A 144,179-nucleotide genomic window follows, 5' to 3' on the forward strand; every position below is an offset into this window, starting at 1 on the left:
TACACAACGGAAATATTTTTTTCACTCAAACCTGGCTGTAAACACTGTTTAGGTGGTGCTAGCCCGCAGTTAGTTTTGCCCGTTAGCATGTTAGCTTCTTCTTCGTGATTCTATTTGGGTGTATTGTCAAGTTACAATTGTGGTTTTCTGGCCAGAGACACCAAGGGGGGATGAAAGACCCTCCAATCATCCCATTAACACTTGTACTACCCCCAGAGGGACTACGGAAAGGATTTATTAAGGTAAACAAGTTACTTAGTACTGCTTTAAGGCGGAGTCACTTCCGGCATAACCGGCGACCATCTTGTCACAGGGAAGCTTTCTGGCGAGCACAAGTAAGTTCAACTTCCTCTAAAATCCTGCACTGTCACTGAAAAACGTGTTACTTCGCGAATTGCCGTCATGCACAAGCTTAATATAGAAGGTGCAGTTACATGTGTGACCAGAGGTGGCAGTAGTGAGTATAAAAATGACAACTTGCATCTAGCCCCTTTAAGGTTCATATGCATGCGGTGTCATACCTACATCTCTGACGTTTAAAACAAACCAAACCGTTTGAAAATCAGTGGAAAATTGACCAAGTTATGGTTATTTTAAAAAGTACATGCACCATGCTCCCTGTGGCAAGATGGCCGCCGTGTGTGGACGTTGACCTCCATTGGCCAGCAGCACGTACAAGACATCTAGCCTTTATTATATGATATCTATGGTTAGCATGGTGCCTTTAATTTCCATCCCGATCCCGGTTTTCTGTGAACCAAATCCGTGGCTACACATACATTACATCCAGAAAACCTGAAAAAAAACTGAAATAAAATTGATCCTGGAGGCCACCAAGATGGAAAGCAAAAGCGCTATGCTAACCACCCATACAGCCGCTGTACTGGGTCACTGAAAGGTCAAACATCAACTTTTTTTTTTTTTTTTGCCTTAAAAGTTACATATTGCACCTTTTAAATATCTTTGTATCTAATATATCAACAGAATAAACCCATCATTTTGAGCCTTGCTACAAAACTTCACAATAACACTTTTCTTGATGCGTTAGGGTTGATAAGTTTCGTGTTGTAATACAGTAAGTAATCAATAAAGGATAGCCATAACCAAGAGCTTGGAAAAAACTTGCAATACATGTTTATAACCAAGAAGAGGAAAAAATAGGCAATTTTCCGGCACTCTCTGTTTACATTTATGTGTCAATAATCTAAAGTTGTCTCTGATTTTATTATTTTCACCTGCAGCGTCCCGTGGTTAAGTCCGGTCACAATATGTCCGTCATTTCAGGGCTACAATTCTCGCTATTGCATCTCTGTCGTTCAATCGTGTCGCCGTTACTTGAAGTGTAATCCCGCCGATTCCGATACTTTACAGCCGTTTTACAAAAAGGTCCTCTGCGTTAAGAGATTTACAGTATTGCACTCGGTCACTTTCTCATAGTAGATGCTTGTCCATGACCAAATTCAGTGAATGTTTGCGTTGGCGTACCTACTATATCGACCCCGGCCCTCTTCTTCTCATCCCCCGGCCGAAAGTTATTAGAACATCCTTTGTAAATTGCTTCGAGAATGTTTGATTTGTCCTTCAAAAGTATCAAGGAGAACCGTCAGTGTTATTCCGTGTTTCTTGAATGTTTTATTAAAATTACAAATGTCTGTATGTGTGTGTGGTTTGAGGGTTGAATTTGGAGAAATGGAGGCTCCGGCGGATCACAAATTCATCTTAATTAGCGAATTAAGGTAAAGACATGGTTCACACCCAGTTTAGACACAATATGCTTTAATTTATAGCCCAGTGGTTCTCGACCGATGTGATGTCTGCACCCGGCACCAGCCAAGGTTAAAGGAATAGGCCACCGTTTTTACATACTGAGATATGCTCTTAACTCACTTTAGACGTGTTAATATATCCCCGTCTGGTCTTTGTCCGTGCGCTCTGCCAGGCAAACGGAGCACATACGCAGCCTCTCCCACATGTCACATAGCTCCAAAAAAGCTCACGATAGAAGCTGCCAAGCTCTTCCACGTGTTCCCTATTTAAATAAAGTTACGTGAAGTGTTTTAATGCGAAGTATATTTACACAGAAATGTAGCATGTCGATTTTATAAGCAGATAAAAAGGGGCACTATATTGTGAGGCGTAATGATACGAGGAGTAAAACGTCCACGCAGTAACTCCTAAAGACTTCCCCGCTCACTTCCGTCAATAGCCTTTGGAGTTACTGCGCGGACGTTTTGCTCCTCGTATCATTTGGCATTATTAAGTGATTTGCCTCAGGTGCACTGTGGAGCTTGACTGTTTTTAATGCAGGATAGCTGATATTGTAGAAATGTGCTATCCTTGCATTAGCCTAGCACCAACCGCCAACCACTCACTCACGCATTACATTCGCTAGGCTTCCTGGTGTTCCCAAACGGTCTCCCATCCAAGACCTGCCAGGCCCTTCCCTGCTTAGCTTCCGAGGTCTGACAGGATTGGGCATAGCAAAGGTGGTTAGCATCTTATTAGCTAACTGTTGTAGCATTAGCCATTTTTATTCAGCTGCAACGCTCTGGGGTCGTAAATTGTAAATTTTGCCTAGAACACAGCAGGTTCCATAGAATTCTTACGCACTAATTTCTCATTGGTTTATCATGGTTGGCACGGCAACAAATGCTGTCCTCTACGCATGTCACTTCCTGCCAGTGTCCAATAAGAAAGTGACATAATAAACATCACAAAAAATGTCAAACCAGGAACAAGTAGGTACAAATGTGTAAATAATCTTAAAGGAATAGGCCACCGTTTTTACATACTAAGATATGTTCTTACCTCACTTTAGACGTGTTAATATATCCCCGTCTGGTCTTTGTCCGCGCGCTCTGTCAGGCAAACGGAGCACATACGCAGCCTCTCCCACATGTCACATAGCTCCAAAAAAGCTCACGATAGAAGCTACCAAGCTCTTCCACGTGTTCCCTATTTAAATAAAGTTACGTGAAGTGTTTTCATGCGAAGTATATTTACCCAGAAATGTAGCATGTCAATTTTATAAGCAAATAAAAAGGGGGACTATATTGTGAGGCGTAATGATACGAGGAGTAAAACGTCCGCGTTTTACTCCTCGTAAATCGACATGCTACATTTCTGGGTAAATATACTTCGCATGAAAACACTTCACGTAACTTTATTTAAATAGGGAACGTCCGCGTTTTACTCCTCGTAAATCGACATGCTACATTTCTGGGTAAATATACTTCGCATGAAAACACTTCACGTAACTTTATTTAAATAGGGAACACGTGGAAGAGCTTGGTAGCTTCTATCGTGAGCTTTTTCGGAGCTATGTGACATGTGGGAGAGGCTGCGTATGTGCTCCGTTTGCCTGGCAGAGCGCACGGACAAAGACCAGACGGGGATATATTAACACGTCTAAAGTGAGGTAAGAACATATCTTAGTATGTAAAAACGGTGGCCTATTCCTTTAAGCGTAATTGTGTTTACTCATAATTCCGAATAATTAATTACATAAGGTTTAATGTGAGTAAAAATATTGATTGAAATTAATTACACTTTACTTACACTTTTTCAGTTTCCTGCAAGACGTTACTTAGGGACAAAAGCCAAAAACAATTTAGTATCAAACTTGTTTATTCACACAGTTAAGCCACAAAAAGATCATTGTCCAAAATAAATCAAACTGCTATTGTCATTGAAGGAAAATAAGAAGCATCTAAAATAAACCTCTAAAAATAAATACAACCCCCAGATAAATGATGCTTAAATGTGATTAATTGTGATTAGTTCATTACAAAGGCCATAATTAACTCAATTAAAAATGTTAACATCTTAAAACCCCCCACTTGAACCGAGCGCATTATCTCCAGTTTGGCTTTACCCAAATCTAAAAGCTTCATGAAAAAAAAAAAAGCATTGAAATAGCAACGAAAACGAGAAGAAAACAAGGATGAAAACGCAACAGAAAAGTATCTAAAAGTGACCAAAAGAGTCACACAACAACAACAAAAAAGTGGCAAAAAATTGGATGAAAACACAAAGTGGCAAAAGCGAGATGAAAAAGAAAGTGAAAAAAAGTGATGACAACACGGCAACAGCGCAAGGAAAAATGTTTGTTTAGATCAGTTTAGTAGGTCTTAGTGTTCAAATGGTGTTACTCTGGTCTATTGCTGGGTTGCAGGTGACGTCACAGCGTTCTAAAAGCCTATACTATTATATAGAGGAAAAATTATTTTGTTTTTGAGGTAATTTTTGGTCTTGTACGGAGAGATCATGGACCCAGTGACTGATATTAATCATCATTTTTGAAATGTATATATTTTCTTTTTAGCTACGACCTGTGAAAGTGTAATGCTGTTAACAAGGCCGTGGGAACCCAGGGTGCTGAGGGCGCTGCAGCACCCCCGGGTGGATAGTTTTTGAACTGTAGGCAATATTAACCCCTTAACTCCCCCACCTGAACCGAGCACATTTTCTCCAGCTTTACCCCAGTCCAAAAGCTTCTGGAAAAAAGGTGTGAAAATAGCAACAAAACTGAGACAAAAACAAGGATGAAAATGTGAAAAAAGTGAGAAAACATTGACGAAAAAGTGACAAAAAAATTTACCAAAAAAATTGACAAAAAAGTGAGAAAATTTTGACGAAAAAATGGACGAAAAAGTGATAAGAATTTGACAAAAAAAATGCAAATAATTTGACGAAAAAGTGACAAAAAAAGTCACAAAAATTGGACAAAAATGAGATGACTGCCCAACAAAAAAAGTGATGAAAAAACATCTGATGTGAGGAAAAAAATCTGATGTGAGGCCTACAGGATTTGGGTAAAGCTGAACTGGAGAAAATGCTCTCGGTTCAGGCGGGAGTTAAGAGGTTAATAAATTGGATTTATGCACAGAAAAAGTATTTTGGAGGTTTCATTTTGTCCCTCAGCGCCCCCTAACTAAAATATCTTCCCACGGCTCTGGCTGTTAATAGGAAAAACTGGCTCCTGCCCCCCGTTGGGTCCGATGACATCATCACATTCTAGAACCTGCAATCCAGAAACTTTTAGACGTGGGTAAAGCCAAACTGGAGAAAATACACTCTCTTAAAGGGGGCCTATTATGCAAAATCGACTTTTTCAAGCTTTACATCATGTTATTAAGTCATTCCCTCATTAAAACCATGCCTGAAGTGTTGCCTTGGCACATTCACGTATTTTCGAGTAATCTGTAGAAACTCTGATGGCGGCCATTTTAGGGATAAAACGCCTGATTCCTTCAGGAAACGCCCTCGACCTCCAGGATACGCCTCCGACCTTTCGTCACCAGCCGAGTAACCAACCACTGCCCCTCAGCAGAACCCCCTCCCCGCAGTGTCTAGCCCTAAGATGTAAACAGAGTCATCATGGAGGATTAGCTTCATGTGTTGTGAACCGGAGCCACAGCAGACTTTTACAAAGACACACATCAGTGTTTCTGTTACCGAAACACCCAGGATTAAAACCGGTGACAAGAACACTTATTTCAGTGTCTGGTTCTGCGCTGGGCCTTGATGATGCATAGAGCCTCCGGAGAAAGCTAATGCTAAGCTAAACCTCGAGTCATCACGTGAAAACGAGAAATATGCACAAATAAAGTCAATAAAACCACCACACACATAAAGAACCGTTTAACAATGATCACACACGGAGCCAGGCTTGTTGATTTGGAAGTTTATTGCTCACATTTCATCTACAATGGGTCATAGCCGAGTGGTTTTCTCCCGGAGCTAACAAGCTAGCCGCGACAAGCTAACGGGAAAATTCACTGAATACAAGCATATTATGCATTGAAAACGTCACTAAAACAGGCAACTGCTTGAAGCAGCCTTTATGATGATCACACACGGAGCCTGGCTTGTTGATTGTGTAGTTTATTGCTCTCATTTCATCTACAGTGAGTCGTAGCCGAGTGGTTTCTCCCGGAGCTAAGGCACTATTAGCCGCGACAAGCTAACAACCTTCACCTTCACAACATTCATTGAAAACAGGCAGCATATTATGCACAAATAACGTCAATAAAGCCGGCAACTACTCGAAGCAGCCTTTACGATGATCACACAATGAGCCTGGCTTTACACATTTGTGGTTTATTACAGACTTTTCATCAACAATGAGCTGTAGTCGATTATAACAAGCTAACGGGTAACCTCGAAAAACCATTGTCCACTTGCACAGATAATGTCCGTCTTTGAATCGTATGGGCTCCTGCAGATCCTGGTGTCGTCCATGGGGGTATAGTTAGAGATCCATAGGGCATGGCAGATGCAAAGAGATAGCCTCCAAACAGCAGTTATTTTTCAGGCAAGAGCCCCTTCCAAGCGTCCGGTGTGGAAGGTTTGTTTCCAAATAATATCCTGTGTGGCCATTGTTCACAAAGTGATAAACAGTAGGTCCTTTCCAACAATAAAAATTAAAATGCACCGATCGTAGTTTCAATACTTGAGACAACGAGCGGAGTGTTGTTGTGATGCCACAGACAGCGTGTGGAGGGGGCGTGTCGGAAAGGGTCAGAGGTTCTTAAAGAGACAGAGGCCTATTTCAAGTCATTTGCTAACGCCATTTTGAAAGAGCAATTTTATACAAGGCAGTTATTCTAATTTACTGCATTGACAGACCAACAGAAGGTTTCGTCATCATTGTAGTGTCCTATAGACTGGTGCTATGTGGCTGAAAAAAGCATAATACCCCCTCTTTAAGGCGGGGGTAAGAGGTTACTTAAGCTTCACCACTAAGTTTAATATGATTTTGCAAAGGGCTTTAAGGTGCTTTTTTTGTCTTCATGCAACTACAACAACATGTGTCCATCGACAGCAGTGGTAGATCTCCAGATGTGGACCCATTGTGCATGTTTTGGGTTGACTTCTTGCTGTACGGCAAAAAACCCGTTTGACTGTTAAAAAAAACATAGAAAACACTGTATTTTCCCACAGATTATCGTTGTTCTAAGTAGTGAATTAACCTAATACTCTTCTCAGTATTCTGTTACTTTGTCCCATTAGAGTATCGTATTCTGAATATTTAGAACGCTTTCACATTGATTTGGATTATGTTAAAGGAACAGGCCACCCTTTTTCCAAACTGAGATATGTTCTTACCTGAGTTGATATATACCTGTCTGATCTTTGTACGTGCTTGTGGAAGAGCGTGGTGGCTTCCAACTTCACCCCTGTTTGGAGCTATAGGAATACATTGGGAGAGGCCAAATGCTAGCAACATCTTTGGTTGTTTTGCGTGACTCAGTGCACGCACAAAGACCAGACAGGTACGTATCAACTCGTCTAAGCTCGGGTAAGAACATATCTCAGTATGGAAAAACGGTGGCCTGTTCCTTTAAGATATGCATCAATGCTAAAGCTAACCCTAAGCGTTTAGGCATATTCAAGGTGATGGCTTAAACTTGCCATAAAAAGTGCTGATCTTTTCGGGCCAATTCTGACAAACTGTCAAATATTAGGACGACATGAAAAAACAACGACAAAAAAAAGACATTCACATCAGCCTGTATATTGGGAGATATTCACTACTGTGCCAGTCGCTGCTGTTTCCACAACAGAGAGGGTTCTCACAGGCAGAATCCAGGGATGTGTTTCAGCGCTCCTTTCACTCGGACGAACTCCGGCACACTCTGTCGTCTCTGCCGCTCTTCCTCTGAATCTAACTGTGGGAATAAAGCATACACTTTTAGAACGCAACTGACATCAAACTGACCAAGTGACGTGTTATGCACAAGATTACAAATGCGATTTAAAGAAAAACACTATACTAAATACACATATACAGTATACATAAATAAATAAGTCTCTATTTTGCAAAACACAATTATGGTATTCAATTAGGCTCAATGTTCGCCAGTGTTTATAGGGTTTTAGCCTATGGTTTAGTGCATGTGGAATTGCTTTAAAATAATTGACAAGCATTTATTATTAATAAAAAGAGACGGAAAGAGAAAGTAATTAGTCTAGTTGGTATTTTTTTCTCTATATTAACAGAATTTGGCCAGTCCCCCGTCAATAGAAGTGAGGAAACATAGGACCTGGGGGCAATTTTTTTTTCCGTAGGTAAGTTCTGCCATCAACCAATCACAAGTCATGAATATGAACCGTCGCGCATATGTCAACCAATCAGCTTAACCCTGCCCCTATGGCCACTCCCCTTAAAGATAGTGGGCTGGTGCCTAATCATAATACATCTCTGATTGGATGAGAAATGTACTCAACCTTTGCAACCTGGGGATGGACCCGTTAGTTAGCTAGGCAGTTAGCGAGTTATTGTTAGCTAGTTATTGTTAGCTAGGTAGTTCGTTGGATAGTTAGGTATCTAATTAATCTGATAGTTAGTTGGCTAATTAGTTGGCTAGGTAGTTAGTTAGTTAGTCAGTTGGCTAATTAGTTGGCTAGTTAGCTAGTCATAGTAAGTTTAGGGATAATTAGGGTTTGCACTGAGTTACGTTTAGCCTTAAGCTACACAAATAACTTATTGAAGTAACTGTACTTCTTGGAGTACTTTAATGACATAGTACCTTTTACTATTATTTGAGTTATATGATTTTGAAGTAACAATATTTGTACATGAATAAAACATTTGGTATATATGATTCTACAGAGCCTTCACAGGGCGTTAAAAGTCATTAAATCAAGGCCTTAAAGCAGTACTAAGTAACTCTTGCCCCTAGAGGCCATAAGCGCAATTGCAGGTGTCATAGCAAGTTTCGATTTTTGTACATATTAATTGTCCGTGAGAGTAAACACTACTCTCACGCTGACAGAAAAGGCGAAGGGAGAGAGGGATGTTGTACATTTAACTACACAATGGATTTTTTTTTTCACTCAAACTTGGCTGTAAATACCTATGGTAAATACTGTTTTAAGTAGTGCTAGCCCCGCAGTTAGCTTTGCCCATTAGCCTGTTAGCTTCTTCGTGATTCTATTAGTGTGTATTAGGGGTGTAACGGTTCACAGTTCGGTTTGGTTCATCCTTTGGCAATGTTTATGGTCTCAGAATAAAATAGGCAATGATTTCTATTTTTTCAAAGCTGCTTCATAAAAAAGCTCACAAAACAAAACAGAAAACAAAACTGTAGTGCACCGACCCAGTGGCAGCCAAGTTGCAATTGTGGTTTTCTGCCTAGAGACACCAGGGGGAGATAAAAGGCCCCCCAAATCATCCCATTAACACTTGCATTACCCCCAGAGGATCTGCGGAAAGGATTTATTAAGGTAAACAAGTTACTAAGTACTGCTTTCAATGTCATTTAAAAACATTGAATTGAATTCCAACAGGAATTAGACAGAGATTTCTTTTAAAATTATGGCATTACTCCATAAATGTATATATAATAAATGTACATATAATTAAAAAGACATTTCCTAAAACATGTTCAGTTACACTAATTCTACACTAAATTTTCCATTGGCGTTTATAGTTTTGCTCAGACGTTTAATTCAAAATGCCCAGATATCCCTCATTACTCTATTTGGTGGAATATTTCGGAATGTAAAGAAAAGTGAACTGCGTGGTTAGTTGTGTTCGTGCGAGTCTTACGGCTCTGCCTCGGAGCTTCCTGATCTGCAGATGTCTGTCCAGGTCCGACAGGGGGCGCTCTCTCCTCTCCCGCTCCGCCCTGTGTCTCCGCTCCAGAACGCACTGCAGCTCCGGCCTCTTCCTCGGCAGCAGACCTCTGAAACGCACATGCAGGGGCAGTTAGTCCTGACGCTATGGTACAGGCAGAGATATTGAAGAACCTTTGCAATCAGTCAGGAACCAAAGAACCATCAACTTTATCTTAAAAGACTGGGATCTGCTCTGGAAGTGTGTTGAGGCGTGTGTTCTTTGAGGGCAACAAAAAAGTGGACACACCCTAAAAAATAAAATAAAATGTGCTCCCTTAGTTTTTTGAGTGGACATATCCTGCAAATGGGGCTTAAAAATAGACTCATTATTTTGGTGCCTCAGTCATGTGATTAAAATGATATCAACTAGAGCTGGAGAAGACTTTACCTGGAGCTCCTCCTGCTGGCAGCTGTGGGAATACCTTATTAAAAAGCAAATGCTCAGTTTCGATTTATGGCGTGGTTTACAGTTTCAGTTCGGCCTTAACCAATATAATGTTGGTTTATAGGGTTTAAAAATGTTTCAGGTTTTAACAATGAAGCAACTGAATACAGGAAGTAGAGAACGATGCGCGAAAACCATAGAAGAAGAAACTGCGTGAATGAAGTGAAATACTACTCCGGGTTTTAGATGAGAAGACTACAACACCATTTAAAGGTTTGAAAAAAAGCTGAGATTGTCTCCTTTAAAAGTTTATTTCATGCGCTACAGCTTTAAAAAAAAATTATGCCAATTATACTAGCCTTGTTTCTTTGCTAAACAGCTGCACAGCAAAGGGGAGCAAGAGGAGGGGGAGGGGCTTATTTTAGCTCACCCAGAGGACCAGGAAGTAAAACGGGATATTTTGTTTCAACTGTTTAACCTCTTAACCCTCACCTCATTAGATTATTTTGAAAGTGTCAGTTCAGCATCAATTCTTTTATAATTCAATTTTTAACATATACTGTTGTTGATGTAACAACCTTTGCAATAAAAGTTGGAAAACTGTGAAAGTTGACGCTACAACACTCTGTGATTGATAAATACCAAGACACCACAACAGTGTTTCCTTAACTTTGTGAAAGGAGTGAAACAGCGCCCCCAATTTGACGCTGGTGGTCATAAAGTGTACTGCATCCATATTTACCATTGAGAATGAATTGAAGAGCGTTAGTATTTACCACACGCAGCGCAAAAGTAGGTCACTCTCTGGCGGGCCAACAAAATTGTTTCGGCGGGCCAAATTTGTCCCGCGGGCCCCACTTTGGGCACCCTTGTGTTAGCCCAAAGAAAATGTGTAAAACTCAATCAGATGGAAGTCATTTCCATAGAGGCATCTTTGTAACGGACATCGCCTAATATTGCAGTAATGTCGACGCTAGTTTGTGTTGTAAACAGGTGCACGACCTGCTCCCATTGGTTAAAGCATGTGGCAGCGCGGGCTCATCTGCCCCCTCTCAGACGTCGCTGACCGGTGCCCAGGCTGACAGACGTGGCCTCCTGCTGACATCCCCTGTTGTGATCTTTGCTCAGGTGACGGCACTTTAATTCGATCAGAGTTAAACGGTGCCTAAAGCTCGGGCTGATCCCTCGCAGCTGCCGCAGGAGTCACTTAAGAGGATTCCACCACGATGCACAGGCTGGACAATGGGACAATGCTCAGTCCCCGGTTCTCTGTATTTGACCAATCAGTGACTAGATTAGCGCCTTTGCTTTCCAGGTTTTTTATGTTTCACTAATATCTGCTTCTGTTAAGGACCACCCACATTTCATTCAACTTCCAGAACAAAAATCAAATATATCGTTGAAGCTCTGACCGTCTGTAGCAGAGGAGGAGCTCCTGGTGCAGACTGCGGTGGATCCGCGGGGTCAGGGCCGGACAGAGGAGCTGTCTTCTGGGCTGGATGAGCTGGAGGTCCCCCTGCCTGTCCCTGCTGCCTGGTTCTCTGTCAGTCTTCTGCTGCTGCCGTGGAAAGTGAGGCGGCACCCAGCACGCTCTGTCTGGAAACATGCACATGTATGTGGAAATGATCATTCTCAAGGCAACAACATTCAAAAATGGAAAGAGTTTGGTTTAAATGTAAGGGTTTATTTTGCTATCATGTTAGATACGACCGTTTTTTTTAGATAGATACAGACAGTATCACGTCATAGAAGGGGGCGTGGCTTCGCCGAAGGGGAAAACAGAATCTTTTGGGAAACACAATTTTTCACTCTTTTTAGCCATTTTCTGGCGAAATATAAACATATCTGTCACATACAAATAAAGTCAAGTCTAAATCAGGTACATATGGATGTTTATTGACAGCAGATTGTTCATTAGAAGTGAAAAAATGGCAGTCGTAACTAGCGTTAGCATTAGCACAATGCTAACATGAGGCCATACCGCCCAGTCAGACCTTGGAAGCTAAGCAGGGAAGGGCCTGGCAGGACTTAATAATAATAATAATAATGCATCGGTTTTATATAGCGCTTTTCTGGACACTCAAAGACGCTTTACATTGCACTATTCGTTCACTCCATACTCGGTGGGGGTAAGCTACTATTGTAGCCACAGCTGCCCTGGGGTAGACTGACGGAAGTGAGGCAACCAGTCTGCGCCATCGGCCCCTCCGACCACCACCACTCACTCACGCACTACATTCGCCCAGGCTTCCTGGTGTAACCAAACGGTCTCCCATCCAAGTACCGACCAGGCCCTTCCCTGCTTAGCTTCCAAGGTCTGACGGGATTGGGCATAGCATAGGCGGTATGGATGGGAGACTGTTTGGGAACACCAGGAAGCCTAGTGAATGTAGTGAGTGAATGAGTGGTTGGTGAGGGGCTTATGGCGCAGACTAGTTGCCTCGCTTCCGTCAGTCTACCCCAGGGCAGCTGTGGCTACAATAGTAGCTTACCACCACCGAGTATGGAGTGAACGAATAGTGCAATGTAAAGCGTCTTTGAGTGTCCAGAAAAGCGCTATATAAAACCGATGCATTATTATTATTTCATTAACATGAAGCACCATGTTAGCATTCTCCGTTATTTATGTATTTATGGGATGTTGAACCACTTTGCTCCTCTCCATGTCTTGGTATCTTTATTTAGTAGAAAACTATATTCATAATTCAGTATTTGTTAAAGTAGTTTTTGAATAATTAGAGAAAGTTTACATTTTTCTCTAAATTGTTTCCCATATACATTCCAGAGATGCTGCCTGTATCTATCGACTAAAAAAAATCAAATGAAGTTTATGTCTTGCTTTTGGGGTCCTAAGTTCAATAAATCAGGCAGGAAGATGCCTTTAGCAAACTCCACTATCCCTAATGTTAAGACCCTTCTCGTAAAAGAGCGATGGCTAAGACTCACCTCTCCAATTCCGCAGGCCAACAGTTTGTGGAACCTAAAGACAGACATAATGCACATTTGTAAGACGTCCAGGAACACTAGCATACGAGAGAAACTGAAATATAAACTGCTAAACTAATACAAGAATTCAACCCAAACCCAAAACTTTGGATTTTGACGGTTCGTTTCAGCAAATGAAATCTGCACCAAATCAATTTTAAATCATTTTTTGAATGTTTAATGAAACCGCTTTGGGCCTGTTGTTCACCAGTCCAAAAGTGTTCCTGTAACTCCCGATTTTCAAACGCCGACCCATGAGGAGAACGTTTGTGCAGAAGAGACATTCAGTCACTCTCAGTCCATAACAAGAAGAACATCTGCCGGGTCCAAAGCACAATCAAACATTGACCTCATGATGTGTTTGGAGGGATCTGTGTTAGTCTTACCTGAGCGCAGTGGTACAGACGCATGCTGGCTGCTGGATACGAGGCCCGTCCCCGAGAGAAACTGCTCCGAAACAGCCACTTTGGAGTCTGGGGCAGGAGAGCGGGGTGAGTGAGGTGAGTGAGGTGAGCAGGTGCTTGATCAGATCTCATTAACTGTCCACAAATCTGCGTTTGTCAGTGACGCGGCTCAAGCTGTCATCGGCATCACTCGGCGTATGTCAGTGACAGCAGGCCCCGGGGGAATATTTGACTTGTTTTCCATAGTGTGCTGCACCGTTTACAGTATGTGATCACCACTGGTACATATCAAATGGAACATTTTAGAAAAATGAGTTGGCCTGCTCAATATTTCAGTTAAGAAAATGCAAAAAATTATACTAAGGATTAACAAAAGAAAGCGTTTCATACAAAATCATTTTTCATATGAAAAATATAGTGTGTGTTAGGGCTGTGAAATTCGATTACAATTTCGATTATTCCACTAAACGATTACAAAATTAGCATAATAAAAAAAAAAATATCACTTTTTTTTTTGTGTGTGTTTTTTTTTGCAAAGCAGACTTGCATAGATACAGACGGCATCTCTGGAATCGCCCATATATGGTATTTTTTGAAAACAGTTAAGGGGGAAAACAATTTTGAAAAAATGTAATCTTTCTCTAATTATTCAAAAACTATTATTATAATTATTCACAAAAAAAAGGCATGGGGAGGAGCAAAGTGGTTCAACTGCCCATAAATACATAAATAACAGAGAGTGCTAACTTGATGCTAAATGTTAGCATCAGGCTCATGCTAACGGTTAGCTAGCTCTAGCTACAACTGCCGTTTTTTCACTTCTACTGAACAATCTGCTGCGAAAAAATATCCATATGGGCCCGATTTACACCTGACTTTATTTGTGTGATAAATACGTTGATATTCCACCAGAAATGGCTAAAATGGCTAAAAAGAGTGAAAAATTGTGTTTCCCAAAAGATTCTATTTTCCCCCTCGGCGAGGCCACGCCCCCTTCTATGACGAGATGCCGTCTGTATCTATATTTCACGGCGCTGGGATTATTTCCCCTTCGCATTTCACGTGCCATGGCTCATGCTTTTGCCTGACTTAAAAACTAACAGTGCTGCTCAGTTTGCTTGCGCAGGTGTGAGGGCTGGCCAGCAGGGGGCAGGTGTGAAACAGAGACCTCTCCTTAATCAAGGCAAACTTGAATCATTTGTACTTTTATGACGGTTCAGAAAACAGAAAATATTCAACATAGTTTTTTTTTTCATTAATAAATATATAAATAAAATAAAGACCTTTTTTGAAATGTTTGAATAATCGTGATTTCAATTATGACAAAAATAATCGTGTGTGTGTGTGTGTGTGTGTGTGTGTGTGTGTGTGTGCGTGTGTGAGAGTGCGAATTTAGAGATGTCGGTTATAGTACCTTGATACATTGTACCCACCATTAATTTAGTACAATGTAATGTACAATGTGTAATAACTTGTACCTATGTTGTGTGTACACAGTGGAATAATCAGTACTTTGGAGGTACATAATGTAATAAGACACAGGACCCTTAAGGTTGGGGTCCTATGTTTTGTTACATTATGTGCACTGTAAAAAAAAATCTACATTTTACGGTAAAAAACTGGCAGCTGTGGTTGCCATTTTGTTTACTGTAAAAAATACAGGATCCTTGTTATTCAATTTACAGCTAAGCACTGTCTCATCTGTTTTTATTACAGTTTACTGCTGTCAATTTAACACCTATTTCTTGTGCAATTTACAGTAAAAAGTTTAAAAATACATAAAAATCCGTATTTTAGAGAAAATAAATCAGTAAATTCTACACTAAAAAACTGGCGACCACAGCTGCCAGTTTTTTACCGTAAAAAATAAAGGACAATTGTAATTAAAATTACAGTTGAAAATAATTCCAGCTGTTTTTCAGTGTTTATTACTGTCAATTTAACACCCATTTCTTCAATTTATGGTAAAAACTTTAAAAATACATCATGTATGTAGCACATAGGTACATGTTACTACACACTGTTTCAGAGCACAGTGCAGTGTACTACATTTGGCAGGTACAATGTATCAAGGGTAGTGTAAAATATCCAATGTTCAGATTATTTGCCAAAAATTTAATTTTACTCATAATACGCATTATTATTGTTATTTTAATTAAACAATAAGTTAAATCAAACGTGTAATGCATTCTTTCCTAATATTCATGTCAGTAATCTCTAAATCATTATTTTTGCCCCTGTCTCGCCCTTGATTACACGCTCTTATACGTACATGTAAGTAATATCCATAGATGTCCAGCAGGTGTCAGTGTCCCCCCCGGAATCCGACACGAAACGTAGAAGAAGCGTCTCAACAAGCGAAACCGGAAATGTCAAACTGAGCGTCTGCTAATAACATCTTTACATACACAATGGACCTCTGATCGAGGGGATTCACATCGAAACGGGACCGTGAGAGACTAATCTGCAAACATGACCAACGGTGAGGCTGTAACGTGCGCACGTGCAGTGTCAGACGTAAAACAACACGTTAAGCTGCGCTGATGCTAACGCGGAGCTAACGCTGTAGACGTGGCCCTAAAGCTTTCTCTCCTGGCAACAAAATGACTTAATGTTCGTTTATCACTGACAAGTTTGCGTAGTTTAATTGCTTGAGGATGGATATATTGTATTGCACAGACATGATGATATTCTTACGGGTGTAATGCTGGTACAAGTGCTGGAAAAGTGCTTGGAAGTAGTTGCCATTGAAAAGTCTAGATGTAGATGTGGATATATTGAGCTATAGGGCAGAGGCAAATAGTTAAGTTCAAGGTGTAGATGAAATGATGTTGCCTCTTTAAGTTTGTCATCAATTGTTAATAATCTTTGTTAAAAAGTTAAGATCTTTGAAATTCACTGCTGTTTTTCGGACACTAGAATGAAGGTTATTTCCTGTATTGGCTCAGAGGCCAGTGAGTCCATATGAACACGTATGTTTACTGTACAAAATAATGTACTAACTTTTAAAGGGACTATAGGGAGTTTAAAAATGTTAAAATTAAGACATGTTCCAGCCATGTCCTAATGTGTAGAATGAGCTCAGACCTGTTCACCACAACTGCCTCTAAAATCCTGTCACTCAAAAAGGTGTCACTTCGGCCCGAATTGCCTTCATGCACGAGCTTGATACAGAAGGTGCAGTTACACATATGGCCTGAGGTGGCAGTAGTGAGTATAAAATGGCCAACTTGCATCTTGCCCCTTTAAAGGTGCATTTTAAATATTCAAATTACGTATCGATGAAACTTTTAATCTATTTACTAAGCGCATTTTCTCCAGTTCGGCTTTACCAAGAAAAGCTTCTTAACTGAAGGGCCAGTGTAATGCTTAATTTGAAAGCTAAGGCCTACAAAACAGATTGCGACTTTTTGGTTGCGTTGTCGCTGCGCTTTCGTCAAATTTTTGTCGTGTTTTTGTCTCTCTTTTTTTTTTGCATTGTTCTCATTGATTTTTGTTGTGTTGTTAATTGTCATTTTTTTTATTTTTAGTTCTGTTTTTGTTGCTTTTCTGTTATGTTGTTGTTGCTTTTCTGGAATGGTTTTGTCATGTTTTTTCCCCGCTCTTTTGTGGCTCTTTTTTCATCACTTTTTCATGGTGTGTTTGTCACAGGTTTATTGAGTGTTTGTCGCTTTTTTTGTTGTTGTATTTTCAGCCTAGTTTAATCGTTGCTATTTCCGCCGTGTTCGCAAAGCTTTTAGATTTTGGGTAAAGCCAAATGTGCTCAGTTCAGGTGGGGGTTAAGGGATTAAAACAACAAAGTTCTACTACTCTGCCTGCGTGACGGAAAAAGAAAGTGTTCTATGACTGGGTTGTCCAAGTAACTATAAATCATACTCCAGGGGAAAAGTATTGCCAAGGGTTCCATCAATGGTGTGGACATTTCATCTCACACCTAAAAACGCTTTATCAGCAACTAACCCTAAATCTTTTAGGGGAGCGCTGAATATCTGTTTGGAGAGATTTACCTTGTTATTGGTTCCATCTTTAAAAAAATGTCTCAATTTGTTCAATAGCGTCTACAGAATATTGTACAGTCTGTAGTATCAGTGGTAAGAAACTTGTTTACATTGACTTGTTGTACATATTATAGTTTTGTTCTTTTAGTAAGACAGAAGGTTTACTTCCTGTGATCTTCCTCAGGGCTTCTGAGGAAGAACCTAAGAGGACAGTAAAATAAAAAGACCATTTCTGCCTAAATTGGTCACTACATGTGGTCTGATAGTCATCAAAATCACGGGAATGATTAAACAGTGTCTGCTTAAACTAACACCACCCAAACATTGTATCATGTTTTTATTGGCAATAACATGTAAACATTCACAAGATGATGTAGAATAAGTAAGTACACTGTTGGATTCAGTGCTGGCTGACCCTCCTTTGGCAGCGATAACTTCATCCAGACGTTCCTGTAGTTGCAGATTAGAAGCTCACGACGATCAGGATGAATCTTGGCTCATTCCTCTTTACAAAACTGTTGCAGTTCAGCAGATTACTGGGATGTTTGGTGTGAATGGTTTTCTTGAGGTCATGCCACAGCATCTCAATGGGTTTTAGGTCAGGACTTTGACCGGGCCATTCCAGAACACGGTTTTTAATCTTCTGAAGCCATTCTGAAGTGGATTCACTTTTGTGCTTTGGGTCATTGTCTTGTTGCAGCTCCATCCTCTGTTGAGCTTCAGCTGTTGGACTGGTGGCCTCAAGCTTTTCTGCAAAAATATCTTTAGAAACGTGTGAATTAATTTTTTCTATTGATGATAGCATGTTGTCCAGGCCCTGAGGCATCACCGTGATTCTCCTGCTCCAGACTTCACAGTGAGGGTAGGGTTTTGATGTTGATGTGCTGTTCCATTTTTCCTCCACACATGACGTTGTGTGTTCCTCCCAAACTATTCATCAAACCACCGAATATTTAGTGCTCTTTCTTAAACTTCAAACGTGCAGAAATGTTGTTTTTTTAGACAGCAGTGGCTTCCTCCGTGGCATTCTCCCATAAACCCCTGTCAACAGAGATATTGGCCTGTGATTTCTGTAAGTCTTAAGCTGACTCTCTAGGGTTCTTTTCTACAGTGTTAATTTCGTCGACTAAAATATTTAGTCTTAATTTTAGTCAAAGTGATATTTTTGACGACTAAAATTGGACTAAAACTAAATTAAAACTTTCTCATGAGACTAAAACTGTGACTAAAATGTCCAGATATTTTAGTCGACTAAAATAAGACTAAATAAAAATGAAAAGGAGAGACTAAAATCATCTAAACTACTACTGACCGTCTGAAAGAGCCTCAGATCATGTAAATTCTCTGCCAAATGAACAGGTTTGTGCTTTATTCATGTGGAGCAGCTCCATGAAGCAGAGGAACAAGATTAAATATGATTATAATGAATATTATCAATGCAAAGTCGACTAAATTAGTCTTAAATTTAGTCGACTAAATTGACATGCAATTTTAGTCGACTAAAACTAGACTAAACTTGCATTACATTTTAGTCAAAAGACTAGGACTAAAACTAAATTAAAATACATTGTCAAAATTAACACTGCTTTTCTACCTCATTAAGTATTCTACGCTGTGCCCTTGGAGTCATCTTTACAGGACGGCCACTCCTTGGAAGTGAAGCAACAGTGAAGCCAAACTGTCTCAATTTTTCGGGGGGAAAACATTAATTTTTTAACATCAAGACTTTTAGAGGTGGTTCTGTAACCTTTTCCACCTTTATACAAATCAACAATTCTTGCTTGTAGGTCATAAGGGAGCTCTCTGAAGTGAGGCATGGTGCACATCAGACAATGCTTCTCAACAAGAGACAATTCTTAACTAGCGTGTGTTTTTCAGTGGCAGCTTAAAGCCACACCTCAGGCCCACACCTGACTCTAAATGTCTGCATACATTTGTCTGATTTGCTCTTGGAGGATATTTAGCCCGGCGGTGTTCTTGCTTATTCCACGTTCTCCTGTGAATGTTTACATGGTATTGCCAATAAAAACATGATCAAAAACATGAGTTAGAACTATAAAGACGGCTGCTTACAGATTGTTAGTTACTGACAAAGCCTCTTGAGGTGAGAAAAGAAGCGTCCTCAACACTGAAACGGATGACAGATACAAAACCTTTGTCTGGGATTAATAAAATGGTAAAACTCCAGATTTTACTCGCTTCAGTCACTGATTAAAAACCTTCTTATGTTCCTGTGCACAGTGTACTCCTTCGACGGCATTGTGGTGTTCGGTTTGCTGTTCATCTGCACGTGTGCGTATCTCAAAAAGGTCCCGCGGCTCAACACGTGGCTGCTCTCAGAGAAGAAGGGCGTCTGGGGCGTCTTCTATAAAGGTGGGTGAACTTATTATGTCAGTCACAGATAACAATAGTGTAAAAACAAGGTGGACAGTAAACTGTGTGGAGCCGGCTTCACCCTATTACTGTTTGACCGCTGTTGTGGAGCGATTCAAAGCTATTAGGCCCTTTTTGAATCCAATTTCCCCCCTGTCTCCCCATTCACTCCCCCTTCTGTCAGTCTGAACTGTATTTCTCTGTATAACTGGGCTTGTGATCAAACAGAAGAACAGTTTGAGGACATGCATCTCTCAGGTTTGGGAAATCTGCCGGCAATTTAAGAATCTTATCGTGTGAATGAGGCTTAAGTGTTTGTGGGCGCTCCGTTTTTGATCATTAATTGGTTATTAAAGCAATACTAAGTAACTTGTTTACCTTAATAAATGATTTCCGTAGTCCCTCTGGGGGTAATACAAGTGTTAATGGGATGACTGGAGGGTTTTTCATCTCCCCCTGGTGTCTCTGGCCAGAAAACCACAATTGCAACTTGACTGCCACCGGACCGGAGCGACCAATACACACTAATGGAATCATGAAGAAGAAGCTAACATGCTATCGGGCAAAGCTAGCTGCGGGCTAGCGCCACTTTAACAGTGTTTACAGCCAGGTTTGAGTGACTGTAAATACTCCCTTTGTCTTTTCTGTCAGCGTAGTATTTACTCTCCCGGACAATTAATAAGTTAAATGGGCTAGACACAAGTTAGCCGTTTTATACTCACAACTGCCACCTCAGGTCTTAGGCGTAACTGCACCTTCTATATTAAGCTTGTGCATAACGGCACTTCAGACCCGAAGTAACACCGTTTTGGGCGACAGTGCAGGATTTCAGAGGCAGTTGTGGTGAACAGGTCTGAGCTCATTCTACACATTAGGACATTGTTGGAACATGTAGGGGGAGGAAAATACTTAATTTTAGCATTTTAAACTCCGTATAGTAGGGCTGCTCAATTTTTGAAAAAATAATAATCACGATTATTTTTGTCATAATTGAAATCACGATTATTCAAACAATTATTTGTTGCCTTTAAAAAATAAGTCTATCTTTATTTTATTTATTTATTAATCAAAACACTATGATGATATTTTATGTTTTCTGGACAGCCATAAAAGTACAAATGATTTAAAGTTTGCCTTGATTAAAGAGAGGTCCCTGTTTCACACCTGCCCCCTGCTGGCCAGCCCTCACACCTGTGCAAGCAAACTGAGCAGCGCGGCCTGATGACATCATCACACAGCGCCGTTTGTTTCTATGTCAGACAAAAGCATGAGCCATGACACGAGAAAAGCGAAGGGAAAATAATTCCAGCGCCGTGAAATAACGCAAGTCTGCTTTGCAAAAAAAAAATTAATAGAAAAAAATAATAAATAATAATAATAATAAAAAATTTATAATCTATTTTTTGCGATTATGGAAATTTTGTAATCGTTTACTGTTGTAATCGAAATCGTAATTAACTGCACAGCCCCACCGTGTAGTCCCTTTAAAAAATTGCAACTTGCTACGACACCTGCAGTGGCACCTATGGCCTCTAGGGGCAAGAGTTACTTTGTACTGCTTCAGTCAGCTCCCACGTAGTGTCAGATTCACACCAAATAGTGTCATTTTTCGGTGCGTAGTTTGTGCACACGAAGCGAGTGCCCGGTGAACTTTCTCCAGATGTGGAGCCAGGCCAACGGTCAGGATCACCTTGGCTGTACCTATTGTGCATGCTTTAAGTGGATGGTGGCATCCTGAAACCTCAATCTACGTAGAAATGGGGCATGCTTACAAATGCTCATTTTTAGCACTAACAAATGACAGCACTTTGGAGTGACTTGGACACAATGGAGGTATAACTTCATACAGGTCTCAGTTCTCACTCTTATCTTTTATATAGATGCTGTTTCAAATGTGTAAAAACTGCAGGTCCACTAACATGTACATCTCTGTTTTCAGCTGCGGTGATCGGGACGCGCCTGCACATCCCCGTGGCGCTCTCCTGCTTCTTCATGGCCTTTTACGTCATGTTTCTAAAATGATGGAGACTCCAAACTGTTGCATATTTGAACTTGGGAGGGCGCTGCCGAGACTGAACTGAAACGGCACCCTCAATGTTACGGAGCACCTTAATCGGGACCCATGTAAAAGACAAGGCAAGAGTGCTGCTCCCTCTACTGGCACCCGGCGATACTACACCTTGAAAAATGAGAGCGCACTACAGACATGAAGGCTGTTTTTCCTCCTTTTGTTGGATTCTGTTGATTTAGATTGCTTATGGACAAATTCCCGTCGCCCCCGTAGTTTCGATGTCTGTCACAGGTGGAGGGAAGGCAATGCTATTAAAGGTCCTATATCATGCAAAGTAAATTTGTGGGAGGGAAAAAAAGGAACCTTGATCCAAAACGAGAGACAATTTGTTCATGCATGTATCTATAATCCTTTTTATTATTTTTTTAACAAAAGTACAAAGGCACTGGGGTATAAAGTAGTAGTGAAAGTCTGGATAAAGCACGATATAGAACCTTTAATATTCTCTGTAAACTGTGTTACTTCATGCTGTTTTTCATTCCTGGTGGTGTCCAAATTTGAAACACACTTTGCACAATCCACAATACTTTACTGTAAATGTCTTTTACTGCCATAACGGGGAACGTGTATATTTCTGCAATAGAAGAATAACAGTGAAAGAGCTTATGTCTTTATTGAAACAATGATGGAAAAAAAAAAAGTAAATAAACTAATGCCAAACCTGTACATAAGGACAGAGATGATCAAGTCAAATGCTGTTACTTTTGGTTTGAACTAACTTTATAACCAAGAATAAAATGTTTATGGAATCCAGTGAAGTTTGTTTATCGAAAGTTTACTGGGCGTGTTTGCGTCGAATTGAATGTAGTTGGAGGTCTGCGCTTTATGAACGCAGTTTCCCAAGTCCCCACAAGATGGCGCTACCTCCACGGCTATGGTTTGCTGAGAGAACACGGGCAGGTGACGCACCAACTGTTTTGTAACCAGCTATTATCTGTTTTCCACTGTATAAAAGTCTAAAGTCCAGCCTGAAAACTGACTGATAAATAACACCAATTCTAGTTTATCCGGGAAATAAAGCAAATATTTTCCATATCACTGCAAGAATTACAAAAGGGTTGAGGCAGCATTTTGCTCAACCTAGATTACAATGGTTGCTTAAAAATAAATAAATAATAATACATAAGCTAACATAATCGTTTATTCCATGACGGACAGTTCCATGTTCATGGCCGTGACGGACCTGTCGCTCCGCTGTCACGGCACAGTTTAAAGCGGAAGTGCAGTTTGCTGCGCTTCCGGTCATCTACGTGTTTGTTGTTTCTTACATGTTTGTACCAGTGTTAATTTCGTCGACTAAAATATTTAGTCTTAATTTTAGTCACAGTGATATTTTTGCTGACTAAAATTGGACTAAAACTAAATTAAACGTTTTTCATGAGACTAAAACTGTGACTAAAATGTCCAGATATTTTAGTCGACTAAAATAAGACTAAATAAAAATGAAAGGGAGAGACTAAAATCATCCAAACTTCTATTGACCGTCTGAAAGAGCCTCAGATCATGTAAATTCTCTGCCAAAGGATCAGCTCTGAGCTTGGTTCATGTGGAGCAGCTCCATGAAGCAGAGGAACAAGATTAAATATGATTATAATGAATATTATCAATACAAAGTCGACTAAATTCGTCTTAAATTTAGTCGACTAAATTTACTTGCAATTTTAGTCGACTAAAACTAGACTAAAATTCAATTACATTTTCGTCAAAAGACTAAGACTAAAACTAAATTCAAATATGTTGTCAAAATTAACACTGGTTTGTACTCATTTGAAATCTTTTTTTGTATTATTGTTATTATTAAAGCAATGTATAGTACAATATATAAAACCATTGAATCAACAACAATGACAATCAACATTTTACAGTAGATGCACATGGAAATAAACTAATTTGAAATCGCCCTGAGATACAATGAGAAGTTCAAGTCATATTTTTTAAGTATGTATTTTTTGTTAAACCAATGTTGTACTATGTAGCAAGCGGCCGTGAAACTAAACAAATCTAATAACCTCAAGGCCGTGGGAACCCAGGGTGCTGAGGGGGCTGCAGCACCCCCTGGTGGATAGTTTGGGAACTGCAGGCGATATTATTACATTGGGAATATGTGCAGAAAAAGCGTTTTTGGGGTACATTTTGTCCCTCAGCACCCCCTAACTAAAATATCTTCCCACGGCTCTGAATAACTTTACAATCATGTTTACACTATTTCTGTTGATTTTAAAGATGATTAAACGTTAGAGTTTTATTTAAAAGCTTCTGAAAAAAAAGAGTCAAAATAGTGACAAAAACAAGGATAAAAAGGCAACAAAAGAGCGACAAAAACAACACTACAAATAAATGACAAAAGACCGACAAAAAGTTGACTAAAAAAGCGACAACTAAGAAAAACAAAACAAAAACACAACAAAAAAGCGGCAATAACGCGATGAAAAAGCCCCAAAAACTATGAAAACCCACCAAAAAAGAGACAAAAACGTGATATAAACGAGGCGACGAAAAAGCTATGATATCAGTTTTGTAGGTCTTAGCTTTCAAATGAGGCTAGCTGTAAGCTCCAGTCAATAAGCTTTTACATTTGGGTAAAGCCGAACTGGAGAAAATTCGCTAGGTTAAGAAAACACTTTTTTTTTAAATAATAAACTTAATTATAATACTAGCAAAATATCATATCCACAAAATGAAATGGTGTGGAACAAATACCCTCATGGTTCCACTTTAAAGAATCTGATTTAAACATTTATTTGGCCTCCTTTGAGAAAATGAATGTAAATAATAAAAAACGAATTAAATCCATCACTCTTCTTGAAAAATACAATCTTATTGTAAATTAGCAGACCCCTGTGTTTTTGTTGTTGTTATTGTTGTTTTGTCTTATAGATTGAAAATGAGCATATTGTTAAAAAAAAAAAAAAATACAATTAAATTAAAAAAAAGAAAAAAAGAAAACACATTTTAAAGCAGTACTAAGTAACTCTTCCCCCGAGAGGCCATAAGCGCAACTGCAGGTGTAGTAGCAAGTTACGATTTTTTAACTTATTAATTGTCTGGAGAGTAAATACTACTCTGACAGGAAAGGCAAAGGGAGATTATTATACAATTATACAATGGAATTTTTTTTTTCACTCAAATTTGGCTGTAAATACAGTTTAAAGTGACGTTAGCCCGCAGTTAGCTTTGCCCGTTAGCATGTTAGCTTCTTCTTCGTGATTCTATTAGTGTGTATTGCTTTCTCCGGACCGGTGGCAGCCAAGTTGCAAACATGGTTTTCTGTCCAGAGACACCAGGGGGAGATGAAAGACCCTCCAATCATCCCATAAACACTTGTATTACCCCCACAGGGACTACGAAAAGGATTTATTAAGGTAAACACGTTACTTAGTACTGCTTTAATGCAGTGTGCTACCGCAGTTCAGTGTTTGTTGTTGTCACAAATCGTGTTTCCGCCTCAAACTGTGCAGTGACACGAACATCCACAAGTTTCCCAACAACAGGCCGCGGCAGTTCTCGCGATATTTACAAACAGCTTCGCAGAGGAAGAAAAAAAAAACCGTGCGCGCTCCTGCTCTTGCCATGCGCGCACTGTTGGTGGAAGAACAGACAGAAAATCCTGCGAGAGACAAGAGTCCTACCCTGGTCCTCCTGTTCCTGCCTAACTAGCTTCCCCGGAGAAAGACAGCGACCGGAGGAAGCGCCGCGCGAGCCGCCCTCCGTGCACCGAGAGCGGGGGTGAGACCCTGCACCGCCGTCCTGGGAGACTCTGCGAACGGGGACCGAAGCAGGAACCGATTTCGGAGCGTTTTTGGGGAGCAAAGTTTCCAAGCGCTCGGGAAGCAGGCTAAAGAGAGGGAGGCAGAAGTTTCCACCGCCTGCCTTCGCCTGTTTCCGTCTGCAGGAATGTCGCAGAAGGAGCGACCCGTGTTCCACCGACAGGAGCTGAACAAGACCGTGTGGGAGGTGCCCCGGCGCTACGAGAACCTGTCCCCCGTGGGCTCCGGGGCGTACGGCTCCGTGTGGTAAGAGCTACCGCCGAATGCAGCTGCACGCAGAGAGTGGAGGAAGAGGTGGTGGTGGTGGTGGTGGAGGGGGGTGGAGAGAGGCCCAGCTCAGCCCGCTTCCGAGTGCTTATCTGCGGCGAGGGCTGCAGGGAGGACCGGGGTGTTGTGCTGAACAAGTGTTTAGGGCTCGACTGACGGCTTTGCTCCACATGGTTGCGCGCGTCGTTGTTTGTTGTATTCGCCTCGTTTGCAGCGCGGGGGGAGCTTTAGCCGAACGCACTTTAGCATCAATGTTTGGTTGTTAGTTTGTGATGCGCGGCGTGCCCATGCTTGCATCATCTGCAGCGCATTACCGAGCACTCAAAGGCCCACCTGATTTATGTTTTTTTATTTTATTTTTTTTAATCTGTGTTTCAAACTCCTTGCTGAACTTTGCAAACGCGTTTTCTTGTCATTTCTTTATTCTTCAAAGTGATGAGTTTATGAGCACGTTTCACAACTTTCAGGGAGCTGTGCTGTGCGGAAATGTAAACAATAACAACTAGCTAGTGGCTAATTCAGGCTGGATTTAGGCTTTCTGTGTGTACAAATATCTGCCTTTATAACATATATACTGAAGCGCAAATGTTATTTCCACTACGAGCACAAACGAGCGCGCGTGCAAGGCCTTTAAACCCGGGAACATCCCTCGACAATAACATGCACGTGATGCTACGGCAATAATAATTATATATTTTTATTGTGTTTCTTATTATAGGACAGTGCGTGCTAACTGTATAATGTGTCAGAATTAGCTAGAAGGCTAGTTTTCATCTGTAGTCCTTTGCCAGATGTACAGAGGGCAACGTAGGGTTAAAGATAAAGCAATAATGCACGCGCCGGTTCCCCTGTTTGCGCACACACAACAACATACATTATGTATTTGGAGCTCGTGCAGTCTGCATAGTGCCAGAAGGTCACGTGGCTTCCAGAAAGCGGCCCCTCGTGCGCGCACCGAGGTGGTTTTTCTATAGTAGCTCGCGCCGCTCGCGCCTCAGACTTCGGGATGATGTCATCCGCGCGCGTGAGTCACAGTCCCGAGGTCAGCTTTACTCATCCCGCAGTCATCAAGAGGTTCAGGGAGATCCACTCAGGTTCGGGACGTTCTGCTGAGCTCACCGTCTATTCAGAGGGCAGTGACTGTTAACTCTCAGCTCTTTCCTTCGGAGCAGGGCTGGGTCTCAGCGGGAACCGACAATGTCATCGTTTTTGTTAGTTAAAAGTGTGACCATCCGATATCGTAACAATGGGGCTACACGATCTGGGACAAAAGATATTGCAACACATGGCAACTCTCTCTTGAATATTGAAATAACGATTAATGGCGATGATTTGTTTGTATCAAACTGTATAGATACAGACGGCATCTCTGGAATCGCCCATATATGGTCATTTTTGAAAACAGTTAAGGGGGAAAACATTTTTGAAAAAATGTAAATTTTCTTTAATTATTCAAAAACAACTGTAACAAATGCTCAATTATGAATATAGTTTCTATTAAATAATGATACAAAGACATGGGGAGGAGCAAAGTGGTTCAACTGCTCATAAAAATACATGAATAACAGAGAATGCTAACTTGATGCTACATGTTAGCATCGGGCTAATGCTAACGGTTAGCTAGCGCTAGCTACAACTGCCGTTTTCCCTCTTCTACTGAACAATCTGCTGTGAGAAAATATCCATATGGGCTCGATTTACACTTAACTTTATTTATGTGATAAATAAGTTGATATTCCACCAGAAAATGGCTAAAAAGAGGGAAAATTGTGTTTCTCTAAAGATTCTATTTTCCCCCTCGGCAAAGCCACGCCCCCTTCTATGACGAGATGCGTCTGTATCTATTGGCACAGTGACCGTTTCAATGCTGCTATTGCTAATCGTTTTGTACAGGCCGAGGAAGGGTGAAATAATTTAAATTGGAGTTAGACCAAACATTACTGACTCAAATAAAAGCTATATAAAACTGTCATCAATTTCTCATAAAATATGGGAAATGTGTGCTTGCTAGCTATTTTGCATGAAGCATTGTATACAAGTAGCAGTATACAAACGTTTATGTTCTTTTGGCAAAATGTTTTTTGCATCAAAATACTCACTGGACTAAAAAAAATAATAATAATAATAATTCAGAACAATTTAGCTTTTGTTGAACAATGGCGTAATTATCATCAAAATGTCCTTATATTAATCGTGCAACAATTTTATTACATGGTTTGTTATTACTTTATTGGCTTATGTTATTGGCCGTTATTACTTTACTCTTTCCTATGATCTGCCACCTTTTCCTCTGTGAGCTACTTTTACAAAATAAAAAAATCCGAGCTTCTTACTGCGGATGCTTGAGTAACTATGAGACCTTGGCAGAGTAGAGCCTGACCACGTGTCCCTCTGTCACTTGTGCAGCTCTGTAGGAGTTTATCCGTGAAGCCGTCTGTCCTAAGCAGGTGCTGTGACTTAAACCGCTGCCCCCTCCTCCATCCACAAACCTCTGCTGTGGAGAGGCCTATGACAGACCTACACTGTGGTCAAAGAGCTTTTGGTCGCAGAACACCATTACACCGTGTCATTAAAGTTTTCTCTTTTAAAAATGACGTACTTCTGATTTTTTTAAACTAAATATTTGTATGGACATTACCCATCTGTGTCCCCAGATCTCAGGTAAACATGTACAATCAAATATTGGTTTTGCTGATAACAAATAGAATTTATTATTTTATTAACAATTACAAAAACATTTGACATCATGCCAGTTGTTTATGATTACATTTTGTATTTTTTTTCACAGAACAATTCCATTAGAAACCAGAATGAGCCTCTCAATTTGATGTTGCCAGATAATGAGGCTAAAACCAGTTTAACAACAATCAAACTCTTTCCTCTTTCCTTTGACAATCCCAGGATCTGTCCTCAGTCAAGTCCTGAGTTGTGCTAGTGCAGCCTTTAGTAGTTATAAAGCTCAGTGACGGCTCAATTAAATAATAATAATACAAAAAAAGATTTTGATTTGACATGTCAATGTTCAATATGCCTCCTAACATGTTCCCTTGTGCAGCCTCTTCTCTTTCCACACACTTTTACTGCCTCCTCCTTATTGCTTTCTCATTTATTACCTGCGCACTCTGCGTTTGCTCGGCCGGCACTGTTTACCGTCCAAATTAAGTCCAGTCTGAAACGTGTGTTTGTTTGGTGAAAAGTCTTGCCCTTGATTACATCGCTACCTAATAATATGCATAGTGGTTTGGCAGCTTTGTTTTTTTAAGTTCGGCTGTAATTGTATCGCCAAAATTGTTATCGCAATATCGCACCATGACTAGACTTAACTTGTGCAGCAATGATTCAAAGACAAAACCTGGACGATCAATGGCTTCCGTAGACACAACATCATTCTCCATCCGCCCAACAGCTAAACGCCTACATGTCACTTTTCAGACTGATTGAGAACTTATCAGTTTCAATATTTTACAGAATTTACAAATACACTGCACGGTTATCTTTGGTCATTATTTGGATTTGCTTTTTGTTTTCTACATTGTAAAAGCCTTCTTTCTACATATTTGCCAGAGGTCTCAGTTTGGTTCAAAGTTGCAGGAACCCAGGGTGATGAGGGAGCTGCAGCACCCCCTGGTGGATAGATAACACATTACAGGCATTTTTTTTTAATAAATTGAGAATATACACGTTTTTGGGGGCAATCTTGTCTCTCAGCACCCTCAACCTGAAATATGTCCCCACGGCTCTGCTTAGGTCATCTCTACAAAGAAGTAGCTGTGTGTCTCCATTAGGGATGATGCTCAAGTATAAAACACATTACCCAGGAAGTAAAAGCTTGGATCTTGAAACTGTTTTAGATTCAGCAGTGAAGGACAAAGCACTTTATACCTTGATCATTTTGTCCCAATAAATGTACTTTCTTTCAGTTCCATTTTTTGTGGACGATTTTGGCAACTGTATTGACAACTGATGAAAGATTCTATTATGTAGAAAAATCTGCGAAGCCGGAGGTCACCCTGTTACTCTTAGATGTGCCTGTGCTTTAACTGAATTATGCTATCAACAAATAACATTCACGTATTTTGCATAAATCTTTGAAACCCTCCGTATTTCCTTTTGTTGACCCACTTTGCACTTGTGGTGTGAGATATCACCTCTGGCACAGTCCGACTCACTCCTCTTATCAGGTTTGGGGATTCTAGTGTTAGCATTAGCAGCTAGCTTGGCGTGGAATGTAGCCTGTCGTCTTGTTTAAGGGATTGCACTGATTGTTTTCCAGTTTGAGGAGCGTGTTGACCTCAGTGGCGCAGGAATAAAGCCTCTTCATCAGTTTGTGAAATAACCTCTCTCAGATCAGCTCTCACTCACAGCCTGGGAATTAGTCTCATTTTTTTTGCTAAATATATGAATAAGTTTTTGGCAGGCAAAACATCACGTTCGAAGCTGCCGGATTGGCAAAATAACTACTCTCTCACCGACTACGCCACCATATCTGGCATGAATATCGAGATATGACATTTTGTCCATATCCTTCAGCCTAGTCCTGATTGGCTTGTCGTAGAGTGAGCCATCGTCCCGCTGCAGAGAGGATCTCTGTCAGTGTCCCGTCAAGACATCAGCTTACACTGCCAGAGTCACAAGCGGCCTGTGCCGGGCATGAGCGGGTCCGACTCCGACTATCGCTGCTCTTTTCTGCGGAAATTAACACTGTTAGCATGCGCCACTTGTTAAAACACTCATGAGTAGAGATTGACCGACATATCGGACACTCGCTATATGTTCCGAAATTGGGGGATTTTACAATTTCGGCTATCGGTAGATCTCGCGCCGATTTATCCAATATCCCGGGACTGAAAGTGATAGAGACTACCCGTTTTCTGCATTGGAAAGAGCAAAGTCAAGGCTTTCAAACGAGTTCTCCAACAACTTCCATGGCCTCAGGGGGACATTGCAATGAAAGTTTCACCAACTAAACCTCAGTGAATATGAACATGCTGCATATAATTTTCAAGCACAGAACCTATTTCCTTTTTCAATAAATTGATAATAATGAGCCCGACAGGACTGTAGCCTCAAAAAAACCTATACTTGTGTTGCACTTTACAAGCCTGTGTCACAAGCACACTGTGGTCATTTTTCCTTCACTCCACATTTGGTGGTGGTTGACTACTATTGTAGCAACAGTGGCCCTGGGGTAGACTGACCATTTACCACATGGCTGTAATGTGTTGTATACCCTGATCCTATTCCTATCTCTTCTTGTGTCAGTGCCCTCTGCTGGACACACATATAATTCTTTCCATTTTTTTTAATTTAAGCTGCCTCCTAGCGGCTGGATTGAGCATTCTGGTTATTTCTTCTGAAATTCATAACGTTGCACAGGAATGAGCTAGAGACATCATCTTTTTTTGTATATGCTCAGTAATTTGTGCTCTACAAGGTGTGGCCTGGATTGAATCATCTCGTGGGCCGGACGTGGCCCGTGGGCCGCCTGTTGGAGACCCCTGACCTGCAGAATTCAATCGCTGAGAATTAGCAACAGTAGGATACAGTAGTATGGTAACGCAGTAGTATGGTAACGCAGTAGTATGGTAACGCAGTAGTATGGTAACGCAGTAGCATGGTAACGCAGTACTATGGTAACGCAGTAGTATGGTAACGCAGAAGTATGGTAACGCAGTAGCATGGTAACGCAGTTTTATGGTAACGCAGTTTTATGGTAACGCAGTAGTATGGTAACGCAGTAGTATGGTAACGCAGTAGTATGGTAACGCAGTAGTATGGTAACGCAGTAGTATGGTAACGAAGTAGTATGGTAACGCAGTAGTATGGTAACGCAGTAGTATGGTGACGCAGTAGTATGGTGACGCAGTAGTATGGTGACGCAGTAGTATGGTTACGCAGTAGTATGGTGACGCAGTAGTATGGTGACGCAGTAGTATGGTAACGCAGTAGCATGGTAACGCAGTAGTATAGTATAGTATCCCACCTCCTGAAAGTGCACCCACATTGCCCCCAGTGTCTGCGTACATTGGTGTGTGAATGAGAGAATGAATGGGTGAGTGGATCCTTGCTGTAAAGCGCTTTGAGTGCCTAATGTAGATGGAAAAGCGCTATATAAGTTGAGACCATTTACCATTTACCATTTAGTATGGTTACGCAGTAGTATGGTTACGCAGTAGCATGGTAACGCAGTAGTATGGTGACGCAGTAGTATGGTTACGCAGTAGTATGGTTACGCAGTAGTATGGTTACGCAGTAGTATGGTTACGCAGTAGTATGGTTACGCAGTAGCATGGTAACGCAGTAGCATGGTAACGCAGTAGTATGGTAACGCAGTAGTATGGTAACGCAGTAGTATGGTTACGCAGTAGTATGGTTACGCAGTAGCATGGTAACGCAGTAGTATGGTAACGCGGTAGTATGGTAACGCGGTAGTATGGTAACGCAGTAGTATGGTAACGCGGTAGTATGGTAACGCGGTAGTATGGTAACGCGGTAGTATGGTAACGCGGTAGTATGGTAACGCAGTAATATATATATAACCATCTTTCACCAAAGAAAAAAAAGAGTGGTGCGCACTGAATGGGTGCTGCTGCCGGATGCTCTCTCATCGAATGCAATTTCTCCATCTGTGAGATCAATAAAGTACCATCTTACCATCTTATCTTATCTTATGGTAACGCAGTTTTATGGTAACGCAGTAGTATGGTAACGCAGTAGTATGGTAACGCAGTAGTATGGTAACGCAGTAGTATGGTAACGCAGTTTTATGGTAACGCAGTTTTATGGTAACGCAGTAGTATGGTAACGCAGTAGTATGGTAACGCGGTAGTATGGTAACGCGGTAGTATGGTAACGCAGTTTTATGGTAACGCAGTTTTATGGTAACGCAGTTTTATGGTAACGCAGTAGTATGGTAACGCAGTAGTATGGTAACGCAGTTTTATGGTAACGCAGTAGTATGGTAACGCAGTAGTATGGTAACGCAGTAGTATGGTAACGCAGTTTTATGGTAACGCAGTTTTATGGTAACGCAGTAGTATGGTAACGCGGTAGTATGGTAACGCAGTTTTATGGTAACACAGTTTTATGGTAACGCAGTAGTATGGTAACGCAGTAGTATGGTAACGCAGTAGTATGGTAACGCAGTAGTATGGTAACGCAGTAGTATGGTAACGCAGTAGTATGGTAACGCAGTAGTATGGTAACGCAGTAGTATGGTAACGCGGTAGTATGGTAACGCAGTAGTATGGTAACGCAGTTTCATGGTAACGCAGTAGTATGGTAACGCAGTAGTATGGTAACGCAGTAGTATGGTAACGCGGTAGTATGGTAACGCGGTAGTATGGTAACGCAGTAGTATGGTAACGCAGTTTTATGGTAACGCAGTTTTATGGTAACGCAGTAGTATGGTAACGCAGTAGTATGGTAACGCAGTAGTATGGTAACGCAGTAGTATGGTAACGCAGTTTTATGGTAACGCAGTAGTATGGTAACGCGGTAGTATGGTAACGCAGTAGTATGGTAACGCAGTAGTATGGTATCGCAGTTTCATGGTAACGCAGTAGTATGGTAACGCAGTTTCATGGTAACGCAGTAGTATGGTAACGCAGTTTCATGGTAACGCAGTAGTATGGTAACGCAGCATGCTAATGCTAACGGCAACTAGTCAAAGCTGGGAGAGAAACTAAAGTATTACAGTAAAATTGGCCTCTGCTGGCGTGCTGATGTATTTATGTTTTTAAAAGGATTATATTTACATTTGGAAAAATCTGCCAAAAATATCGGCTGTGCAGATCGTTATCAACCAATATACTGTATATCCCAAAGCATTAGCATCGGCCTTAGAAAAACCCATACCGGTCGACCTCTATTTGTAAGGATCCGATTATAAGTGGAAAAAATAAGCATCCCCCCCCCCTTACACACGGACACAAGGCCACGCCCCCGAGTATGGCGGGTTCACCAATCAGCATTTTTCATTCTAGTTTGTCTGAAAATGTTGCAACTCCAGGGGAATAATTTGGGCGTAGCTTCAACGTCCTTCTTAGAAACTGTTGAAGATTTTGCAACAGATCTGGATGTGACGGATCAGGGAGGAATGTGCCAATTGTAAATGGCAAACGTTGTTCAGTTTTAGGGAGAGACCAAACCTCCCTTCAACACAAAACTACTCCGTCCTCATGACACTCTCTTGGACAAAATTTTACGCTTATGAAATTCTGGAGAAGATGATTATCAATATTACACTGCTCTGATTGCAAGTTTTGTTTTTTTCTGCCTGTACTTAAAGGGCTAGATCAGAAAAATATTGAAGCAAGTTTTCTTCCTCAGGACTTGTGGACCTTTGTCATTTTGTGGAAGCCATGATTTGGACCGTACACAAAAACTTCATAGACAGTGACACAAACTTCACTTCTGACACTGAATGACTGTTTTTTCTTTTGCCCTTTCAGCTCGACGTACGATGTGAAGACGGGGTTGAAAGTCGCAGTGAAGAAGTTGTCCAGACCTTTCCAGTCAAACATTCACGCGAAGAGGACCTACAGAGAGCTGCGGCTGCTCAAGCACATGAAACACGAGAATGTGAGTCTGCCCTCACATACGTTTCGACCTCAGTTGTGTTCAGTTAAAGCCACACTGCAGAATATTCCATGCAGGAAATGGATATGAACTTATTTGATCACAGGTGTTTTATTGGTGAAAAATACCCCCCAAAAAGTGGCCTCTCCTCAGACAGGAATCATCATTTTATTGAGAGTGGGACATAAGCAGCTCGTCTTTATGGAGATGTTGCTTGTTTTGTTTGACAGTTTCTTATGACATTGTAAATCATGACATGTATCTTTATTGTCATGCTCCTTGCATAACTGCCTCAGTTGTATTTCACAGCAGAGGTAGGGGCTAGATTATGGAGTCTGACCCATCTTACCCATCTACATATGACCCATCACTCCAAAATATCTCTCCTTGACAATTGTAGAACAGTGGTTCTCAAGTCGTATGGCTTCGGGACCCACCATGACCCTAGGATGACAAAAAATATGACTATCAATCCGACCCATATAACAATGTAATTAACCTCATATAGCGGAAATATTGTATTTTCCACCCCGGTCTTTTATTGAACGAGCAGTAGATATGTAATTAAGACAAGCAACCCAATTACATTCATTTTAACAGACTTTGGTAGCGTTTCCATGCATAATTCAGATGGAAAATATATATGACTTTATTTTATTTGTGCCACAGAGCAGACAATGAACTTTGTGCTATTTTCACGTGGATAGGTCCAGTATTACGAAGATATTAGCCAACTGCCATCATGGCAGCTACCATGGTCTCTCACCACCATACAACACCACAGGCTCTTTGGAGTGTTTTGTAGATACAGACAGCGGCGGATTTAACTAAAATGGGCCCCGGGGCTAAAGTTTTTTCAGGGCCCCCCATATACTCAATCAATCAATACTTAGCACCTACACAACATCTGTACATATACGGTATGTCTGTCTGTCGGATTTCTCTCTCTACAATGAAAGGATTAATGAATGTTTTTTTTTCTAAATTGAACATGCAGAAGTAACTTCTTAAACATAGCACTAGTTTAAAAAATGACAAATTTGTGGAGAACCCCCCGTCCCAAAAAAAAAACATACAGTTTGCATAATGACCCCAATTTGAAGAACTTTGCTACTGCCAGAATGGTGGGGGACACATTTAAAAGGGGGGTCTGGAGGTCCTCCCACAGAGATTTTGTTTTCATGGTGCAATTTGGTGCATTTTCATGCATTTTAACAGACATACAGTACATATTTTTTCCCTGTGTCAACTCAATGAAAATGGCTCAGACCTTGTTGGTTTAGACCCAGATTAGTCCTGGCTTAGTCCTGGTTTAGACCTAGTTCAGACCTGATTTAGTCTTGGGTAAAAATTCATCTGATAAAGCCTTACATGTGAGGGAGTCTGCAAAGAGAGGGGGAACTAATTTGACAGCCCACACTGAGCACGCATTTTTCTCCTGATGCCCATGGGCCCTTCAACCTGCTGGGCCCCTGGGCTTAGCCCTTGTAAGCCCCTGCATAAATCCAGCCTTGGATACAGAGGGCATCTGTGTAATCACCCATATATGGTCATGTATGAAGCAGCCAGACGGGGATACAAAGAGGGTTAGAACCTAAACTTCCATCCATTGCTCCATAACTACTTTAACAAATGCTGAATTATAAATATTAGGGCTGGGACAAAATATTGCATCGGAATCGGATTATAGAGGCAGTTGTGGCGAACAGGTAGGGGGAGGAAAATAGTTTGTTTTAAAAAATTTAAACTAAAGGGACTATAAGGAGTTTAAAAATGTAAAAAAGAATTATTTTCCAGTTTAATATAGAACCTGCAGTTACATGTAAGACCTGAGGTGGCAGTAGTGAGCATACAAATGAACAACTTGCATCTAGTCCCTTTAAACCTTCAATAAATGTCAAATGGCATTTAGTGTATAAAGTTTTGGACACATGACTTTTTTCAAACACATTTTAAGGTAAATATTACTTATCATAATTACTAAATGTATCGCAATACGTATCAGATCGGGACGAGTGGTTCGTCCCAGCCCTAATGAATCTATTATTCTACCAAATAAACCTACAGAGACATGGAGAGGAGCAAAGTGGTCAACAGCCCATAAATACATAAACATGGCAAATGCTAACCATAATGCTAATGTTAGTTTTATGCCACATATGCTATTGCTAGCTTAAGTGCCGTTTTCCCCCCCACTTCTACTGGACAATCTGCTGTGAAAAAAACATCCATATGAACTTGATTCTGACTAGACTTTATTTGTGCGATAGGTTTATAATTCACCAGAAAATGACGAAAAGTTGTGATTCCCGTAACAAGCCTCTTTCCCGCTCGACTGGGACACGCCCCCTTATATGACACATTGCCATCTGTATCTCTGTCACATGAAAGCAACCAACCACTTCCATACGATTTGCACAATCCCCAACCGTCCATTTAAACATTCTGCTTCAGGTCTGCGTGATCAGCAGTTTTGCACATATGTATTTGCACTTTGTTCCTATTACATGAACGAAAGCCTTTTACTAAAGCCGTCAGGGCAGCGCACTGCTACAAAAACAATAGAGCATTCATTTCATAAGGCGCTTCAGTGAAATAGGATTATTTTTAGTGTGTTGCCTGTTCGCTAAAGCACACGCGGCAGATTTTCATGTTTTTGGATTAGTTAATGCCTTTGGTAAGTATTCATCATAAGATAAGATAGGATAGCCTTTATTGATCTCACAATGGAGAAATGTACTTGTTACATTCAGCTCAGGGTGTGCAAATAGGCAGGAAATGTGAGGAAAAAACAATGAAATAGTAAATAGTGGTGTCTTATATTAGGGCTGGGCGATTATGGAAAAAAAAAATCACATTTGTTTGTTTAAAAGGGAAAAAAAAACAATAATGTTTGTGTGCGGAGCATTTTACGCGTAAAATCACCACGTCCTCTCCTCTGGCTGCCGCATGCGCCATCCCGTGCTTCCTGTTTGTTTGGGCCGAGTGATCCCTGGGATTGACCTGACAGGCGCTGCAGCATTGTGCCGTACATATTTTTTTCCAGAATGTGACAGGACTGGACAGTTCTCCTCGATTGAAATCGCACCACGCGATTATCGTGATCGACGTTTATTAATATCACGATTAGATTAAAATTGGATTAATTCTCAGCCCTATCTTATATGCAATGTTTACACCAGTCTACACAAGTCTTATAGAAACAATAGAATAGAAACATTTTCACCTTTTCTTTCCTGCAATCGGCCTTAGAAAAACTTACATCGACTGTCAGATATCTATGTATTTCTTTTTCCTTTTTTTATTGTTTTTTTTAATGTTTTTTTGTGATCATGTCAGGAAGAAATATTTATGTTGCAAGTCATATAGTCTACAAACAACATGTTTTTGCTTTTTTTCCCCCTTTTCACCCGTTCCCTCCACCCTGTTTACCCTCCACCCCGGTGCAACACGTCTCAAAACCCAGACAAAACCCAGAAAACTGAAATTAAAGTAGATACATCACAGCTATGGCAACAACACTATATAGACAGATTGAAAAATATTAATTAAAAAAAAAAGAATTTAAAAAATCATCAACAATAACATCTGAAAGGCCTAGTTTTCAAAGGTGTATATGTAGATAAGTAAATTTACTGGGGTAAGTTTGGGAAACATTGGAAAAATGTAGGAAATAATGTGAAAATTTGGGGCAGACTGGGGTAAAAATTGGGCAATGTAACGTGAGAAAACGTGAAGATATTTAGAGATAGATATCTATGTGTTTCTATGATTCTATCCTCAAGTTAAATGACTTAAGATATCAGCCTTTACATCGGCTATCGGCCATGCCAACCCCCTTCACATCGTTATCGGCCCCCAAAAATCCATAACGGTCGGGCCAGAAACACGGCAACATTAGCAAAACAAATAAAAAGAAATTGTATTGAGCTGCAAGAATGAACGCAATCAAATAAAACAAAAAAAAAGTCTTGCATTCCTACACTGAGCCCAGGCGCGGATGGTGTGTTTTGCTCTTGTTGTTGCCATGACGGCGTCCGCATGTGGATTTTTTTCCGGAGGGGAAGGCTGTGCTGCCCAATCAGCCGGCAGTAGTGTCTGCGACGAACCAATCGCGTCTGGCCTTGTTTCCTGTGTAGGAAGCGTGTTGGATTCTCTCTCTCTCTCTCTCTCTCTCTAAACCTATGTGCCGTTCTCCTCCACCGGTAGAAGTCATGTCTGCGGGGCATGGGGGTGGGGGGAGGGGGGGGGGGGCATTGACTGGGGATTTGGGGCGTAGGATTTGGAAAGCGCTGCACGGGCAAAGAAGACTGTCAAGTAGCGCCGCCGCTGTTTTGAAATCCACACTGCTGCCGTCTCGAAGTGGGCAGTGAAAAAACATTCTTCAACAAAAACATGTGGCGACTTAAAAATGTTCATTCACATTTAAGACGGTGTCAAACATTGAAATTCGTTACCGTTTCCTAAATTACTCAAGCGACGTCAAGTGCATACCATAAAACGCCAATGTTTTCTAGGTAACTGGATCTGTTGTTGCCGTTCGCCGGCCCGGTTAAATGATTAATGCCCGTGTTTGTTCTAAAGCCCAGACTGTGAGTGAATCAGCCATTGCAACACACGAAGAACTGTTCCTCAAATGAAGGAAAGGTCTGAAAAAAAACTTCATACGTCGGCAACTCTACCTCCGTGTCTTTTCTCGACGGCTACACAGTACCACCGAGTATCGAGGGTAGGCACGTGGGTTCTTTGTGTTCTAAACAGAAGCTTCAGCATAAGGGAGTGTCGAAGCAAACGATACCGACTCAATTTGACACACATTTGGCTTCTGTTGCTAAGCCGGAGTATCATCTGCATAACCTCTGTAATATGTAGAGGGAATGAATAATGCATGAAATGATAAAGTGGCATCTGGAAGAGCTCAGTAGGACTTAAAGTGATCGTCTGTAAGTTTGCAAAGTGAGGAAAGATGGAGTGAAATGTGAAAGTAAATCAAATTCCTCCCCTCTTTAACCAGAACGCCCGTCTTAAGATTGCACAATGAGCAGAGCAGGAGCAGAGTTTTCAAAAGTAAACGATCAAGCTCCTCCCCCTTCCCCCTGATTGGACCTGACAGGCTGGTTCACAGGAAAACCTCGTCTCATTGGTCGACGCAGGAGGATACTCCACTCTGATAAGTTGCTGAGATCAAGGAAGTAGGACTTTACAAAAAATAATACCTATGTTATTACTTTCCTAACATCAAAAGGCAAAACACGGTGGTCGATTTTGCGCATTTTATAACATTTGTGAAACATTTAGACTTCGCTTTAAATGGTAGAAAACGTGGCTTGAAATCATCCATGTGGCTAAATATAAAATATAGTTTTGCAATAGATACAGACGGCATCTCTGGAGTCGCCCATATATGGTCATTTTTGAAAACAGTTAAGGGGGAAAACAATTTTGAAAAAATCTAAACTTTGTCTAGTTATTCAAAAACTACTGTAACAAATGCTGAAGTATGAACATAGTTTCTACTAAATAAAGAAACAAAGACATGGGGAGGAGCAAAGTGGTTCAACAGCCCATAAATACATGAATAACGGAGAATGCTAACTTCATGCTACATGTTAGCATCGGGCTAATGCTAACGGTTAGCTAGCGCTTGCTACAACTGCCGTTTTTTCACTTCTACTGAACAATCTGCTGTGAGAAAATATCCACATGGGCCCAATTTACACTTGACTTTATTTATGTGTGATAAATAAGTTCATATTCCACCAGAAAATGGCTAAAAAGAGGGAAAATTGTGTTTCTCTACAGATTCTATTTTCCCCCTCGGTGAAGCCACGCCCTCTTCTATGACGAGATGCCGTCTGTATCTATTAAGAAAAATCTCTAATTATTCAAAAACTACTTCAACAATCGCTGAATTATGAATATAGTTTTATACTAAATAAAGAAACAAAGACATGGAGAGGAGCAAAGTGGTTCAACAGCCCATAAATACATAAAAAAGGGACTAATGCTAACGGTTAGCTAGCACTAGCTACAACTGCCGTTTTTTCACTTCTACGGAACAATCTTCTGAGAGAAAATATCCATATGGGCCCGATTTAGGCTTGACTTTTTTTATGTGATAAGTTCATATTCCACCAGAAAATGGCTAAAAGAGCGGAAAATGGTGTTTCTCTAAAGATTCTATTTTCCCCCTCGGCGAAGCCACGCCCCCTTCTATGACGAGATGCCGTCTGTATCTATATATCATGATAGTATTGCCGAAATGCCTTTGGTAGAGTATCAATACTTTAAATTAGGGGCCGAAATATCAGTGCCTACTAAACATGAATATACAGCACCCCCTACTGTCACAGTTCAACATTTACATGTTTAGAAACTTCATACACAGGATTATAGACGAGACATTGAGAGAAAACCACATCGCCTATTATATTTCTATGATTGAAACCTTTTCTATAATAATAAATGTTTAACTGTAGACTGTTTAGAAAGATTAAAAACAAACAAACAAGTATCGGCCTATATATCAGCCCTTCGTATCAGAAAGAAAAAGCCTGACCTACTTTAATTGGCTATTGCATCAAGTCTACCTGCAGCTGATTGGTGTTAAAGTCAAGTCAAGTGTTCAAAGATTTGAATTTTTTTTCATGGTTCGCACTCACAACGCAGCCTGTTTTTCATAAAATGCGTGCTTTGTGAAAATCTCACGCCTCTGACGGTTTGCTCGTCTGTTCTACTTGCAGGTAATTGGCCTTTTAGACGTCTTCTCACCAGCGACCAGTCTGGACGAGTTCAACGATGTGTAAGTTTGACTCGGTGTGATTTTAAAGCTTAAGTCTGTCCCAATCTAGCTCCGATGATTTAACAGGCATGAAATTGTGTTGTATTGTAGTGTTGCAAACGTCTGTGAAGCATCCGGTTGACTGTTCCATTATGATGTGCTGCAGGTACCTGGTGACCCACCTGATGGGAGCAGACCTCAATAACATCGTAAAGTGTCAGAAGTTGACGGATGACCACGTCCAGTTTCTCATTTATCAGATCCTCCGAGGACTCAAGGTTTGTGTCCACGAATTTGCGACTTCCTCCATTATGTTTCATAAGAATTCCAGTCAGGAGGTTCAGGGAGACTTTTGGACTGGTGTTACCGGAACATTAACGTGATTACATATTCTCAAGTCTTTGCCAGATCCTCCGAATAGAAAAAATGGACGGATGAGGGAATGAGTTGCACCTTCAGTTTTATTCCTGCGAGGGATTCAGCACAGTTACATAAATACAATATAGACACAGAGTTACTACTGGGATGTGAAAGTCTGAGTCTTGCCCTTGCCGTAAAATGTATTATTCTTTTATTCTTTTATTATATTAGTTTAGCTTTTTTTATTCAATATTAACCATGAGCTCTGAGCTAGAAAGTCCAACCTTAACGAACACTTCCTCCTGTGATGAAGTTTTAACACGTTGCCAGTGGTTGTCCATCGGTAACTCAGAGTCTGCCACAGGATCTTGAAATATTTATTTATTCGTAAAAGACACTGCTAAGACACAGTCACGTGACTTCTCTGCATACAGCCCATTTTTATTTGTTCTTTTTTATACTTTTTACATTTGGCCTTAAAAATCGAGGCTCACATTATTTTGATATTTAAAACTTCTTTTTAATGATTATTTGCAGTCAAAGGTTTGAATTTCATTGTGTTTGATTTATTTTTTAACACTATCATTTTCATTTTCGCTTATAGTTTAGTGGTTCTTTTAGTAGAAATGAAGGACTCAAGGGGGACGCAAACAAGGACAAGGACAAAAAGGCTGGAAACCATTGACAACATGTTTGAAACTTTACACTTGTAAATACTTCACTGGAGGAGACTGTTGTGTTTACAACTGCATAAAAGCTTTAAAGCAGTAATTTAATGCTAATGGAACTTTTTCTGCCAAAAACTAACTTTTATATTAGTCTGTCTTTGACCTTTTAGTGACCCAGTGGCTGCATGTTATGACTTTACTTTCCATTTAGGGTTTCTGGTAGTTTGATGTTTATGAATCCATCATTTGGCCAAAAACAGTCTGTGCCCTGAGCCGAAAACTCTTGAAGACGCATTATCTTCCAGAGTAGGGAAATCTTGCGTTTCGGGTGAAGGAGCCACGTTGTTCACAAACACTAAAAGGCTTCTATTGATTTGTCCGACCGCAGTCTAACAGGAGCAGCATTAGCCCATTATATTTGCTCTGTATCAACTCAATGTTTTCTCTCTCTCTCTCTCTCTTCAGTACATCCACTCAGCAGACATCATCCACAGGGTAAGTGACTGCATTACGATGTTGTTCTGCATCTGTAGCAGGCCTGGATTGAGCAGTGGTTCTCAAAGCGGGGCAAAGGTCCCGCTATTTTCAGCTTTGAAGACCGTTTTATCCCTGTGCTCGTCTTTTTTTGGTGTGGTTTTAGTCTTAGCGATGAGACACAGACACTCGACTCGACTCATCCTCTCCACTTTGGTTGTTTCTTCTTCTACTGCTGAAGCGCCCTGATCTGCACTTCCTGGATTGTATAGAACACAAAACGATCTACATTTTTAGAGCCCAGAATGCATTCATCGCAGCGTTATTGATTTGCTCGCATGCCGTTAGCTGAAAATGAAAGTTTTTCACACTTTTTTTTTTACTTTTTACTGCCTTGAGAGGGAGCTCCAGGCCAGTTCAGTCCAATCTCTCCTTTCTGCGATTTCTAGACAAAAAAAACAAAAAACATATAATACCAAAGCTGAATTACCTTCAACTGCGCATTAAATGTGCACTTTAATAGAAATACATTCATTTTACTTTCATTCTTGGTTTGCGGCATTGCTCGTTTTAGATGAAGGGCGTCGCCAAAGATATTTAAAGCGCTCATTCCTTGTATTAAAGGAATAGGGCACCGTTTTTACATACTGAGATATGTTCTTACCTTAGCTTTGACGAGTTCTTTAGGACCTGTCTGGTCTTCACCCGTGCCTTCAATCACGTAAACACAGCGGCGTTAGCATTTAGCCTCTCCCTCTCTCCTCTATAGCTCCAAAACAGGTCAAGATAGAAGCTAATTACACAAAATTAAACAATGTGGATTTTCTAAGCGGATAAAAGGGGGAACTATATTGTAAGGCGTAATAATACCAGGAGTAGTTTGGCATCCACACAGTAAAGTGAAGATAACTGCGCAGTAAAGTGAAGATTACTGCGCGGATGCCAAATTACTCCTGGTATTATTACGCCTTACAATATAGTCCCCCCTTTTCTCCGCTTAGAAAATCCACATTGTTTAATTTTGTGTAATTATACTTTGTAGTGGAACACTTCACGTAACCATATTTAAATAGGGAAAACGTGGAAGAGCTTGGTAGCTTCTATCTTGACCAGTTTTGGAGCTATAGAGGAGAGAGGGAGAGGCTAAATGCTAACGCCGTCTGCGCTGTGTTTACGTGACTGAAGGCACGGGTGAAGATCAGACAGGTCCTAAAGAACTCGTCAAAGCTAAGGTAAGAACATATCTCAGTATGTAAAAACGGTGGCCTATTCCTTTAAAGCTTCATTGTTTCGATATAGAGTATGGTCAAGGTCGCTGCCGTCTGTCCTGGCCCTGTGTCACAGCCAAAACAAAAATAATTCAAAACATCCAATCTCCTGTCGGTTCTTGATAATGTGAAATGCATTGACTCGTTCTTTCATTTTCAGGATCTGAAGCCCAGTAATTTAGCCGTAAATGAGGACTGTGAGCTAAAGGTAAGTCCAGTGTGAAGTTCATAACTCTTCCAGCTTCTTGTTACAGTCGATATGGTCCAAAAGTAGGGCGGCTCGATTATTGAAAAAATAATAATCACGATTATTTTTGTCATAATTGAAATCACGATTATTCAAACGATTAATGTTGTCTTTAAAAAAAAAAAAGTCTATCTTTATTTTATATATTTATTAATCAAAACACTATGATGATATTTTATGATTTCTGGACAGTCATAAAAGTACAAATGATTTCAAGTTTGCCTCGATTAAAGAGAGGTCCCTGTTTCACACCTGCCCCCTGCTGGCCAGCCCTCACACCTGCGCAAGCAAACTGAGCAGTGCGGCCTGATGACATCATCACACAGCGCCGTTTGTTTATATGTCAGACAAAAGCATGAGCCGTGGCACGTGAAAAGAGAAGGGAAAATAATCCCAGCGCCGTGAAATAACGCAAGTCTGCTTTGCAAAAAAAATGGCCAATTTTTTTTTTGGAAGAATTGAAAAAAAAAAAAATAATAATTAAAAATATATATATATATAATTGATTTTTATAATTTAATTTTGTAATCGTTTATTGTTATCGAAATCGTAATCGAATTTGCTATGTGATTGAAAAAAGCAGAATACCCCCTCTTTAACATTTGCTGCAGATTAAATTAGATTTTAGATTCGATATTTTTCCAGGCAAAATCGTGTCAAAATCTTTGTAAGTGGATTGATCCAAATTAGACATTAGACACATTTTTTGCTAAACATAGTTAACACAAGAGCTTTTATAAATAATCAAAAAATATACGTTGAGAGAAAGTGGTCCAAAATCTACAAATTGAAAAACATTTGCCCCGCGACGTTCCTCCCCTCAGTGATTTCTTGTTTTCCCTTGGGCAGATCTTGGATTTCGGCCTGGCGCGGCACACGGACGACGAGATGACGGGATACGTGGCCACCCGGTGGTACCGCGCTCCCGAAATCATGCTCAACTGGATGCACTACAACATGACGGGTGCGGCAACAAACCTCCAGTCAACACCCAATTTTCTTTTCTTTTTTTTTTTTACATAAGCTCAAAAAAAGGCCGTTTATCTGTTGCAGAGACCGCCGTGTACTCGTTATAATGGGTGTGACGCACAACGGGGAATAATGGCAGTCGTTTTTTGAAGTAGAAGTAGGGCAACTTTTCCATTCTGTAATCTGCAGGTCAGACGCATAAACCAAAACGCTTGCTTTTTTCAATTTGGACACAAAGGTAGTTAGAGCTGCGCAATTAAACGCAGGCAAAATCGAAATTGCGCTTTTAATGGTCGCAATTAGCAAAACGCAAAGACCATCTGATTTATTGAGGCCGTCTGATTGTGTTATAAAAGCGCTTGACCCTGTAGTTTCGAGCGCTGCCTGTTCTGAAATGCAGGTGATTCTTGTATGAGTTTAGCTGCTCCGATTTCAGTCACGTAAATTGTAAATGTAATTGCAAGACTTTTTTTTCTCCAACAGCTGCATTAATGGAACGCTAACGCTAATGTTTTTGTTTTAGTCTCGTGAGCTCTGAAAAGAATGTTAAAGGAACAGGCCACCGTTTTTCCACTCTTACCTGAGCTTAGACGAGTTGATGCGTACCTGTCTGGTCTGTGTGTGCCTGTGGAAGAGTGTGGTTGCTTCTAACTTTACCCCGTTTGGAGCCATAGGAATATACTGGGAGAGACCAAACGCTAGCAACATCTTTGGTCTTTTTGCGTGACTGAGGGCACACAGTTCTACCATACTGTGATATGTTCTTACCTGAGTTTAGATGAGTTGATACGTACCTGTCTGTTTTTTGTGCGTGCCCGTGGAAGAGCGTGGTAGCTTCCAACTTCATCCCTGAGCTATAGGAATATGCAAACAACATCTTTGGTTGTTTTGCGTGACTGAGTGCACGCACAAAGACCAGACAGGTACACATCAACTCGTCTAAGCTCAGGTAAGAACATATCTCAGTATGGAAAAACGGTGGCCTGTTCCTTTAATGATTGCTTTTGTTCTGACTAGCTTTTACAATAAACATTTCAGCCAAAGTTAGTACTAGGCCAAGATACAGCATGAGTAAGATTTGTTCTATAGAGAGTAGGGCAGGGTATTGGCAGTAATACATAATTTTATAAGTGAATATCCTGCAAGTGATATTGCACATTTGGAAAGAAAGAGACAAGCAATTGTCAAGGAAGATGAATAATAATGGATTGAAAACACAAAATTAAAGCAGAACAATGCAAAAAAATATATAATAAATCTATATAAAATCACTATTATTAATATGAAAAACTCAATTTTAAAAAGTTTTAACACTATTTTAATCATTGCTAGGATTAATTATAAGTTATTTCGAACATGTTTATAATTGTCCTCGTTTTAATTTATTAAAATGGTGAATTTTGATATTGTGTCTCGAGTATGTGCGACCAAATGAAAAAGTTGGTAGCACCAGCGCTACTAAAATAAAAGTTAGTCTTGAGCCCTGTTTTACGTTTTAGACTTTTGCTTATAATTTCGGAAACATAAGAGATGGAGACTTACCCTTTTAGTTTTGGAGTCTGCTGATTTTTTTTTTTTACAAAACATGAAAGTCCTTAATAAATGTGCCTCATGCCCCTCTCACACAGCGCCCCCTGTTGTCACAATTCAACACGTTTAGAAGCATCACACACAGAGTGAATTAAAAAATTTGACCAAAAATATTACATAAATATTGGCCTTGGAAAACCCACATCGGTCGACCTCTATTAGATATAAACTTAAATGACTTAAGATATCAGGCAGGCCAACCCCATTCAGATGAGTGGACCCCAAAAATCAATATCGGTTGGGCCCGATAGAGTCATGTGTTCATCTTTATCAAATCTATGCACTGAAATACGGAAGACTCTCAAAAACCTATTTCATTCAGAAGTAACTTTATATTTCTCTCTCATTTCTTGCCCTCCTGTCTCCTCCAACAGTGGATATCTGGTCTGTGGGCTGCATCATGGCGGAGCTGCTCACCGGACGGACGCTGTTCCCAGGCACCGACCGTATCCTTTCTCTGTTCGCATGAGACGCTGGGGTTCGACTCTTTCTCCGCTTGACCGTTTGCTTTGAACACACACTTCATTTTCCACCGGCTTTATTTGTGTAACTCGCTGCAGAAACGGCTCCATGTCAGTGTCGAGCGGAGCAAATGGAAACACATTTTGTATCAGCGTTTTCATGAAGCCTACGTATAATCTGGAGTGTTCTGCATTGTGGCTTTAAGGCGAAAGGCTGCAGGAGAAAACAGATTTTTTCATGCGGTGGGCAATGTTGAGATTTCTTAATATCTTAGTTACACAGTGATAGTCTGTACGTTTGCAAAATGAGGAGAGCAGGAACAGAATTTTCAAAAGTAAACGATCAAGCTGGAAATTAGGTTTTCGTTCCACTCTCCCACAGACTCCAAGCTTTCCAACAATATTTCAAAATGTGGTTATTTTTTAGAAGAATTTTTTGAATATCTAACTCCCAGCCTGATTTATTGAGCTTTTAATCCAGAAATAGAGATCTTTTTTCACTTATAAACAGCTTATTCAAAAACTTTACAAGATCTCAACCCTAAAATCTCGGTTTTCTTTGTGTGTGTGTGTGTTTTTGTATCTAATATATCAACAAAATGAAACCATAGATTTAAACCTGGGTCTATCCATTTATATTTCACGGCTGGAAATATGGGCAAAACAAACATCTTAAAGGGACTATACAGAGTTTAAAACATGTTAAAATTCAGTATTTTCCTCCCCCTACATGTTCCAACAATGTCCTAATGTGTAGAATGAGTTCAGACCTGTTCACCACAACTGCCTCTGAAATCCTGCACTGTCACTCAAAAAAGTGTTTGCTTCGGGTCCGAAGTGCCGTCATGCACGGGCTTAATATAGAGGGTGCAGTTACACGTATGACCTGAGGTAGCAGTAGTGAGTATAAAATGGCCAACTTGCATCTAGCCCCTTTAACTCGCTAATGTCTGAATACTTCAATGTGAACACTAAATTCTTATACATTTTAAGGCGAAACCCTGGAGTTGAATACGATTAGAAAAAAATAATTTAAGTTTTTGTAGATACAATTGGAGCATTTTATGTGTAAAAATAGGCTAAATTATTATTATATTTCTTCCGACAAAATGTAATGGAAAGAGCCAGCCATAGATGAGTTTGAGTGATTACTGAAAACATCTGTAATAATAAAAAGGTTTAAGGTCAGGGATACATTTTGAACAATCTGAAAATAGACCCTTTGGAGCAGTGTTAATTTCGTCGACGAAAATATGTAGTCTTAATTTTAGTCAAAGTGATATTTTTGACGACTAAAACTAAATTAAAAGTTGTTCATGAGACTAAAACTATGACTAAAATGTCCAGATATTTTAGTCGACTAAAATAAGACTAAATAAAAAGGAGACACTAAAATCATCCAAACTTCTATTGACCGTCTGAAAGAGCCTCAGATCATGTAAATTCTCTGCCAAAGGATCAGCTCTGAGCTTTGTTCATGTGGAGCAGCTCCATGAAGCAGAGGAGCTGATTAAATATGATTTTAATGAATATTATAAATGCAAAGTCGACTAAATTCGTCTTAAATTTAGTCGACTAAATTGACATGCAATTTTAGTCGACTAAAACTAGACTAAAATTGAAAAGATTTTTTCAACTAAATCTCAACTAAAATTAAATTACATTTTAGTCAAAAAACTAAAACTAAATTAAAATATGTTGTCAAACTTAACACTGCTTTGGAATAGTAAATACAAGACTGGAATAAAATGAAAAATATATGGTGGAACATTTGATAAGAGCGTCCATTGAGAAATGGTTCCAAGCGCGGAATAATAATAAAATTTCCATTGGTTTATCAGACTAACACACATTAACATTTCAAAGCAGCCCTGGCAGCACAGTCCCGATCTCCATACAGTGATTTCTATTGTTTATACTGCAAAGTCATACTATTTTCACCACAAGTCATCTCCAAAGCCTTGCTGAGTAAAGTGAGCATGAATGGCTGAGTCAGTGTATGTGCTGCAAACAGGAGGCAGCTCCTGTGATTCATCTCCACCCACCACTTCTCCTGCCTCCTCTTTGATTCAAAACCACACGTGCACATTTATCGAGAATGCGGCTGTTTCCAATGTTGGAATAATGGAGCGAAAGTGTGATGGGAAAACAGCTGGCAACACACCACATCTGCAGTGGTTCTCAACTGGTGGGGCGGGACCCAAAATTGGTCTTTGCCAAGCTCTAGTATTACAGATCATTTTGATAGAAGAATGACTGTATAATCAATTAGAGATCAACTGACATATTGGTTGATATATCGGGCCGATATTTGGGGATTTTACAATATCGGCTATCGGTCGATCTAGCGCAGATAAAAGCCGATATCTCTGGGACCGAGAGTGATGGAGACGAGTCCATCCACAACTTCCTTAGCCACAGAGAAACATCGCCGTGAAAATTGTTTAGCTACAACTTTGTTAACTTCTTAACCGAGCGCGTTTCCTCCACTTGATTTGAAAGCTAAGACCCACAAAGCTGATCGTAACTTTTTTGTTGCGTTGTCTCTTTATTGTCGTGTTTTCGTCACGTTTCGTCACTTTTTAGTCGTGTTTTTGTTGCTATTTTGTTGTGTTATTGTTGCTTTGCCGGCACCTTTTCGTTGCTCTTTTTTGTTGCTTTTTTTTATCACTTTGTAATTGTGTTTCGTCGCTCTTTTGTTGTTACATTTTCATTTCATTTTCATCCTCAATTTCGTCGCTGTTTTGCTGCTTTTTTTTTTTCAAGAAGCTTTTGGATTTGGGTAAAGCCAAACAGGATAAAATGTGCTCGGTAAATGGATCTAAACTAAACATGATTTGAACAGAGTCACGGACACGACTTTTGCAAAAGAAATGTGTTAAAACTTGTGCGCAAAGTCTGAGAGGAGAACGACTTATTCAGAGCGTGAACTCCAAGGCTCTTATCACACTAATACAAATGTAAATCGGAGCTTATTATTTGCATTTGCTCAATTTTAACGTAATGTTTAAGAAACAGTGGGTGAACGGGACAATATTTAGAAGTTTGAGTCGTAGCTACATGTTTGAAGCCGCTCCACGCGCCGCCCGGTCCGTGTGCTCTAACCTCTTAACTCCTGCACCGCCTTTCTCTCTCCTCTCTCTTTCCTCTCTCGGTCCTTCGTGAGAATAGTCCGCGCGCTCAGCTAGCTCCGATGTGAGAGCCATCTCATATTAAAACGGTTTAAGTTTCAATACGCAGCAAAGCAAAACAAAACCACGCGCTGTTAAACTCTGAGCTGCAGAGAGAGAGAGAGAGAGAGAGAGAGAGAGAGAGCCCCGCGCGTCATAAACAGAGCAGCTGCGTCTTTACGTTAATAATTACGGCCAACACATCGTGGCTTCTGGCAGGCTACTGACACTAGCGTGCATATTAGTTACATCAGTGATTTAATTTACAGTGCAATCCCTGCAAAGTTTGTAGGTTTGCAAGGCCTACAGAAGACCAGTGCGTGTTTTTGACAGGAGGGGGCGTGGCATCACGATGGTGGCGCTCCATCGTGATGTTGCTCATCCATCGGCACAACCCTAGTAAATATAGTGCTGGGCGGTATGGACTAAAAGTCATAAACACTGTATAAAAAGCTACGTTAGGAGCACATTTAAATGTCGATCTTTTTCTGTGGGCAGCATTTATATATAAAGAGATAACAAAATAAAGTGCTCAATTCAGGGGCGGACTGGCCTTATGTCCATTCTGGAAGAGCACAGAGGGGCCACTGGCTCTAGGGCCACCGGTCCCGCCTCAACCGAGCTTTACCCAAATCTAAAAGCTGAAAAGAAAAGCATCAAAATAGCGAGAAAAAGAGGATGAAAAGAAAACAAAAACGTGAGAAAAACACAAAAAATAGTTTAAAAAAACAACGACGAAAGGTTTCCATCACTTTTGTAGGTCTTAGCTTTCAAATGAGGCGTTACATTGTTGCTCTCCAGTCGAGAAGCTTTTAGATTTGGGTAAAGCCCGGTATAAAAAAACATGAATCTAAAAGGAATTCCGTGGAGTATGGTGTACCACAAGGTTCAATTTTGAGACCATTATTATTTATTATTTATATTAATGATTTTGCTTCTGTTTCTACGACCACCTTTCCAGTTCTTTTTGCTGATGATACCAATCAAAAAAATAATAATAAAAAGCTGAACTGGGGAAAATGCACTTGTTAATGTTAAGGCGGGGGGTAAGAGGTTAAAATATGTATTTGTGGAAGTGCACAATTACGCTAATTTGGGCCAGGCTGGTCAGAGTCCAGGGCTGTTTTTCAGTCCCAGTCCGCCCCTGGCTCAAATTAAAGGGGCTAGATGCAAGTTAGCCACCTCAGGTCTTAGGCGTAACTGCAGCTTCTATATTAAGCTCGTGCATGACGGCACTTCGGACCCGAATTAATACCTTTTAGAGTGACAGTTCATGGTTTTAGAAGCAGTTGTGGTGAACAGGTCTGAGCTCATTCTACACATTAGGACATTGTTGGAACATGTAGGGGGAGGAAAATACTTAATTTTAACATTGACCTGTTTCTTTTTGGTAATTTCATAGCTTATCTGAATTTGAAATATCCCGATATTTGCGATATGGTTCCATATCTCATTTAAATATCGATATATCGCCCAGCCCTTGGTAAATATAGGTTGCACTAAACCTCAGTCAATATGGACGTGCTGGAGAACTGGAACTTGGAGAATTCAGTGGCTGAGTTAGTTTTAACCTCTGCACCACCCATAATGCCATGGCTAGCAACAGAATGCTAATGCTAACGGCAACTAATCAAAGGTGGGACAGAAACAATAATTAAATCACCTAAAGTAATTAAATAAAAAAGGGTTTATGAAAAAATTGTCCGAGCATATCGGCATCGGCCTTAGAAAAACCCATATCAATCGACCTAGTCTATAATCAGTGCCTAATCAACTGAACTCTGCAGAGAAACATTCAATTTTTCTATTAAATACTTACATTTAATGACAAAAAAAGTCAAAATATTATAAGTAAAAGTTGAAAAGTATGTTTTTGGGCATCTCGTCATGATATGTGTGAGGAGTTTCTCTTTGTGCATCAAGAACGAAACTCTTTGAAACTCAGTTTTTCCGTGAACTCCCAAAGCTGTTCATCGCACGCTGTGGTTTCGGTCACATTATTGAATTTTCCACAGTGAACAGCGCGATCTGGAGCCTTCGGACTCGCGCTACTGCGTCTGTTTTGCTTACGGTAGTGTCAGGTTAGTGCGCTCACAGGCAGCACAGCGCCCCCTGTCCCACTGCAGAGGGACTCTCCCCATGAACTATCCTCAAACGTCTTTCCATTTAGTTTAGATCAAGAATTTCAAATCAATGACAATTCATGCAACAGATTTGAGAGGAACTTTCTGAATGTTTGATTTCCACTGTACGAATGAATGTTGTGTGTTAATACATGGACTTATTGTGTTATTTTTTTTGTCCTTTTGTGCCTTTATTTCAGTGCAATGTGGCATTAAGTTGCACAGAAGGAAAACCAGCAAGATTGTGTTGAAAATCAATTAACAACATAAACAACTAAAACAACAATTATGAAACCAGATTTTAAATCTCCAGTTGTTCGGATCGATTGTTTGATTATTTTGATTATCTTGTGCTCAGCTTTCGGAGTTACATAATGTGCTGTGGTGTTTTCGAAGCCGTTCACTTCTTTGTTGAACATTTTGTGGGTGTTCTTTGTGTGTCCTCCCACCACTTTTGACAGTGCAGCACCTGAAGGCAAATAGCGACTAACTCAGTGGCTCAGAATGGGTTTCTGAATAAGTGTGCTCTGAAATGGATGCTCTGCCATGTGGTGAGGCTGCCTATGTAATGAATGCATGTTTGCTGCCGTGACACCTGCTGCTGCGGAGCTGAGGGAGCGACACTGTCACAGTAATGTCGCCAACACCAGCGATAAAGAGGCTTTAGAGAGAGGTTGATCCATATAGATACAGACGGCATCTCTGGAGTCGCCCATATATGGTCATTTTTGAAAACAGTTCAGGGGGAAAACAATTTTGAAAAAAATCTAAACTTTGTCTAATTATTCAAAAACTACTGTAACAAATGCTTAAATATGAATATAGTTTTCTACTAAATAAAGAAATAAAGACATGGAGAGGAGCAAAGTGGTTCAACAGCCCATAAATACATAAAAAAAAACAGAGAATGCTAACAGGATGCTACATGTTAGCATCGGGCTAATGCTAACGGTTAGCTTACGCTTGCTACAACTGCCGTTTTTTCACTTCTACAGAACAATCTACTGTGAGAAAATATCCATATGGGCCTGATTTACACTTGACTTTATTTATGTGATAAATAAGTTGATATTCCACCAGAAAATGGCTAAAAAGAGGGAAAATTGTTTTTCTCTAAAGATTCTATTTTCCCCCTCGGCGAAGCCACGCCCCCTTCTATGACGAGATGCCGTCTGTATCTATTGGTTTATCCAGGCTTTCTGTTCAAATCAACAGAATAAATTTAAAGGCACACCACGTAGAATTTTACTTATAAATATAATTGAAATACTAGCATTTATTTTATGATAGATCACTTCATCATTGGAGAAAGACCTCATAAACATGTGTTTTTGCTGTGAGCGGCTCAGCTCTCCTCAGACATGACAGTAGCTTTATCGGGAGTGGGTACGTCTCCAACTCGTCTCTATGGAGATGTGACTAAAGTCAGTAGAATTTGAGATTAAAATACGCTAAGTCCCCATCCAAATCCATTCTTTGATTATTCCCTGCAGTAACAGTATTTTTCTGTGTCGAGCTGGTCAATAAGAGTATGTTGTGCACTGGTGGCAACAGTATAGTACAAAATGTTACGCAGTGTCCCTTTAAAGCAGTACTAAGTAACGTGTTTACCTTAATAAATCCTTGTCGTAGTCACTGTGGGGGTAATACAAGTGTTTATGGGATGATTGGAGGGTCTTTCATCTCCCCCTGGTGTCTCTGGCCAGAAAACCATGTTTGCAACTTGACTGCCACCGGTCCGGAGAAAGCAATACACACTAATGGAATCACGAAGAAGAAGCTAACATGCTAACGGGCAAAGCTAACTGCGGGCTAGCGTCACTTTAAACAGTATTTACAGCAAAGTTTGAGTGAAAAAAAATATTTCCATTGTATAATTGGATGCACGGTAACCCTCTCTCCCTTCGCCTTTCCTGTCAGCGTAGTATTTACTCTCCAAGACAATAAGTTAAAAAATCGTAACTTGCTACAACACCTGCAGTTGCGCTTATGGCCTCTAGGGGGAAGAGTTACTTAGTACTGCTTTAAATATAAGCACTTCTGATATTTTTGGCCAGATTTTAGAAATGTCTCATCTATAATCCTGTGGGTGTTGCTTCGAAACATGTCAGTGTTGAACTGTCGGTACTTTAGAGGGAGCTTGCCAAAAATCAACAGATTACAAAACAAAAAACGGCAAGTCTCTTTTGGTTCTGACATTATGAGCAAAAGTTTGCGACATAAAGTATATGAAATAGATGAACAAACTTGTGACTCATTATTAAAGCTCTGACTGAGCTCTTTCCAATGCAATGGGAAGCCACTATCACTTTCAGTTACGAAAATATAGCCTTTTTATTGGCCAATCGCCAAAATTGTCAAAAGCAATCAATCAAGGCCGTGGGAACCCAGGGTGCTGAGGGCGCTGCAGCACCCCCTGGTGGATAGTTTGTGAACTGCAGGCAATATTAACCCCTTAACTCCCACCTGAACCAAGCACATTTTCTCCAGCTTCACCCCAAGTCCAAAAGCTTCTGGAAAAAAGGTGTGAAAATAGCGACAAAACTGAGACGAAAACAATGATGGAAATGTGAAAAAAGTGAGAAAACATTGACGAAAAAGTGACAAAAAGTTTACAAAAAGTGAGAAAAATTTGACGAAAAATTGCGAAAAAAATGACGAAAAAGTGATAAGAATTTGACAAAAAAATGCGAATAATTTAACAAAAATGAGATAAAAAAAAGTGATAAAAAAAAAAGAAAAAGATCCATTTAGTTTTGTCGGTCTTTCAAATGAGGCGTTACACTGGCCTACAGGATTTGGGTAAAGCTGAACTGGAGAAAATGCTCTCTGTTCAGGCCGGAGTTAAGATTTTAATAAATAGGATTTATGCAAAGAAAAAGTATATTGGGGGTAAATTTTGCCCCTCAGCGCCCCCTAACTAAAATATCTTCCCACGGCTCTGCAATCAATCAATCAAAACTTAAATTATAGAGCTCTTTTCATACACCGTTGTATTGCAAAGTGCTTTACAGATTAAAAACACTTCCCGCCCATCCAAATATCAGCGCAATACATCGGCCGGCCTGGGTTCCCACAGCCTTGACTATTGATTATTAAAACTCTGATATTTGGCGATTACTTTTTTCATCCTGCCAACCCCGTGTTCCCTCAATGCCCCTTGACTCGAAGCGCCGCAGACATAAACCAGCTCCAGCAGATCATGCGGCTGACCGGAACGCCCCCCGCCTCGCTCATAAGCCGGATGCCCAGCCACGAGGTGAGACGCCTGCGGTTACTCACCCCGTTCCTAAATTCATGCATAGAAGAGGGCGGTTTTATTTTCGACGCAGACGGCGCTGTCACACTTCGCAAAGCCGTTTTTAGACTGGCTCGTCTCTCCGTCACCGCCTGTACCTGTTCGTCTGCCGCCCGAGCGCCCTGCCAATGCTGGAATGAGCTGCTACTCGTTTTGCTAATCTGAGGCGCTATCATTTGCATAATAGCTGCATTGGCCTGGTTTTATTCTTCACTATAAAAAAAAAGGAAAGAAATATCTATACTGTGAGGAACCTGAAATGCACACTGCAAAAAGTGCCCTACTAAAAACCAGGGGAAAAATCTTAGTTTGTCTTGTTTTAAGGAAAAAATTCTGCCAATGGGGTCAGCATTTTTTTCTAGAATATTTTTCTCATCACAAAACAAGAAAGAAACACTAAATTTAAGCAAATAAAGCTGGAATTAAGCGAACTGTCCTCAGATAATGGAATAATTTAAGGAAAACATTCTTATTTAGTGAAAAATTGTGGGTATTTTACTTAAATGTTGCTTGATTTAAGCAAAATGTTCCTAATAAATACTAATATTTAAGGAAAGTATTGCCCGCGCCCGGAGACCCACCTCCATGATGTTGAGCCAGGCTGATGGTCAGAATCACCTGGCTGGAGGATTCACCTATTGTGCATGTTTTTAGTGGCAGACACAGGGAGAACATGCTCCACACAGAGAGGCCCCTTTGGGAATCAAACCCAGGACCTTCGAGCTGTGAAGCTGAGGCTCTAACCGCTGTGCCATCGCGCCGCCCACTTTAAAGAATGGAATGTATTATCTCTCTGTGAGAATCAGTTCTAAAATGAAGAGTTGTTGTGATCTTATTTTTTCTTCTTTCTTGTTACAAGAAAAATTAGCATGTTTTTAGCAAATATATCTGAACAAGAAATGGCTAGATTTTATTTCCTGAAATAAGATTTTGCTCAGTGAGACATTATTACTTTTTAGGCAAAAAATAGGAACTTATTTCCTAAAGTAAGACATTTTTTACTTGCTTAGAATCCACTTTTTGCAGTGCAGCATCTTCAAATGCATTTAAAGAAAATTGAGAAGGTTTTTCCACAGATTTCAGAGTTTAATATGTGCTGAACATTATTTATTTTTCCAGTCAGAAGGGACTGATTTTTCCAGTAAGGGAAATGTGATGGAGTTTGACCATTGTTGTCATTGAACTCAGTGTTGTTTTGCGGCTCAGGCGAGAAACTACATCAACTCTCTGCCCTACATGCCCAAGAGGAACTTCGCTGACGTCTTCATCGGAGCGAACCCCCTGGGTAAGTCCTGGCTTACAGCTCCATCTAGTGGCTTCATGGTGGTAACGTCTTCTACAAAGATGTTGCATTGAACCCAGTGTCTGCGTACATTGGTGTATGAATGAGAGTATGAATGGGTGAGTGGATCCTTGCTGTAAAGCGCTTTGAGTGCCTAATGTAGGTGGAAAAGCTCTTGGTTTTTGTTCTCATCCTTTCCAAATGTTTGGCATGTTGCTCCCAATATAATTAAATGAATGAATGAATACTATAATCTAAATGTAAAGTTGAGTAAATGGATTATAGATTTAGTCGACTCCTCTCTCCCTCTGTCAGCCGTGGACCTGCTGGAGAAGATGCTGGTGTTGGACACAGACAAGCGCATCACGGCGTCCGAAGCGCTGGCCCATCCGTACTTCGCCCAGTACCACGACCCGGAGGACGAACCCGAGGCCGAGCCGTACGACCAGAGCTTCGAGAGCCGCGAGCTGGAGATCGACGAGTGGAAGAGTGAGACCAGCTTTCACTATTTGCACACTTTTTTTTTTTCCCATAGCTACATTGTTGGCTGGGGTCGGGTCGGGTTGGGCCGGGTCATCTGTAGTGCTCATTCCTGGGGAGAACTGGGTTGTTCGAAATGTGTCCGGAAAGTTAGAAAGTTGGGAAACTCAAATACTCGGGAAACCTTTTTTTTACTGTTTATTTCCCCATACATACATTCTTTATTATAACACTATAAAACACAAATATAATGCTGCCCAGTAACAGTGGACAGAAATGATTGATTGATTAGTATTATTACTGTTATTATTCATTATTCAACCTTTACTTAACTAGAAAGGTCTCATTTGATATTAAAAATCTTTCTCAAGAGTGTCCTGGCCAAGAGGCAGCAACAGAAATGACTTTCAAACATAAAACAATGTTCACCACAATTCATACATTATAGATTCACAGAGGGCTGCTCGATTATTGAAAAAATATTAATCACGATTATTTTTGTCATAATTGAAATCACGATTATTCAAACGATTATTTGTTGCCTTTAAAAAAAAGTCTATCTTTATTTTATGTATTTATTAATCAAAACACTACACTACACTTTATGTTTTCTGGACAGTCATAAAAGTACAAATGATTTCAAGTACGCCTCGATTAAAGAGAGGTCTGTTTCACACCTGCCCCCTGCTGGCCAGCCCTCACACCTGCGCAAGCAAACTGAGCAGTGTGGCCTGATGACATCATCACACAGCGCCGTTTGTTTTTATGTCAGACAAAAGCATGAGCCATGGTACGTAAAAAGCGAAGGGAAAAGCAAGTCTGCTTTGCAAAAAAAAAAAATTGATTTTTTTTTTTTTTAATTTAAAATAAAAATATATATATATATAATCGATTTTTTGCGATTATGCTAATTTTGTAATCTTTTACTGTTGTAATCGAAATCGTGATCGAATTTCGAATAATTGCACAGCCCTAGATTCACACTTCCACTTGTGTTTGGAAATCAAGGAGCGATCTCTACAAAGCAGTTTTGGCATTTCGTCCTTGTGTGTGTTTTTTTGCTCATACTTGTGTGTTTTCCTCCCAGGGTTAACGTACGAGGAGGTGCTGAGTTTCGAGCCGCCACAGTTCGACAGCGATGAGATGGAGTCCTGACTTTTCCCCCTTTCCCGTTTAAGACCACAACTCTTCTGGGGACGATCACGTGACTCTCTCCCCCTCTCTCCGTCTCACTCCTCCCTCCATCACATTCAAGTGCCTGCCACCTCCACGTTTAGGGACTCTCAATCAGGGACACGATCCAGTCAGACATCCCCTCCGACATCTCATCCGCTACCCTCTGGCTTTGGGAAACATTCATTTTTAAAGCAGAACTCGGTAACTTCTCCAGGTTTTTATTTTGTTGATGTTTTTTTTTTTTAAGTTACTGGACCATACTAGCCTGAGATTCTACTTTCCTTCTGGTGAGTGAGCGCTTTTACAACTGGACTTTGAAGCTGTCTCCTTTAAATACAAAGTTGGCTATGTTTTGTTCGGGATATATCATGCAAAAGAGCTTTTTTTTTTTTTATAAACCGTGTTGTAATGTTGTTTCGTCAAAAACAGACATGAACTGGCATGCCGCTTCATTCACACAGTTTTGAGAATTCCTTTTCACTTTGGTGGTTTCTTCTTCTACTGCTGAAGCACTCGAAACTGAAAAACTCGAAACTGTCCTCCACACTTTTTTTTTTAAAGCCCATTATCCAGCATTCGATCGGTTCCCGAGTCGCAAACCGCAACCGTTTTGACGGAAGAGAAAGTTTGTTTTTCCATGTCATTCCCACTGCGGCCTGCGGGGGGGGGAGCTCCAGGTAGAACCGCTGTCTAATCCTTATACAGACAAACTTCGTAACGTTCATTGCGTCTACTTGTGTTCTAGTATCACTTTTTAGGTTAGTTTTGTCAGACACTAAGGTTAGAGATGTTAAAGATCTTTAAAGCAGTACTAAGTAACGTGTTTACCTTAATAAATCCTTTCCGTAGTCCCTGTGGGGGTAATACAAGTGTTTATGGGATGACTGGAGGGTCTTTCATCTCCCCCTGGTGTCTCTGGACAGAAAACCATGTTTGCAACTTGACTGCCACCGGACCGGAGAAAGCAATACACACTAATGGAATCACGAAGAAGAAGCTAGCATGCTAACGGGCAAAGCTAACTGCGGGCTAACGTCACTTTAAACAGTATTTACAGCCAAAAAAAAAATATTTCCATTGTATAATTGGATGCACAGTAACCCTCTCTCCCTTCGCCTTTCCTGTCAGCGTAGTATTTACTCTCCAAGACAATTAATAAGTTAAAAAATGGTAACTTGCTACTACACCTGCAGTTGCGCTTATGGCCTCTAGGGGAAGAGTTACTTAATACTGCTTTAACATCTCTAACCTTAGTGTCTGACAAAACGAACCTAAAAAGTGATACCTTATACAGACACTCTCTCTCTCAACTATAAAACGTCAAAAATCAATGCTCAGGTCCCGAAAAGAACGTTTTTAACCCCCAAAAGTTACTGAGTTTTGCTTTCGTTATTTTGTTATTTATTTGTTTGGAGTTTTTTTTTTTTTTTTTACCTCATGAGTGTCTATGTGTAACCCCCAAGTCGTCTTCAGTATTGGTCAAAAAAGGTTCTTGCTTCTCAAAAATCTGAATATTGTGAGAAAGGATCAGTGATTTCAGTCGATGAAAGCTTGTCCCGAGGATGATGCTTTTACTACATTAGGCACTTGAAGCGCTTTACATCAAGGAACATGAACTTTTCCACAATATTCAAATGGAATGAGATGCTCCGTACAGTGTAAATAACAGTGATCCGTATTTTGCACCCAAGAAGAATATGTTATAATAATTAAGCTCACGCTGGCCAGTTTATTACAGTACAGTTCAGCGATTTTTGACAAAATCCCAACCAACTCCGGACTAAATCAGGACTGACTTCTCTCGTGGTCCCGCCTTAGCGCCGCAGGATTATTCCCTGAACTCTTTTGCGTTTACCTTCAAATATTGAATTGCAACGCATAATCCAGCCGCTAATTTAAAGCCGCACTCACCTTCTGCATCATTAACGGAGGCGGTGAAACTCGGCGAATCCTTGTCTTTCTGCTCCTTATTTCTCGCTCAGTTATGAATTTTCCACGGTGAAAAGTGTCATCTCGGAGCTTTCAGACTGATGCTACAGAGTTGGTTTTGCTAGCAGCAGGTTAGCGCACTCTTGTATCGCTTGAACACCTGGCGACTGAGGGCGGAGTCTCACGAACTTTCAGTGTCGGGATTAAATACTTCTGTTTGACTTGGTGGTTCGAGCTTCGCATTGAGAAGCATTGGGAGCTGTTGTACCTAATAAAATGGCCAGTGGGTGCTCTCCAACCGGCCTCGGCGCACTTCAGGATATTTAACGGAAGTCACGAATGGATTTTTCTATTAGATTTAACCTATGAATAATAAATGGATTGTAAATGTAGCCTTGTACAAAATGGCCTCTTGTCAGAATTATAATACTCTTTCAAACGGCCCATGAAGGTAATTCAGGATTCAGGAGTCAATAAGTCTGAATTCTGTGGGGATTTATTTATTTATTTTTGTAAATAAAGACGTAGATAAACCAGGACTAACTTTGGATTTTGTTTTTAAACACCCAATCCGGTCAAAACAATGTCTCATCCGCTCTTCCCTCGGCCCCGTCTGGTCTTCTCGCTGTCTGGGTCAAAGTCTCCCGTCCGATAATAAGTGTCAACTGTCATAACTGTTTCAATATCATCTATTTTTTAACAATATCCCCTTAAACTTAAAGCTAAAACTTGCTATAAACAGTTGTAAAATACCCCCAAAATACTTAAATCAAAACCACTATTTGTACAAAACGATGCTTGAATGATAAAATAATTTCACGTCTCAAATTCTTGCGTACTTCCCATGTTATTCTCATTTATTGACTTGCCTTTGTGTATTCTTGCTTGTTGATATTTTTAAAAGCATCGTATCCACCGGCGCATTTTAAGACACATGTTTGTATAATAATTTCCACTGCCTTTTAGCACTTCTCTCTCTCAAGACTGTCTTGGCATTTCTTCTCCACTTTTGCATGAAGAGAGCTCATATTTTATAAGGGGGGGGGGGGGGAATGTCAACATTTTTAGAACTACAGTATGTATTGAATGTTCATGCATCTCGCCTTGTATTTAAGTACTTGTTTTGTTTTTTGTATATCTTTGTTAAAGGTAATATTTCTAAGTGTTTTATAATGATTATTTATGAGTTTTTTTTGTCTCTTAGGATCTCCTTACTTTGAGCCGTGGAGACTGCGTTCTCTGTCCGCAATGTCTAACGTAACTATTTATGATCAGCTTTTTAAAACTTATGTTACTACACATTTATTTAACCCTTTTCACTCATTCTCAACTGCTGGTGGGGGGCAATGTAGTGCTGTGGTTTAAGCCTTCGATCGGTTGTAACAGACGGCATCTCTGGAATCGCCCATATATGGTCATGTTTGAAAACAGTTTAGGGGGAAAACAATTTTGAAAACTTTTTCTAATTATTCAAAAACTACTTTAACAAATGCAGAATTATGAATATAGTTTTCTACTAAATAAAGATACAAAGACATGGAGAGGAGCAAAGTAGTTCAACAGCCCAAAAATACATGAAAAACGGAGAATGCTAACATGATGCTACATGTTAGCATCGGGCTAATGCTAACGGTTAGCTAGCACTAGCTACAACTACCTTTTTTTCACTTCTACAGAACAATCTGCTGTGAGAAAATATCCATATGGACCTGATTTACACTTGAATTTATTTGTATGTGATAAATAAGTTCATATTCCACCAGAAAATGGCTAAAAAGAGGGAAAAAATGTGTTTCCCAAAAGATTCTATTTTCCCCCTTGGCGAGGCCACGCCCCCTACTATGACGAGATGCCGTCTGTATCTATGCCGTCTGTATCTATGCCGTCTGTATCTATGTTTGTCCTCAGAGGAATAAAGTCGTATGTAAACAAAGCGGCTAATGCTACAACAGTTAGCTAATACGATGCTAACGCTATATTTCTCCACAAACATGATTGAAAACATTCTAAATAACGTCATGTTTGAAGGCTGTGACCAGAAGCAACGCTCACTTGTCTGATGCAGTGGTTTTGTTACAGTTTTATCATTAGCTACACTCCTCCACTGGGGGCCGCCATTGCTGCGTCTTCATCTCGTTAACTGAACTCGGAGAACTCTGGTCACGTCAGTTTACAAGTTGTAATCACCACTTCAAGCGGGGGTTTTTGCAAGTGGGAGGTGGGAAATTTACCAGTTACGAGTTGCCTGGAACGCACCACTACAGACTAGTTAAAATAAACACATTTTATCTGGCCATTTGCAGACTAACATACTCGTAAAACTGTTAGACAATTAGCATTAGCATTAGCAAGTGAAGTAAATAAGAATAGCTGCAGCCAGTTTGTACAGTCATTTGTTGAATTTGTCGAATCACTCCCCAAATCCTCATTGTTCCAAGTTTTTAGTTTACCAGCCCAAGCTCTGAATGTGCGAACACGACTCATCAAAAATGAAATTCAAGTTGAGTCACTGTCTCTTAAAGCAGTACTAAGTAACGTGTTTACCTTAATAAATCCTTTCCGTAGTCCCTGTGGGGGTAATACAAGTGTTTATGGGATGATTGGAGGGTCTTTCATCTCCCCCTGGTGTCTCTGGACAGAAAACCATGTTTGCAACTTGACTGCCACCGGTCCGGAGCAAGCAATACACACTAATGGAATCACGAAGAAGAAGCTAACGTGCTAATGGGCAAAGCTAATTGCGGGCTAACTTCACTTTAAACAGTATTTACAGCCAAGTTTGAGTGAAAAAAAAAAATTCCATTGTATTATTGGATTCACAGTAACCCTCTCTCCCTTCGCCTTTCCTGTCAGCGAAGTATTTACTCTCCAAGACCATTAATAAGTTAAAAAATCGTATCTTGCTACTACACCTGCAGTTGCGCTTATGGCCTCTAGGGGGAAGCGTTACTTAGTACTGCTTTAAGCCAAGACTTTAACTACTTTAACTGCTCAGGGATTGACTTGAGCCATGTTTCAACTTTCAACCACAGTAAAAAATAAGAACAAATAATAAAAGATTGTCGGATCCAATCTTGACCCATGGGATGGGTTTGGGATCGGGTCCACCTACGACCTACTAACAAAACACTATTTTGAACACTATTCACTTAACTAAATCCAAAGTTTGCTTGTAGTTGCGGGTACAACCTTGGCACAACTTTCCCACCCCAACCACCAGTTGAGAATGCAGTCGGTACTTTTCTTATTTATGAGAAACTGGCACACTATGGTGAATATATATAATTGATTGTTAGCTAGGTTAGTGTCATCAGCACCTAGCTTTAGGATTAGCCTATTATTCATGTATAAGTATTAAATGGGTCCAACAAACTAGCACTAAACCATAGCAATGTTACTGCTGTGACTAAACAAAGTACTTATTATTATTTTATATAAGAAATTAGGCCAAATTGATGACAAATCACATAGAAATGGAAAGTAGGTTTTGTTTCAACCAGGACTAAACCGGTCTGAGACAGGATTGTACTCGGATGGAACCAACTTTTAATCAAGGAATTGCAAGAATCCTCATGAAAATCAGACACATTTGCTGATCTGTTGATATTGATCTCATCCTTTGTCCTGTCCCTTCATTAAAAGAACATTTCAATTTCTCGTGTGTGTGAAATCAAATGTAATTTATCATGTGATTGTGTAATGCTATTTTTAATGATTTTTTTTGTTTTTGTTTGGGCACATTGTTTTGGGGGCTGCATATCACTGGATGCTGAAAACCATATTTTAAAACCTCTTTTCTAGACAATATTGGTGTTCATGTCGTGTTTAATTTTTTTGGTTTTGCCGGAGATGTGTTGAATATAATGCTATTTTTCACATGTACCACAAGAGCAGGCCATGCCACCTGTAAATATCACAATTATAAAATAAAGCGTACTATTTTTCAAAACGATCATGCAGGTTTTTGTGTATAATGGTGTGAATGGAAATGGAAACATTTTATTAATGTTTATTAATGACAATGTATTGGCTTTACTTCAAACACAACTCTCCGCCAAATAGAGTTTAGCTGATTACTTTTTATTATTAAAGCATTTGTTGCTACTCAATAGTCAGCTGCTTTTTTTTTTTAGTTTAAGCCAATTTAGTATCAAAATTATCAACATAATGGATATAATGCACAAATAAAATTGAGTAATTATGCAAGATAACAAAAAGGGTGACCAGACGTTCCAGTTTTGAAGCCTCTGTCCCATATCCGCTTGGATTTCTTCAAAACCGTACTTGTCCCAGTGTTATACAAGCGCTTTCCCAGTTTTTAACCAGTGACATGTCAGAAGTAGCATTGTTTACTTTACTTTTATTGACATTAAAGGTGCTTATGTAACTTTTTATGTGGAAAAAAAAAGTTGATATTCGTGCGGAACTTGTAGTGACCCCACGGCTGTATGAGGGGTCAGCATGGCACCTATACTTTCGATCGTGGTGGCCTATAGGACACTCCAGGATCAATTGTTTGGAAGGTTTTCACTGCTGATGGAGCCTCTCAGCAGAAAACCTACAAAACCGGGGTCACTACAAGGTCATATACACACACAAATAGCGACTTTTTTTTTTTTTTTTTTTACATAAAAGTTGCATAATGCACTTTAACAGGGGCGGACTGAGACTGAAAAACATCCCTGGACTCTGACTAGCCTGGCTCTTACCGCCCGCCTTAACATTAACGAGTGCATTTTCCCCAGTTTAGCTTTTGATTATTATTTTTTTGATCGGCGTCATCAGCAAAAAGAACGGGAAAGGTGGTCGTAGAAACAGAAGCAAAATCATCAATATAAAAAATAAATAATAATGGTCCCAAAATTGAACCTTGTGGTACGCCATACTCCACGGAATTCCTTTTAGATTCATGTTTTTGTATACTTTTTTCTATCTATCTTTTTTTTTCTTCACGTTTTTGTAGGTTTTTTACTGTCCATGTTTTTCTCATGTTTTTGTTGACTTTTCATCCTCTTTTTCTCGCTATTTTGATGCTTTTAGATTTGGGTAAAGCTCAGTTGAGGCGGGACCGGTGGCCCTAGAGCCAGTGGCCCCTCTGTGCTCTTCCAGAATGGACATATGGCCAGTCCGCCCCTGCACTTTAATGTTAGACATTACCAAGCAACCTGGGGTAGAAAAGTCACTTTTCCACACCTTCCCAAATTCCCACTGTGTCCTGTAACAAACGTTTCTATAATGTATATTATTAGGTTAAAAGTATGATGTTTTTTGTAGGGTCATGTAAAAATAAATCTGTAAACACAAAACTGCTGTTTGAAGAAAAAGAAAAAAAAATCTCTTTTCACTTTATCTTATGTACTTTATCTTTTGGGGAATTCATTTAAAAATGTTGATTTTATTTTATTTTTTCCTGTGAAAATAAAGGGGGGACCGGGTCGCATGGACATTATCATTCTCATTCTATTGTTTTAATTTAAAATATTTCTAAGGCCTAACACCAAATTTATTTATTTTTATTTTATGTTTTTTTTTTATTATTATTGAAAAGTATATGAGTATACAAAGTATGCCAGGGGGTAACAGAGTTGTACAATACAATTATTCAGTTACAAATATATTATATTTTGAGCAAATACTTAGAGCCTTTTTGTTATTAGAACCTTCCAAGATCTTGATATATGAGAGAGTATCACTAAAAAAATGTGCAAAGTTGGGTTTCTGCTTAGAATATTTACATTTGTGAATATAAAATTTGGACAAAAGGATAAGTAAATTAATAACAAAATATATATCTTCATTCTTTTGCTTTCTGAACAACTGCCTCGCACCAAAGGTCTGTGGAAAAATAAACGCGTGTTTTGTTTAAATCCCGTTTTTTTCCTTCAGCGGTGACGGCCCGTGAACTCCCCGCCTCCTCTCTCTTCTTGGCGCACTTCAGAAATCCGGACACTTTTACCGGCTACTGAACGCAGCGTGTGTCTATCTATCCTGGCTGTCTCAGAATGGAGAGAAAAGGTACAGTCCGTAACGACACTTTCTAATTCACCCACACCACCTTCACGCCACGTAACTGGATTGTGTTTACAAATCTATCCGTGCGATTGTTTACCTGAAGCGCGTGAGCCGTAAGCAAAAGTGGACCACGCGCTTTGCTGTACGTCAAGCTAGCTGTAGCATCTTAGCTTTACATCAGAAACATGGATTTCCAGCTTAACGTTTGCCATCGTATCTGCTCTATACGTTTAGGATATACTGATAATAAATGGTGCACCGTCCAAAAATGCTTGCAGAACTGTTTTATATACGAAAAAACACTGTGATGCTAATGCAATTTGAGCATAGCATTGAGGAGTGATGGGCTGCTAACAACCTGCTAGCATCTTTGATAACTACAAAACTGTACATTTATAAGAAATTAAAGACAAATCAAGAGCTAATACTTTGTCTTGCGTCATTACAGGCAGGTCATTTATGAGATCGAGTCAGATATGTGTAAAAATGTATTGTTCTGTGCTGGTTAGAAGTGCCTTACACCTGTTTGTTGCTTTCCAGTGCTCGCTATCCAAGCCAGGAAGAAGAAAACCAAACCCAGAAAACCTGCCAAAAGGTACGTCATGTTTGGCTCCTTTTTATTTTTGTGCGTGGCTTCACTTCTAGGCTATGTGACATGGACTGGTGGTGCTGCTCTGGGTCATCTTTAATTTTATACGTACAATATGAAGTGATGTCTTCATCCATGCACCAGCAATGTGTTTAAGTTGGGTGTTATTCTGGTTTACACCCAGGTAAGACATATTTTGGACCAATGTAGGGCAGATCTATGTTAGACCTGTTTATTACTCACGTGTTGTTGATCTAGGCCTCTTGTGACTTGGATGGTTTCATATTTTAAGAGGTGGAACTTTGTTTGAAAAGTCTGAGATCATCTTGAGAATAGATTTTGCAAATGGACAATGCATATTTTAGTGGTCGATGGTCTCAACTTGTATAGTGCTTTCCCACCTACATCAAGGAACCACTCACCCATTCACGCTCTCAATTCATACACCAGTGTACGCAGACACTGGAGGCAAAGTGGGTGAAATGTCTTTCCCAAGGACATAACGACAGTGTGCACCTGCGGGAACTGGGATTCAAACCCCCGACCTTCCGATCATGAGACGACCTGCTCTACCAACTGCGCCACTGTCGCCCCCGATTTCATTCTCTGATTGTACTGCAAGTTATTTTCTTTGAGCTCAAACTAGATACTATGATTGAAGGACTATATCCTTCTTCTAAGTATGAAGAATTCTACCCATGTTCTTTAATCTTTATATAATATTCCTGACAACAAGTACTAGTACTAGTAACTGTATTCAAAATACTGCACAAAGAGGGGAAATGTTCCTTTTTAGTACTTTGTACGGCTACATTTAGTAGCTTTCTGGACCTAATGTCTGATTTAGGTAATATCCTGTTCCCCTTAATAAATACTATTAGTAATACAGTTGGGGGGGGAAAGTATTTGGTCAGTTTCCCATAGACCAGGGGTGTCCAAAGTGTGGCCAGGGGGCCAAATGCGGCCCTCAGACCAATTCATGGTGTCCCTCGGCCTCTTGCTGTATCGGTACACATCACCAGAGATGGATCTTTTTATTTGAAATGTAATAATTCTATACAATTCTAACTTAACAACTAACATTTTATTGTGAGACAGAGCTGCATGAAGGGTTTAAGCTTAAATAGACGTATGGGGCACAATTTAAACCTCTGCTAGTCGAAGGTTTTGCGGCACTAACTACTGATCTACGGCCCTTCACCCCGTGTACGCTTCAATATGCGGCCCCCCATGAAAAAAGTTTGGACACCCCTGCCATAGACTTTCTATTGGATTTTGGCCAAAAAAAAATCCCAACTGTACAAGTTTTAACGGGATGATTGGGGGGCCTTTCATCTCCCTCTGGTGTCTCTGGCCAGAAACCACACTTGCAACTTTGCTGCCTACGTGTCGGAGGAATGGAATCATGAAGAAGAAGCTAATGGGCAAAGCTAACTTTCGGGCTAGCGCCACTTTAAACAGTATTTACAGCCAAGTTTGATTGGAAAAAAATAATAATTCCATTGTGTAATTGGATGTAGAATATCCCTCTCTCCCTTTGTCTTTTCTGTCAACGTAGTATTTACTCTCACGGACGATTAATGAGTTCCTTCACAGGAAAAGAGTAAACTGTGCAGACATGCTTTGGATCGTAATAAAACGATCCCACAAAAATGACCAATCCTCAGCTCTGGAGATCGTAAGACGGACTAATATCGTCATATCACCCACCCCTAATGTGCTATAGTCAGAGGAGAGAAACAAAACTTGTGGCAACCAAACAAAAGCAACAGAAAAGGACATTTTTATTATTTTTAAGTGCATTTTTTTTGCTATATTGCACTTTAAAATAAACTGTACTTTTTTAATCTGCTGTTACTATTAGTTGTGCTTCTGAATTTACAAATTACAAACATACAGTTAGTTTTTTGTAATAAATGTCACGGTAGCTAAATATTAATGTTGTACTTGAATGAGGAAGAGAGTGAGTGGTTGTTGGTGGTCGATGGCGCAGCCTCGCTTTTGTCAGTCTGCAAGTACTTTACTTTTAGCACCCTGAGTTCAAATTGTATGCATATTCTCTCAGTCGTAAATGTAATGGAATAAACAAAAATCGTATAGTTGATTTGCATAATAAGAATTTAATTGGCCAGTGCTGGGATGCAGGACCAGGGGGCCCATCAAGGAGTCCACTTTATATTTTCCCTTATATCAGTCATTTATTTTTGGTGTCATTAATTTCTTTGACATGTATTTTAGTGTGTGTTGTCACAATACTGAAATTTCAAACTCGATTTTGATGCTGAAAATAAAACTCAATTCTCAATAGCGATTTCGATACCGCAGTAAAAAAAAAAAGAAAAAATCCCATGTTTGCTGTTGGAAACTCTTGTCTCTTTCCTTCTGAACTGTAATGTCTACAGTGCAGGGTACTCAACATTATAATAGTTTATTCAGATTTACAGTGTTCTTGAGACATTAAAGGGACTATACAGAGTTTAAAAATGTTAAAATTATGTATTTTCCTCCCCCTACATTTTCCAGCCGTGTCCTAATGTGTAGAATGAACCCAGACCTGTTCACCACAACTGCCTCTAAAATCTAAGTCTATATCACACTACAATGATGACCAAACCTTCTGTTGGTCTGTAAATGCAGTAAATTAGAATAACTGCCTTGTATAAAATGTCTCTCTCAAAATGGCTGTAGTGAATGTCTTGAAATCGGCCTCTGTCTCTTTAAGAACCTCTGACTCTTTCCGACACGCCCCCTCCACACGCTGTCTGTGGCATCAGTGGGGAGGGGGTTCTGCTGAGGAGCAGTGGTTGGTTACTCGGCTGGTGACGAAAGCTCGGAGGCGTCTCCAGGAGGTGGGGGCGTTCCTAGGAGGACTCAGGCAAACCTATCCCTAAAATGGCCGCCATCAGAGTTTTTACAGATGACTCAAAAATACGTGAATGTGCCAAGGCAACACTTCAGGCATGTTTTTTAATGAGGGAATGACATAATAACATGATGTAAAGCTTGAAAAAGTCGATTTTGCCCTACATCAAATCAACTTGTGACGTAGTTTGTTAGTCCTTTCGTTGTTTGTTGCTGATGGTCGTGTCCAAAGAATTCAGCAATCTAAATATTTGCATTTCCTTAATGTAAGACACCCGCCACAAAAGCCACTCGCACGTACGCAGACGTTACAAAACATCACAGCCCGTGTTCTGATGACATCGCAATAGAGTGTGGAGCAGAAAGGCCCAACCCGGGACTGGAGTCGAAAATTGGCACGAGCTACACACTCTTTGCATAACATCAGCTACAAACTTGTTTTGTACTTAGTTGAATTGTGACGTCTCTGTCAAATAAATAAATACTGTGGCTAGGTCTGGTTATGTTGTTTGATTTGTCACTGAATTAGAAGTTTAAATTATCTAGAAATAGAATGTGCATAAGATTTCCTCTACATTCAGGGTCCATATGGGTAACAACAAGTCAAATTGAATGCCTTTGAATACCAAAATACCATCGATTAAAAAAAAAAAAAATTCCTTTAGGGCTGCAAGGTTTATTGATATCGAATCGCAATCAGGGTTTTGACTACTGCAGTTTCTTCTGTCTCTGCCGTTTGAGTGATTGTGGAGCCTCTGATCAGCTGCAACAGATACAAGGTCTGAGTTTCCCCAAAGCGGTTTCTAAAGCAGGGGTGTCAAACTCATTTTGGGTCGCGGGCCGAAATTAAGCTCCCAGGGCGGGTCGCGAGAAAACTAGGGCTGCTCGATTATAGAAAAAATAATAATCACGATTATTTTAGTAATAATTGAAATCACGATTATTCAAACGGTTATTTGTTGCCTTAAAAAAAATCTTTATTTTATTTGTTCATTTTTATTATTATTTTAAAAAACAACTATGGACTAAATTTTCTTTGGACAATAAAAGCATTTTTTCACACACGGGCGGGAGGGCATCCTTAATAATCGTTTGTTCTCGATTATGCTATTTTTGTGATCGTCTAGTGTAATAATCGAAATCGTAATCGAATTTCGATTAATTGCACAGCCCTAGAGAAAACATTTCCCAATAAATGAATAATAATAAGCTGTGATTTTGTCAAAGCCCCAACTTGACTGCAGCTTCATTAATACACTTGTACACTTACACTTGTATTGCACTTTACAAGCCTTTGTCACAAGTTCCTCAAAGTACTACATAGTAGTCATCATTCATTTACTCCACACGGTGGTGCGCTGTTTTTGAAGCCACAGCCGACCTGGGGCAGACTTTTTTACCATGTGGCTATGTAATGTGGTGTTCATATCCTGAGCTCTTATTTTGTCAGTGCCCTCTGCTGGACACGTGTGGAACCTTTTTTTACATTCAAGGTCCCCTAGTGGCGAGAATGAGCATTTTGGTTATTCTTTAAAAAAAATCATAACTCCGGACAGGAGTGGGCTAGAGACTTCCTTTTTTTTTTTTTTTTTTTTTTTACATACCCTGGAATTTATGCTCTACGGGCAGGGGCTGGATTAAATCATCTTGCGGGCATTATGTTTGACACCCCTGTTCTAAAGTGTTTAGATGGCTGCTCTGTGATTCTATCCCGGACTTACACTAGTCACGTGGCTGTCCCCCAGAGGTACTCTGAATTTTGGAGTCACTCCTCCAGAAGAGGGCGCTGTCCACATAAAACCAAACATTTTTGAAAGTAGATTATTGTGTTTTGTTCTAATGTGGGGCAATATGAGCGAGAATATGTTGTTTGACTAAAGTCTAAACGCAACATGACTTCACTCATCATTTTAGCCGTGTTTGCATTTAAATTTATCAAATATAGAAATCGCTATCAGGTTTTTGTCAAAATTGTGCTCTATATTATTTTCTAGCAGTTCACCTACAGCGTCTCGCGTTAATAACCACATTTTCAATGCTTTGCACCTGAAATGATTATAAATGGCAATTCGAGTGGTTTGTTTTGGTTCATTTGGGGGTCACGACCAGAAAAGTTTGGGAATCCCTTCTCTAACCAACAAAATCCAACACAGAGACCGAGATGTGTTTTCAAATAATGATCAAATAATTGCAGAAAAGGCAAACGCTCCTCAGCATGAAGTATCGGCACTGATGTTTTGGTCTGCTTCTGCTGCTGCTGTGTCCTTCCTCACCTGCAATGCAGTGCTGCCCGGCCTGGGCCAATCACGGCACAGCTCTCGGTGCAGGGGGCGGGACCCGGCGCTTGCGACAGCCAAGGAGACTTCTCGGTCAGAGCCAGAGCCAGAGAGAGGAGGAGAGAGAGAGAGAGAGGGGGGAGGACGGAGAGGGAAGCGCTTTGCTGAACGCGTGGGTAAAAGTCCGTGTGCGCAGTGCTGCAGTCCACTCATCTCCCTTTTTTCCTTCATCGGATCGTCCTTCACTCATAGTTTCAGCCATCAACTTTTCATTTTTGACGCTTGGGAATCCGGCCCGTTTCTCGCATGGCTCGAGAGGATTGTTTTAGCCCTTGAACGCTGCGGGGAGCCGGCGACTTCTGTCCATGGGAATCCGAGCCTCTTGCAGGTATGAGTAGTTCAGGAATTCCTACAATGATATTTTAGTTCAATCTTTTTCTCCTGTTGCATCGTTTTCTTCCTCCATGAGCGCATTCTGGTTTAAATTTGAGCTTCTGCGCTGGTAAAAGTCGAAGTACAGGCTTACGAAAATGTTCCTGGTGATGTCAAACTATGCCAGTGCTCGGGGTTGTCCTATTTTAACGCCGAGGAACGGTCTGTCCAAACTATGTGTTTACTGCGGCACGGGGCAAACCAGGGGCATTTTTTTAGTCACTTTTCAATCTCACTGTAGTAATTACGCCTTTGTTTAAGTACAAATTATTGTCATAGGGCTGTAACTTGGGGCTTAAGTTTAAAAGTATTTAGTTTATCTACAGCATATTTGTAAGATTGGACAAACTAAGCAATCAAAGTTGACGAGAACATGGCTTCCCTTGCTGATATAACTCGCCAGGCTATATTTGAAAGTGGACCGAGACTAAATTTAGGACCCAAGTCTAGACCGAGAAACGGGACTAAGGATTCCGTTAAAGCATGAATGTGGCAATTATCGATTGTCGGACACAGTGTAATTTTGTTTGTGTCGCAAATGCAGTTTCCGTTGAGATTGCGTTGCTTTGAATAGGTTCGCAGAGTCCTCGGTCAGTTCGGGTTCACGCTGTGCCGTTAAAGTGATTATTTATGGCGTATGCAGCATCTCCGTCCTCGGCAGGTGCACAGAGAGGTGTGTGTTGTAATATTATATTGTAATGTAGGGCTGGGCGATTTTGGGAAAACATAATCACTGTTATTTTCCCCATTTTTTTGTTTAAAGGGATGTTTCAGGATTTTTGACATAGGGCCTCATTTCCTAGTTATCCAGAGTGTTGCTGATTTCTGGAGATATATATTTTTTTGTAATTCATGCAGTTCTTATATTTGAAGAGTTACGTGGCGCTAGGCTTGTGCTAGGCTAGTGCATTTCTATGGTATCAGCTATCCTGCATTAAAAACAGTCTGACCCGCTCCACAGAGCACCTGAGGCAAATCACTTATAACGCCAGACTAACCATATAAATGTTTGTCGATAGCAGGGGCGGACTGGCCATATGTCCATTCTGGAAAAGCACAGAAGGGCTACCGGTCCCGCCTCATCTGAGCTTTACCCAAATCTAAAAGCTAAAAAGAAAAGCATCAAAATAGCGAGAAAAAGCGGATGAAAACAAAACAAAAATGTGCTGGAAAAGCAACAAAAAATGTGATGAAAAGGCAACAAAAATATGAGAAAAACACGGACAAAAAATGATAGAAAAAATAATTAAAACAACAAAAATATGACAAAAATGACGTGACGAAAAGTTTTGTAGGTCTTAGCTTTCAAATGAGGCGTAACATTGTTGATCTCCAGTCGAGAAGCTTTTAGATTTGGGTAAAGCCCAGCATAAAAGAACATGAATCTAAAAGGAATTCCGTGGAGTATGGTGCACCACAAGGTTCAATTTTGGAACCATTATTATTTATTATTTATATTAATGATTTTGCTTCCGTTTCTATGACCACATTTCCCGTTCTTTTTGCTGATGATACCGATCAAAAAAATAATAATCAAAAGTCGAAAATGCACTCGGTTAAGGCGGAGAGTTTTTCAGTCCCAGTCCGCCCCTGGTCGATAGAATATATTTTTGGAATGTAACTGACCTTGCATCACATGAATGATCGCATTTTGAGGGACTATTTTCTAGCAGATCCCTCCGCCGCTGCGTAGTTTATACAATCACAAGGCTGATGCTGCTCAAATATAAGGTATTTTTAAATGCAAAATGGTTAAAATTACTCTATCGACACAGACATTTATATGGTTAGTCTGGGGTTATGAGTGATTTGCCTGATATCGTAGAAATGCGCTAGCCTTGCATTAGCCTAGCGCCACGTAACTCTTCAAACAGAAGAACTCCATAAAGTACAAAAAAAATATCTCCAGAAATCAGCAACACTCTGGATAACTAGGAAACGACGCCCTATGTCAAAAATCCTGGAACGTCCCTTTAAAAGGAAAAAAATAAATAAATGTGGTTTCCTGGACGAGCATGTAAACAGATAAAACGACATCGGCGGCAAAAACAAAGCGTCGCAGTACAGCCTCCCCCTAAAAATGTGAATGTTTGGATAATGTCAGAAGCGACACAACGACTTTACACGTAAAATCACCAGGTCCTCTCCTCTTTGTGCCGCATGTGCCATCCTGCGCTTCCTGTTTGTTTGGACCGAGTCTTTTCCCTGGGATTAACCTGACAGGCGCCGCAGCATTGCACCGTCCATGTCTTTTTTTCCATACTGCGACCGGACCGGCCAATTCTCCTCGATTAAAACGCGCCACGTGATTATTGTGATCAACCTTTACTAAAATCATGATGAGATTAATATTCGATTCATTGTCCAGCCCTAATGTAATGTGTCACAGTTAATTCTAAAAAGTCTAAGGTTTAGAATCTGAATCTGCCATGTCATTATTGGGAGAACCCACATGAAACATAAACGTCTCCAAAATTCAAAGTCCTCTCCGTCAGCGCGTATAAACTAAGGTCCATTTGTTTCACTGAGAGGTTTTCAAAAGTGGTGATAATAGTCCATAATATGAGCATGATGTTGGCCAGCTGAAAGCCCTTTCTGCCATGAAAGTAATACGGTTGGTTTGTGACTCCAGACCAGCCACATTAGTCAATGTTGTTGTTTGCCCCGGCCCTCCAGCTGACATTTTTGGCAATAACGGTTCATTGTTTGAAGTGAAGTTTTGGAGTTTCAATCAGTGACAGGTCCAACTGACTGAAATACAGATAAATCCAACACACTGACCTGACATGGGGATGTCATGACTCTAAAGTTTTGAATCACGATTCTTGAGAGGAAAAATATGGTGATTTCACGATTATTCTCTATTATCAAAATGAATGAAAAAAATACAGGGAACCTTTACAGTACTGTTTAGTTAAGGAGCACCAACCCTGTGCCCTTTGAGGCATTATCCCAAAAAAATCAATCTGAACCAAGCACATTTTCTTCAGTTTGGTTTTACCCAAATCTAAAAGCTTCTTGAACAAAGCGTCAAAATAGCAACGAAAACGAGGACGTAAATGCAACAAAGACAGACAAAAAAAGAACGACAAAAACATTATGAAAAAACTATGAAAAAGAAACAAAGAAGCAAAACAGTGACAGAAAGCAAGGGAATAAAACTATCCACTTATCTAATCCAGGCAAGAAAAAGACACAGGACCAAAATGTGACAAACACATACGTTTTGTCGGTCTTAGCTTTCAAACGAGGCATTAAGCTGGCCAATAGGCTGTAAACTCCAGTCGAGAAGCTGAACTAGAGAAAATGCACTTGGTTAATGTGGTTAAAGTATGAAATTGTCGTAATATGTTTGTCTATAATGAAGCAGTATACGTTTTCTTCCACCTGGCTGAAGGACGGCGTCGCTACAAACGAGACGGTCATCTTGCATGTGCGAAGCTGTTCAGTTTGCCTGTGTGACTGCGCCACGAGCGAGAATAAAGACGGCTCTATGTAATAAAGATGAACTGGATTAATCTTAAGACTGGAGGTTTCATTTTGCAGCCATGTCGCCCACATAGCTTTGTCCAGCGCGTGAGAATTCTGAGTCATAATTCTGATTGACGTTTCTCTATGGATTTGTCTCGCGCGAGCCCCGTGTCGTTCCACAGCTGATAAACATGAGGCCAGCACAGCAGCGCGGCGTTTTCTGCTGACACACGTTCACGCCGTGATGCCAAACCAATTAAAAAGCCATTAGCTCCGCGTGCCGCGCCGCGGCTCCTCTGGGTTATTGCTGCGTTTAAAAGACGACCAGCTAAGCCTTTTCTGAACCACAGCGTTGAACTCGTCGCAGAGCGGATTAGATTACGAGCAGTAAATAAATAGTTTACTTATAGCGCCCGGCCTGAAGACGGCAGCTGCTTTAGAGATGAGAAGAGATCATGTGACTTGCTCTAGTTAGCGCTATCGAGGTAGTCTCCCTAAAAGTCTATCCTGGAAGAGAGAGGGAGGGGGTCATTGTGATTAGATTTGCAATTCTATAATTTTAAAATGCATTTAAAGGATCTGTATGATGCTATTTTAGCCATCCCAAAGTAAATTATAGGCATTTATGATATATTTCTCACAAAAAAATAGTACTCCATAGTGGTAGAGGTACAATATAAGTATTTTCTGGGGGTATTTTGCAAACCCAGAAGACAAGACGCTTCGATTCAGTTAACTCCGCCCCCTCTCTCTGAGCGGATCTGCCCATGCATTATTAGCAATAAAATAAATATAAATATCACAGCAATTAGTGAAATTACTTCACAATGCAGTTATAAGGAGTTGACATCTGCAACACAGCTTCATTATGGCTAGCACACACGCTAACACACACGCTAACACACAAGCTAACACGCGTTTTGACTCACCACCGCTCTGTCCTGGCATCTCCATCACATTGGGGACTCGCGTTGTTTATAAAAGTTAATCCACTTTAAGAAGATTCACCAAACATCCATCAGAAACAGTCACAGAAAAACACTATTTTGGCTGATAGTCGCTGAATCCCTGAAAGAAATTCCAACCTCTGGCGAGTGGCCTCTGCTTTAGGAAGGTTGAAAAAAGTCCTGCACCTCTCGTAGCCAAACGCGCTTTTCTCCGCGACATTATCGCTAAGTAAGAAAAAAGAACAGGCGTGTCCAGAGTAGGTTAGAAAGAGCTCCATCTTCACATCCTTCAATACAAACTCGACATCTGTTCAGACGCTCAGGGGGTGCGTTTGTGTTTTCAGCCCTGACCTGGAAGCGCTTCCGCGGGATTCAGGAGGATTGCTGAGAACTGTGTGAATGAAGCCAAAAACCACTCTGGGGGTGTTTTTGACAAGGAAATAGCAGAACAACATGGCTAAAAGCTCCAAAAAGTCAATTTTGCAGGATATAGGCCCTTTAGGAATGGGTTTGTGTGCATGTTGAGGGAAGACTGAATAATTGTTAGCAGTAGTTGATATTTTAAAGAGTAATTAGCTTGTTGCACAATGTGGCTACGCTAGTTCCTCTGAGCTGAAGTTGTGGGCGCTAGTACTTCCTGTTTGTATTCTTTTCCATTAAGATTAGCTTAGACCCGTTCAAATCATGGTATTTCCTACAGTTCCTGGTAGATGATCACTTCCTCAGGTTAACGAGTTGCTGTAAATATTTATGTTTATAAGGATCAGTGAGTTTGTCTTGAAGCTAAAGGCTAACATTAACTTCATGCATTAACCCCTTAACTCCCACCTGAACCGAGCACATTTTCTCCAGTTTGGCTTTACCCCAGTCCAAAAGCTTCTGGAAAAAAGGTGAGAAAATAGCGACAGAAATGAGACGAAAACAATGATGGAAATGTGAGAAAGAAGTGACGCAAAATTTGACAAAAAAATGACCAAAAAATGACAAAAATTAGACCAAAAAAATGACAAAAATTAGACAAAAAAATGACAAAAAATTGACAAAAAAATGACAAAAATTAGACAAAATATAACAAAAAAAATTAGACAAAATTAGACAAAAATTAGACAAAAAATGACAAAAAAAAATCTGATGACGTGCGGAAAAAGATCCATTTAGATGAGTTTTGTAGGTCTTTCAAATGAGGCGTTACACTGGCCTACAGGATTTGGGTAAAGCTGAACTGGAGATAATGCTCTCGGTTCAGGCGGGAGTTCAGAGGTTAAACATTTGAAATAGTGCGTTTATTCAGTTCTTTCATAGCATGTTAGCCTTTAGCTTCAAGACAAACTATCGATCCTTTATGATCTCAGGTGTCTCCTCTGAACTCATCGAGATTATTCCAGGAAAAGAACACAGACCGGAAGTACTGGCGCTCACAGCTTCAGGTCAGAGGAGCTAGCATAGCCATACCGTGCAACAAGCCAATTCGATGGAGAAGGTCTGAATGAGTTAAACACAAGTTGCAGTCAGTGGATGGCAACTGGTTAAGTTTCTGTTGTTGGTTGTGCTCCACACTCATACCTAGCATCCCAAACGTATTCTTATCCTAACATTGGCACATTAGATTTCACTCTACTGCGAATAAAAACGGGATCAACCTCAGGCATCCAGAAGTAACGACTACTTGAAATCTGTTTGCACTCCGGGAATAAAACGGGTTAAGAGAAACACCTTCCCCGTCACTATAGCCCTGTTGCATTAAACAGCAGCAGCACATGTCCTATTCACAGAACACCACTTGTACATTTAGCTCCATATAATGAGCGTTAAAGTTTAATGCTGCCGGGGCTGTATCCTTTTTAATATCAGTTATTTGTGGAGCGGCTTCAGTGGGAGGCTTGAGGAGACTGACTCACACATACCTGCGATACCGCGATGTGTCAGGAGGACAGGGATAGAACCAAGTGCCTCCGCAGACAGCCAGGAAAAGGGACTGGTTTAGCAGGCTGCGAACGTCGGGCTGTGAAGATGACAACGTGAAAGGTGCGTTTGTCGAAACTGTGTGAGATTGAGGACTTTGGATTCTGAAGTCTCGCAGATACACAGTGAGCTGCGAGTTGCTCACTTTGTCACTTTGAGGCTGCATATTTGAGATGCTTTGTGTGACTCTGCTGACTTGGTGGCTTGATAATAGGGTGGGAACCTCTGGCGATAGCTGGGACAAGATATCTGATCACTTTTCAATCTTAGCACTTCAATAAATGTCATTTAAGGTCAACATTTTACATCTCATAATTACTTGGTGTATCGCAATCCGTATCAGATCAGCCCCTGAGTGTCCACGCTTCGATACAGTCCATGACTATTGTTCAATGACCTGACGATGTGGCGATATTCATCTTATTCCGCCCCGTCCACTTTTGCCACTTTTTTTCGTTGTCTCGGCACTTCCGTTGTCCAGACACTTCCGGTCGAGCGCGAAGCCCGTTCATTTAAACGGAGAACGAGGGAAAATATTCTCCGCTCAAATCTGATGTTTAGTCGATTGATTTGTGTAAAAAGTCCAATGTTCATTTGCACCGACATGTCAACACTGCAGCGTTTCTCTGGGCGGCCTAAAAATGGCTTTGTTTTCATGGAGTGGCTGATTTTATGTGGACTTCTCCAGTCATGTTAAAGGATAGGAGAAAAGGGGCGGGCACAATTCATGGCGGCGCCCACGTGAATAAGGTAATAGAGTTGACAAAAACCTAATTGTGATTTTTCTGACAGATATTGCGATTCGATTTGTGAGTTTAATTTATATATAGCGTTGTGTTTATTGTTCATGCAGTTGAGCTGCAGATAAACGTCATACCGCCTTTGTGATGCCCAATCCCGTCAGACCTTGGAAGCTAAGCAGGGAAGGGCCTGGTCGGTACTTGGATGGGAGACCGTTTGGTAACACCAGGAAGCCTAGCGAATGTAGTGAGTGAGTGAGTGAGTGGTGGTCGGAGGGGCCGATGGCGCAGACTGGTTGCCTCGCTTCCGTCAGTCTACCCCAGGGCAGCTGTGGCTATAATAGTAGCTTACCACCACCGAGTATGGAGTGAATGAATAGTGCAATGTAAAGCGTCTTTGAGTGTCCAGAAAAGCGCTATATAAAACCGATGCATTATTATTATTATTATTTAAAACTGCTGTTAAACATCACGGTGCTCAGTTATTACGTCGCAGCCTCAGAGGAAAGAGGAAAAGAGGCATTTTATGGAGTTGTCAGAAAAAACACCCTTCGTTTTAATCTTCTCTAATAATAAACGTGCCACTTTTTCCCTCCATTCAGCTTCATAAATGCATAGTCCGCATCACAAGCTGCAAAACGCTGCTTTATGAAAATCCGCCTCATATTTGCGTAAATAACCGTCTGTAAAGATGTTACTTTAGTGCATAATGAGCCGAGGCCATGGGCTGTTTGGACCCACCCGCTGTGCGATGAAATGATGATTCTGTGACACAGCCCTGCCCACAGGTCGCCAAACACTCGTTTGTTACGTGTGGTGAAAATAATTTGCACGAGACACACGTGGAGTTTGTTTTCAGACAGACATGATCCTTCTGCAGCGAGGCTCGATCATTCTGATTGGGAACATGTCTATCACGATGCGCAAGGTGGAAAAGGACGGAAAAAAAGCTCCTAGAGGTTAAGTTATTACAATTTTGATTCGATAAAGGCTAATCGTGCAGCCCGAGATGGAATGGTATAAATTTCCTGTTACCATGGAAATGTTTGTATGAACTAATAAACGCTGTCAAAGACTAACATTATTTAAAGACCGCATGTTGAATCAAGTTCATTTTGGCCTTTGTAAGTAATCGCATTCAAGCAGCAATTATTTTGGGATTGTATTTATTTTTCAGCTTCTTTTTAAACTTATTTCGATTTTCTTCTTGATTGGGACAAAACACAAGAGGAGATGTCAGGCCTGTGTGATCATTTCAAACACTTCAAAGACAAAAGCAGTTTGATTTAAAAAAGATAATTCTCCAAAATAAATCAGTTTGTCAGCTTGACTGTGTGAATAAACCGGTTTGACAGTAAAATAGTTTTTGGCTTTAATCGCCGTTCGTCCCTAAGCAGCGTCTGCAGGAAGAAGGAAACAAATGAAATATTGCTTAGTATTTTGAATTGCATTAAACCGTATGTAATTAATTAATCGGAATTGATTAAGAAAAAAGAAGTCCCGACCCAATAGAAATGATTAAGAACTAGATATATGCAAGTTTAGTGCAAATATTTACAATAATGTGTAAATACAATCATTGCAGAGTGCCCGTGGGAAGAGAAGGCTGACCTTTCGTCGTAGGTTCATGTACTAAAGTATAATGCAGTCCACGACTCGCTCCATATTCGCATAACAGTCCATAACAGTGTTACCGTGATGCTCCAAACTCCAGGCCCTGCACTGTGAATTTTCCTTCTTTCTTTCTTTCACCGTGACACCTCTATAAAGCCATGTAATGGGTGCAGAAATACTGGCTCTTGCCGCAGCAAATCCAATATGAAGCGGCCCGTTTTGTCCCACCAAATCCACACAAATCACAAAAGTCCTGCAGCATGTTCTTAAAGTGGCCTGATGTTTATTCACCGGTCCGTTTCTCTGTTCCCTCAGACCAGAGCCTCCAGGGCGCGGCGGCGGCGGCGGTGGCGGAGGCGGAGGGTCTCAGGGCCAGGCGGACTCTCCTCTGCCCGACCAGGACGAGGAGATCCTGGGCTCGGATGACGACGAGCAGGAGGACCCCAACGACTACTGCAGAGGTACCACACTGCACAGCATCTATGTCATTTCTCCATCTGTGAGATCAATATAGTATCATCTATCTATCTCTCCTCTCTCTCTCTTCTTTTTCTCTCTCTCTCTCTCTCTTCTCTCTCCTTCTCTCTCTCTCTCCTTCTCTCTCTCTTCTCTCTCTTCCCCTCTCCTCTCTCTCTCCTTCTCTCTCTCTCTCTCTCTCTCCTCTCTTTTTCTCTCTTCTCTCTTCTCTCTCCTCTCTCTTTCTCTCTCTCTCCTCTCTCTCCTCTCTTTTTCTCTCTTCTCTCTTCTCTCTCCTCTCTCCCCTCTCTCTCTCTCCTCTCTCTCCTCTCTTTTTCTCTCTTCTCTCTCCTCTCTCTCCTCTCTCCCCTCTCTCTCTCTCCTCTCTCTCCTCTCTCTCTTTCTCTCTTCTCTCTCTTCCCCTCTCTCCTCTCTCTCTCCTCTCTCTTTCTCTCTTCTCTCTCTTCCCCTCTCTCCTCTCTCTCTTTCTCTCTTCTCTCTTCTCTCTCTTCCCCTCTCTCCTCTCTCTCCTCTCTCTCTTTCTCTCTTCTCTCTCTTCCCCTCTCTCCTCTCTCTCCTCTCTCTTTCTCTCTTCTCTCTCTTCCCCTCTCTCCTCTCTCTCTATCTCTCCTCTCTCTCCTCTCTCTCTCTCTCTTCCCCTCTCTTCTCTCTCTCTATCTCTCCTCTCTCTCTCTCTTCCCCTCTCTTCTCTCTCTCCTCTCTCTCTCTCCTCTCCTCTCTCTCCTCTCTCTCTCTCTCTCTCTCTCTCCTCTCTCGCGCACCGAATGGGTGCTGCTGCCGGATGCTCTCTCATCGAATGTAATTTCTCCATCTGTGAGATCAATAAAGTATCATCTATCTATCTAGCAGGGCACGACATACGGTCACACGGGAGATGCTGAAATAACACTTCTCATTGATCCACAGGTGGATATCACAATGTGAAGATCGGGGACCTGTACAATCAGAAATACCACGTGATCAGGAAGCTGGGATGGGGACATTTCTCCACCGTGTGGTTGGCCTGGGACATCCAGTACGTCTGACTTTTTCAACATGATTGTTAACGGTGTTCAACAAAAGCCACAATGCTGACCCGTTCTGTGTTCCGATCTCAGGGAGAAGCGCTTTGTGGCGATGAAGGTGGTGAAAAGTGCCGAGCATTACACGGAGACGGCTTTGGATGAGATAAAGCTGCTAAAATCAGTAAGTTACACTTAGTTAGAGCCTGCGTTTAGAGGCTTAGAGGCTGGACTTTGCCACTAAGTTCAATATCTGTGTGGCATTGTTAAGGATTTATCGATATTCCTCATCGGTCCAGTACTTTAACACTTCTTATAGATGCTTGTTATGGCAATCTTTGAGGGTAATTTGCCATAGTAAGCAGCCTGGGCTGTAGCCTATGCTTGACGTTTGCTTTTTAATAAAAACAAATGGAATGTCCAGACTTACAGCATAACGGAGACGTTTTGGTTTAATATGGTCCAAGTTCCACTAGTTCACATATAGACAGAGTTCCACAGTTTTCACAGCACAATCAAAAAACTGTTGGGCCTAAAACCCAGGCCAGCTTCCACACCACAAGGGTTCCCCCACCTGTCCATATAATGAACTGCATGGCTACCTGGCCCCACCCACACACACAAAACATAAATATAGCTGTTGCCTACAAAACAAAATAACTGCCCCCTGGACTCTGTGGAGGTGGTGAGTGACAGGAGGGTGTTAGCCAAGCTCACCTCCATCATGGACAACACCTCCCACCCACTGCACGGGACTGTAGAAGAGCTGAGCAGCTCTCTCAGTGGAAGACTGAGACACCCTCAGTGCAGGACGGAGCGCTACCGCAAAGCCTTCATCCCCACTGCTGTCAGACTGTGCAATAAGACTGTGAAGTAACATGTGCAATAATCTCTGTATCAGCTGCACTTTATTAACTCTGAGTGATCTTCTTGACGCCGATTGTAACAAGTGAATTTCTCCTTTGTGAGATCAATAAAGGATTATCTTATCTTATCTTATCTTAGAAGGGAGAGCCTTTTTAACTTCTTGCTTCAGTGCATTTTCAACAGTTTTGCTTGAAGTGATGGGAAAAAAATATCAACGTGATGACAACACAGTAATAACATTTGGAAAAAGATCCATTTAGATGAGTTTTGCAGGTCTTAGCTTTCAAATGAGGCACTACACTGGCCTATAGGCTGTCAGCTCCATCCAGGAAGCTTTTAGATTTGGGTAAAGCTGAAGAGATGAAAGTGCCGCGTAACACCAGCACTAAGAGGACAGTCAGGCTGGAGCTCATCCGTCCAGGTGGACCTCGGCCTCGGTTTTTGATTCCCATCCGTACTTCCCTATTGTCATTTCTTCTGTAAATATTGTGTAATAGATGCAGGAACACTGACTGTTTACTTTTGTTTTGTAGGTGAGGAACACAGACCCCAACGACCCGAACAGAGAGCGAGTGGTGCAGCTTCTGGACGACTTCAAGATCTCTGGAGTCAACGGCACACGTATCCTTCACCCGTGTTTGTGGGGAACATCCGCAAAGTTCTGCTCAAAAGCACTCTTTCCTGTCTGTTTTGCATAACTTGTCCAGTTTGGTTTTGAATATCCAGATTTCCCCTCATCCCAATGTTTGCATTAGTAAATACGTAGATCCTTTGTGTTGTGAATTGACACGTACTGCAGTCGCTCAGGCTGTACAAGAACCTTCACAAACAACAAAACATTAGGTCCACTGGGTCTTGATATTAAACCAGCTAATCATGTAGATAAGGCGAGACACGGCAGGTGAAAGTACTGATTTTTCACGCAGTGGTCGAAGTGGAGATTTTTATCTATTTTCCTCCCTTTACATCTTAGTTTTCATGTCAGATATAAAAATGACAAAACTCACCCGCATGATGTTTATTTTATGATGTTTTGTCTGCGAGGTGGAGCTAACCCGGAAGTAGCTGCTGCGCCGAAAAAGTGCAATACATTTTTTTCTCACATTTATATCTGTGATGTTCAGCAAAAGTTTCAAATTGACATCTCTACATTTATTTTTTCTCCCATTCACCTGCCGTGTCTCGCCTTACTATCAAATATTTCAAGCTTTTCTCAAATGCTGGAGATATAGATATGCAACATACATTTTCACAAAAACTGCAATAGAGTTTGGAATGCGAGCATATTGAGCGTTTTATTGTTGTCCTTGACTTGATTGAACCTGTCAGATATTTGCATGGTGTTCGAGGTGCTGGGATATCACTTATTAAAGTGGATCATCAAATCCAACTATCAGGGCCTCCCTCTGCCCTGTGTCAAAAGTATCATCAAACAGGTAAAGAATCCCCTGAACAGTATCATGCAAAGTCATGGAGATTTTCCATCAGAGTTAGAGTTAAGTGATCACACTCTTCATTCATTCCTAAGCATTATTTTTTAAATACACTCTTCTGCTTTAAATACACACCAGTTACACTACATTGTGGTAACAGGTTCGTTTTGAAAGAAGCCATTTTTTTGGCCAGGTGTTAAGAACTTTTGCACAATGATTCCAGGGGCCTTAAGGCTGTTTTACGCCTGTGACCAACTCGCCATGCGGTAATGAAAGTGTGGAATTATGGCATTTAGATATAAATTAGATGCATCTGTGATCAAAGAGTTACTAATATGTCTAAAACGTATTAGTTAAAGAGGGGGTATTATGTTTTTTTCAATCACATAGCACCAGTCTATAACACACTACAATGATGACCAAACCTTCTGCTGGTCTGTAAATGCAGTAAATTAGAATAACTGCCTTGTATAAAATGTCTCTCTCAAAATGGCTGTAGTGAATGTCTTGAAATAGGCCTCTGTCTCTTTAAGAACCTCTGAGCCTTTCCGACACGCCCCCTCCACACGCTGTCTGTGGCATCAGTGGGGAGGGGGTTCTGCTGAGGAGCAGTGGTTGGTTACTCGGCTGGTGACGAAAGCTCGGAGGCGTCTCCAGGAGGTGGGGGCGTTCCTAGGAGGACTCAGGCAAACCTGTCCCTAAAATGGCCGCCATCAGAGTTTTTACAGATTACTCAAAAATATGTGAATGTGCCAAGGCAACACTTCAGGCATGTTTTTAATGAGGGAATGACATAATCACATGATGTAAAGCTTGAAAAAGTCAATTTTGCATAATACCCCCCCTTTAATATTTCTATTTGTATTTTTGTATTTTACTTAAAGACACACCGCGTAAGATTTGACCCAATAAACAAAATTGAAATACAAGCATTTATTTTATGATAGATATTTTCACCGTTGAAAAATACCTCAAACAAACATGTCCTTTTACTCCGAGCGGCTCAGCTCTGCTAAAGCATGACTACAACTTTACCGGGAGTGGGTACGTCTCCAGCTCGTTTCCATGGCGACGTCGACTCAAGTCAGTAGAATTGAGAGTTAAGCAGGTTAGGCCCTCATCCAGATCCATTCTTTGATAACCCGCTGCAACAAAAAAAAGCATTTTCTGTGTCGAGCTGGTCATTGAGAGCAAGTTATGTGTTGATGGTACAGTATAGTCCAAAATGTTACGCAGTGTGCCTTTAAATTTGGGTCAAGAATGACTCAATATTTAATTTGGTCAAGATACAGTGGGGAAAAAAAGTATTTGGTCAGTTTCACATAGACATTCAATTGGATTTTGGCCAAATACTTTTTTTTCCCCCACTGTATATTAAATAAAGATAAAAACATTAGATTTTGTTGCTAAAAATATTGACAATTTTATGCATAAACGGCTTAAATTTATATGAAAACACAACATGAGGAAAAACTTGCAATACATTTAATTTTTCTACGGTTTGGTAAGCTTTTAGAAAGGGATTACAATGTCGTACAGTTCTCAGGTATCTCTAAATCTCCTCTTGCTGCTCCTCCAGGTCTTGCAGGGCCTGTTCTACCTCCACAGCAAATGCAAAATCATCCACACGGACATAAAGCCGGAGAACATCCTGCTGACGGTGAACGAGGCCTACATCAGGAAGATGGCGGCCGAGGCGACGCAGTGGCAGAAGGCGGGCGGCGCTCCTCCCTCCGGCTCCGCAGGTCAGAACCCCCTTTTTCTCTACGGGTTCAGCCCAGACACAGCAGCTTTGCAGACGTTTGAGGGACGAGGTGCTGACACACGGGAGAATTCATTTATCAGCAGGTTCAGAGCCGTTTACATTCACTTTGCAAAACACAGTAATTGGACGGAGACTGTGAGGTTAATGGTAAAGTCCTGTTTACAAAATACATCAATTAAAGCTGCGGTAATCCAATTTTTTTTTTTTTGGGAGGGTGAACTTCTTTTGGCTTCATAGATCTACACTGTAAACGCAGCATTTGTGACGGAAAATCCGACGGCGTGCACTGTTGTGTCTAAATGTATAGAGCATTTTCCTCCAGTGTGAACCAGGAAGTGACGGGCTAAGTTAGCACAGTGTTAGCATTGGTGGTCCGCCCTGTTCACGCCTCAACTATCAGGATGTGAAGGGTCTGTGAGAACGGACAACGCATTTAGGCGACGGCTGAGAGGTTTTACAGGGAGTGCAGCTTTAACCAAGAAGTGAGTAGTGTGACAGGGTTTGGTCTGTTGTGTTCTTTGTGACTGAAAGGTTTGTTTTTCAGAGTTAGTGTGTTAATACAAATACGTGGATCTGAGCCCCTTAAAGCTCTAATGAACTTGCCCCCATTACTCCGGCTCCGAGACCGTTTATCAATGGACTAATTCCTCATTTCTGAAAAACGTGTCACTTTGCGCATGCGCTGCCAGCCTCAAACAAGTGTGAACGGCCTGAACTTGGGACATGTTTGGGACAACGGTAAATCACAGTCTAAAAGCATCATAATTGTTCATATTGGGTCATACCATCTCTGTACTACAGTCATGATTCCATCATAAATCAATAGGCTAATCGCATTACATCCGTTAATGCTAACGAGGCTAATGCTAATGTCCACAGCAGCTTATAAATCCTCTCACTGAGGAGGGTCTGCTCCTGTTACATAAGCATTATTATTGTGAGGAAAGGCTTACCTTTGCTGTGCTTCTATGTCGCTGTAATCGGGGGCTCACATATACATACGGGAGAAAGGGTCGGCATAGCCACAGCTTCAGCCTACGCCTTTTTGGTTACCCTCCTTTTTTTTTCTCCAATGAATTTGCTGTACAGACATTTTGTTCTATGTTTTGTAACTGAATAAACATTCATTCATTCATTCAACAGAGCGCTTTCTGTGCTCTGGTACAGAGCATATGGGCTCTGTAAAGTTGTAAAAACATAAAGGCAAGTTTATTTGTATGGCACATTTCATGTACCTGACAGCAACAACACAATCAAAACACATGTGTATACACCAAAACGTATTAATATACAATCAATCTCCATAGGCAGCAGTTAAAAGGTGTCCTTTCGGCCTGGACTTAAAAATACTCAGAGTTGAGGCCTGCCTCACGTTCTCACTGAGGCTGTTCCAGACCTTTGTTGCATGAACCTGAAACGCAGCCTCACCGTGTTTGGTGGTGACTCTGGGAACCACCAGGAGACCCCTCCCTGACGATCTCAGGGCCCGAGGTGGTTCATACAGCTGTAACATGTCAGAGATGTACTTTGGTACTTGACAATATACACAAGCAGGGCTGTTCTAAACTCTATTCTCTGAGCAACAGGAAGCCAGTGTAGAGACCGGAGCACTGGACTAATGTGGTCGTATGTCCTGCTTTTGGTCAGGACTCGAGCCGCAGCATTTTGAATGTACTGCAGTTGTCGAACAGCTCGTTTAGAGAGGCCAGTGAACAGGCCGTTACAATAGTCTAACCAGCTGGACACAAAAGCATGAATTAGCCAAAGACGATTATCTCAGTTTTATCTGTATTTAACTGGAGGAAGTTGTTTTGCCTCCATAAAAAAATCCTGCTGCGCTGAATGTCTGCAGATTTTGTTCGGTTTTTCAGATATTTTCCGGCGGGTTTGGCAGCAGAGACTTGGCAGTTTTCTGGGCATTCAGAACACAGTAGTTCCAGCGATGTAATGTTGTTGACATTCGTAGGAAAGTGCCATTTCTCCATCATGGCCCTTGCGTACAGTATGGTCGCACGATGACAATTCTTTAATATTCCCTCTTATGTTTCACCTTGTGCCATTTTTCCAATAAGGACGTGATATAACAAACCAAATGTTTCCCGTGGTTCATTACAGTCTTGTTCCTTGGCTGTGGATTTGCGTTGAAAGCTCATTCTCTCTAATTGAAGCCCCTAAGCCTCGAGCCGTGTGAGTCACCCGTGGATTGGTTTTGTAAATAATGATTTTCTCCTCGAGCCGCGACGCCGTGTGGTTCTCTGCAGAAACCCGTCATTGGATCAAGAGTGACTCACTGTCCGCTAATGATAAACCCGGATCAAAACGCTGAAAATGTCCAACAGCAATCTCCGGCTAATGGGATGGATGAGCAGCTTGTTCTGTTTGTAACTGTGTTTTTTTTCTTCTTTTCTCTCTCTACAGTGAGCACCGCCCCGGCTCCAAAACAAGTGAGTTGATTTATGGATATTTCAGATTTTTGAGGAAGTGGTGTGGTAGTAGTTTCAATCCAAGAAGTATTACAGTAGCTCGTGCAGCCTCCATTAGTTAAAGCTCAGTGAGTAAACTCTTGTGTCTTACTTTACAGCTGAACTTGGTTTGCTCAAAGCTGCACGTGAAAATAAGCACACATATCTGTGGACAGGCCACTTCTCATTTGAAAGCTGAGAACCTCCAGCCACTGAGCTTTAGTGACAGGAGGCTGCACTGGCACCGATCGGGACTTTATCAGGGACAGGAGCTGGGATTTAGGAAGTTTGTTTCCAACCTGGTTTTAACCTCTTGCCTCAACCGAGCACATTTTCGACCAGTTCAGCCTTACCCAAATCCAAAAGCTTCTTGACTGGAGAGTGTGGCCAGTGTAACGCCTCAGTTGAAAGCTGAGACCCACAAAATGGATCGTAACTTTTTTGTTGCTTTGTTACCACGTTTTTCTCGTGTTTTCGTCTCTTTTTTTGTCGCTCCTTTGTGGCTTTTATGCTGCTTTTTCTTCACTCTCTGGTTGTGCTATTTTGATGCTTTTTTCGAGAAGCTTTAAGATCTGAGTAGTGGCAAATTGGAGAAAATGTGCTTGGTTTAGGTGGGGGTTAAAAGATTAAACGATAGGATCTGGCAACCATAAGAGTGGAGCTCATTCTTTTCTCTGATTGGATAATTGTCCTGAAGAAGAAGATCTTTATTTATACAGCGCCTTTCACAGACATGGTCACAAAGCGCTTTACATGAGACAATTGTACATTCACTCCATACTCTGTGCTGGTAAACTACGTTTGTAGCTTCAGTTTCCTCTGGGGGAGACTGTCAGAAGCGCTTTCGCGACTACACACGTCTGCGCCAACTCTGACCACCACCATACATTCACTCACACACATCATTCATCTGGGCCTATTGTGCATGTTTTTAGTGGTAGGGGAAACCGGAGTACCCGGAGGAAACCTACGCAGACACGGGGAGAACATGCAAACTCCACACAGAAAGGTCCCGTGCAGGTGGGAATCGAACCCGGACCTTCTAGCTGTGAAGCGAGAGCGCTAACCGCTGCGCTAATGTGCCGCCGAAGCACAGACAAACACACAAAACACTCAAAAACAAGTTGATTTTGATACAAAATATCAAATCTTTATTTTTTCCCTTTTATTGAGGAAACGATTCATCGATTTCTAGAATAGTTGTCAACTATTATTGACTGTCGATCAGGTGATTTGCCTTTTCAGCCCTGCTCGATAAGCAGCACAGCCAGTTTCTTTATAGAAAACAATTCATACACTAATAAAATCAATGCTACTAAGAACTGTCATCAGCCTGGATTTGAACATGGTCCGAGCCGAAGTCTAAAGTTTATTCTGTGAGCGACAGGAAGCCAGTGCTGCGGCCTGAGCACTGGACTAATGTGGTCCTATTTCCTGGTTCGACACAGGAATCGGAACAGCAGCTTTCTAGATTTACTGCAAATTATTACGGTTGCACAGAATGTTCCTCACAACTTTATGCTAACTTCCCAGGGTAACGGCTGTTTCCTGTCTGTGTTTATTCCTATGGAGAGTTAGCCGTGTCTTGTTGAAAAAAAACATACATTGCAGAAAACATAAGGCTGGAAAATTACTTGCATGGTTAACACTTTACACAGGATGTAAATACTTCACTGGAGGAGACGTCTGTGTTTAGCTTAAAGGCTAAAACGTCAACATTAATAAAGGCTATTGCTAATTTTATGCTAAAATGGTAAAATGGCGCCACCATCTGAACTAACTTTTATGAAAACACACTCTGCCCAATGTTTGACGTTTTCTGGAGGTTTCTTTTCTTTTAAATTCATGTTAAAATGCCGACAGGAAGTAGTCATTACCCAACAGGAAGTTAGCCAAAAACACTGCGAGTGCCGTTTCAAGTCTAACGCCCTTTGTATTTCAGCAGATGGGCAAAATGTCCAAGAACAAGAAAAAGAAGATGAAGAAGAAGCAAAAGAAGCAGGCGGAGCAGCAGAAGCTCCAGGAGGGCGGGGCCACAGCGGAGGGAGGCGAGGGAGAGGCGGAAGGAGAGGGGGAAGGGGAGGGGGTGGCGGCAGCGGAGGGAACAGCCGTGGATGGGGGAGAAGAGGAAGAGGAGGAGACGGAGACGACAGAGGACACAAACTCTTCAGTGACTCTGGCCTCATCGTCCACACTGCAGGACATCAGCAACAACATCACAGGTACTATATTTTGCTGAACTCCGAGGTCCTGTGATAAAACTAATCCAATGCAAATAGGCATGTCTGTGATTTGGACAGAAACGGGGAGGATCCGACACGTGATGAGGCTTTTTTTTGTCTCCTGTGCACATTTTTATTTACTTTTGATGAAGAATGGAGGCGGCAATAGAGTTTCGTTAGGCATCATTTTACACAGATTTTAACAGCGTCGTAAAAAAAAAAAAAAAACACACTGAGCTGTTTTTATCTGTCATTAATTCAACTCTCATTACATTCATTTGTGTTAAGATTTAGTTATTTCAATTAGGAATAACCAGAGATTGCAGAATAAATTGAGCTGAACTAAACTGAATTTCAGAACACAATTATAAAACACGAATTTTGCAACACACACACTCAGTCCCAAGTTACTCAGAGCTTCCTCTGCTCGTCAATATTAAGCCTCAGATTTCAATACTAGAAATAACAGAGCTTATTATTTGCATTTCCTCATTTTCAACTTAATGTTTAAGAAACACACAGGGCCAACGGAGCGATATTCAGCGGTTCCAGCGTCATTGATGCTCCCGAGTCGGCGCTTACCTTCGCCTCTCCCTCCACTCTCTGGGCTTTGTGTATTTTATCCAAAGTCCTTGCGCTCTCAGCTACAACGTTAGCTGCATCATGTTGGCCTTTTAGCTTCAGTAAAAGGCTGTTTTAAAGGCAAAGTGCAAAGAGAAACTACGCGGTGTTCTGCATGTTGGTGCTTCAGAGAGAGCCAGGCTGCGCTCAGTTTGTCACTCCAACTACACATTTACAACCAACTACGGTTAATTACAGAGAATTGTCCATGGTAAGAGACTAAAGCTTCACAAATTCATTCAGGTGAAGAGTTAATTTTACAAATGAACTCAGAAAGGAGCGCTTTGACGTCATATCCAGGAGATGTCTGTCAATTTCAACCAGAATCTCAGGCTTCGGTTATCCTGTGCGAATGCGCCACATAAAAAGCAGTCGTCGGAGGGTGATTGTTTTATTATATGGGGTCCCTAGATAATGCTTATCCCGTGCGAATAGGGCTTTAGACAGTTGGGGAAAAAGGCGAGTGGCAACTTTTGTGACGATTAGTTCAAAAAACAAAAATCCCCAACGGATCAAATCTTTGTAACTAAATGTCGACAACTTTAAACTCTTAATTGAATCTGTCTTTGTCCATTATTTGGATTTAGTAACAAAAATAATTGGCAGTTTTGACTTTTTTTTTTTTACACATTAACCTCTTAACCCCCACCTGAACCGAGCACATTTTCTCCAGTTTGACTTCTTGAAAAAAAGCATCACAAACGTGGCGACACTAAAGGCCGCCATTGCTCTGCCATCGCTGTAGTACCTCCATATCGGCGCTAGTCTCCCATTGAAAAGCCTTAAACTTAAAATAAAAAAAATAGAAACCAGGCGTTAAAGTTGTTTTTAACGTGTCTAAACACTAGACTAGGTTAGATATTCCTCCTGTGATAAGGCTGGGTTAGTCACAATTAAAGAAACCAGGCTGGGAAGAATTTTAGAAAACTCGTACTTAATGAGGGTCGGACTGTTAGCATTGGAGCAGCGCGAGCTACACGTCACACAAGGGGCGGAGTCTACAGTGAAGATCCCGCCCTTATGCCCTTTTTAGGAACATGCTTCGTCAGAGCTGGGGAGGAGGAGTCTGTAAATCCGCCATGATTTCCCCCTCGTGCGTGGTCATTATGGTAAACGGGGAGGAGTGAGCAGAAGCTGTCCATTATATATACAGTCTATGGGCGTTACACACGTGCCTACAGGCTATGCACTCCAGGCGAAGTTTTTAGATTTGGGTAAAGCTGAACTGGAGATAATGCGCTCGGTTAAGGCGGGGGTTTAGAGGTCAAATGCCTTGTTTTTATTTGAAAACATTTTCCTCATATTTATGTCAGTAATACACAACAAAAGTTTCAAATTGCTCATTTTAAATGTAGCTGTTTCCTTTTTCGCCAGCAGTCTCTCACCTTAAAGCCACACCGCGTAGCTTTCCTCCCAATAAATAGATTAGAATACAAGCATTATTGTATTACAGATGTTTCTATCGTTGAAAAATACCTTAAAGCAGTACTAAGTAACGTGTTTAACTTAATAAATCCTTCCCGTAGTCCCTGTGGGGGTAATACAAGTGTTTATGGGATGATTGGAGGGTCTTTCATCTCCCCCTGGTGTCGCTGGCCAGAAAACCATGTTTGCAACTTGACTGCCACCGGTCTGGAGAAAGCAATACACACTAATGGAATCACAAAGAAGAAGCTAACAAGCTAACGGGCAAAGCTAACTGCGGACTAACGTCACTTTAAACAGTATTTACAGCCAAGGTTGAGTGAAAAAAAATATTTCCATTGTATAATTGGATGCACAGTAACCCTCTCTCCCTTCGAAAAAAAATCGTAACTTGCTACAACACCTGCAGTTGCGCTTATGGCCTCTAGGGGGAAGAGTTACTTAGTACTGCTTTAATAACTGTCGAATTACCTGGTTCTTTTCTAGACCCCAGCCCAGAGGAGCAGCCGCCCGCGCAGCCGCCCGACGCACCGGTAAAAGAAGAGCAACGGTCTCGGCGTGAAGCCACGATGGAGGTCAACTGTAACGGACACATTTCCACGACGCCCGACAGCGAGACCGGCCCCGAACCCTCACCGGGCCCGACCGAGGACGAACAAAACGCCAACCCAGCGGACGCCGGCTCCGAGAACAACAACAACAACAGCAGCAGCAGCAGCAGCACGACGGGCGCCGACTGCACGCAGATCTGTAACGGCGTGGACGGGCTCGGGGAGTCTTTGGAGCAGCAGACCCTGGCTAACCTGGGGCCCGAGGAGGGGAGCGAGGAGATAACGGAGACAAAGAAAGAGGAGCAGATGGAGACGCAAGGAGAGGTCAAGAACAAGGAGGAGCCGGACGGAGATAACGGTGGGTTGGTCGACAATCATAGGCCTTGGTGGGTCCTGAGCCTGGATGGATGGATGGATGGATGGATAGATCACTTATTTTATTACTTTAGGTCAGTGTTTCCCAATCAGGGGTACGGGGACCCCTGGGGGTACTCGAGGACCTAGCAGCAGTGTTAATTTTGATACCATATTTTATTTTAGTTTTAGTCTTAGTCTTTTGACTAAAATGTAGTTTAATTTTAGTCGAGATTTAGTCAAAAAAAGCTTTTCAATTTTACTCTAGTTTTAGTCAATTTAGTTGACTAAATTTAAGACTAATTTAGTCGACTTTGCATTGATAATATTCATTATAATCATATTAAATCAAGGTCCTCGACTTCATGGAGCTGCTCCCACATGAATAAAACACAAACCTGTTCATTTGGCAGAGGATTTAAATGATCTGAAGCTCTTTCAGACGGTCAATAGAAGTTTGGATGATTTTAGTCTCTTGCTTTCATTTTTATTTAGTCTTATTTTAGTCGACTAAAATATCTGGATATTTTAGACATAGTTTTAGTCTCATTAGAAACTTTTAATTTAGTTTTAGTCCAATTTTAGTCGTCAAAAATAACACTTTGACTAAAATTAAGACTAAATATTTTAGTCGACGAAAATTAACACTGCCTAGCAGGGGGTACTTTAAACTATTTCAGATTGCAAAAAGGGGGAAATTGAACATGATTTTTATAGGAAAAGCTATATTTTTCAGTAAAATCTGTTGCCTTGGGAGAATTTTAGGTTTATTTTAAACGCAACATTGTCCTCCATCCATCCATTTTCTTCCGCTTTATCCGGGGCCGGGTCGCGGGGGCAGCAGTCTCAGCAGAGATGCCCAAACTTCCCGATCCACACACACCTCCTCCAGCTGTTCTGGGGGGACCCCGAGGCGACACCAGGCCAGCTCGGAGACATAAGGACATTAGCAACATTGTCCTTTTTCTTACAAATACCATTTTTAAGTAATTACTTTCTAAATAAACTGCAACACCCTTGAGGTAGGGGGTACACGGACGACCATTGAACGGCCCAAGGGGTACACAAGACAATAAAGGTTGGGAACCACTGCTTTAGGTGATTCAATCATAGTTTCTGTCCCAGCTTTGATTAGCTGCCGTTAGCATTAGCATGCTGCTGCTAGCCGGGGGGTTAAAACTAACACAGCTCTGTGCTTAAATTTAAACCCCCAACTTGACTCTTTCCAATGAAAAAAGTCTATCATTTTGGATTTATCGGCCCAATATGTTGGTCGATGTTTTTATAGTTATATGTATAAAATAAACATTACTTTTGTGATTATGTTTCCAATTAAGGACTCACTGATTTAGGCGACGTCTGTAACTTATTTATACATTATCGATGTGTGCGATAAGTAAAGAGAAGTCAAAGCTGAGAGATCTTTCCGTTCTGTGTATGCAGTGTGTGTGTGTGTGTGAGGGCAGAGGACAGTTCTACACAAACATCAGCGGAGCCTTCAGTGCATTTTTGAACTCGTCCTCATTTCTCGCGTTCTCTGCGTCTTTCAGAATCCTCCAGCAATTTGTTAGTGAACCCGCTGGAGCCGGTAAACGCTGACAAGCTGCAAGTGAAGATCGCCGACCTGGGCAACGCGTGCTGGGTGGTACGTGTCTGAAAACGCCTCATCGAAACGGATCGATTTTTACGTCCCAGCAATGCCTCACTCCGCTCCTCTTGCGTTGCAGCAAAAGCACTTCACGGAGGACATTCAGACGAGGCAGTACCGCTCCCTGGAGGTGTTGATCGGGTCCGGCTACAGCACTCCGGCCGATATCTGGAGCACGGCCTGCATGGTAAACACCCGGGACAGCTCTGTAAAAGCTAAAGACAGCTCTGTAAAGGAAACAAGGATCTTTTCTCGTCATTAGAATGTTTTTATATTTGTATTTAACCTCTTGACCCCCACCTTAACCGAGTGCATTTTGTCCCGTTCAGCACTACTCAAATATAAAAGCTTCTCAACTATAGTTTACAGCCTATAGGCCAGTGTAATGCCTCGTTTGAAAGCCAAGACCTACAAAACTGAGCTACACTGATCTTTTACTCACTTTGTTGCTGTGTTGATGTCACTTTTTCATCGCTTTTTTGTCACTCTTGTCTTGCATTTTCATCTTGTTTTTGTCTGGTTTTGTTGCGTTGCTGTGGTTTTGTCACATTTTTTAATCGCTATTTTGTGTTTTTGTCACTTTTTTTGCTGTGTTTTTATTTCTTTTCCGACACGTTTTTGTCGCTCATTTGTTGCTGCTTTGTTGGGGGGTTTTTTTTGTCACTATTTTGTGGCTTTTTTTGGTTACTTTTTTGTCACGTTTTCGTCACGCTTTTGTCATTATTTTGTTGTTTTTTCCGGCATGTTTTTGTCACTTTTTGTCTCTAAGCTCTAGATTTAATCCGGCCCCCGCACTGTAGAGCATAAATTCCAGAGTATGTACAAACCAACAAAATAAGTCTCTAGCTAGGGCTGCTAGATTATTGAAAAAATAATAATCACGATTATTTTTGTCATAATTGAAATCACGATTATTCAAACGATTATTTGTTGCCTTTAAAAAAAAGTCTTTATTTTATTTATATATTTTAAAAAAACGATGCTGAATATTTTCTGTTTTCTGAACAGTCATAAAACTACAAATGATTTCATGTTTGCCTCGATTAAGAAGAGGTCTCTGTTTCACACCTGCCCCCTGTTGGCCAACCCTCACACCTGCACAAGTAAACTGAGCAGCGCGGCCTGATGACATCATCACACAGCGCTGTTTGTTTTTATGTCAGGCAAAAGCATGAGCCATGGCACGTGAAATAACGCATGTCTGCTTTGCCAGAAAAAAAAAATCGATTATGGTAATTTTGTAATCGTTTAGTGTAATAATCGAAATCGTTATCGAATTTCGATTAATTGCACTGCCCTATCTCTAGCCCATTCCTGTGTGGAGTTATTAATTTTTGAAGAATAACCCGAATGCTCATTCTAGCCACTAGGGGGCATTAACTTAAAAAAAAGGAAAGTTCCACACGTGTCCAGCAGAGGGCACTGACATAATAATGGCTCAGGATATGAACAACACATTATAGCCACGTGGTAAATGTAGAGTCTGCCGCAGGGCGGTTGTGGCTTCAATAACAGCTTACCACCACCACGTGTGGAGTGAATGAATAATGACGACTATGCAGTACTTTGAGGAACTTGTGACACAGGCTTGTAAAGTGCAATACAGGTATAAGTCGTTGTTTTTAATGAAGCTACTGTAGTTGGGGCTTGGAAAAATGTTCTCTCTTATATGCGACCCGCGACCCTGGGAGCTGAATTTCGGCCCAAAATGAGTTTGACACCCCTGCTCCAAGCTTCCCCCAAACTGGGGAAAGTTTACTCGGTTCAGGTGGGGGTTAATAGGTTTAAAATCTAATAAATTAGCCGAGGAACCAAAAAGCAAAAAAATGTATTGGTCCAGTGGCCAAATTTGTACACACTTTCCACAGTTTCTACTATTACTAAACAAATACTAAATGCTAAACTACGGCACCTCTTTAAAAGCCCACTTTCCCTACAACAGAGCAATTTGTTTAATTTCTATCACTATGGCGACAACATGACTTATTTGTCTGCTTGAGTCCAAAAAAAACTGATTTCAATGTGTAAACCTTTCTTTCAGGCCTTCGAGCTGGCCACAGGGGATTACCTGTTCGAGCCTCACTCTGGGGAAGACTACTCCAGAGATGAAGGTCAGTGTCCGGCAGTGGCTTTCCTCCTCCTCTTCGTGCCCAAAACAAACACGTGCGTTTGTAATAAATCCATCGTTTCACTCTTGTGTGCCCGCAGACCACATAGCGCTCATCATCGAGCTGCTGGGGAAGGTTCCTCGGAAGCTCATCACGGCGGGGAAATACTCCAAGGAGTTCTTCACTAAGAAAGGTACGAGCATCCTCATTATCGCGTCCTCCTCCGGCGGTGGGCAGGTACCAGGAGCTCGGGGAGTTTCTTATTTTAGAGCCAGCGCCTGTGTGCACCGGGGGCCGTGTGCCATCTGCGCTGTGTGAAGGTGGAATACCAGACCAGACCCGAGCAGGGTATTTTAAGACGTGAAGGAACAAAATGACACACGTTTTGAAATCCTACTCCGATGTTTTAAGATGAAGTTCTTTTCAAACGGAACTTAACTCTCATTTCTAAGCTTTAGAGTTAGTTTCTGTTGCTGCGTCAGGTCTTTATCATTTATCGAACTTTTGATGGCCATTAGGGCTGCTCGATTATTGAAAAAATAATAATCACGATTATTATTGTCATAATTGAAATCACGATGATTCAAACGATTATTTGTTGCCTTTAAAAAAAATCCAGCAAAAAAGAAAAAAATCCAGCAAAAAAAGACAAAAATCCAGCAAAAAAATTACAAAAATCCAGCAAAAAGGGACAAAAATCCAGCAAAAAAAATTACAAAAATCCAGCAAAAAGGGACAAAAATCCAGCAGAAAAAAAGACAAAAATCCAGCAGAAAAAAGACAAAAATCCAGCAGAAAAAAGACTAAAATCCAGAAGAAAAAAGACAAAAATCCAGCAAAAATAGTGACAAAAATCCAGCAAAAAAAAGACTAAAATCCAGCAAAAAAAAGACAAAAATCCAGCAGAAAAAAGACAAAAATCCAGCAAAAATAGTGACAAAAATCCAGCAAAAAAGTGACAAAAATCCCAAAATAAAACATTTGGAAAAAAATAATTGAAAAAAAAAAAATGTGAAAAAAATGTGAAAAAAATGTTGGAAAAAAAATTATAATCCTTTTTTTGCGATTATGCTAATTTTGTAATCGTTTACTGTTGTAATCAAAATCGTAGTCGAATTTCGATTAATTGCACAGCCCTAATGGCCATATTCATTGATCTAGTCGGAATAAGTTTTATGGTGGCTGTTTCCACTGAGCATGTGTTCATTAGCCTTACCGGTCTTCAGATGCGCATGTGGCTTTCTGCTCATGCGCTCCATCATGCGCTTTACCCGGAGTCATAGCAACGTAGCAGCACAAGAGCTAACCGACTGCACACAGCTCCACAGGTGATTCAGAACAAACGGCTAAACTTCTAAAAAGTGATTTGAACCATTTGCGGAACAAAACTGCTGTTACTTCACTTTCATGACTATACTTCTTTAAGTGTGGTGTAGCAAAAAAAAAACATGGCAGGTGGCGCCATGTTGTTTTGATCCCAGCTCTTCATCTCCTGTTTGGGTACATCTTCCAGCGCCCTCTGGTGGTAACTTTTTATAACAAATGCTGGACATGATAAACCTGTGCAACCATAAATGCAGTGATAGTAGGTACAGTTACACCAGGTTATTTACTGCTTCAATTTTAAGATAGATCCAATTCCATCTTCCAAAGTAACATCTCGAGTGAGTGGATACATTTTTTTCCCCACAGATTTATTGCAAAATGTATTGTTTCCATCACACATCATTTATGTAAACTTGTGCATCCAAACTGAGTGATGGATGTGCAGCTAGAGACAGTGTTCATTTCGTCGACTAAAATATTTAGTCTTAATTTTAGTCAAAGTGATATTTTTGACGACTAAAATTGGACTAAAACTAAATTAAACGTTCCTCATGAGACTAAAACTATGACAAAAATGTCCAGATATTTTAGTCGACTAAAATAAGACTAAATAAAAATGAAAAGGAGAGACTAAAATCATCCAAACTTCTATTGTCCGTCTGAAAGAGCCTCAGATCATGTAAATTCTCTGCCAAAGGATCAGCTCTGAGCTTTGTTCATGTGGAGCAGCTCCATGAAGCAGAGGAACGAGATTAAATATGATTATAATGAATATTATAAATTTTGCAATTTTAGTCGACTAGAAAAAACTAGACTAAAATTTAAGACATTTTCATCAAAAGACTAAGACTAAAACTAAATTAAAATATGTTTTCAAAATTAACACTGGCTAGAGAAATGAATGGACTGTCCATATCATAACAAACATGGCGGCTTACCCAGGTAGTGGGTGAAAACGCCATGGGGGAAACAGAATATTTTGGGGGAACACAATTTTTCACTCTTTTTAGCCATTTTCTGGCGAAATATAAACTTATGTATCCCATACAAATAAAGTCAAGTCTAAATCGGGCCCATATGGATGTTTATTCACAGCAGATTGTTCAGTAGAAGCGAAAGAACAGCAGTCGTAGCAAGCGCTAGCTAGCGTTAGTGTTAGCATTAGGACAATGCTAACATGAAGCACCATGTTAGCATTCTCTGTTTGTAGAATTATAGAAAGTTTCGATTTTTCGCCCATATATGGTCATGTTTGAAAACAGTTAAGGGGGAAAACAATTTGGAGAAAAAATGTAAACTTTCTCTAATTATTCAAAAACTACTTTAACAAATGCTGAATTATTGATATAGTTTTCAACTAAATAATGATGCAAAGACATGGGGAGGAGCAAAGTAGTTCAACAGCCCATAAATACATAAAAAACGGATAATGCTAACTTGATGCTACATGTTGGCATCGGGCTAATGCTAACAGTTAGCTAGAGCGAGCTACAACTGCCGTTTTTTCACTTCTACTGAACAATCTGCTGTGAGAAAATATCCATATGGGCCCGATTTACACTTGACTTTATTTATGTGATAAATAAGTTCATATTCCACCAGAAAATGGCTTAAAAGAAAACTGTTTCTCTGAAGATTCTATTTTCCCCCTCGGCGAAGCCACGCCCCCTTCCATGACGAGATGCCGTCTGTATCTATCACTGGAACCGCCCTTATATGGTCATGTTTTAAGCAGTTAAGAGGGAAAACAAAGAGAATAAAGAAACAAAGTCATGGAGGAGCAAAGTGGTTCAACAGACCATAATTACATACATAACAAAGAATACTAGCATGATGCTTCATGTGAAGTCTGGTTCACTTGTGACCCACACTCCCATGTCCCCCCTCTCCTCCAGGCGACCTCCGACACATCACCAAGCTGAAGCCGTGGGGCCTGAGCGACGTCCTGGTGGAGAAGTACGAATGGTCTAAAGAGGAGGCGCAGTCGTTCAGCAGTTTCCTCTGCCCCATGCTGGACCTGGTCCCGGAGCGGAGGGCCAGCGCGGGCCAGTGCCTGTCCCACCCCTGGCTCGCTTCCACCTAACGGGACGGAGCGGCCCGTCTGCACCGGGGAGGCTAAAGACTTAAAGAAATAAAGCGACACACCCGGACCGCCTCGTAAGTGTCAATCATGGACGTACGGCAGCGGCGAGCGGAGGAATCAGCCCCAATCTCCCACGTGGCTACGCTCGGCCTGTCCCGGGTTTAAGGGGAGACACTGCAGCTCATTTTCTCACACCTCATTTTCAGTAGCTCCCGCAGACTCTAATTTGAAACAGAAATATGACGTTTTACAGATTCCAGTCCAGTGATATCTCATTTACTCAAAGTTTATGCAAAATCCCCCGTTTCATTCAAAAACAAAGCTCCAGTTTAAATCAGACTCAACATGGACCTTGTTTTAACCCTTTTTTTCACCAGGACTTTCTGGTTCTTGTATCAACGATCAAATAAATATTGCGCAGCAGCTGGACAACGTGCAAGAAACGAGAAGATATCTGGTGTTTTGCTTTCATCACGAGTTAAAATGTCGATCTGAACTGTGGCCTTCCAGTTTAAATGCACACTTTCAACAATACAACAATTCAGATCCAAGTTTTGCATAAGGATTAAAGGAAGTAACTCAATATTTCTTCCCATTTTTTTTGCCACAATTATTTTTTCCTCATTTTCCCATTTTTTCCCTAATTTTTGTCATTTTTATATTAGTAATATTTTCCCTATTTCGCTTTTTTTTCTTCTTTTTTTTTTTTTTACATTATTTCTTTCTCTTGACATTGGTGATTACTCCAATATAGTCAATTTGCAGGTCTTCCACACATTGTTCTGCTTTCCGAACCGAGCTCATTTTTCTCTAGTTTGGCTTTACCCAAATCTAAAAGTGTCTTGGAAAAAAGTGCGACAAAAATGAGAAGAGAACGAGGATGAAAACGCAACAAAAAAGTGTCAAAAAGCAACCCAAAAAAGAAGCCACAAATGAGATGGAAAAAGAATGTGGAAAAAAGTGTCAAGACGGCAGCAACGCAAGGCGAAAGATCTATTTAGATGAGTTTTATAGTTCTTAGCTTTCAAACGATGCCGGCCTAGAGGCTGTGAACTCCCGAGAAGCTTTAGATTTGGGGAAGGCGAACTGGAGAAAAAGAACCTCGGTTAAGGCGGGGGTGGTAGATCTTCGCTTTCAAATGAAGAGATCTCCAATCAAGAAGCTTTTGGATTTGGGTAAAGCCGAACTGGAGTAAATTCCCGAGGTTGAAGTGCTGCTATCAAAGAAAAAAGTAACTGTACCTTTTTAATCTCAGTATTCCACAGCAAACATTTCAATATCTTTCACATCTCCTGCAGTGTCTCGGCTTGAATGTGAAAAGATTTGCCGCTTTTGCATCTAAACTGCACGAGGATTCAAAACAAAATGGCGGAAAGTTCTCTAAAACGGCGCCCACGAGTAAAAAAAGATGAGGTTTATAGACTTCGCAATGCGCCTGGACCGTCTCATGAACGTCACAACAAAGCCATGGACATAGAAACCACAAACCTGCACAAGACGAACGGCCCCTCCTTTGGCACGTCGCGCTCGCACGCGGCGCTCGGAAGAAAAAACACCCTCGAAACGACGGAAGACGGACGACGACGCCGCGTGATCCGGACTCACGGCGTCTTAGTTTCGCAGCACAAACGTCTCTGAGCCATAGAGGAAAAGAAAGACGGACTCACTGTTTGAAATAGCGTTGCACTTATATTCGCTCACGTGGACCCGCCGGCTTCTCCCAGCGAGGTGCTACACGTCTACGGACGCCACGGCGACGACGTCCGGCGTTTCGTCCGTACTCGGAGCTGCTTCGGCTGTCGAGGCTTTGTACATTTGTATGAACGCGCAGCATTTTTTGGAATACGGTGCCATAGGTTTCGTACCCGTTAGCCAAAGTCTGACGAGGTTCTTTACCGTTTACTCGCCGTGGCTGCTTTATTAGGGACGTCCTCGCGCTAAGGTCTGATGGAGGGATTCTGTCTTTTAGAGGAAATATTGGCCCGTCAAGCCCAGGAAACTAGGACTAAAAACTAAAATAAACAAGTTTGTAACCTGAGCTATAGCATGTCAAAACCAGGACTAAACATAGGGCTTAACCAGGACTAAAACCAGGACTCGCCGTGTATTTGACCTGATCAACAACCAAGTCTGGACCAGGATTAACTAAACCTAGGGCTTAATTTGGATAAATCTAGGACTAAACCAAATCAAAGGCAAGACTAACAACTCAAAACAGGAGTGAATTAGTTTTTAACCTGAACTAGAACCAGGTTTAAAGCAGGACTAACATGGAGACTAAACGAAGGGCAGAACTTGGACTAATCCAGGGCTTAACCCTGACTAAACCAGGACTAAACATAGGGCTTAACCAGGACTAGCTGTGTATTTGACCTGATCAACAACCAAGTCTAGACCCGGACTAACTCGGGAAGTAAACCTTGGGCTGAACTTGGTTGAATCTAGGACTAAACCAAGTCAAAGGTAGGACTAAAAACTGAATCTAAAACATCTTTTTAAGCTTGAACTCGAACCAGGTTTAAAGCAGGACTAACATGGGAACTAAACGTAGGGCTTAACCAGGACTAAAACCAGGACTTACCGTGTACTTGACCTGATCTACATACAAGTCTAGACCAGGACTAACTCGGGAACTAAACCTTGGGTTGAACTTGAATATATCTAGGACTAAACCAAGTCAAAGGTAAGACTATAAACTGAATCTAAAACGGGAGTAAACTAGTTTTAACCTGAACAAGAACCAGGTTTAAAGCAAGGCTAACATGGACACTCAACGTAGGGCTGAATTTGGACTAATCCAGGGCTTAACCAGGACTGGCCTTGTATTTGACCTGATCTACAACCAAGTCTGGACCAGGACTAACTCGGGAACTAAACTTTGGCTTTAACTTGGATAAATCAAGGACTAAACCAAGTCAAAGGTAGGACTAAAAACTGAATCTAAAACGGGAGTAAACTAGTTTCAACCTGAACTAGAACCAGGTTTAAAGTAAGACTAACATGGACACTCAACGTAGGGCTGAACTTGGACTAATCCAGGACTAAACCAGGACTCGCCTTGTATTTGACCTGATCTACAACGAAGTCTGGACCAGGATTAACTTGGGAATTAAACTTAGGGCTTAATTTGGATAAATCTAGGACTAAACCAAATCAATAGCAAGACTAAAAACTCAAAACAGGAGTAAATTAGTTTTTAACCTGAACTAGAACCAGGTTTAAAGCAGGACTAACATGGAGACTAAACGTAGGGCAGAACTTGGACTAATCTCGGGCTTAACCCTGACTAAACCAGGACTAATCCAGGGCTTAACCAGGACTAAACCAGGACTAAACATAGGGCTTAACCAGGACTAAACCAGGACTCACCGTCTACTTGACCTGATCTACAAACAAGTCTAGACCGGGACTAACTCAGGAACTAAACCTTGGGCTGAACTTGGTTGAATCTAGGACTAAACCAAGTCAAAGGTAGGACTAAAAACTGAATCTAAAACAGGAGTAAACTAGTTTTAACCTGAACTAGAACCAGGTTTAAAGCAAGACTAACATGGACACTCAACGTAGGGCTGAACTTGGACTAATCCAGGGCTTAACCAGGACTAAACCAGGACTAGCCTTGTATTTGACCTGATCTGCAACCAAGTCTGGACCAGGACTAACTCGGGAATTAAACTTTGGCTTTAACTTGGATAAATCTAGGACTAAACCAAGTCAAAGGTAGGACTAAAAACTGAATCTAAAACAGGAGTAAACATTTTTTTAAGCTTGAACTAGAACCAGGTTTAAAGCAGGACTAACATGGGAACTAAAGGTAGGGCTTAACCAGGACTATAACCAGGACTCGCTGTGTATTTGAGCTGATCAACAACCAAGTCTAGACTAGGACTAACTCGGGAACTAAACCTTGGGCTGAACTTGGTTGAATCTTGGACTAAACCAAGTCAAAGGTAAGACTAAAAACTGAATCTAAAACAGGAGTAAACTAGTTTTAACCTGAACTAGAACCAGGTTTAAAGCAAGACTAACATGGATGCTAAACGTAGGGCAGAACTTGGACTAATCCAGGGCTTAACCAGGACTCGTCTTGTATTTGACCTGATCTACAACCAAGTCTGGACCAGGACTAACTCGGGAATTAAACTTTGGCTTTAACTTGGATAAATCTTGGACTAAACCAAGTCAAAGGTAGGACTAAAAACTGAATCGAAAACAGGAGTAAACATTTTATTAAGCTTGAACTAGAACCAGGTTTAAAGCAGGACTAACATGGGAACTAAACGTAGGGCTTAACCAGGACTAAAACAAGGACTCGCCTGGAATTTGACCTGATCTACAACCAAGTCTGGACCAGGATTAACTAAACCTAGGGCTTAATTTGGATAAATCTAGGACTAAACCAAATCAAAGGCAAGACTAAAAACTCAAAACAGGAGTAAATTAGTTTTGAACCTGAACTAGAACCAGGTTTAAAGCAGGACTAACATGGAGACTAAACGTAGGGCAGAACTTGGACTAATCCAGGGCTTAACCAGGACTAAACCAGGACTGGCCTTGTATTTGACCTGATCTACAACCAAGTCTGGACCAGGACTAACTCGGGGATTAAACTTTGGCTTTAACTTGGATAAATCTAGGACTAAACCAAGTCAAAGGTAGGACTAAAAACTGAATCTAAAACAGGAGTAAACATTTTATTAAGCTTGAACTAGAACCAGGTTTAAAGCAGGACTAACATGGGAACTAAACGTAGGGCTTAACCAGGACTAAACCAGGACTCGCCTTGTATTTGACCTGATCTACAAACAAGTCTAGACCAGGACTAACTCGGGAACTAAACCTAGGGCTTAATTTGGATAAATCTAGGACTAAACCAAATCAAAGGCAAGACTAAAAACTCAAAACAGGAGTAAATTAGTTTTGAACCTGAACTAGAACCAGGTTTAAAGCAGGACTAACATGGAGACTAAACGTAGGGCAGAACTTGGGACTAATCTAGGGCTTAACCAGGACTAAACCAGGACTCGCCTTGTATTTGACCTGACCTACAACCAAGGATTAACTTGGTTTAGTCCTAGTTCAGCCCTAGGTTTAGTTCCCAAGTCAAAACTAGGACTACAAACTAAAACAGGACTGAACTAGTGTTTAAACCTGAACCATATTCCAGCTTTTAACCTGAAATATAACCAGGAATAAAGACTACGGCCCTATACCTGATTTTATTTCTTTTTTTTTTATTTGTTTTGGTTTACAAACCGAAAGAGGGAGGGCGTAGATCATCATCCGTCAGTTGTGGCCCAAACTCATTCCTAACTATCCTAACGTTCTTATCAGGGATGAGTTTATAAGCATAAAAAACATAACACAAAGGACTTTTTTCACAAATATCCGCTCCTACAAAGTACTAAAGTCATTTTACTAAACCACTACTAGGAAAAAGGATCTGGTTCAGGGGCTTCAACCAGCACTAAGCTATGACTAAACAAGGGCTCAAGAAGAACAGCAGCACCAGGACTAAAACTGGGAAGACATGACTTATTTTTGTCCCATGAGAGTTTGCATTACAGACCAGGCGTGTCTAATAAAGTGGCCACTGTCTTGTAACGCCAAGCTGTGAATTCGGTGTTTGAACTCCTCCATTATGATTTTTTTTTATTAGCCTCCAAAAGACTCTGCTCACACACACACACACAAAGGTCTACAGTTTTTGGATTTAATTTCCGGGTTTAACGTTCTCAAAAACCAAAGAGTCGGCTTTTCTCCTTTGCAGGTGCAGCTGTGCTGGACGCGGTGACGGTGTCATTTTCATTTTAGGATTTTTGATTTATTTTATTTTTTTTGTTGAGGCAGAGGGATAAAAAACAAAAACGCGATTGTACAAAAAAAAAGCTCAATGTTTTTCTTAAATAATTCCATTTCTGTTCGTGTGTATGTTTTCATTCAACGTTCTGTGTAGGCAATAATTCTAATAAACATGTTTCCAAAAGTTACAAGGTTGTGTGTGGGGAGTGTTTATTTAAGGAGGAAATTCCGAGTTTGCCCTGTTGTTTTAGACATTATATAGTTTTCCTTAATGTAGCGATATGACATAACCGTTTAAAATGAAGTTTGTCTAGTCATTTGTTATATATCTGAAACCATTACCATTAAAGTCCTACTGCTGCTCCTTGAGGGCAAGCTGACGGAAGCGAGGCGTCAAGTCTACGCCTTCGGCCCCTCCGACCTTGAACCCGCGAATCGAACATGGGACCTTCTAGCTGTGAAGCAGTGCTAACCGCTGTACCACCGTGCCGCCCGGTACAAGTAGTCCACGACTCTTGCACCAGACCAGACCTTACCAAGGGAATAAAGTGAACGAAACACATGTTGAGCTGTTCTTTCTGTGTTCAAATGCTGCTCCAAAAGCACACCCACCATCCCAGATTGACATCAGTGCCCATGTTATTGGCGCAGACGCACAAAGACCAGACAGGTACGTACCAACTCATCTAAGCTCAGGTAAGAACATATCACAGTATGGAAGAACTGTGTGCCCTCAGTCACGCAAAAAGACCAAAGATGTTGTTAGCATTTGGCCTCTCCCAGCATGTTCCTGTCAGTGTTGATTTCGTTCACTAAATATTTAGTCTTAATTTTAGTCAAAGTGATATTTTTGACGACTAAAATTGGACTAAAACTAAATTAAAAGTTTTCATGAGACTAAAACTGTGACTAAATGTCCAGATATTTTAGTCGACTAAAATAAGACTAAATAAAAATGAAAAGGAGAGACTAAAATCATCCAAACTTCTATTGACCGTCTGAAAGAGCCTCAGATCATGTAAATTCTCTGCCAAATGAACAGGTCTGAGCTTTGTTCATGTGGAGCAGCTCCATGAAGCAGAGGAACAAGATTAAATATGATAATAATGAATATTATAAATGCAAAGTCGTCTTAAATTTAGTCGACTAAATTTACTTGCAATTTTAGTCGACTAAAACTAGACTAAAATTAAATTACATTTTCGTCAAAAGACTAAGACTAAAACTAAATTAAAATATGTCAAAATTAACACTGGTTCCTATAGCTCCAAACGGGGTGAAGTTAGAAGCAACCGACTCTTCTACCAGACAGGTACGTATCAACTCGTCTAAGCTCAGGTAAGAACATATCACAGTATGTTAAAACGGTGGCCTGTTCCTTTAAAGTACTACTAAGTAAACCATGCCCCTAGAGGCCATGAGCGCCACTGCAGGTGTCGTAGCAATTTGTGTTTTTTAACCCATTAATTGTCCGTGAGAGTAAATACTACGCTGACAGAAAAGACATAGGGATATTGTTCATCCAATTACACAATGAAGATTTTTTTTTTCACTCAAACTTGGCTGTTAAATACTGTTTAAGTGGTGCTAGCCCGCTGTTAGCTTTGCCCGTTTGCCTGCTAGCCTCTTCTCTGTGATACCATTAGTGTGTATTGGGGCCTCCGACCTGGTGCAGGGAAGTTGCAATTGTGATTTTCTGGCCAGAGACACCAGGGGGAGATGAAAGACCCCCCAATCATCCCATTAACACTAGACCTACCCCATAGGAACTACGAACAGGATTTATTAAGGTAAACAAGTTACTTAGTATTGCTTAATGCACCCGGTTCAGAGCTTCACAATGAGGTACAGCATGCCCATATTCACTCAGAAATAGTGAAAATTCATGAAATTAGTATTTTTTTTTCGGTATCGGAAAACTAAAATGAATCACATTGCACTGCATCATGATTATCCCACATAGACAAAGCACAGAGACCTGTACATTCAAATGAAAGGAGCCTCTTTCAAACTGTGTCACTGAAGTACACGTTTTTAGTACCTTCATTTAATCATTATTTAGTCTCATGACCTGCTTTTAACTTGGTTTTAGCAAAAATATCACTTTGACTCAAATTATGACGAAATGTTTTTGCCAGTGAGCTCACCTCTAGGATGCCTGTACGTGACTGGTGGTGAGCTACTTAAGGGGAGACTCTACAGGCAAAACTCCATTTTTCTGTTTTCAGGTTTTGGGCCAAATTGGTCTCTGAACATATAAGCTTTCACTGGGAAACCAAAAATATACCTAATCTTCACAAAAATATGTTTAAATATTGCGCTGATTCAATGTTCCCCCATAGACTTATATGAGAGAACACAATTTCATGGGCCTTTTTCTCAAAACACATTTTTCTGTCATTGTGGCGACACTATGTCCACGTCAGTCGGACCTAAAGACTTCAAAATTTCCAGCCTTGGACTGAACAATATTTGGAAGATTTTTTCAGAGGGATTTTTTATTATTTAATCCCTAAGCCCCATTTATTGAGTTTTGAATGTCAAAAAATTAGGCGAAAATTAATTTTTTACAATTTTTTCCACTAAAAAAACAGCTTATTTTAAAACTAAACAAGAAATCCAAAATCCCCTCTGAAAAAGTCTTGGCAACTCATTCATCAATAAAATGAAACCATAAATTTGAATGTAGCTCTATCCATTATTCAGATCTCGTCGCCGAAAAGATGGGAAATTTGGGGCATTTTTAGGCATAAAACATCTTGTTCTTATATGAAAAGATAAAATGACAGAAAACTTGCTATGTATTTTTTTCTCACATTTATGTCAGTGATCTACAGCAACAGATTCAAATTGATATCTGTTAATACACATTTTTCCCCTATTCACCTGCAGTGTCTCGCCTTAAGAACTAATCAATCATGGTGTTGCAAAAATCACGACAAAGTAATCACCCTTGTATATTTGTTTTAAAAGTTTACAACAAAGTGGATACAAAACGTATTAGCGCGCTGTCCTGTGCTTGTTGAATGTTGGAGCTTGTTGGAGGATGAAACTTCCAGACGATCTAGGCGTTATCTGGAACGAAGAGAGACACGATAACGACTTTGGTTCGTTTGTTCTGTGGCACACTGGTACTTTTTTTTTATTTTTTTATCCACCTTTCCCCTCCACCTGGAAGTCCTCGGGCAGCAGCTTGTCCTGGCGGCTGCCCAGGCTGAAGGCGAGGAAGGCCAGGATGAGGGAGTCCATGATGGAGATGATGGCCAGGATGTAGGCCCAGCGCACGGTGCAGTTCCCCAGCGTGTACTTGTCCGTGCGCTGGCCACACATGCGCTTCACCTCCTCCGAGTCCCAGCCGTCCGGGTAGATCATGCACCCGATCACCATGCACGTGCCTGAGGAGGGGGGGGGGAGATGCATTATTGAAGAGCGAGTCACGGAGAGGGTTATCAGGTCACGCTGACACCGGAGACGCACTTTCTCCTCTGTCACATCTACAGATTAGAAACTTTATTAGGCTTTTTCTGAAGGAAAAGAGAAAGAACGGAAAAGAAATCCCTCTAACTAGAATTGAAAGACTCCAGTAGAAAAGCTTTGCCCCCCCACTGTGTGTCCCCGAGTCTAACAGGCGCGGGTGTGTGTCTCACTGGAGGCCAACTGCTGCCAGGCGCAGATCTTGTAGACACTTCCCGCGTTACAGAAGAAGAAGAGGCTGAAGCAGACGATGCTGCCCACCACCAGCAGCATGGAGATCCCCACGAAGAACATGGCGGTCTTAAAGGCCCCGGAGGGAATGGAGCCGAAGTCCAGCGCGCTCCCTTTGCACGTGAGCTCGGAGGTGAGCGCGTTCCCGATGCAGTAGTGGAAGAGGCCGAAGTACCCGGCCTGCGGCGTGTTCACGCTGTCTCCGATCCAGTACGGCTGAATGAACACCACCACCGTGATCACCGCGAACGTGATGGTGAACACCGTCCACAGCACGCCCATGGCGCGAGCGTTGCGCACGTAGTTGGTGTGGTAGATCTTGGCCGCCTCCTGGGCCGGGAGCATGGTGCTGGAGCTGGTGCTGGGTTCAGCTTTTTCACTCACTTTCAAGTCGTTTGTCAAAGTCCTCTCCTGTTTATGCGGCTGTTCCCACTGCAGCGTGACCACTTCAGAACCACGGACAGCTCCTCCTTTAACCCTGCAGGTCCACCCCTGTGGGAGACTCCCTCTCTAACTCTGTTTGTGGTCAGATCATACATGATTGATGGTCATCGGATCCTCGGAGGAGAGTGACGCACAGATGGCACGCAGCTTTCACTCACTTTCCCCTGACGCTTCATACTTCCGTTTACTCGCTGTCAAAGAGAGAAGCACATGTGTCGTAAAATATATATTAGGAAATGCAACGAGCGCATCAAGAGAAGACCGAAATTAGTTTTAGGTTCTTTACCAAAACAACCTAAACACAAATTTGTAATGAAGAAGACTTAATGAATGTGGCTGATTAATTAATGTCATGACTGAGATCGACACATTGTTGCTGCCACAACATATTGAACGTTTTTGTTATAATTTTTTGAGTTTTAGTTTCACTTTAACCATTGTTTTTGTGCTGCCTTAGTGTTGTTGTTTTTTAGTCTTATTTTGACACAATACGATGGTTTAAAAGTTGAGCTGAATGGAACATACCCTGTGGTCTAGTATGACCGGGCCATACTGTGCACGTGCGTCGCATCTCGCTGGTTTTCTCAGTATAACTTTATAGACACAGATGCACCACATTAGAGCGACATTGCCAGTTTCCAACCATAGTTCCTGTTTTCACTTTTCACACATATTTACCACCAACTTCCTCCAGCATTGACCCTCATGAACAGCCTGTCATTATCTGCTACAACATCACTATAACATGGTTTAAAATGTTTAGATATTTTATTTCAATCAACGATGAGACTCACAGAAACATACTTATGGATTTGTTTAAAATACTGTAATATTGAATGGACCCCAATCATAACCAATACAATCGTGGGACTCATTGCCTTTTTAACTGATGATCATTTTACTAGAGTGATCTCCAATCCAACACTAGAGGGAGCCGTTGAGCTGCAGAAGGACTTCAGACATTCCAGGTTAGATGAAACATATGAGCTTTCTAACATGATATGATGTGTTGGTGGCTCTGACAGTGCGTCTGAGACTTGTGGAGACTTACAATGGCAGAATTATAGTCAAATTTGATTTACCCAAAGTTAAGGCTAGTCTTTGCAAACTCTATTAAAGAACCACATGAATCTTATTAGTCCTAAAAGAGAAGGCTCGAAATCTTTACCGATATTTTTACATTGAAGCCCTTTTTAAAAACATTTCCTTCCATGTCCTTTGAAATGGACGCCAGGACTAAATGTGTCTCAAGTGAAATCTAGATCTCTATGTGAGACTTAGGGTTTTACTGGCCTGGATGGAGTAAAGGTTTGCTGCAGGTTGTCTGTTCTCATTTGCTTCCCATCATTTCCAACAAACGTGCAGCATCCATGAATGTCGCACTCTTTGTTTTGTGGGGGCAGTAGCTCGCCTCCACCGTGTGCCAACCCATGTTGCCTTTATAATCTGTCTTGATGTGCACCAACTCGGGGGCTTTCTCTCATCTAACTGAAAGGAGACAGGATTTTTTTCTTCTGGGTCTACCAGATCAGTGGGATTTTAACCTATAAGAAGTCACGTTGTCTGGCACTGGGATCTCCCTAAGTTCCTTCACGATTCCTTTGGCGGCTTCTAATTCAGCCTTTTGCCTGGACCCAAAGACATCTCCCACATGCATTTCCATCTGGAAGATTTTCTCATGTGATGCACCGACATGTTTCCTCTCTCTAAATTGGACGTGCAGATCATGTGATATCGCCAGATCGTGCAAAATTGTGAGTTCAGATTTGTCCGGTCCCCCCCTCACTCCCCCCTCTCCATCACACCGGACCAGGTGAGGAGGGAGCTGAGGCGACTGAAGCGGAGGAAAGCTGCAGGACCAGACGGCATCAGTCCCAGGCTGCTGAGGACCTGCGCAGACCAGCTCTCCGAGGTCCTCTGCCGCATCTACAACCTGAGCCTCAGCCTGGAGAAGGTCCCCGTCCTGTGGAAGACCTCCTGTCTGATCCCGGTTCCTAAAACAGCGCACGCCAGGGAACCGGCCCACTACAGACCAGTCGCCCTGACCTCCCACCTGATGAAGACGATGGAGCGGCTCATCCTCACCCACCTCCGCTCTGTGGTGAGCCCCACCCTCGACCCGCTGCAGTTTGCTTACAGACCCAACATCGGAGTGGAGGACGCTGCCATCTACCTGTCGGAGCCTTCATCCCCACTGCTGTCAGACTGTACAACAAGACTGTAAAGTAACATGTGCAATAATCTCTGTATCAGCTGCACTTTATTAACTCTGAGTGATCTTCTTGAACGCCGACTGTAACAAGTGAATTTCTCCTTTGTGAGATCAATAAAGGATTATCTTATCTTGTCTTATCTTGAACTTCTTCTGGGATCGAGTTCTCCATGATTGAGCTTCAGTTTGTCGTATCTCTGTCTTCATGTGAGACACGACTTCCATTTCTCTGTCCAACTTCATTTGAGAAGTTCTGCTCAGAGTGTGCAGAGGTGCGTCTGTCGACTTTCTGCTCTGGAAAGATCCTGGCTCACTTTCAAGAGACTGATGACATCATGAAGGTCTGACATTCTAAAATTTGCATCGAGCATTCTATCACAAAATGACATCACCAGAACTCTACACAAGAATTACTGCAGCAGCCATGTTATTTACATTCTGACTCTGTGTTTCACTCTATTTCTGCAGACGCTTTAAATGCCGTTAAATGGGCAGCTAATGGGGATCCTAATGATCCATCGAGCCTGAGCAGCCTATAGAAACCACACATCTGCTTCCACAGCTGGAATGTGGATTTATTTTTCAGAAATGTAGGAGTTTTCCACTATCACCTCTGAAAATTCTTAATATGTTCACAAAATCAATTCAAGACCAAAGCAGCAATTAGGAAGATTTATTGACATGTATAATAGTTTTGATGATCAGACCCCGGCGGTAACATCGATGTATGAGAGTCAGTATGGAGGAACAGATTGTAGTTAAGGATGTGTCTTCCCCAGAGCCTGGACACTGGTGGTGGTATAGGAGACCCGTGAAGATGCAGCAGGGAAAAGCCGTGGAAGAGGTGGAGACGGGGCGGAGGTGGGTCGCAACACAGCTGGGAAGCGAACAAACCATGATTGCTGGGGCTTAAAAGCAGGACCGACGGCGATGATGATGATTGGCTGCTATGGAGGTGCGGCTCTTACGCTGATGGCTGAGGTGGAGGTGTGGCCCTCTCGGAAGCGATCATTGGCTGGAGGTAAGTGATGCTGAAATTAGTCTCCCAGGTCATAACTTTTAAGATCATGCCCTGTCTGATTTTGTCATCCCCAAAATGTATGCAATAGATACAGACGGCATCTCTGGAATCGCCCATATATGGTCATGTTCTTTTTCTAATTATTCAAAAACTACTTCAACAAACGCTGTATTATGAACATAGTTTCTACTAAATAAAGATACAAAGACATGGGGAGGAGCAAAGTGATTCAGCCCATGAATACATAAATAATGGAGAATGCTAACATGATGCTACATGTTAGTAGCGTGCTAATGCTAGCTACGACTGCTATTTTTTCACTTCTACTGAACAATCTGTTGTGAATAAACATCCATATGGACTAGATTTAGACTTGACTTTATTTGTATGTGATAAATATGTTTATATTTTACCAGAAAACGGTTAAAAATAGTGAAAAACTGTGTTTCCCTGAAGATTCTGTTTCCCCCTCAGCGATGCCACGCCCCCTTCTATGACGCAATGCCGTCTGTATCTATATGGGTCTTTCAAATAAATTTCTGAGACCTGTAGAAGTCTGTAACTCTACTCTTCAATACAAGTCATTGTTGAATTTTTTTTTTTTGTCACATCAGCGTTAATTTAGTCTTTTAGACCATAAATATTTTTGATGAATAATCTAAAACTAACTAAAATCTTGGGTGAGACATTTCACTCGCTCATGGTTGGTGGTTGTTCCAACAGTCCCCCCCAAGGACAACAAGAGCATTTCAAGTCATTTACTTAATAATGCGAAAATTAAAGGAACAGCCCACCGTTTTCCAGACTGAGATATGTTCTTACCTGAGCTTAGACGAGTTGATACGTACCTGTCTGGTCTTTGTGCCCGTGAAAGAGCGTAGTCGCTTCTAACATCACCCCTGTTTGGAGCTATAGGAATATGCTGGGAGAGGCCAAATGCTAACAACATCCTTGGTCGTTTTGCATGACTGAGCGCACGCACAAAGACCGGACACGTACACATCAACTCGTCTAAGATCAGGTAAGAACATATCTCAGTATGGAAAAGCGGTGGCCTGTTCCTTTAAGGCCTGATGTCGCCTGAGCTCTCCCCAGGGGCGGACTGGCCATATATATCCATTCTGGAAGAGCACAGAGGGGCCACTGGCTCTGGGGCCACCGGTCCTGCCTCAACCGAGCTTTACCCAAATCTAAAAGCTAAAAAGAAAAGCATCAAAATAGCGAGAAATAGAGGATGAAAACAAAACAAAAATGTGCTGGAAAAGCAACAAAAAAGTGACAAAAAATGTGATGAAAACACAACAAAAAATGATAGAAAAAATCATTAAAAAACAACAAAAATATGACAAAAATGTGGCGACGTGACGAAAAGTTTCCATCACTTTTGTAGGTCTTAGCTTTCAAATGAGGCGTTACATTGTTGCTCTCCAGTCGAGAAGCTTTTAGATTTGGGTAAAGCCCAGTATAAAAAGAATATGAATCTAAAAGGAATTCCGTGGAGCATGGTGTACCACAAGGTTCAATTTTGGGACCAATATTATGTATTATTTATATTAATGATTTTGCTTCTGTTTCTACGACCACCTTTCCCGTTCTTTTTGCTGATGATCCCGATCAAAAAAATAATAATCAAAAGTCGAAAATGCACTCGGTTAAGGCGGGGGCTAATTTGGGCCAGGCTGGTCAGAGTCCAGGGCTGTTTTTCAGTCCCGGTCCGCCCCTGGCTCTCCCTGATTCCACATACATGTGCGTGGTCCCGGCTCGTGGTCAGCGAAGCGGCAGTGACTCGGTGGACGAGGGTCACTGGCTCCTGCGCTGACACGTTACCCTCATATCTGCCGTCATAACGTCTTCAACTTTCACCGGTGTAAAGCTCCATTTCTACATAAATCATCCTTTTGCCCAGAAACAAGCTGAAGTCCCCCAGACCTGCCGTAGCTTCACCCCTGGTCCATTAGCATTGCGGTCACACAGGCCCCATTCAGAAGCATTGCATAAGAAAGGGACTGGCTCAGTTCCTCCTCTGTAGTGCAGGCCTACATTAGAGTGTTCTCCTCAGGGCACTCGCTGACCCACTGCTCTGTCCCAGCTACACACTCTACTGCAGCCCAGTCCAAGGGCCGGTGTCAGGATTATAAACCCCTGCAAACGTTGGGTTGGTGGAAAAGCCTTTAAGATCAATCTGAAGGATGAGAAATGCCTTTTGAATTACTCTCGGTTGGCATGGTTTTTCCAATGATTACTTGCTGGGATGGGATAATAAAGTAAAGATTCTTTCTTAGCTTACGTAAACCTCTTCACCCCCCACTTCCAGTTCGGCATTACCCGAATCTGAACGCTTCTTGGGGAAAAGTGTCAATATAGGCACAAAATAGTGATAGAAACCCAACAAATAAGTGACACAAAAAAAGCGACAAAGAAGCAGTAAAAGAGCGACAAAAACGTGCCAGAAAAGCAACAATAACAAAACAGAAAGTTACTAAAGAGCGACATAAAGGTGACAAAATAAAAGATGGAAAACCAACAAAAAAACGACAAAAACGCTTAAAAAATGTGACCATAATGCGGTGACAACATCAGTTTTGTAGGCCTTAGCTTTCAAATGGGTTCAAAGGGTTAGGCCGAACTGGAGGGGAAAAAAACATGGGGAGTAAGAGGTTAGCTGGTTTTAGCTTTGATGGAAAATTCTGAATGCTGTCCTGTCAAATCTGTACAAATATTTTCTTTTGTTGCTTTTTAAAACATCAAAATGCTAGCCCACCGTTAAAGGTGCACTATGGAACTTTTTATGTAACAAAAAACATCTTCACCTTTCAGAGACGCAGCGGGTGTTTGGGTGGTTAGCATTGCGCCTTCGCTTTCCATCCCGGATGCTCCCATGAGGCTTCAGGAACAATTTTATTCCATGTTTTTTAGGGTTTCTGGCGGGTTTTTGGAATGGAATGCATACGTAACCATAGATACGGTTCAATCAGCAGTGAAAACCTAAAAAACGATTTATCCTGGGGCGTCCCATTGGGATGGTAAGTAAAGGCGCTATGCTAACCACCCAAGTATCCACTGGGTCACTGAAAGGTGAAATACGCATTAATATCAACTTTTACAGAAAAAAGTTGCATAGTGCACCTTTAAATGAAAAAAGCGTTCGGGCCTTGCATGCGTCACCCGGCCAGAGTCTTCTACGCACTTTGTCGGCTACGTTCTGTCCCAAATTCATGTTCCATCAGTCTTTTCAAGCCACATTTAGCCTCGTAAATCAGACTGAGAGTAGCTCTTTATACTGGCCCATGTTAGCCTGTCATTTTTCAAAGCATACATGGAACGGAGATTATGACGGATAAGAAAGTACAAACCAGTTTAAACAGGAAGAATAAATGTACAAACCTAAGAAACTTTGGAGCCTATAAAGTGTTGAGTAATATATTCTCAGGAAAAACCTATTTGAGTAAAGATCCTCCAACTCTATGCTTTGTAAGTATAATTAATGGCCCCAACCCAGCTACTTTCTCACTAAACTAATAAGTGCACACATAGCACATGTTGCGGTGAACGTTCAGAGCCTCCGCAGGGTTTTTCCTTCAGAATAAAGCAAGAGCAAAGGGACAGCTTCCACACCTCGCACAGCTTTTACCTCCTTCCCAATTTTTGAATGTATTGGCCTCCTCTTCTCACCCCTTTCTGAGTCTTAAAAAAAAAAGGTTACTGTCTTTAAATATAGAGATAAGCTGCGGATTGTAGGCCCTTTCGTGTTTTCCCTACGGTGCTGGTACATCCTATTATGCAGTGGCTGTTTCACGTAGATCGGCGACACACTAAATTTTCCTCCATCCTTACTAGATTAGTTAATTCAATCAGCCGCTACAATATTATTTGTTCCGGATGAAGTCTCCAGAGGTGAGAAGCGAGAACATCCTCGATATGAAAACAAGCCAGTATGGTACCATGTCTTCTGTACGACTGAGATCGTACAAAGACAGGCTCTTGATGCCGGTGACCTTTGAGATATGGCCCGGAGGTTCTGATGCAAACTGTCTCGGGGCGAGAGGCTGCGGTCTGGCATTTTGTGGGTCAGAGCCTGGTGCATTGACACTTCTTCCTGCTCTCGGGGGCGATCGGGCTTTGAAAGGCAGAGAACTCAAGCCCCGTCTCGACCGAAGAGATGTACACATACAAGGTACAGGAGTCAATGAAGGACAAGTATCGTCTAGCACTTTAGTTTTGAATAGTAAGTCAAAAATAAGCAAAACAACCAAAGTTAGAAAATGGAATGCCTTACCCAAGACAGCTTTAATCAGGTGTTGCAGATTGTTCCTGAATAAACCACTTAAAAGATCGGTTGTGGTGAAAAGTTGCTCTCTTTAGCTGATTACCGTTTGCATAAGCGGTTATATGATCAACGGTTTACTCTCTCAGGCAAAGAATGGTAATAAACCCGGCAATTTTCTTCATTCATGTAAATGCTATGTTATATTTCTCCATAAATATCAAAATGTGTCTTGAATTTGGTCAGTTTTTAGTCCATGATTACAGACGTTTACGAAGCCATGTGCCCGTGATTTAGCATTAGAAACCTCTGATTTGTAAATAAGGTTCAGCAGCTGCTTTTTAGTGTTTTGGAAAGACATACAGATATGGCCAAAGCTTAAGTCCAACAAGAAATCTCTTGAAGAATCAGTGCCACAGAGGGGGAAAAAAATCAGCTTTAGAACCGGCTCAGTGTGTAATTATGAATGCACGTGACGGTACGGTGAGTCCTGGTTTCTGATTGGTGCGTTGTCTTCCTGGTTCCGACTTCCAGCCAGTCACAGCCCTGGGTTTGTGTATAATGGGGGATTATCTTCAAAGGCAGATACATGAATGTGAAAGATGGATTATGGACACTTCAAAGCAAAGATATTCTGCAGTCAGGCTTACATTTACTCATGGTGCCGCTCATGCACGGGCTCTATGTTTCTATGTTTCTGGGTTTCTGGTAAGGGTTTTCAAACATGTTCTGAAAAGCTTGGTGATTGGTGCAGCGTTGCTCTCTCAATCGCTTAAATTCAAACTGTATTCACTCACTGTGATCCAAACACGACAAGCCAAGCAAAAATAGCTAAACAACAAATACAAGGTTGAAAAAGGCTTTGCACTTCATAAGGATAATAACTGTAGGTATCTCTCTTGTCAAAATGAATACATTTTTATAGAAAGGAAGCCTTCACTGAGTATAGGAACAAAATAATTTGATCATTAATGACAGAAAATCACTGATGAACAAAACCCAGAGTAAGCAAAGTGTAGGTTTTCTGTTTACATTCACAAAGCAGCAGGAGCGTATGCCATTAGCACTTAGCGTAGCATAAGAGATGTCCGCTACTCGGCTGTGCAGCGTGGGAGTTTTCCGTGTTGATTTGACGCTGTTCGCGGTTCACTGTGCCCCCGCTGCACCACGGTCACTTCCTCCCACAGTCCACCGAGCCGACCCACATCAGCGGCAATTTCACACTGCAAATGTGGGTGGAGTTTAGTCTTTACTTGCTCTTTAAGTTCCATTGAATTGACTCTGTGCATAACTTCAAATCATAACAACGCCAATGTAACCAAGGACAAATTGTACTTTTATTTTTGTAAGTGAAGTTCACCAAATCCTTCATTTTACTTGTTGTTTAACAAGTATTTCATGTTTAGAGGCAAGTTCTAGCCATATTCCCTTTGTTATTACCATGTCAGAAGTGTTGCTCATTTATGCCTGTACTGTCACTTTAAGAGAAAGCCCGCACAACGTGCTTTCTGAGCTCCGCAGCAGCGCCTCCCTCAGTCTGCGCTATGCTTTCTGAGAGGTGGGTATTGATTTGTGCTCGTGAAATTTAACAATATTAATTCGATAATTGGACACTCCAAAGTAGCATAATTGAAAGTTAAAATATATGAATGTACATTTTAAAGAGTTAACATGTAGGAAGTAAGCCCATGTATAAATCGTTTTTGTCTTTTTAGCAAGCTAATGTAAAATGTGAGACTTAGCTAAAAGCACCATCTATGTTTTCACTTGCTAACAGGGGACTGGTGAGCTGTGTGCATGGGAGAGACTACAGTACATTTCATGTACATTTTATTTTATTCTGTACAGGTATGTGCAACACTTCATCATTCATGGTTAAGATTTTATAAATTACACTGGGCATTTTGAAAATGCAATTCATGTTTTATTTACACGTTAAAAATGTATTTTGTCAAAAAAGTATGTGCACAATATCAGCTGCACTGAGTCTGCGCTATGCTTTCTGAGAGGGGACTGGTGAGCTGTGTGCATGGGAGAGACTACAGTACATTTCATGTACATTTTATTTTATTCTGTACAGAAGCCAGTAAAAGTGCTCCCGGTGATCGACACGTCTCCTGGTCCTTCCTTCTCCGCGCAGTACTCCAATCGAACACAACGCAGAGACCACAAAGGGTTAACGGATGTGCCCCCAGTCCATAAGACTATGTTGAACTGATCCACACCCGTTACACCGCCCAAGAAGTGACTTCCTGTTTCGATCCAGCACGCCAAAATAAAAGCACCATCTTATTCATTAGTTCAACTTTCTTTCTGCCAAACTATTAAAACACTTAAAAATGTGTGTATTTAATTATGATGTTGCAAGTACCTGCTGAACTAATCGATGAGACGAGCTGTGTGCTTTTATTTTGGCGTGCTGCATCAAAACAGGAAGTCACTTCTTGGGCGGCGTTGTTATGATTTGAAGTTATGCACAGAGTCAGTTGGACCCCTACGTAGAATGATGATATCATCACTTAACAAGAGGATTATCAATCTTATGGAATCTCATCTCTGGAATCGCCCATAAATGGCCATGTTTGATGCAGCCAGACAAGGAAAACAAAAGGGAAAGAACTACTCTCACACCAAAACTACTTTAAAGCCACACCGTGTAGAATTTTACCCCAAAAATGAAACTGAAATACAAGCTTTAATTTTATGATGTTTTCATATAAATGTACAAGCAAACATGATTTTTTTTAGTGAGCGGCTCAGCTCTTCTACGACTGTAACTTTACCAGGAGTGGGTACGTCTCAAGATCATCTCCATGGAGATGGACTCGACTAAAGTCAGTAGAATTTGAGATTTAAACAGGTTTGGTTCTCATCCAAATCCTTTCTTTGATTACCCACCGCAGTAATAGCATTTTCTGTGTCTGATCATTAGCAGCATGTTTTGTAACAGTATAATCCAAATGTCTTTAACAAATGGTCAATTGTGAATATATTTTCTACAAAATAAAGACACAGAGATAAGAAGAAGGGTAAAGGCCCAATCCCGTCAGACCTTGGAAGCTAAGCAGGGAAGGGCCTGGTCGGTACTTGGATGGGAGACCAGGGAGCCTAGCAAATGTAGTGAGTGAGTGAGTTGTTGGTGGTGGTCGGAGGGGCCGATGGCACAGACTGGTTGCCTCGCTTCTGTCAGTCTACCCCAGGGCAGCTGTGGCTACAATAGTAGTTTACCACCACCAAGTATGGAATGAATGAATAATGCAATGTAAAGCGTCTTTGAGTGTCCAGAAAAGCTCTATATAAAACCAATGCATTATTATTATTATTAAAGTGGTTCAACATCTCATAAATACATAAGTAGCGGAGAATGCTATCCATAATGCTAATGTTAGCTACAAGCTTATGCTACCTTTAAGTTCCATTTTTTTTCGCTTCTACTGGACAATTTGCTGTGTCAAAACATCCACATGGACTTGACTTTATTTTTGTGGGACAAATATGTTTAATGTTGGCCAGAAAACGACTGAAAAGAGGGAAGCACTTGCCCACACGGTAGCACAGTGGCAGCACATTCCCACCTGGACGGGGCCTTTCTGTGTGGAGTTTGCATGTTCTCCGTGTGTGCAGGTTTCCTCCGGGTACTCCGGTTTTCCCATGCCACTAAAAACATGTACAATAGGCCAGGATGAACGAGAGTGTGTTTGCGAGTGTGCATGGGGGACGACGGATGGAAATTAGCCCAGGGCTTCTTCATTAACACGCACTGTCCAAATAAACCAATAACACCGATTTGTGTTTATAACAAGCTTCCTTGTTCCTTCACCCCCAGTCCCACTTGCATGACACGCTGCCGCCCTTGAAGTATAATACATCCATGGTTGTCAGCTGTATCTATAGCAGAGAAGGGGATTTTTAGTCATTCACACGTCTGCCCTTTGGGGTATTAGACCTTCTGAAGCGCGGCAGCATCTGCACCAATCTAAAGACTGGTTTGTTTGCAAGAAGTGTGACCTTATTTAGTCCCACCCCCTTTCTACTTGATATTTTTACAGGAGCAAAAGAAGCTCATATCGTTCTTCTTTTACAACAACTTGCACAACTCAATATTTTTTAACAATTGTTTTACAAACTATGAATGTCTTTCCACAATATACACATCAGGGCCATAGAAATCCAGCGACAATAATGTTACTGATTGTTTAAATTGTTGTTTAAATTATAATTAATATCGAGCTCAATAGTTTGTGAAGACCATGTTTTTATACATAGATTTAAATTGGCAAACTGTGGTACATTTCTTGAGTGACACATTCAAGCTATTCCATAGTTTTACGCCGCAAACAGCGAGGCAGAAACTCCTCTTAGTGGATCGGACAACCGGAGTTTTGAAATTCATGTGATCCCTTAATCTATACCCTTCCTCCTGTTGTCGAAAGAAATCCTGAATACTGGCTGGTAATAGATCATTTTTAGCTTTAAACATCATTATTGCGGTGAAATAATTGATTAGATCCTTCAGTTTAAGTAGATTTGACTGCAGGAAAAGAGGGTGACTTCTTAATACATAAAGTAGTGGTGGGACTCAATTAAAATGTTCATCAAGTTCATTATGGCCTTTGTAATTAATTCATTCATGGATCAATCACACTTAAGCATCATAGGGGTTGTAATTATTTTTTAGAGGCATCATTTTAGAGCTTCTTTGTATTTGCCGCTAAAGTAAAACGTAATTCATTTCGATTCATATTTTTAATCATATTCAACCTTATGCAATTAATTAAAGTGATAATTTGTAAGTTTGCAAAGTGAGGAGAGATAGTGGAATTTGAAAGTAAACAATCAAATCCCTCCCCCTCTCTGACCACAAAGCCCTTCTTTGTTTGCGAAATGAGGAGAGCCGGAACTGAATTTTCAAGCCCCTCCCCTCCTGTTTGGCCCTGACAGGCTGGTTCACAGACAAAGCTCGTCTCATTGGTCGACGCGGGAGGATGCTAGACTCTGATTAGTTGCTGAGATCTGGGAGCTTTGCACACTTTATAAAATGTGTAAAACATTAAACTTCCAGACTTTAATTGGAATTCATCGAAAAAAAGTCCCAGCCCTAATATGACGTTATATACCACATTGATGGTTAGCTACATGAAGCATTAATGAACTAAATAAGTGTCTGGTATGTTAACATCACATAAACAGTTAAGATAACTATAGCATTAAGAACATACCAAACTCTTGATCTCACTCCAAATCACCAAATCCATTGAAATCTTCATCCTCGGTGTCACTTCTGAACAGTCGCCTTGGCAACTATCTGGGCACTGTTGACAAGCCTCTCCCGGCAGCACTTTTTTCAAGCTGTCATTTGCTAAATCGTTCCTCTAACTGTGGCAATCTAGCTTTTAGACCCGTGATTAGCTTTGTTTGTTTTCTTTATTGTGGTAAAAGTAACCTCCGCATTTCGGCAGTCCCTCACGTCTCACTCCAAGCTTTCTTTCTGCTGCTTGAGTGGCCTGCAGTGCCCTCTAGTGGCATGTGAAATTATATATTTGAATTTAAAGAAAGAAAAGAAGTCACATATTAGTCGCTCTGGAGTATAAGACGCACCCCCATCCATCCATCCATCCATCCATCCATCCATCCATCCATCCATCCATCCATCCATCCATCCATCCCTCCCTCTATCCATCCATCCATCCATCCATCCATCCATCCATCCATCCATCCATTCCTCCATTCCTCCATCCATCCATCCATCCATCCATCCATCCATCCATCCATCCATCCATCCATTCCTCCATCCATCCATCCATCCATCCATCCATCCATCCATCCATCCATCTATCTATCTATCTATCTATCTATCTATCTATCTATCTATCTATCCATCTATCCATCTATCCATCTATCCATCTATCCATCTATCCATCTATCCATCTATCTATCTATCTATCTATCTATCTATCTTCCGCTTTATCCAGACCACCCGATCCACGCACACCTCCTCCAGCTGTTCTGGGGGGACCCCGAGGCGACGCCTGGCCAGCTCGGAGACCAGCGTTCCCTGGGCCTTCCACGAGGCCTTGTCCCGATAGGACATGCCTGGAGCACCTCCCGAGGGAGCCCCAGCCAAACCATGAAAAAAAGTGTGACTCATAGTCCGGAAAATACTGTAAAGTTGAATTAATTAATTCACATTTACTGTAAAGCACTTTGTGACAACTGTCTGTAAAAAGCAGATGAAGTGTACTTACTACTTAACTCTCAGACGTCACTCATCCTGTTGTACTGAAACCAGAGCACCCGGGGGAACCTTTCTGCTATTTCCCTTTTGAAATTATGATTGTGTTATTTTCAGAAAAACAAGCAGCTCTAATTACTTCTGAGACGTTAGCCCCCATTGTCAACAGCCTGTGCGTCTCAGACTTCATAACCTATGCTAGCCTTCAGTAATGCCACACAGCCCCGGAACTCATATTGCAATCCGTGTGAGAAATGCCCTGAGCGCACACTGTATAGAGCCGGTACAAGGCAGCGCCCGGAGGCTCAGTCTGATTTTGTGGATTTCTCCTCAAAGCGCCGGGTCCTTAATCTGGCCGGGAATTCCAGCTCTGGTCCTGTACACCGGGCAGACCATCCACACGACACCTCCTCCTCCTGGTCCTAAACAAAAACAGCACTAAGCCACTCGTATAAACGCGAGGGATTATGGGTAAGGCAGTGCACATGGGTTTCATAGCTGAGGCATGTGTCAGCGCAGGCCGAAGTGGTAAATACTGGGGAGGAACTTCATCATTTTCATCATTGTAAGCTCCAATCAAGAAGGTTTTTGATTTGGGTAAAGCTGGAGAAAATGTGCTCGGTTAAGACAAGGGCTAAGAGGTTGGATGGGAAGCAAACTTTCACACATAAAAAGTTGCATAATGCACCTTTAAGTGTATGTATACATTGATGCTACTTCTCCAGCTTGGAGCCTTGTTAGCTCACCAGGCTAATAGCTTTATTTTGGCATCTGAAATATTTCGAACCCAAAAAGAAAAAACAGTCCTCATGCTCAAATCTTTGGTTGTAGCGCCTTTAGCTTTGATTACGCTGTGGCATCAAAGAGATTCTGCAGTGTCAAAAGATCCAGCGTTGCGTTCATTTTTCCCGAAGTGCCCGAGGTGTCAGTGCTGCTCCTGTGATCAAAACAAACGCACTGAAAGCTGTGAAGAAGGAGCTCTTTCTAAACTACTCTGGACGCCTGTTCTTTTTTGTTACCGAACAATAATGTCACAGAGAAAAGCGCGTTTGAGAAGACAGGACTTTATTCAACCTTCCTAAAGAAGAGACCACTCGCCAGAAGTTGGAATTTCTTTCCAGGATTCGGCGACTATCAGTCAAAATAGTGTTTTCCTGTGACTGTCTCTGATGGATGTTTGGTGAACCTTGGCCTGAATCAAAGTGGATTAACTTTTATAACCAATGTGAGTCCCAGAATGTAAACGCCCGATGGAGCGACCAGGACAGAGCGGTGAGTCAATGAAAACGGGTGTTCGCTTGTGTGTTAGCATGTGTGTTAGCTTGTGTGTTAGCTTGTGTGTTAGCGTGTGTGTTAGCTTGTGTGTTAGCGTGTGTGTTAGCTTGTGTGTTAGCTCGTGTGTTCGCGTGTGTGTTAGCTTGTGTGTTAGCGTGTGTGTTATCTTGTGTGTTAGCGTGTGTGTTAGCTTGTGTGTTAGCGTGTGTGTTATCTTGTGTGTTAGCGTGTGTGTTAGCGTGTGTGTTATCGTGTGTTAGCGTGTGTGTTAGCTTGTGTGTTAGCGTGTGTGTTATCTTGTGTGTTAGCGTGTGTGTTAGCTTGTGTGTTAGCGTGTGTGTTAGCTTGTGTGTTAGCTCGTGTGTTAGCGTGTGTGTTAGCTCGTGTGTTAGCGTGTGTGCCATTTATGAAGCTGTGTTGCAGATGTCAACTCCTTATAACTGCATCGTTAAGTAACTTCACTTATTGCTGTGATATTTATATTTATTACTGCTAATAATGCATGGGCAGATTAGCTTGCAGAGAGGGGGCGGAGTTAACCGAATCGAAGCGTCTTGTTTTCTGGGCTTGCAAAATACCCTGGGAAAACACTTATATTTATCACAAAAACATCTTGTTTTTGTCAGTAGGCGTCAGTGAACCCTGCATAACCCTTGAACACCTCACAGCCTCCTGGTGCTGCTTTGGAATAGAAAAAGCCCTGACAGCTCCCTGTAGATGTTGGATTATTAAACAAACTGACATTTCATGAGGATTTGCGCGGCATCAGAGCAGGTCGGTCAGATGTTTGTTTTGTAAACTTCTGACATAATGCTAAACTCTGACTGTGCTAGCTGCTAACTGTTGCTTGCGATCCCTGCACGTGTTAGTGTTTACATGGTGGGGGGTGTCCTGTGAGGCGGGGGAGGAGCGGCGTTTGTTTGCTTCTGCAGGACAAAGTTAACTAATTAAAGTAAACTAATTTCTCTACAGAGATTAATACAGTATAGATTATCATCTCAGGATGCAATGTGGGAATGCAGCCATGCAGGTCTGGCAAAATGGAGCAGCTGAGGGCAACTTTAACCCCCGCCTTAATCAAGTGCATTTCTCCAGTTCAGCTTTATCCAAATCCATAAGGTCCATAATGCTTTTTGATTATGGCACAATCCATTTAATGACTTGTTTTTATAAACCCTGGACCACTGCGCAGGGCCAAGGCGGTGTAGAAGAGAAAACAAGCCCTTCAGTGCAACACAGACGAGGGACAGTCGGTTCCTCCTTGTGACTGTGACTCAGCGTCGGAGGAAGTGGAGAGAGTTAAACTTCTCCTCTGTCGACCGCGACGCTGCCATCTCTCCAGGCTCTGCTCTGAAACAACAATAAACCTCGGCACGTGCCTCTGACCTTTGACCCCGCGGCGTCCAAGGCGTGAGGGGCCCCGCCTTTCCGGCCCCCAAGAACAGTCCCGCCTCTGTTCACGGGCTAAATCTGATCCAGGTTTGGGTTTAGCTGGAGTGAGGGCCATGCGCACTCAAGGGAAGTCATTTAAATTCAGGGATATCCATGTGAAACTTTTACTAGAAATTACTGACAAAAATAAGGTATTTTAATGCGTAAACGTTACCAAAATTGCCTTTACTGCCTGCAACAAAGTCAACATAATGCACAAAGCAGGGTTTACATTTATAGTTTCATTTTGCTGACGTATTAATTGCAAAGATTTGGCCCTAAACATGAAAAAACCTGCCTGGAGCAGTAGCTGGAGTGAGATTTGAGCAGCTGACATAAAGGGGGTGGAGTCTTGCCCATGGGGGCGGGACCAGACGGGGCAGTTTCTGCTTGGGATTGGTCAGACGCACGTGATGGACAGCCGGGTGTGGGAGTGGTGCTGGTGGAGCCGGAGCCTGTCAGTTTAAAGCGCTCACGGTGCGTTCGCTGAGGCTGGGATTTTAGGGAACTACTGCGAAAATGTTTACAGGCCTGTTAGAAACGAGAATGGAGACTTTTTGTTTGTTTTTGAATGCAAGTTGTCGTCGTCTTTAACAGCAGTAAAGAATAAGTCCTGGTCCCGATGTTCTGAGGCTCAGGTCGGGGAAGTAGTAGCGGTATGAGTGCTGCAGTGTTAACCCTTTTTGGGGTCACAAATGTCTTTTAGAGGGAGTGTGGCCTTGAGATACGTATCAACTATTGGAATACGACTTACAATATCAATGTTCAACAGTAGATCAAATGAAAAAAAATAATGAATGTAATGTACAAACCCTGCTTGTGGCATATGTTTTCTATACTTATGACCATTTGTTGCTAGTTTTGTGACTTTTTGTGACTGACATCTGTCACAAGATCATAAAAAAAAAAAAAAAAAGTTCTTTTGGAAAAAGGGGCACATAATATAAGTTTTGCAGACAAGGATTTAAGCGGTGGCATATTTGAAAAAGACCATTATACTTCTAGGACAGTGTTTTTATACTACCTCTAGATCATCATTGGTTTGCATCATGCATGCATTAAAGGAACAGGCCACAGTTCTTCCATACTGAGATATGTTCTTACCTGAGCTTAGACGAGTTGATACGTACCTGTCTGGTCTTTGTGCCCGTGGAAGAGCTTAAGGTGCGAACAGACCAGCTGCTTTTCGGGCGTCAAAGCGCGCCTAAAGCTCGTAGTTAGACGCGTGTGCTTACCCGAAGTCAGACACTTGTCACAAATGTCACCAACGCTCTGGGGAAAACTCCTGATTGGTCGACGCTCGCACATTTATCCAAAAAGTTCAACATTTCCCAACTCTAGCGTGGGCCGTGCTGGACGCCCTGGTGGCGCGTCAAAAGCATAACACACGCTGAAAAGCTTCAAAACGCGCCGCACAGGAGGCGTGTGACTCGCTCCGTGAGGCGCGTCCTCCATGTATTTTCAATGTAAACCTGGCGCTTTGCCGCGTTTGGTGTGAACGCACCTTAAGTCGCCTCTAACTTCTAACTTCTAACCTCGTTTGGAGCAATAGGAATATGCTGGGAGAGGCCAAATGCTATCAACATCTTTGGTCGTTTTGCGTGACTGACCTACATGAGGCCCAAAGCGCTTTACAGCAAAAACCCACTCACCCATTCACTCTGTCATTGATACAGCGATGTACGCAGACAGTGGAGGCGAGGCGGGTGAAGTGTCTTGCTCAAGGACACAACACGCGTGCACCTTCAGGAGCTGGGAATCGAACCCCTGACCCTCCGATCATGAGACGAATGGTTCCCAAAGTGTGGGTCAGGACTTCCTATTTCAGTATGTATGTATGTATGTATGTATGTATGTATGTATGTGTGTATGTATGTATGTATGTATGTATGTATGTATGTATGTATGTATGTCTATGTATGTATGTACACTATATCTGTATCTATATATATTAGGGCTGAAACGATTAATCGATTAATCGGCGACAACTATTTTAGTAATCGATTAATCGGTTTCTGGTTCACACAGACTAAAGTGGAGCAAAAATGACGTAAAAAATTTAGCAATTTTGATGAAAACCTGATTCAATTTTATATTTAGGGTCTGTAGTGTTTTGTACATTGTAAATTTCATGAATAGATCCTTCAAAAAAACATTTCCCTTTAGTTTACTCCATCAACACATCCTCAAACAGCACCACTTAAGCTATAATGTGATGAAAAAAAAAAGAAAATAAAAAAAGAAATTCCACACCATTCACAGCCAATCGATTAATCATAAAAATATTCGACAGATTAATCGACTACAAAATAATCGTTAGTTGCAGCCCTAATATATATATATATGATTGCGTGTTCAATAGGAATACAGTGCATGTATAGTTCGTTAAATGACAAAGTAAAAAAATACAAACACAATAACTCATCACTAAACCACATTTAAAAACATTTCCTCGCTCTCCCTCACCCTTTTACGCATTTCCCTCATCCTCGCCCGGCGACAACCCGCAATTTCCCAGCTCCCCCTGAACGCCCCCCACGAGTCCTCCAGCGTCTCCCTCTCACTCAGCGTGTCCGCGTCTCTCAGTGGACTCCGCTCAGACAGACCGCACTCCGCCCGCGTGTGTGTGTGAGCGCGCGCCTGTCTGTGTGTGTCTGCGTCTGCTGGATTAAAACAGGATGTAGCGGCTGACAGCGCTCACTGCGGAAGCCCCGGCCGTCTCTGCGCTTCTCACGCCGCCTCGACACGGCTATGTGACGGGCGAACTTCACCCAGAAATGTCCGCTCTCACCACAACCGCCTCTAACAAGCAGCAGCAGCAGCAGCAGACAGGAGGAGCCGACCCCGCGCGGAAGGAGAGGAGCGCCATCCCGGGCCGCCGCCGCTGCTCCTCCTGACCCCCCTGCTGCGCGCGCCTCGACCTTTTTACCGCTCGCGTGCCCATCCAAATTGATAACAAGAAGGAGGAAGGAGGAGTAGTTGCGACAATGGCTAACTACGACTGCTGCGTAAAGGTGGCGCTGAGGTAAGCTCCCCTACATCCCCTTTTACCCGTATTGTCACAATCAGGTGGCAAAAAAATGACGCGTTTTTGGTTTGCGTTTGCGCCAAGTTTGCGTTTGCGCCAAGCCCCCCAAACGTCGCGGCTCTCGCATGGCATTGCAGCACGTTTTTTTTTTACGCTGACTTGCCCAAACACCTTCGTAATAGAATGGGTGGTAGCCTATACTTGTATTGATGTGCCACGCTGCCTGGCCCCACATGACAAGTTCGCCGTTTTGCGTCGTGCGTGCGCCGTGGGTTTGCTCAAGCGATTTTCAACGATTTCCTCTTAATGTGGCGATGCGTTCAGGCTCTGTTTTTGGATCTGTTACAGCAGCTCGTTCGCTCGCGCGTCACAAAAGAGAAGGGATGCTGCCTCCCTTTTATTGCCTTTGTTAAACGGCACCTATGGCTGGCACGGCGCGTCCGAGCGCTAAGCCGGTCGTGGGGAATGCGTAAAATAATGGGAGTATTGTCTCCAAAAACGCCTTCTCGGGGTGTAGTTTGCTTCGAGGCGTGACAGGCGGTGTGTGTGATTTGTGTGTGACGCGCTTGCAAGTCCTTAATTGAACCATTTGAATTCTGAATATGGAGATGCTGCTAGTTTTTGCATTGATGTGCAAAGTTTGTGAAGGCCAATCCGAGAGTCATTGTTTGCAGAGGGTGAAGAAATGCATTTTTAACTGTGTGTTGTGGTCCAAGCTCGTTCCTAAATGTCCTGATGCTTTACTGACATCCAACTTCTTCAAAGAGTTTCGATTTGCATGTTTCACAACTTGGAGTGAGCAGTGAGGTAACAGGGATGAAGAAGAAGAAACTTTATTTATATAGCACCTCTCACAGATAAAATCACAAAGTGCTTCACAGAGAATCACAGAAAACATTACAGAATTTACATAGGAACAATCACAGCATTGTCAACTAAAAGCTCGTCTGAAAAGCAGCGTCTTCAGCTGCTTTATGAAGGAATCAACAGGGTCGGCTGTCCGTAGCGACAAAGGAAGGTCATTCCACAATTTAGGGGCAACGGCTTCAAAGGACAGATCACCTCTGGTTTTAAAGTGGGTTCTTGGGACAGTGAGGAGGTTTCTGGCTCGAGGACCTAAGGGTGCGACCCGAGGAGTAAGGGCACAGCAGGTCAGATACATATCTGGGACCCTGGCCATGCAGCGCTCTGAAAGTCAAAACTAAAATTTTAAATTCAATTCGAAATTTGACGGGGAGCCAATGCAACGAGGATAAAAATGGGAATGAAACGTTCAAGATTAGGAGGGGAAAACATGCAAACTCCACACAGAAAGGCTCCATCCAGGATTAGAGTGAACCTTGCCCCCCATCGTACTCAAATTTAAATTAAAAATATGTCAATCGTTTGTGCTGTTTTGTGCTGTAAAAATCTTTGTTTGTGCTGTTTGGGTTTTTGAGATATTAGTGATCGTTTTATTGGTCAGATCTCAGGTCACCCTGCTCGTTATAAAGTTCCAAAACGGGTAAAAATGGTGTCACTATTAACTATTTAACTATTACAAATTTTAGAGCCTTCGGCGTTCACCCTCGTCCTCCTCTGAGGCGCGCGCACGTGTCAGAGGCGCACGGCAACACACACTGCATGCAAAAAAACAATCATCAATATCTCAAAAACGGCAACAGCACAAACAGAGATTTTTACAGCACAAACGTAGCAAACGATTGACATATTTTTCATTTAAATTTGAGTATAAGGGGGGCCCAGGTTCACTCTAATCCGTCCAGGTGGGAATGGAACCCGGGACCTGCTAGCTGTGGAGCGAGAGCACTAACCACTGCGTTCCCGTGCCGTCCTATGGGTCGCCTCACTACGTTGATGGCGAGTGTCTTCTTTGTGCAACACCATCACCCACCTTGACTAATGACAAATGTGGTATATGAGCCGGCGCGGGCACTCGCTCACATTTAGCTTTATTTATTTGACCTTTATTTAAGCATAGGGTTGGTTAGACCAGTGCATGTAAACTTATTCATTTAGGAGCGGTTACGGGAAATGTCTCATGCATTTACTAAGACATTCACCATCTGCTGTTGGGGTCAGCCCTATGTTCCCCAGGACCTGTGTCCCCCTGTCAATAGAAGTGGGGCAACATCGTTGTATTATGTTCAGGCACCAGCCCACTCTCCTTCAGGTTTGTGGCGAGGGCAGGGTTAAAGGAACAGGCCATCGTTTTTACATACTGTGATATGTTCTTACTAGGGCTGCAACTAACGATTATTTTTTAGTCGATTAATCTGTCAAATATTTTTACAATTAATCGATTAATCACTTGCCTGTGAATGGTGTGGAATTTTTTTTTCTTTTTTTTTTTAAAATCACATCATAGCTTAAGTGGTGCTGTTTGAGGATGTGTTGATGGAGTAAACTAAAGGGAAATGTTTTTTGAAGGATCTATTCATGAAATTTACAATGTACAAAACATTACAGACCCTAAATATAAAATTGAAGTAGGTTTTCATCAAAATTGCAAAAAATTTTATGTCATTTTTGCTCCACTTTAGTCTGTGTGAACCAGAAACCGATTAATCGATTACTAAAATAGTTGTCGACTCTTTCAATAATCAATTAGTCGCCGATGAATCGTTTCAGCCCTAGTTCTTACCTGAGCTTAGACGAGTTGATGCGTACCTGTCTGGTCTGTGTGCCCGTGGAAGAGCGTGGTAGCTTCCAACTTCACCCCCGTTTGGAGCCATAGGAATATATTGGGAGAGGCTAAATGCTAACAACATCGTTGGTCGTTTTGCATCACTGAGTGAGGCGCACGCACATAGACCAGACAGGTACGCATCAACTCGTCTAAGCTCAGGAAAGAACATATCTCAGTGTGTAAAAAAGGCGGCCTGTTCCTTTTAAGCTGAAATGATCTTCTATAATAATAAATATCAGTTTGACAATTACCTTAAAAGTATTGGCTGCATTATTGTTTTAGGCTATCGCTTTCCAAAGATACAAAAGTATATCATTACAACAGCACACTATATTAATTCGCCTATTTAACCTGGATTCGACTGATTGAGTTCAACCAAGAAAATGATTTATATTAATTTGACGGTGCACTCACATTGACAAACTCCCCCTAAAAGCCAAGTGATTAAAACAAAAGACCTTTCTGCTAAAACGATTATTGTCGGAATCAGTGTTAATTTGGTCGACTAACATATTTAGTCTTAATTTTAGTCAAAGTGTTATTTTTGACGTCTAAAATTGGACTAAAACTAAATTAAAAACTTTCTCATGAGACTAAAACTATGACAAAAATGTCCAGATATTTTAGTCGACTAAATAAAAATGAAAAGGAGAGACTAAAATCATCCAAACTTCTATTGACCGTCTGAAAGAGCCTCAGATCTTGTAAATTCTCTGCCAAAGGATCAGCTCTGAGCTTTGTTCATGTGGAGCAGCTCCATGAAGCAGAGGAACAAGATTAAATATGATTATAATGAATATTATCAATGCAAAGTCGACTAAATTTGTCTTAAATTTAGTCGACTAAATTTACTTGCAATTTTAGTCGACTAAAATCGAATTACATTTTCGTCAAAAGACTAAGACTAAAACTAAATTAAAGCCGCAAGCGGCGATGAAGGCCCTCGCCCTTGGGGACTCGTCCCTTGCAACCGCCCCCGCTCACTCTCGTCCCTTGCGGCCACCTCCGCTCGCTCTCGTTCCTTGCGGCCACCTCCGCTCGTTGTTATCCCTTGCTACCACCTTTACTCACTCTCACGCCTTACGACCACCTCTGTTTGCTGTGGTCCCTTGCGATCAATCCTCATCACACTGATTTAAGTTGCATTACAGTTTATTATATGCGAAAGTCCCTCTAAGTTGCATTACAGTTTATTATATGCGAAAGTCCCTCTAAGTTGCATTACAGTTTATTATATGCGAAAGTCCCTTTAAGTTGCATTACAGTTTATTATATGCGAAAGTCCCTTTAAGTTGCATTACAGTACATTATATGCGAAAGTCCCTTTAAGTTGCATTACAGTTTATTATATGCGAAAGTCCCTTTAAGTTGCATTACAGTTCATTTTATGCGAAAGTCCCTTTAAGTTGCATTACAGTTCATTATATGCGAAAGTCCCTTTAAGTTGCATTACAGTTTAATAAATGCGAAAGTCCCTTTAAGTTGCATTACAGTTCATTTTATGCGAAAGTCCCTTTAAGTTGCATCACAGTTCATTTTATGCGAAAGTCCCTTTAAGTTGCATTACAGTTTATTATATGCGAAAGTCCCTTTAAGTTGCATTACAGTTTATTATATGCGAAAGTCCCTTTAAGTTGCATTACAGTTTATTATATGCGAAAGTCCCTTTAAGTTGCATTACAGTTCATTTTATGCGAAAGTCCCTTTAAGTTGCATGACAGTGCTTTATATGCGAATGTCCCTATTAAGTTACATTATAGTGCTATTGTGAAAATCCCTATGTAGTTGCATAATTGTGTTGTAATTGCAATAATCCCTATTTTGTTGCAGAAACTGTACAAACATGTTGATATTGCAGAAACTCTTAACACTGTATAAACGGTTAAAATCACTGACAGACTGCACTGTATCAGAAATTCTATTAAAATGCCGACAAAAAAAGAGAAAGGATTAGAGAAGTGTCAAAGCCATGTTTGAACTGGCAACCTCCTCCACCAAAGACAAGCACACTATCACTGAGCTGTACCTCCATGGTAGTTAAACCCCGATGTGGGCTACTTTTGTCTAAATTATTGAGCAGAAGTTAGTTCCCAGCACACCACTGGAGGAGAGAGGTAATTTCAGGTCATGCACCCCACCCATACATTGGGGCGGGACCATAGGTGCGGTTATAAAAAAAAAAAAAAGAGCTAAGGTCAAAATTGATCCATTAATGTCATGATTGGCAAGCCGATGCACAAGCAGTAACACTACACAGGCACAACCAATCTCATGAAACGTCCTGTATTCATGTGTTTTAGGCTGTGACAATGTGTGCAGTTGCCCATGTAAAAGGTGAAAACAATATAAAAGTGTCATGGCTGTGTTTGGACTAGCTACCTCCTTCACTTGAAACATGGGCCTGATGATGGCTTGGTTTCTCCAAATTCCCAGGCTGGAATTTGGTTGCAGCAACACACTGGAGGAGAGGTTATTTCCCTGTTTTTAGTGAGTTCTTCCTGGAAGGTGCTGAGTCCAAAAGAAAAAGGAAATAAAAGAGTGAACATTGGGATTGGATCCAGCAACCTCCTGTACACTAGTTCAGCTCTCTACCGATGGAGCTACTCCAGCTGAGTGAATAAAACAGCAGATTGGAAATTAATGTCATGAGAGATCATGCACTTGTGTGTTTGCAGGAAACGGATTCACAGTTTAGATCCCCCCCCCCCCCCCACCACCTTGAACATTTACTTGATTGTTTTCGACATATTCCCCAGTGTTTCCTCAATTGTCTCCCTACTATCCCCCATTTCTTTCTCTTTAGTGACGCATGTTTTGAAGCGTTTTTCATGAGGGTGGGACCATATTTGCGGTTAAAAAAAAAAAAAAAAAAGGTAAAGTCAGAATTGATCCAACAACCTAATGGTTGGGAATCCAACGCTCAAGCTATGATGCCACACAGGCACAGAAACTTCTGCAAAATGTCCCTTACTCACATGTTATAGGCTGCGACAATGTGTGCAGCATCCCATGTAAAAGGTGAAGGCAATATGAAAGTGTCAAGGTCGTGTTTGGACTAGCAACCTCCTTCACTTGAGACGACCATGCTATCACTGAGCTGTAATTACATGCAAACATGGGCCTGATGACTGCTTGGGTACTCCAAATTCACAGGCTGAAATTTGATCCCGGCAACACACTGGAGGGGTAATTTTCCTGTTTCTAATGAGTTTGGAACCATCGGCGACGATTCATGTTCTTACCAGAAAGTGCGGAGTCGAAAAGAAAAACAAATGAAAAAGAGTCAAGGTTGGTATTTGATCCAGCAACCTCCTGTACACTAACCCAGCTCTCTACCAATGGAGCTACTAAGACTGAGTGATTACTGCAGGGGATTTGACATTGATATCATGAAATACCCCGCACTTGTGTATTTGCAGGAAATGGATTTACAGTATAGAAAATAATATATTCTATCATTATTTAATCAGGGTAAATTCCTGGCTGCCCAAAGAAACGTTGAGAGAGGGTTTCAGCCCTGCAGCACCCTCGATATTGAAGCAATATTTTGGAAAGACCCATATAGTACGAGGAGCACACAGAGATACGGACAGGAAACAGACGAATTAAACTTCCTGTGATTGTACTGTTGAGAAAAACGTGAATTTGGAGGCAAAAACGTCCAAATTAAAGCTTCTGTCTGTGACATAGGGGTAGTATAAGTACCTATGAGTCCAAAAGTGTGGCTTTTGTGAAGAAAGGGAGAAATTTGGAAAATTGGCGAATTTCAGGAGACAGAGGCCTCTGACAGAGGCCAGTATGCAGCTAGGCTAAGACCTCTGGCTATTTTCACGGAGGATGGGCGGGCCACTTACAAGCCACTTAAAAGCCACTTGAAGCCAAGATGGCCGCCTCCCTGTGCGAGTGGGCGTGGCGCTCCAAGTGAGTTTTGGGCTTGTCATGATGTCCCCTCTCACTGTGGCGAGGGATTCGGGCATACGCCCAAAAACGCCCCGATTTTTTTGAATTGGGGTCCGCTTCCAGAGGGCGCTGTGGAGCCATTTTGTTGTGGGCGTGTCCCATTCGTCCAATATCATAAATTTTTTCGCTGCCCCAATGCCTCCGCCAATTTTGGTGAGTTTTCGCCCACGTTCAGCGGGTCAAAAACGCGATCATTTCCGGAGAAAAAAAATAATAATAATAAGAAACCACCCAAAAACAATAGTCCCTTGCCAGGACTGCGTCCGGCTCGGGCCTAAATATTAGGAGAACGGAGCAAGATAGAGGCATGGTGTAATATATTTTTTTGTTTGTTATGATGAGTGGAAGACATCTGGTAAGTTTGGTGGAAATTGGACAAAATAATTTTTTCAAGGTATAGGCAGGGGGCGCTATAGTGATGTGCACCGTGAAGTAATTGATCTCTATGGAATCAGACCGTAAGTGGCCTTCTGTCAGCCAAGTATGATCCAGACTGGATAGAGCGCGTGCCTGCGAGGTGGTGTCAAATTTACATGACAAAACATGTTTTGGGGGGGGCGCCATTCGAAACGGGGGGGTCTGAGTGAAAAAAAAATCAGGTATTTTTTGTAGCCCCGTGTCAGGAGAGTCTGTTTAAACAGGTATGGGCTTATTCTACCTAAAAACCAGGGACTAGTTTGTTGACAAACAAGACAGGTCCAGATAGATCCCCAAATAAAAGTCAAAGTCACGCCCACATCTTAGAAAATATGACATGACTATAATGTATTTTTTGGTTTGCAAAAGTGTCTAGAACATACTGGCATCATTGTATTAAAAAGATTCAAAAGTGCAGTTTTCAAGGTATGGCTAGGGGGCGCTATACTGGGAGCAGGCTACACTTTAATGGCTTCATTCTGTTCAGTTTCAGGTGGCGCATGAGTGACATGAATATGAGCTCTGTGGGCTTATGCCTGTGAGCGTGAGCTTTCTTGTAAACAACGCGAAATCTACGCGTTTTTCGCCGCGGCGTTACGCGGAGACGGTGAAACTTTTTTGAGAAACGCTGGGCAAATATTGAATTTCAATATGTCTAGACGCGCTGTGCCAAATGTGAGCTAAATCCGACGAAAAACCAGGGACTAGTTCGTTAAAACGTAAAATTAGTTTAGACGATGTCCGGGTTTGAAGCCAAGATGGCCGCCTCCCTGTGCGAGTGGGCGTGGCGCTCCAAGTGAGTTTTGGGCTTGTCATGATGTCCCCTCTCACTGTGGCGAGGGATTCGGGCATACGCCCAAAAACGCCCCGATTTTTTTGAATTGGGGTCCGCTTCCAGAGGGCGCTGTGGAGCCATTTTGTTGTGGGCGTGTCCCATTCGTCCAATATCATACATTTTTTCGCTGCCCCAATGCCTCCGCCAATTTTGGTGAGTTTTCGCCCACGTTCAGCGGGTCAAAAACGCGATCATTTCCGGAGAAAAAAAATAATAATAATAAGAAACCACCCAAAAACAATAGTCCCTTGCCAGGACTGCGTCCGGCTCGGGCCTAAATATTAGGAGAACGGAGCAAGATAGAGGCATGGTGTAATATATTTTTTTGTTTGTTATGATGAGTGGAAGACATCTGGTAAGTTTGGTGGAAATTGGACAAAATAATTTTTTCAAGGTATAGGCAGGGGGCGCTATAGTGATGTGCACCGTGAAGTAATTGATCTCTATGGAATCAGACCGTAAGTGGCCTTCTGTCAGCCAAGTATGATCCAGACTGGATAGAGCGCGTGCCTGCGAGGTGGTGTCAAATTTACATGACAAAACATGTTTTGGGGGGGGCGCCATTCGAAACGGGGGGGTCTGAGTGAAAAAAAAATCAGGTATTTTTTGTAGCCCCGTGTCAGGAGAGTCTGTTTAAACAGGTATGGGCTTATTCTACCTAAAAACCAGGGACTAGTTTGTTGACAAACAAGACAGGTCCAGATAGATCCCCAAATAAAAGTCAAAGTCACGCCCACATCTTAGAAAATATGACATGACTATAATGTATTTTTTGGTTTGCAAAAGTGTCTAGAACATACTGGCATCATTGTATTAAAAAGATTCAAAAGTGCAGTTTTCAAGGTATGGCTAGGGGGCGCTATACTGGGAGCAGGCTACACTTTAATGGCTTCATTCTGTTCAGTTTCAGGTGGCGCATGAGTGACATGAATATGAGCTCTGTGGGCTTATGCCTGTGAGCGTGAGCTTTCTTGTAAACAACGCGAAATCTACGCGTTTTTCGCCGCGGCGTTACGCGGAGACGGTGAAACTTTTTTGAGAAACGCTGGGCAAATATTGAATTTCAATATGTCTAGACGCGCTGTGCCAAATGTGAGCTAAATCCGACGAAAAACCAGGGACTAGTTCGTTAAAACGTAAAATTAGTTTAGACGATGTCCGGGTTTGAAGCCAAGATGGCCGCCTCCCTGTGCGAGTGGGCGTGGCGCTCCAAGTGAGTTTTGGGCTTGTCATGATGTCCCCTCTCACTGTGGCGAGGGATTCGGGCATACGCCCAAAAACGCCCCGATTTTTTTGAATTGGGGTCCGCTTCCAGAGGGCGCTGTGGAGCCATTTTGTTGTGGGCGTGTCCCATTCGTCCAATATCATAAATTTTTTCGCTGCCCCAATGCCTCCGCCAATTTTGGTGAGTTTTCGCCCACGTTCAGCGGGTCAAAAACGCGATCATTTCCGGAGAAAAATAATAATAATAATAAGAAACCACCCAAAAACAATAGTCCCTTGCCAGGACTGCGTCCGGCTCGGGCCTAAATATTAGGAGAACGGAGCAAGATAGAGGCATGGTGTAATATATTTTTTTGTTTGTTATGATGAGTGGAAGACATCTGGTAAGTTTGGTGGAAATTGGACAAAATAATTTTTTCAAGGTATAGGCAGGGGGCGCTATAGTGATGTGCACCGTGAAGTAATTGATCTCTATGGAATCAGACCGTAAGTGGCCTTCTGTCAGCCAAGTATGATCCAGACTGGATAGAGCGCGTGCCTGCGAGGTGGTGTCAAATTTACATGACAAAACATGTTTTGGGGGGGGCGCCATTCGAAACGGGGGGGTCTGAGTGAAAAAAAAATCAGGTATTTTTTGTAGCCCCGTGTCAGGAGAGTCTGTTTAAACAGGTATGGGCTTATTCTACCTAAAAACCAGGGACTAGTTTGTTGACAAACAAGACAGGTCCAGATAGATCCCCAAATAAAAGTCAAAGTCACGCCCACATCTTAGAAAATATGACATGACTATAATGTATTTTTTGGTTTGCAAAAGTGTCTAGAACATACTGGCATCATTGTATTAAAAAGATTCAAAAGTGCAGTTTTCAAGGTATGGCTAGGGGGCGCTATACTGGGAGCAGGCTACACTTTAATGGCTTCATTCTTTTCAGTTTCAGGTGGCGCATGAGTGACATGAATATGAGCTCTGTGGGCTTATGCCTGTGAGCGTGAGCTTTCTTGTAAACAACGCGAAATCTACGCGTTTTTCGCCGCGGCGTTACGCGGAGACGGTGAAACTTTTTTGAGAAACGCTGGGCAAATATTGAATTTCAATATGTCTAGACGCGCTGTGCCAAATGTGAGCTAAATCCGACGAAAAACCAGGGACTAGTTCGTTAAAACGTAAAATTAGTTTAGACGATGTCCGGGTTTGAAGCCAAGATGGCCGCCTCCCTGTGCGAGTGGGCGTGGCGCTCCAAGTGAGTTTTGGGCTTGTCATGATGTCCCCTCTCACTGTGGCGAGGGATTCGGGCATACGCCCAAAAACGCCCCGATTTTTTTGAATTGGGGTCCGCTTCCAGAGGGCGCTGTGGAGCCATTTTGTTGTGGGCGTGTCCCATTCGTCCAATATCATAAATTTTTTCGCTGCCCCAATGCCTCCGCCAATTTTGGTGAGTTTTCGCCCACGTTCAGCGGGTCAAAAACGCGATCATTTCCGGAGAAAAATAATAATAATAATAAGAAACCACCCAAAAACAATAGTCCCTTGCCAGGACTGCGTCCGGCTCGGGCCTAATTAAAGTATGTTGTCAAAATTAACACTGGTCTGAATAGCTGGAGTTGTAGCCTATCGTGCGTGTTTTTGGTTTGTAAAACACTTGTCCTCTGATAAAACATGATGATTGACGACATGGCCAATAAAACAGTTCAGATGCAAACTCTCCCCAGTCCCTTGTTTACGTTAGCCGTATGCTAGCACACCTGCCGCCTCATCTGTCTGACTTAACTGTCCGATGTGGCCGCCGCCGTCATTAAGTAGCCACTTTGGGGGTCAATTTGTGGTCTATTGATTGCTCTCGGAGGGGGGTATCGGTGCAGGGGGGGGGGAAGAGGAGCCTTTTTTTGGGTTGGGGGGGGGGCACAGCTGATGTCCCGTGCCCCCGGGGGGAGGTCTGGCTTGTCGGTGATGGCAGTGCTCTCCTTTTGTGTTTGCTCAAAGGAACACTGGCAGAAAATGGTGCAGCGTGGTGGTGAGTGGATGGTGGAGCGGAGGAGGAGGAGGGGGGAGCGGGGACAGCTGGGTGGCTCAGACGCAAGTATTGATCCAAGGCCTTAGAGAAAGTGTCGACGGTAATGATGGGGGGATTGTCAACGTGCAGCCGCGAGGCGTTTTATTCAGTACAGCAGCGGAGATCGGCCTGCTAGGAAAGTGACGTGTAGAAAACAAGCATTTTATTACCACTATTACTGTTGTTGTTGCTATAGCTACTACTGCTACTAATGCTGCTACAAGTACTGTAAATGTACCCAAGTAACTATTTGAAGTAACTCTACTTCTTGGAGTATTTGCTTTTGTTTATCTGCTGTATAGTGCAGCTGTAGCCTACCTTGGGCCAGCTAATCTTCCTGTAAACTTTCCCAGTACTTTTTTATACTTGAGTAATATACTCTATTTGGGTCACTACTTTCTACTCCTACTCGAGTCAAGTTATTTTAAAGTAACATTACTCTTAACACATTGCTGTTTTTGGGGAAATGTATTATTCTGTATTAGTATTTTTATGACTTTGTTGACATCAGTCTGCCCAGGGACTGCAGGTGGAAATTGGCACAAGTGCTATAACCTGGTACAATGCATCTCTCCCTTTGAGGTTAATGTATATTGTACACTGTCCCTGTTCAAATAAATAAATAAACTAAAAAAAAAAAGAAAATTGAGTGCCAAAAACGTAAAAACTCTTTTAGCGTTGTTTTTTTTTTTGTTCAATTGCGAAACTAGACACTCTAGTACAGGGGTCCTCAAACTACGGCCCGCGGGACAAATCCGGCCCGCGAGGGGATTTATTCCGGCCCCCGACTTGTAGAGCACAAATCCCTGAGTATGTTAAAAAAAAAAAGGAAGTCTCTAGCCCATTCCTGTGCGGTGTTAGGATATTTTAACTAAAAAACAAGTTTACTCATTCCAGCCACTAGGGGGCAATTTGAATAAATCAAAAATAATTCCACAGGTGCCCAGCAGAGGGCACTTACATAAGAGATCAGAATATAAACACATTATTGCCATGTGGTAAATGAAGCAGGCGAGTCATCTCTACTTCACAAAGAGGCATTTTGGTCTGAGTCATACAATTCTATATTGTAGCCAACCCGGTCCGGCCCCCCATCACAGTCAGGAACAATAATGTGGCCCCCAGAGAAAAAAGTCTGAGGACCCCTGCTCTAGTACTTCCTTATGTGTGATTTTGGTGGTTCTGTGATGAACAGAAGTGAAATAAATGACGATCAAAAACTTGTGAAGAGTCAGGATCTGGACATTTCATATATATTGTTGCATATCTTTTTCTTTTTTTCTTTTTTGTCCGAGGGGGCGTGGTGTTGCGTAGCGAACAGCTGTAAAGCCGACACTTCCCTCTTGCTCTCTGGAGCGTGTTACACATCGAAACAGTTCAGATTTTAACGTTTCTCTGAGTTTTTGAATGGTCCAAATCGGTCCAAGAACGGCTGAGAAACATCCTGTTAAAGTCTTCAATCCCAGAACCAGGCTGTTTAAATGCACACGCGATAAAAAGCGATCGATAGCACGCGGTGTTTCAAAGCGTATCAACAATGTTGTCATTGAAAATGTACTTGAAACAAATATATTTAGGGATTTGCCTTTTCCCATAACGTTAGTGTCCGTC

General features: G+C 41.5%; 5 protein-coding genes and 3 long non-coding RNA genes across 15 annotated transcripts in view; 6 read left to right on the plus strand and 2 right to left on the minus strand.

Moving 5' to 3' along the window:
• Positions 1 to 15,726: 15,726 nt before the first annotated feature.
• Positions 15,727 to 22,150, plus strand: tmem167b (transmembrane protein 167B). Its single transcript, XM_079582241.1, has 3 exons — positions 15,727 to 15,880; positions 19,638 to 19,769; positions 21,709 to 22,150. The coding sequence occupies exons 1-3, from the start codon at positions 15,871 to 15,873 to the stop codon at positions 21,789 to 21,791; spliced, it is 225 nt and encodes a 74-aa protein (XP_079438367.1). The 5' UTR covers positions 15,727 to 15,870; the 3' UTR covers positions 21,792 to 22,150.
• A 3,486-nt stretch (positions 22,151 to 25,636) lies between these two features.
• Positions 25,637 to 59,011, plus strand: mapk14b (mitogen-activated protein kinase 14b). The gene is made up of 12 exons (XM_079582221.1): positions 25,637 to 25,853; positions 34,328 to 34,457; positions 41,198 to 41,256; positions 41,402 to 41,513; positions 42,729 to 42,758; positions 44,166 to 44,213; positions 45,102 to 45,216; positions 47,186 to 47,257; positions 55,745 to 55,824; positions 57,070 to 57,148; positions 57,461 to 57,634; positions 58,713 to 59,011. Exons 1-12 carry the CDS (start codon positions 25,735 to 25,737, stop codon positions 58,778 to 58,780), a joined length of 1,086 nt encoding a protein of 361 aa, XP_079438347.1. The 5' UTR covers positions 25,637 to 25,734; the 3' UTR covers positions 58,781 to 59,011.
• A 7,626-nt stretch (positions 59,012 to 66,637) lies between these two features.
• Positions 66,638 to 102,329, plus strand: srpk1b (SRSF protein kinase 1b). Of its 2 annotated transcripts, none has more exons than XM_079582174.1 (16): positions 66,638 to 66,745; positions 67,283 to 67,337; positions 81,951 to 82,096; positions 83,019 to 83,127; positions 83,210 to 83,297; positions 84,514 to 84,601; positions 85,310 to 85,416; positions 86,993 to 87,158; positions 89,597 to 89,622; positions 91,583 to 91,862; positions 94,395 to 94,817; positions 96,364 to 96,458; positions 96,541 to 96,648; positions 98,503 to 98,572; positions 98,670 to 98,762; positions 101,791 to 102,329. In XM_079582174.1, exons 1-16 carry the CDS (start codon positions 66,733 to 66,735, stop codon positions 101,976 to 101,978), a joined length of 2,055 nt encoding a protein of 684 aa, XP_079438300.1. In that variant the 5' UTR covers positions 66,638 to 66,732; the 3' UTR covers positions 101,979 to 102,329. The 2 variants fall into 2 exon arrangements, with proteins under 2 accessions (XP_079438300.1, XP_079438301.1); XM_079582175.1 differs by having other exon boundaries at positions 91,586 to 91,862.
• Positions 102,330 to 103,975: 1,646 nt separating this feature from the next.
• LOC306982542 lies at positions 103,976 to 105,130 on the plus strand. The gene is made up of 3 exons (XR_013794212.1): positions 103,976 to 104,026; positions 104,495 to 104,654; positions 104,904 to 105,130. It is a non-coding gene; the product is annotated as an uncharacterized lncRNA (long non-coding RNA).
• LOC306982540 lies at positions 104,039 to 106,159 on the minus strand. 3 transcript variants are annotated; one of them, XR_013794207.1, is made up of 4 exons: positions 105,811 to 106,159; positions 105,152 to 105,253; positions 104,352 to 104,460; positions 104,039 to 104,091 (listed from the first exon to the last, which is right to left on the minus strand). It is a non-coding gene; the product is annotated as an uncharacterized lncRNA (long non-coding RNA). The 3 variants fall into 3 exon arrangements; XR_013794208.1 differs by lacking the exon at positions 104,039 to 104,091 and adding an exon at positions 104,219 to 104,255 and having other exon boundaries at positions 104,336 to 104,460; XR_013794209.1 differs by lacking the exons at positions 104,039 to 104,091; positions 104,352 to 104,460 and adding an exon at positions 104,577 to 104,680.
• Positions 105,154 to 106,874, plus strand: LOC306982541. 2 transcript variants are annotated; one of them, XR_013794211.1, is made up of 4 exons: positions 105,154 to 105,194; positions 105,319 to 105,761; positions 106,503 to 106,696; positions 106,732 to 106,874. It is a non-coding gene; the product is annotated as an uncharacterized lncRNA (long non-coding RNA). The 2 variants fall into 2 exon arrangements; XR_013794210.1 differs by having other exon boundaries at positions 106,503 to 106,874.
• A 3,959-nt stretch (positions 106,875 to 110,833) lies between these two features.
• Positions 110,834 to 111,830, minus strand: lhfpl5a (LHFPL tetraspan subfamily member 5a; the record flags this gene model as incomplete). Its single annotated transcript, XM_079582273.1, has 3 exons — positions 110,834 to 110,855; positions 110,939 to 111,175; positions 111,428 to 111,830. The coding sequence occupies 3 exons, from the start codon at positions 111,828 to 111,830 to the stop codon at positions 110,845 to 110,847; spliced, it is 651 nt and encodes a 216-aa protein (XP_079438399.1). The 3' UTR covers positions 110,834 to 110,844.
• Positions 111,831 to 131,293: 19,463 nt separating this feature from the next.
• The window catches only part of kif21b (kinesin family member 21B), a 163,143-nt gene continuing 150,257 nt past the window's right edge, over positions 131,294 to 144,179 (plus strand). For all 4 annotated transcript variants that reach the window (XM_079582126.1, XM_079582128.1, XM_079582127.1 and 1 more), the window contains exon 1: positions 131,294 to 131,389. In XM_079582126.1, coding sequence (XP_079438252.1) covers positions 131,352 to 131,389 — 38 coding nt within the window. In that variant the 5' untranslated portion in view covers positions 131,294 to 131,351. The remainder of the gene's footprint in view (positions 131,390 to 144,179) is intronic.

The sequence above is a fragment of the Gobius niger genome (genome assembly GCF_951799975.1).
Source record: "Gobius niger genome assembly, chromosome: 24".
Lineage (NCBI taxonomy): Eukaryota > Metazoa > Chordata > Actinopteri > Gobiiformes > Gobiidae > Gobius > Gobius niger.

Coding starts and splice junctions, on each gene's coding strand:
- tmem167b (XM_079582241.1), top strand. Junction 19,770..21,708: donor CTGGGGCGTCTTCTATAAAG/GTGGGTGAACTT, acceptor CTCTGTTTTCAG/CTGCGGTGATCGGGACGCGC.
- mapk14b (XM_079582221.1), top strand. CDS start 25,735: ATGTCGCAGAAGGAGCGACCCGTGTTCCACCGACAGGAGCTGAACAAG. Junction 41,257..41,401: donor CTGGACGAGTTCAACGATGT/GTAAGTTTGACT, acceptor GATGTGCTGCAG/GTACCTGGTGACCCACCTGA. Junction 42,759..44,165: donor CAGCAGACATCATCCACAGG/GTAAGTGACTGC, acceptor TTTCATTTTCAG/GATCTGAAGCCCAGTAATTT.
- srpk1b (XM_079582174.1), top strand. Junction 83,128..83,209: donor TGGTTGGCCTGGGACATCCA/GTACGTCTGACT, acceptor TTCCGATCTCAG/GGAGAAGCGCTTTGTGGCGA. Junction 98,573..98,669: donor AGACTACTCCAGAGATGAAG/GTCAGTGTCCGG, acceptor GTGTGCCCGCAG/ACCACATAGCGCTCATCATC.